Source organism: Leptodactylus fuscus, chromosome 4 (genome assembly GCF_031893055.1).
Source record: "Leptodactylus fuscus isolate aLepFus1 chromosome 4, aLepFus1.hap2, whole genome shotgun sequence".
NCBI classification, from domain to species: domain Eukaryota; kingdom Metazoa; phylum Chordata; class Amphibia; order Anura; family Leptodactylidae; genus Leptodactylus; species Leptodactylus fuscus.
Genome location: NC_134268.1, coordinates 200,753,237 through 200,897,415, shown reverse-complemented (window position 1 = coordinate 200,897,415; position 144,179 = coordinate 200,753,237). Strand labels below are relative to the sequence as shown.

At 43.0% G+C, this 144,179-nt stretch overlaps 1 protein-coding gene across 1 annotated transcript; it reads left to right on the top strand.

Moving 5' to 3' along the window:
* The first annotated feature begins 35,986 nt into the window (after positions 1-35,986).
* On the top strand, positions 35,987-132,696 carry JCAD (junctional cadherin 5 associated). The gene is made up of 5 exons (XM_075271598.1): positions 35,987-36,071; positions 77,355-77,415; positions 103,513-103,877; positions 118,191-121,636; positions 124,177-132,696. Exons 3-5 carry the CDS (start codon positions 103,576-103,578, stop codon positions 124,209-124,211), a joined length of 3,783 nt encoding a protein of 1,260 aa, XP_075127699.1. The 5' UTR covers positions 35,987-36,071; positions 77,355-77,415; positions 103,513-103,575; the 3' UTR covers positions 124,212-132,696.
* The last annotated feature ends 11,483 nt before the right edge of the window (positions 132,697-144,179 follow it).

Below are 144,179 nucleotides of genomic sequence, written 5' to 3'. Positions count from 1 at the left end.
GTTCATTCACTATTAATAACCAAAAAGTTTGGATTATTCAGGTCAAATCTGGTTCATTACGCATCTCAAATTGTCATCTCAAGCAGTCCAGTATGTCTGCAATAAATAAAAAGTAATGGGGTAGTTTCCTAAATAATCTAGCCGATATATACCGTATATTGACACAGAGCCTTGGTGCTGAGATGCTGTAGGATGAATATATAAGTGAAGTACAATGAGGCTTCTATGCAATTGCAGCGTGAATTGGGGGCCCACCCTTGCTCAGGGGCCCACTGGGGTATTCACCTGTTCACCAGTGGACCAGCAATACAGCCTCATACGTAAGCCATGGACTGCCATTGTAAATGAATAATGTACTTGGCAGTGTCAGCGACGCTCAGCTATATGGGAAAGTGCAGAAGACACTTCCTTGACAGTGACAATAAAGGATGGAACATATAGCACCAGCCTGGCAGATGTCACTGAAGCCTTCAGATACCTTCAGCATGTAGAGCTGACAGCAATTCCCAGCACAAACTGAACTTAAACTACAACCACAGTGTAAATAGTTTTATCACGAAAATTCCAAAAGAATTAAACAAAAGTGAGACTTGTGAAGGTCATTGCCGTTAGATGTGCGAAGATATTTGTATGGTTTTTATTATAAGTTAAAAGGTACAAGGGATTAGGGACCTTTCCGCAGGAGCATTAGGAGCTCGCACTTGTTGAAGCGATGGTAATTGATGTATTTTTGTCTTTCAAGCCCTGAGTCATTCTTTGTCCCTCTTGCATTGCTACTAAGTGTTAACTCTTCTGAATTCTACAGGCGATCTAAAAATTCCTGCAAAGCAACATGAAGCCAATGCTTATCTAAATGGCAGCGCTGGTGCCCATGTATTTGTTTCCAATTCTGACAACCTTATAGCACATTACATGGACAGATACATTCAGCATTAGAAAGCAATTCTAATCAGAGAGACAAATTTGTTTTTAGAGAATTTCTCTATTGTTCTTTTGTTGTATTAAGGTCCATTACAATAGTGATCTATGCAGAGTCTAATTTTTTGGACCAAGGAGATCGATGGCTATTTGTACAACATCTAAGCAATATAGGGTAAGGCAATGTAGACAGCTGCCTAGGGCAGTATATGTGGATTTCTAAAAATAAACTATTACAAGTGTTTCCTTCCTTACCTTACGTCTTTGCTTCATATATCCCCATATGTGTGGTACCACATGACTAGCTTTGAAACACGTGATTTTGAGATACCCTATCAGGAGATGTATCGTATATGCTACTCTTGTTGATGTGTGGCCACCCAGTGGTCATGATGTGAGTTGCAGTCTGTCAAGTGTCTTGCTGTCATGTTGCATTATTGTGTTAAATTTGTTTTATGATTGAATTAATAGGAAGTAAATGGCGGGCACACCTGTATAGTTCTTTCTGCGCCCCATTGGATGGACAGCTCCTCAACTCTTTACACCTTGTAAGTCACAGTCAACTTTAAGTCACTTTTAAAGGAAGTGAGTCAGCAGGAAATTCGTTACTAAACTAATATCCGTACCTTGTAGGGCATCTTCTACTCTTTCCAAAGATTCCTTCCTTATTCTGCATTGCGGCTCCATTTTTGTGAAAATCAGAGTTCCATTCTTATGCAAATCAGCTGAAAAAAATCTTTATGGGCATTTAATCTGCTGAGGCTTCACTCTCTGTTCTAGATAATCACCACTAATGGTCACTCCCATCCAGTTACACCCTAATTGCTAAAGTGACATTGGCCACTTTTTCACTTGGTTTACAGGTAGGGACAGTTATCTAGGACAAAAAGCGAAGCCTCAGAAGAAAAAGAAAGGCCCCTAAAGCCTCTTCAGCTAATTTGTGTACAGATGCAACATTGATTTTCATTACAATGGAGCTGCAATGCAAAATAAGAAAGGCATATTTGGAAAGTGTAGAAGCTGCCCTGCAAAGTACTGTCATTAGCTTGATACAGATATTCCTGCTGAAGAGACACGAAAAACATGAAACTACAAAGATCGCTTGCATTGCCTCCTCATCCAGCTGTTACTTACAGAAGTACTCCGATGACTCTGCTATAGTACGCCTTATCACTGATGGTGACAATAGGGAATACAGAGATTTAAACCGGGATTTTGTTGAATGGTGCCAGCGGAACCAGCTCAGGATTAATGCTGGGAAGACCAAGGAGATGGTGGTGGACTTTAGTAAACAGAGAGGTGCTCCGACCCCGGTGGAGATCCAAGGAACATGTATTGAGATAGTCAGGACCTATAAGTATCTGGGTGTGCTCCTCAATAATAAACTAGGCTGGGCTGATCACCTGGAGGCGCTGCACAGAAAGGGCCACAGCAGACTCTACCTGCTCAGGAGGCTGAGGGCCTTCGGAGTCCAGGGGACACTTCTTAGGGCCTTCTTCAACTCTGTGGTTGCTTTAGTCATCTTTTTCGGTGTGGCCTGCCGGGGGAGCAGTATATCAACCAGGGACAGAAATAGACTTGACAGGCTGATCAGAAGGGCCATCTCTGTCCTGGGGAGCCATTTGGACCCAGTACAGGTGGTGGGTGACAGAAGGATACTGTCTGTGGTGAGCTCCATGTGGGAGAACAAATCCCACCCCATGTATGGGACCTTGATGGCACTTGGCAGCACTGTAAGTGACCGTCTGCTTCACCCCAAGTGTGAGAAGGAGCTATCGCAAGTCCTTCCTTCCAACCGCGACCAGGCTGTATAATCTACATCAGACCAAGCGAAGATCACTCCGCACAGAAAACTAATGATTATGACTATGACCATGAAGTCTTCCTTTTTTCTTCTTCTGTTCCTTAGCTGCTATGGACTCCTAGTATATCTTCTCTTCTCAGCATATGTGTGCCTACGTCTGTATTATATTACTGTGTATTATCCTGCATCTGTATTACTATGCTGCTGTAACATGCTGAAATTTCCCCACTGTGGGACTATTAAAGGATTATCTTATCTTATATATAATGCCATATCTATGGCTGTCGTTGTATTTTCTGTGTGATATCATTTTATTTGGAAGGAACCACTAGGATAAGAGCAGAGTAGTTGGTACAACCCTGACTTAAGGAGAGTTTTTAGGAAGAGGAAGGAGACAATTAGCTAGAAGGCTAGGGTAGTGAGGAGAATAAGGTGGAGGCCCTGCTCAGGCTGACTTAAACCAGCTCAAATGCAATCATTCAGTTTCTTTGCAGTCAGGAGATGGGATTCATCCCTGCTCAGGTGAAACAGGGCAACTCATTTTGCATCTACACCCCACAGACAGGGCATTGCAGACACCTTTCTAAATAAAGAGACTAAAAGCAAACTGTATAAGAGCTAGATTTCCCCAGCAACACAGGAACAGACTGACTGGGAAGTATCATCTTAAAACCTCAGCTACGGCCTCAGAGGATGTCACTAAGCACCACCATCAGGCTCAGGGAGTCTTACCCTGAACTTTGCCACCGCCATCTTACACTAGCCCTGTTGAGCACCAGAGGATCTGGTAGAGATCCTTGCCACCCTAACTACAGCTACTACTCTCCACCCCCTGGCTTTCCTCCCAACAGGAAGTAGAGACCAGCAAGGATCCGGTAAGCATCAGAATGGGAGCAGTGGGGTATCATAGAGTTAAGAAGTGTAACATGAAACCTCTGGGCCCGCAGTGCAAAATCTGTATCAGCCTCTCCCTCCATGTTATAGTTTATAGTACTGGTATTTGGAAGAGACCCTTTATGGGTCCCCTACGAATCATGCACCCCTCAAGTTACATCCCCGGTGAGTACCACTTTTCTTATGTTTTAACCCATTATAAGCATTTAAAAAATTATTTCCCACTGGACATACTTGTTAGTTCTAATTCATTTAAATAAGTCCAACATTTAATATAGGGATTTCGTAGTTTTAGTTTGATAAAGAGCTCCAAACCCATTGCTTTCCTTATACAGACATAGTTAGGTACAGAGTGCACTGTTCTCCTAATTACATCTTGGAGAATAGATTTGCATATTTCCATAGCCGAGCAGGAATGACTTGTAAGTCTCCGTACTGCCTACGTAGGCACACACTCTCCCTGATGTGTACGATTATCCCCTGACCCTGGTCTATAGTCTCTCACTCTGCCAAATCAGTATCCCTGCGCTATGCTGAGGAGGTCCAAAAGACCGAAACAGCGCTGTCCATAGCTGGGAATCTGGAATAGAAATACTAATTTGGCAATTCAATCCGCATCATGATATTAGACTTTTTAACTAAGTCATGCATGATGTTAAGGAGGCTGCCCTCTAGAGGGCGGCATACAGAGTGCACTTTTCTCCTAATTACATCCTGGAGAATAGATTTGCATATTTTTTACCCAGAATCCCTAGCGGAGCAGGAATGACTTGTAAGTCTCCATACTGCCTATGTAGGCACACACTCTCCCTAATGTTTATGATTATCCCCTGACCATGGTTATGTCAGAGAGACTACACTTGGTATTTATAACACATGTTTGTTTTTTTGTGTGTTTTTAAGCGGAGACAGACATGTGGTGTTACACATTGGAAACAGATCTTTCCACAGACCTCTGCATACATAATGGCACCAGACCAGGCCATGGGTATATTTGGTTGTAGAGGTTTAGCCACAGAACAGACAACAACCTAAGTGGAATCTGCCGTAGACGTGCTTAGTAATGTGAAGCAGATCAATTCCCGAGTGGTAGAAAAACAAATATTCTCCTTATCCAGATTCTACATTGGTGAAAAAGAGAAATTGGCTCCTATTGGAAGGAGCTTTCTAGAGATCTTTACCTGGTTTGCAAAGACACCTAAAGGAGTATAATAGGCAAACCAGAATAACTCCTCCAGAAGGAAAAGGTTCCCATTTGCAGACAGCTAGGGTACTGGTTGGCTCTGAGAGGTCTAGACATTGGTCAGAAGGGGTAATGTCACTCAATAGGGAGAGACAGATACAGGGACTTATTAGACCATGCATGTCCTGCTAAGAATTCTGGCTTGGCTATCATTCCCAGATTATGCCCTTAGGTTTCTTTGGAGACCAGGTATTAATCTCTAAGGAGCTCCTTCCAATAGGAGGCTCTAGGAGCAAATTCCTCTTTTTCATCAGTGGGGTCTTATTTGTATTCCTTATCCAGAATTCTTAGCAAGGCATGATACCTGTACCAGTCTCTCCATAAAAGACATTACCCCTATAATAATATAATAATAATAATAATAATAATAATAATAATAATAATAATACATTTTACATATATAGCGCCAACATATTCCACAGCGCTGTACAATTTGTAGGGTTCAAATACAGACAGAAAGATACATTACAGAGAAAGTCACTTCACACACTGGGACTGAGGGCCCTGCTCGCAAGAGCTTACAATCTATGAGGTAGAGGGGGTGACACAAGAGGTAGCAGGGGCGGCATTGCTTATACAGAGGTCAGACAATTCTGTAATAGAGGTGACTGTCATTACACAAACATAGAACTTTATGAGCCGTCACTAGTCGTGTCCTTTAACATGTCGATGGTGCTTGGACATATAGAGTTAGCCTGAAATGGCATCATATCATGTGGGGTAATGTGGGAGCGGGGACAGAGGAGGGTTAAATTTTGGGGATTCTAATGACGGTACGGAAGGGTTTACATTAAGAATTGTGATAGGCCTGTCTGAAAAGATGTGTCTTTAGTTTGCGTTTGAAACTGTAGAAATTGGGAGTTAATCTGATTGTCCGGGGTAGAGCATTCCAGAGAAGTGGTGCAACTCGGGAGAAGTCTTGAATACGAGCGTGGGAGGTTCTGATAATAGAGGATGTAAGTGTTAGGTCATTGAGTGAGCGGAGAACACGGGTTGGAGGATAGACAGAGATGAGGGAGGAAATGTAGGGAGGTGCGGCATTATGGAGAGCCTTGTAGATGAGGGGGATAACTTTATATTTGATTCTATAGATCCAGGTTCTCCTGGACCATTGACTATGGTAAAACCATAAGTTTCCTCTTGTGAACTACACAGATTTCCAGCCACATGTGGCATTGTTCTCCCTGTAGACAACTGGAATATCAGACAACGGCGTACCGTACTGTATAACTCTGGGCATATGCATACAATATATATACAGTATGGAGTAAATCTACTTACTTCCTCATGTTAAAAAAATCGGGCCATGTGTTTTACATACAGTCCAATAACAGCAACGTAAATGTGGTTCTAATTTCTATGGAAAAACTATGCGATAAAACAGACTTTCTCCTAGAGTAAATGTTTCAGCAGATCTTATGTTATAGGGATATATTAAAGATTATATAATGAACAGGGCATTGGACCAGATACTCACAAAAGACACAACATAAGTCCGTGAGCTCAGGATTTATAGATCTCCTATAAGGTTCAGCATCTCCGAATATCCAGGAATTGTGTCCAGTAACAGCATTTACTTGGCTTCGGCTTAAAGAAGTTGAAATGGGATAAATATTAACACACAACCTGACTCATGTCCGTCCAAGATGTAGAATGAAAACAGGAAAATAAATCAGACTTATATAAAAGGCAAAACCAACTTCCAAATGTTCTGTTTTCTGAGGAAAATAATCACCTGGTACCAGCACTGTTCTCGTCTGTTCCAAGCTAGCGACTGGTGCCCCCATACAGTATCCTAAAGGGAATCTACCAGGTCTAAAATGACCCCCAAACCAAAATTATTGGCATGTAGGGGCATAAACCATGCCTTTAAGGCCACAAACCAATAAAACAATGCAGAGACTAACACCATCTATATGAATATGCAAATCAGACCTTAAGTGCACCAGAGGTGGACCTGTTTTGTCAAACTTGCTGACAGATAGACAAAACTGTTCCTCCTCTGCTCACTGTTTTATAGGTAGGTTTCTAGGAGCTCTTATAGTATTCTACATTATGTTTTATAGATAGGTTCCTAAGAGCCCTTACAGTGTTCTACACTATCTTTTATAGATAGGTTCCTAGGAGCCCTGACAGTGTTATACACTATGTTTTATAGATAGGTTCCTAGGAGCCCTGACAGTGTTCTACACTATCTTTTATAGATAGGTTCCTAGGAGCCCTGACAGTGTTATACACTATGTTTTATAGATAGGTTCCTAGGAGCCCTGAGAGTGTTATACACTATGTTTTATAGATAGGTTCCTAGGAGCCCTGACAGTGTTCTACACTATGTTTTATAGATAGGTTCCTAGGAGCCCTGACAATGTTCTACACTATGTTTTATAGATAGGTTCCTAGGAGCCCTGACAGTGTTATACACTATGTTTTATAGATAGGTTAATAGGATCCCTGACAGTGTTATACACTATGTTTTATAGATAGGCTCCTAGGAGCCCTGACAGTGTTATACACTATGTTTTATAGATAGGCTCCTAGGAGCTCTGACAGTATTCTACACTATGTTTTATAGATAGGTTCCTAGGAGCCCTGACAGTGTTATACACTATGTTTTATAGATAGGTTCCTAGGATCCCTGACAGTGTTCTACACTATGTGTTATAGATAGGTTCCTAGGAGCCCTGACAGTGTTATACACTATGTTTTATAGATAGGCTCCTAGGAGCTCTGACAGTATTCTACACTATGTTTTATAGATAGGTTCCTAGGAGTCCTGACAGTGTTATACACTATGTTTTATAGATAGGTTCCTAGGAGCCCTGACAGTGTTCTACACTATGTTTTATAGATAGGCTCCTAGGAGCTCTGACAGTATTCTACACTATGTTTTATAGATAGGTTCCTAGGAGCCCTGACAGTGTTATACATTATGTTTTATAGATAGGTTCCTAGGATCCCTGACAGTGTTCTACACTATGTTTTATAGATAGGCTCCTAGGAGCTCTGACAGTATTCTACACTATGTTTTATAGATAGGTTCCTAGGGGCCCTGACCGTGTTCTACACTATGTTTTATAGATAGGTTCCTAGGAGCCCTGACAGTGTTCTACACTATGTTTTATAGATAGGTTCCTAGGAGCCCTGATAGTGTTATACACTATGTTTTATAGATAGGTTCCTAGGGGCCCTGACAGTGTTCTACACTATGTTTTATAGATAGGTTCCTAGGAGTCCTGACAGTGCTATACATTATGTTTTAAACCAATTAAAAGCTTGGTTCATACTGAAACTGTTTTTCCTGAATCTAATCAGGGACCCGAGCCACCAAACATGAAAACAAATCTTGAGAGGTTCACCATCTCTAGTGAAGACTTTGTACCCAAAAGAGTCTTAATGTGAAAGCAGACTACAGTATTGAATGAATAATGATACTGATTCTGTTTTTTTGGATTTTTTGCACACAAGTCAGCTAAAGAAAAAAGTATGAAGAAGAGATTGAGTCTGCTGTTGTTCTTCATGGAGCAATTCATCACATCATCATACAGTAGAAAACTACAATCCTCCATTAGATTCCATATGAAGCATTTGTAAATTGTAAAATTATATCATCTTGACAGTGATGACCTATCATTAGGAAGTATGCATTAAACTCCTACATTATACAAAATATCATCATTTTTAGAATTATTTCAAGCTTTTTCTAACTTCATGATATCAACTGGGCAAGGGGGAGTAAATAACACAGATACTCACCTTCCGTTACCCTTCCTGCTCTCGCTTGCAGTGTTCGGGAATCTTCCCCAGGCATCCCCAGGCCACTTTGTGGCCTGTAATTGGGAATTGGTCATTTGGGGCATGTTATCATCATGACACGTGTCAAAATCTTGCTGTGTCGTGCATTACTGCAGAGAGAAGGAAAAGCAGCCAGCGAATTGGTCCTCCTTTAAGACTGTTGGAAAACCATTCCTGGTGACTACATCATGAAGCTGATTGAGAGATTGCCAAAAGTGTGTAAAGCTGTTATGGAGGCAAAAGGGGGCAACTCTGGAGAATCAAAATATAATAGACAAAGCATAGAATGAAAAGGTGTATACTAGTACTGAACAGAGTCAAGATATTTTACATATATTGGACGATATATCTGTAATGTTCTAACTGCTTAGACAACTGTTATTCTCTGCTCTGTCATTGTCCTAATAGTAATACTTGTGTATGTCTTACAAGATTAAACTCCGCTTCTGTCTTTTCCTTTGAACTGTAGCCTGTGTTTGTTGTCAGGAAAAAAAAACTCTTCTTCCGATTCCAGTCACTTCCTACCATACATCTGCTCTGAATGCTAATTTATTAGAGTTCTTTTCCTTACCTTATACTTATTGTCTTCCTATCCCTTGATACTTTCATGAAGCTTTGGCCCCCTCCCCTTTGCCTTCATCCTTATCCAGCTCACTTATCATGTAATCTGGGCCTTTCTATATATAGCCAGAAGGAATGTAGAAGATGGGAACCACAGAATACAATGCTGGAAGGTGATGGAAAGTTTCTTCTTTTGTGAACTCTTCTGTAGTAGTTCACAGCATTGCACACATGTAGGTAGAAGCTACAAGGAGCAGGTATGTCCTAGGTACATTATAATGTATGGTAGGTGATAATAATGGCAATACCTTTTACCTATCGCAGGGTCCCCAGTAATCAAGAGAATGGGGGGCCAAATTTCCCCATAATTCCCTCTTGTGAATGGAGCTCCAGTGTGCTTGCATGACCGATGCTCCATTCACTTTTGGTTCCCTGTCTTGCTGATCACTAGGGGACCAGGCAATTGGACATTTAGCTCGCACACCAAAACCGGTCAACCCCTTTAAAGGGTTTTTGAGAACTTGCTGACCTATCTTTATTTAAAGATTAGCAAGGATCAGACACAGGTCCCAGGCTGATCAGCTGTTTGAAGAGGATGCAGTAGTTGGGCGAACACTGCAGCTTCTTCATTACTTACCTTGATCTCACAGCTCATCCCATTCATTTAGGTAGCACTGGGCTGTGAACAGGCCATGTGACCGATGAATGTGACATCACATGGCCTGCGGACCAGAAACGGCACTCAGCCCCCACGGATCTTTAATTGATGACTTAGCCTATGTTTTCATAGTCCTGGCGCCAGGGTAGGATGTGTCTCACTTATGATAAGGTGCATGCCTCCTTAAATATAAGGTGCACCCTCTGCTGTGTCTTGAGCCTAGCGTGAAACCAGCTCATAGGTTGTGCAGATTTCCAGACAGTTTTCTGTAATAGCAAAACCAGTCCATTTCTCTTTACTGATTTGACAGTGACAGAGAAGGAAGTTGGCATAGCTATTGCAACGAACAAGTCTGCCAGCCCCCATAATACCAAAAAACAAGGAGAAGAGGGATGATGGTGTCTGGGGCCAGACATGTGACCCATGGTCATAAACTGCTGGAAATGCAGAAGCTGGTAATTTTCAGTCCCTGGATATGGGGGATCCATAAAAAAGTGTTCCATCCAATGTATGACGTTTGGCACCTGTGCATCTAGCCTAAAGGGGGCAGTATGTGTCACAGGGAGGGATTCCATCTTGAATATGCTTTGCATCTGTATCATGCACCATCTCTTCAGCATGCAAAACATATTGGTGATTTGTTGTGCATTGTACACTAGTTACAATTTTTTGTGCAAGTTGGAGTTTTGCACAAAAAAGTTACTTTTTTTTCTTTCGTGCAATTTTCTTGAATGGGTGCATGGTATGGACGGGGCATAAACAATGTCAGAAATCCACCCCAGGTATGAGCCGGTGTAGGTTTCAGTGCAGACTCTTGGCCTTGCTGGATGATTTGCTTGATTTATGACAAGTTATGGTGCAGGGTTGACCAAGACTGGTGTACTCAATGCCAGTCTTCTTAAATTCCCCCCATTGTGTAAATTTGGAGTGTTCCTTTAAATCCTTACAAGCTATTCCCTCTAGTTATAATAAGACGCTCGTAATTGCCACTAACTTCACAAACACATGATGCAAACTGGCAAATGTTCAAGTCAACGGCATCCTGGCAACCAAGATCCTGGCAACTAGCTGAACTTATCAGCAAATTATCCATGGCCCAACATCCCATGTAAGCGAGCAGGAGCACATCTGTACAGGAAAGGGTTTGGGAAATAATAGAAAGGCTACAGGAGTGAGGTCACCGCTGCTGATATATTGTTGGCTGACTCAAGAGATTCTGGATAACTTACATGCAGATATATTGCTGGAAAACTCTAAAGTGCAACTAGTGTAATCGCTACATGAAGCCAGAATACAGATCTATCGCTCTGGTGTGTATGGACACATAATGTGCAGCAAAGTGAGAGGGGTTACTAGCTAAAAATACCATGGCTATATACTGAGTGGGAATTAAAGGGGCACGCCACCTTAAATTAAATTATATGCACATACAGTGAAGGAAATAAGTATTTGATCCCTTGCTGCCTTGCTGATTTTGTAAGTTTGCGCCCTGACAAAGACATGAACAGTGTATAATTTTAAGGATAGGTTCATTTTAATAGTGAGAGATAGAATATCAAAAACAAAATCCAGAAAATCACATTGTATAAATTTTATAAATTTATTTGCATTTTGCATAGAGAAATAAGTATGTGACCCCCCTCTGGCAAACAAGACTTAACCCTTGTTATCGCGCACAGCAGTCAGACATTTTTTTGTAGTTGATGATGAGGTTTGTGCACACGTCAGGAGAAATTTTGTTCCGCTCCTCTTTTCAGATCATCTCTAAATCATTAAGATTTCGAGGCTGTCGATTGGCAACTTGGACCTTCAGCTCCCTCCATAGGTTTTCTATGGGGTTAAGGTCTGCAGACTAGCTAGGCCTCTCCATGACCTTAAAGGGGTATTCTCACATCGCATGCTCACCAGTCTTCACTGCTGTAAAATCTTCTTTCTTCCTGGTTTCTTGCATCATTTGGTGGGTGGGGTTTCACAGGCAACCTGCCATTTAGCTCCGCCTCCAAATTAGCATCTAGCTCCACCCACCCATATTAGACTATGAAGTACAGGCAGCAGCAACTCCATTCTGTGTTACATACAGAGACTGCCTGTCTCTGCCATAATGAACACAATTGAATTAGCTATCCTGATAACTGGGAGAACAGAAGACAGTTCAGAAATGAAAGCAGCTCCTCTCCCCTATCTGAGAGCAGGACCTAGGTCATGTGGTGTAGACACAGGAATAGCTAGAAACACAGGCTGGCTCCCATGCACTTAGCCCCTCCTCCCTCCCCCCTGAGAGCAGCAGATACATCACTTGACTTTTGAGCAGATAAGTCAGGGCTGTGGCCACAAAGAATTGAATAAAGTAAGATAGTGGACAAACAAAGCAGTTTTGCTGAAGCAGTGTATTTAGGAAAAGTCTTACACCCACATTAACAAGCAGTATAGATAGGATCCTTGTGATGGGACAACCCCTTTAAGGGATCTTAGGTTGTGAGCCCTATATGGGACATTGATTGACAATGTCTCTGTAAAGCTCTGCAGAATATGATTACACTATATAAGTAACATAATAATTCTAATATAGTCTTTTGCAATTTTACATTTTTTATTTGTTGTTATTATTCCCCAAAAAAATTCTGTGCAAAAGGATTTTTATAAGTTTTCCACTGGTATCTACATCAGGTGCAATATTGCAATTTCTAGGAAATATAGGGAAGTTTTTTCCTTGTAATGTTGATCGGAGGAGTAAACAATAGCCTATAGTGAGCCCTCGCTACCACTATGGTGCTATTATTTGGCCATTCGGAGTGCAGGGTGTTATCTGCCGCATGTCAGTCAGGCTGTTTTCTGTCTGATCAGGTTGTGTTTGGGACGGCTTGGATTGTTTCATCCATAATCTCAACACTGTCTGTCCACTGGTCCCGGTCATCATCACCTTATCTATTGCCAGCAGCCCAGAGAGAGGCTTCCTGACTACAAAGGGACCATCTCACTGTGCACTATTCATGGAGCATATGACGAATGAAAGACCAGTCAGTATCCTGTCATACAGGAGGTGCCGGGTCTGCTCGAGCGGTTACATGTGACTCACTCAGTATAGCAAAGCTCCAGTTTTCCATTACTACACCATTACTATTAATCTGCAATGTATAAGTGTCAATCTGGGTTATATTTGCTAACATTGCTTCATAAAGCAGGCGTATGTATACAGAACAGAGTTATAAATTCAAGAAGATTGTCCTATTTTTTTTCTTGTTGCTTTGTATTAAAAATTTCCCTGCACGCCAATTCAAGGACATATCATCTGTTAATAGGTGTCCCTCCAACGATTCCAGCACAGTTGGAATTTTCTCTCTAGCCCCAACCATTCCTGAGCAACAATCGCAGTTATTTTTGGTGTCTGATGTGCTATATAAGCTCTGTAATGTCAGAAGGGCGGTGTCAGGCAGGGGGTGTGATTCAGAGCTCCAATCAGAGGCAGACATGTCAGAGCTCAGAGTCACACCCCTTTTCTGCTCCTGCCTGACACCGCCCTCCTGACAGTAAAGAGACTAAATAAAACATCAGGCACCAAAATTGATAACATTGATTGCTCGGGAATGGTCGGGGCTAGAGAAAAAATTCCAACTCTGCTGGAAGCAGTGAAGCAGCAGCTATTAATTGATATAAAGAGCTGGACTTGCTTGAGATGGTGGAAGGTTCTCTTTAACTGTACATTGTATACCCAAGTAACCAAATGACTAAATAAGGGATAAAGGAACTATATCAAATTTCCAAAAACAAATATTAACCTAAAGTAAGAATAGTGTTTGCACACACTAAAGGATTTCCATCTCAGGAGCATGTAAATGGTACTGGCATCTTGGATTGTCCTTCACCATAAATAGTTACTATAGTTTTAGCAATCTTTGCATAAATTAATAGTACAAGAGATTATAAGAAACTTTATAATATACCTTATCGTAGAAAAAAGCTTCTTTCCCCTCTTAGGGCCCGTTACCACAATGTAACGCGGCGCTCATTCTGACATGTAAACACGTATCAGAGTGAGCGCTTCAAAACAGAATCCCATTGACTTCAATGGGTTCCGTTTAACGCGCGTAACACATTGAAATCAATGGGTTAAAAAGCCTCCCATTGATTTCAATGTGTAGCGCGCGTAAGAAGGAACCCATTGAAATAAACGGGATTCTGTTTTGAAGCACTCACTCTGACACGTGTTTATGTGTCAGAATGAGCGCAGCGTTACAACGTGGGAACGGGGCCTTATAGGGTTCTACCCTGTTTCCCCTCCCTCTACATTGATACAATAAAATCCACTGAAAATACAACATTAAGCCTCTAACCCTGTTATAAGCATTCAGAGATTTGCTTTACAGCAGCTACATGGGGCCAAGAAACTGGATATGATCATTGAGTTCTATGAGAGAATGTTGCGGGCATGCTCTGTGACCTCTGCATAGGTCATTATTCAGGAATGGAGAAAGAATGTGTGATGATCATCACCTATGGCGATCCATTCTAATTATATATAGGTGTTACATGCCATTGTAATCTTGCCTGTGATAATAATGAAGTGCCTGCTGAAAAGTGATTTCTATGGAACTGGAAGTTTCAGGATATTAGTGGCCAGAGAGAAAACGGCAGGATTTTAGGATTTCTTTAATGTATAGATTTGACATGAATTTAAATCTTATATAGGAAAATATATTTAATATAACCCTTTATTTAAAGAATAGGTGATTTTCCCATCAGCTTTAATTGTAACACTGGAAACCTCCTTGGATTTGACATTATTTATTCGATTATTCTGCTGATATTCTCTGTGTTATCGTAGGAAAGATCTCCATTTCTCTTGGACGTGAATGTGTCAAACATCAACCTTCTTGTGTCAGACAAGAGGGAAAAACTTTCAATACAATTGTATTTCTTTGACAGAAAGGCAATGACAAATATTCCTATGAACTAGGGAATAAAATTCTCAAATGAAGAGTTTATGGGGTGATGAATACATCTTCCCAGATTGTTCTGAGGAGCACATTACACCCTGTACTCTCATTATTGTTATTCTGGATCAACAGGAAGTGAATACAGCATATCCACTCGAAAATATTACAATATGTGATTTACCCCGAGCCGATATTGGGTCTCATCCAAATGGTCCTACCTCTGCCCTGGTCCTATATAGTGGAAGAAAACCCACTGAGGAGTAAATAAATAAACTTAAAGGGCTATTCCAGTAATTTGATGACCTATATTTATGTTTAGTGTGGAGTGACCTCCACAGGTCATCAATAGAGATGGGTGAACCACTCAAGATTCGTTTGTTTCAGGCTCCAGCCCAAAATTAGTTTTGGTATAAACCACATCATAACATACCTTAAAATATAGTGTAAAACACTGTCAAGACTCCTAGGAGCCTATCTATAAAACATAATGTAGAACACTGTCAGGACTCCTAGGATCCTATCTATAAAACATAGTGTATAACACTATCAGGGCTCCTAGGAACCTACCTATAAAACATATTGTATAACACTGTCAGGGCTCCTAGGAACCTACCTATAAAACATATTGTATAACACTGTCAGGGCTCCTAGGAACCTCTCTATAAAACATAGTGTAGAACACTGTCAGGGCTTCTAGGAGCCTATCTATAAAACATAGTGTATAACACTGTCAGGGCTCCTAGGAACCTACCTATAAAACATATTGTATAACACTGTCAGGGCTCCTAGGAACCTCTCTATAAAACATAGTGTAGAAGACTGTCAGGACTCCTAGCAACCTATCTATAAAACATAGTGTATAACACTGTCAGGGCTCCTAGGAGCCTATCTATAAAACATAGTGTATAACACTGTCAGGGCTCCTAGCAACCTACCTATAAAACATATTGTATAACACTGTCAGGGCTCCTAGGAACCTATCTATAAAAGATAGTGTAGAACACTGTCAGGGCTCCTAGGAACTTATCTATAAAACATAGTGTATAACACTGTCAGGGCTCCTAGGAACCTCTCTATAAAACATAGTGTATAACACTGTCAGGGCACCTAGGAACCTATCTATAAAACATAGTGTAGAACACTGTCAGGGCTCCTAGGAACCTATGTATAAAACATAGTGTAGAACACTGTCAGGGCTTCTAGGAACCTCTCTATAAAATATATTGTATAACATTGTCAGGGCTCCTAGGAACCTATCTATAAAACATAGTGTAGAACACTGTCAGGGCTCCTAGAAACCTATCTATAAAACATAGTGTAGAATACTGTCAGGGCCCCTAGGAACCTATCTATAAAACATAGTGTATAACACTGTCAGGGCTCCTAGGAACCTATCTATAAAACATAGTGTAGAACACTGTCAGGACTCCTAGGAACCTATCTATAAAACATAGTGTAGAACACTGTCATGGCTCCTAGGAACCTAGCTATAAAACATAGTGTAGAACACTGTCAGATGTATTCTCTATTCACCATGGAAAGATCATCAGATTAAAGGGGCTCTATCAGCAAAACCTAAAAAAGAATGATCTACTTACGCATCGTGCACGCTAGGCGGGCATTCAGGGTGTGTCTTCTTCTTCTTCCACGCCTCCTCTTCCTCCGATGTCCTCGGGTCCCGTCCTCCTCCGGCGCTCGCCAACTGACATTGATTAAAAAAAATGGCCTGGGCGCATGCGCAGTAGCCGTAGTAGAAGCCGCATGCTACTACCATTTTTTTTTATCAATGTCAGTTCGCGAGCGCCGGAGGAAGATGGGACCCGAGGACATTGGAGGAAGAGGAAGCGTGGATGAAGAAGACGGCGCACCCTGAATGCCCGCCCAGCGTGCACGATGCGTAAGTAGATCACATTCTTTTTTTAGGGTATTATTATAAAACGGGGGGGTAGTTTAATATAACATTTACGGTGCCTGAATAGCCTTTTTAAAGGCTATTCACGCATATGTGGGGCTCTATCAGCATGATTTTGCTGATAGAGCCCCTTTAAGGCAACCTATATATAATGGTCATTAACCACTAGGTTGAGAAACCATGGTCCAACTTGATCTCCAACATTGATTGAGCTGCTTAGCAAGCAAATTGTGTTTTCTTTGTTCCTCAAGAGTCATGTGATTTATTGCAAAATATGGGGTACACCATGCTGTACCACAATCATAAATCTGTGTGCACAGATTACCCATAGGCCAGCAACCCATTCAGTGAATGAAGGCTGTGCAGACTACCTATGCAGTGAATAAGGGGACAGGGAGGTAACAATTCCTTCACTGCTCCCATTATCTCGCTCCTGCTACACTCAATTGGGCGACAGTTGCAATATTTAAAAAATATATTTTTTAAAATGATTTTCTCGTGCTTCTCCATAAAAGTCACCCTAGGAGCTGGATCTCTAGGTCCTGATCACATGAACCAGATTTACATCTTGGGAGCTTGTAAACACAAAGTGTCTGATACCTTACATTCTGCCCATGGTGCATTAGGAAGGGGCATGTCCCAAAAAATGTTGCATGATCCTGGACTGTGTAGGAAGGAATACATCTTAAGGGTGCATTCACACTACGTATACTGAAGCTTATTCTGAACATAAAACACGTTCAGAATCAGCAGCGTATAAAGCAGCTCCATTGATTTCTATGGGAGCCGGCATACGAGCGCTCCCCATAGAAATGAATGGGCTGCTTCTTTCACTCCGAGCAGTCCCATTGAAGTGAATGGGGAGTGCCGGCGTGTACGGCAAGCTCTGCTCATGCCGGAGCGTACACGCCGGCACTTCCCATTCACTTCAATGGGACTGCTCGGAGTGAAAGAAGCAGCCCATTCATTTCTATGGGGAGCGCTCGTATGCCGGCTCCCATAGAAATCAATGGAGCTGCTTTATACGCCGCTTATTCTGAATGTGTTTTACGTTCAGAATAAGCTTCAGTATACGTAGTGTGAATGCACCCTAAGGATCAGTGCACACAGAGTTTTTTGTTGCTGATTTTGACGCTGAATCTGCCTCAAAATCAGCCTCCAAAAAATGCCTCCCAATAGAACTCTATTGGGAGGCTTTTTTTTGGAGGCTACTTTTGTGGCAAATTCAGCATCAAAATCAGCGCCAAAAAACTCTGTGTGCACTGATCCTAAATGACCTTTCTTTTTACAACTTGTCATTTAGTGAATACAATAAATGGAAAAATTCAATGAAGAATGCCGAAGTGTGAGTAGTCCGAATGACAGTATCTATTATCACATTGTCCTGTTTAAATTGTGATTGTGGATTATAAGATAGGAGGTGGTACACTCTATAGAAGAGAGGTGGTACACTCTATAGAGAGGAGGGGGTACCCGCCATAGACGGGAGTGTATGCACCCTATAGATGGGAGGTAGTACACTCTATAGTTGGGAGGTGATACGATCTATAGAGAGGAGGGGGTACACTCTATAGATGAGAGGGGGTGCACCCTATAGACAGGAAGTGGTACACTCTATAGACGGGAGATGATACACTTCATAGACGGAAGGTGGTACACTCTACAGACAAGAGGTGGTACACTCTATAGACGGGAAGTAGTACACTTCATCTACAGACGGAGAATTTGATCATTTATATAGGACCTTTCATGTTCTCTCACATCGACCTGACAGTATACTTCTCTAGTCTAGTTCCTAACAAACAGTGCACTTAAGGCTCACGGACCTTGGTGCAAAGACTCAGCTTGGGCCACCCTGTGCAATTTCTCTTCACAACCAGCGGTGGCGTCCTATCCATACATTTTAGCAGAATTTACATTTCCCTTCTCCATTAGGAACCAGACTGCAGTGCTGACTTGTTCACAACACATTTGCTCACACAAGCGTCTTATCATTCCCATTCCCTGACGGTGCCCCCCACACACACACACACATAGCAATCTTGTCTCCTTTTGTGCCATCACCGCAGAATCCCTTCTTGACTACATGCTGCTGGCCAAATACTTTTTTTTTCCTTAGAAGGGTTATTTTTCTCTTTTCTGCGAGTGGAAGGCTGTGTATCATAGATCTTCTCACTCCAGTGCACCAGGGGGCAGAAGTCACTAAGTGCCAGCTATCAAAAAAAAAAAAGTCAGAAAGGAGATCAAAGAATTTGGTTGACCTTTGGGGGATCCTGACTTGTGGACTCAGTTGCAGTTGCAACCACTGCGACCCCTAAAGTTATGCCAGTGACTACCACTGCTCGGGGGTGGCACAAACATGAGCAGGGGCGTGTTTACAATAGTGAGACTGGTGCTCAGACATCTCTCAGGGCACCCTCATGGCTCCAACTGACCCATTGCACTGGTTCTCTTCCTGTCCCGGACGTGGCTGCTTTTACATACAGTACAAAGGCAGCAGAAAATAATTTTCCATCTCTGCTGTTTAGATGATATTCAGAAAGTAAAAGTGATGATTCACCAGGTGAGTGGCGCTTGCAATGATGACATGTAATTGCTTTTTGTTACCTGGGCGTCTGCCACTTTGTCCATGACGTTGGCTGTTACTTTAGAAGCAGAAAGTGTCTGATCTGAGAATGTATTAATAAGAACAAGATTTAATGAAAATGCTATAATTACATTTATTGAAACCATTCTCTCAGGAAATGCTGATCCGCCGCTCAGTAAATGCTGACACATCCTTTACTACATGGCAGAGCGAACCAAAGGGGAGGAAATGTTCAGTGATGACAGTAATGTGTAGTGTGAACAGAAGAGGAACCACTCACAAATCGGTCAAGGATTTCTGACCAAGAGAAAACATATAGGACATAGATTATACATTGAGTAACGCAGACTAAAGTAGGGCTGAATTATGGGAAGGAACATAGGGCATAGGGTACAGGGTACCAAGGGGCTTCTGGCTGGAAAGAGTGGCCACAAACGTATGGGACACTCTCCTTTGAGGTCTAGAGAAGCCTTTGGTTTGGCTTTTCTCTAGAGATCCCATAGACTTTAGAGCAGGGGTAGGGAACGTACGGCTCTCCAGCTGTTGCAAAACTACAACTCCCAGCATGCATGCTTGCTCTGCTGTTCTTGGAACTCCCATGGAAATGAATGGAGCATGATGGGAGTTGTAGTTTCACAGCAGCTGGAGAGCCGAAGGTTCCCTACCCCTGCTTTAGAAGAACATGGGTGGCTGCATCTCCACCAATCTTAAAGAGGACGTGGAATTTTGGTGTAGTTTGCTATTCTACTACCAGTGGCCACTGTTTCTCATTCTGAACTATTTGTGGCACTTCCACTCTTCACCACTGGAGGCGGCTGTTTTCATCCTTGGAATTGCCTTTGAGGGTAAGTTCACACGATGTAATGTTGAGCGTGATCTGGCACGTATACACGTGCCGGCAGATGACGCACTCAAAATGTTCCCATTCATTTCAATGGGAGTTAGGAGCATATACGCCGCGTTATTTTGCGCCCGTGATTTTGCGGCCGCAAAATCACGGGCACAAAATAATGCGGCGTATACGCACACGGACCCCATAGACTCCAGCGGCCTCCCCAATCCACCGCTCATTGACGGTGACTCTAAGCCAGTCCAGGACAGCTTGTCCTGGACTTGCTTAGGTCAGCAAAAATGCCGCCCTCCCCGGGGCCCTGGCATAGCGCCGCCTGAAGCGGTCGCTTCAGGTCGCCTCATGGGAGGTGCGGCTGTGACCCTTGTGATCTATACTTCAAGTCGCTCCCCGGGCTACTACTCTTCATTACCTGACTACTCCTGGCTTATTCCATCTGGCCACTGGATTCCAACCACGTATACCAGTAACATCACAGGTTATCCACACCAAAATTGTTACTGTGCGGACCTATGTGAGTATTTTTTATGGACAGGTTTGGAGGCAGGATGAGGGATGTGATCTCGAATGTAGACAACCCAACACTCAGTCTGTTGTCTGACCTGTAGAAACCAGGTTATCGCTTTTTCCTGATCCTGAGACACTTGCTAAAAAGATTTTGGAGGAAATGGAAGGTTAAAGTTACTCTTAGTTTTCTTTCCTGTAACGTGAGACACACAAACAATTTTTAAAATCTTAGTTTAGTCAACAGTTAAGCGATCAACGCTGCAAAATCCCCATCAGAGGGCTTCACTACCTGGGGTAAAAATTGTACAACAATCACAAAAATTCTACCATGGTGGCTCAGTGGTTAGCACTGCAGTCTTGCAGCATTGGAGTCCTGGGTTTGCATCCCCCCAGGAACAACATCTGCAAGGAGTTTGTACGTTCTACCTGTGTTTGCGTGGATTTCCTCCCATACGCCAAAGACATACTGATAGGAAACTTTCACTTGATCTGTTGCATGACCAACAAGGAACCTGCTATACAGTCGGACCCCGGTGTTGCACTTACATGTGGAATATTGAAATTAAGAGAAAGTGCAAAACACCTCCCATAATAGTTACAAAACTTGCTGGGTTCAGTTGGGGCGCTTTGCTTTCTCCATGACCTTGTTTGTAAAGGGATTAGACAGTGAAGGTCACTTTTTTCTTCAGGAAAGCTGAACACTAACAAGAATTTTTAATCCCCCGCATAAGCTAGTTCACATGCTAGATGCTTGTAACTTGTAGTCTTAGTGGCTGTGAAGTCTCAACACAGAACATAATAGCGGTGAAAGAATTTATTACTGTTTTCTACAAAAACATTTCTATAAAAAGGGCACGGGGCATCAAGCGGGCGGTCGGACAGACACGGGGAACAAAATCATAACTTAACTATTAGAGTACAGCAGGACACAGATGGAGCGGCTTTACAGTCACAGAAAGTTCTGCAACAAAGTTGCTACATGTGATTATACTCAAAATGTATATCATATAGAGTCAGTACAGTTTCATCAATGTCATTTAAAGGGATTTCCCATTAATAACATTTATTCCCTATACACAGGTGTTAAAGGGATAAATGTCAGATTGGCACTATGACCACTGTAACCCCTAGTGATCAGCAGAAATGGCCTGCATGTGAATGGGGCAGTGGTATATATGTGCGGCCACTACTCCATTCACTTCTATCAGACTCATGACCACCGCTCCACTGATTTGCAGGCCCTTGTTCTCTTGACTGTGGGAAGTACCTGCCTTTCCGATTGATGTATACACCTATGGGAGCTGCCATGATCCATGTATACAGCTATGGGAGCTGGCATGATCCCTGTATACAGCTTTGGGAGCTGCCAAGATCCCTGTATACAGCTATGGGAGCTACCATGATCCCTGTATACAGCTTTGAGAGCTACCATGATGCCTGTATACAGCTATGGGATCTACCATGATCCCTATATACAGCTTTGGGAGCTGCTAAGATCCCTGTATACAGCTATGGGAGCTACCATGATCCCTGTATACAGCTATGGGAGCTACCATGATCCCTATATACAGCTTTGGGAGCTACCGTGATCCCTGTATACAACTATGAGAGCTACCATGATCCCTACATACAGCTATGGGAGCTACCATGATCCCAGTATACAATTATGGGAGCTGTCATGAGCCCTGTATACAGCTATGGGAGCTGATATGGGGCCCAGCAATGAAGGGCCCATTTCCACTAAGATCTAGGGTGCAGTTATTGACAACTGTGAATGATGGATGGGGATGTTGAAAACTAATGCACCTCCATTATTTTAATGGGACATCATATCTGCCAGGGCCACTTTAACCATAGGTGCAACGGTGTAGCCACACCAGGCTCTATGGTGGCGGGAACTTCCTCAGCCACCCCAGATCAAGTGGGACAGTCCCACATTTCGGGTGATGTCCCGCTCTTCCCAGTGGCAGGCAGTGATTTCACCTCTATCTGTGTCCTGGGCCCAGTCTTGAAGTTCTTAATAAAGATAAGCAAACTGTTTGCCATTCATCTATTCAAAGAACTTGGTATTTGCAGAATTTTTTATCATCCTATTAGAAAATGTTGTAGAAATGTGACTCATCACTATAATATTAATATAAAATAACCTCATAACATAAAATGTCCCGAACAGAGTCTTTAAAATGTGTGATATTTGTAGGTAAATGTCATACGCTGTCCTGCAGCACCTTACTGACTGCCATCTTGGATGATTAAAAGAAGATGACAACCATAAATAGGATGGATGGATACGGTTCATCCATAGATTCATATGTTAGGAAGTTTGTGAAGGGTGTAACAGAGTTCTGAGGAGGGATCATGTGGGTATAGCAGGCCCTAGATATTGAATATTATCTATAGGAAAATCTAATGGACACAAAACTCATATTATCCTGCAGGAGTCTCTGGTGTGTCGGCAAATGAAGAAGATTAAAGCAGACAAAGCTGGAGGACCTGATGGTATAAGCGCAAGAGTTCTTAAAATGTGCAGTGACCAGCTGTGTGGTATTATAACGCACATGTACAATATGAGCCTGAAGCTGGGAGTGGTACCTCAACTGTGGAAGACATCTTGCGTGGTACCAGTCCCAAAGAAACCCAACCTGATGAGCTACAATGACTACCGACCTGTAGCACTGACATCCCACCTGATAAAGGTCCTAGAGAGACTGGTCCTGACACACCTACGCCCCCTAGTGAGCTCCGCTCTGGACTCCAGTTTGCTTATCGGCCGGGCATTGGGGTAGATGACGCCATCATCCACCTTCTTCTCAGAGCTCTCTCTCACCTGGAGAAACCCGGGAACACTGTGAGAATAATGTTCTTTGATTTCTCCAGTGCGTTCAACACCATTCAGCCAGAGCTACTGAGGGAGAAGCTGAACCTTGGTGGTGTGGACCATCACCTGTCCAACTGGATCCTAGACTACCTGACAAACCGCCCTCAGTATGTGAGAGCCCAGGACTGTGTGTCTGACACTGTGATCTGTAGTACGGGGGCACCACAAGGTACAGTTCTTGCCCCATTGCTCTTCACACTGTACACTGCTGACTTTAGGCAAAACTCATCTAGCTGTTACTTACAGAAGTACTCCGATGACTCTGCTATAGTCGGCCTTATCACTGATGGCGACGATAGGGAATACAGAGACTTAAACCGGGATTTTGTTGAATGGTGCCAGCAGAACCAGCTCAGAATTAATGCTGGGAAGACCAAGGTGATGGTGGTGGACTTTAGTAAACGGAGAGGTGCTCCGACCCCGGTGGAGATCCAAGGAACATGTATTGAGATAGTCAGGACCTATAAGTACCTGGGAGTGATCCTCAACAATTAACTAGACTGGGCTGATCACCTGGAGGCGCTGCACAGAAAAGGCCACAGCAGACTCTACCTGCTCAGGAGGCTGAGGGCTTTCGGAGTCCAGGGGCCATTTCTTAGGGCCTTCTTCAACTCTGTGGTTGCCTCAGCCATCTTTTTCAGTGTGGCCTGCTGGGGGAGCAGTATATCAACCAGGGACAGAAATAGACTTGACAGGCTGATCAGGAGGGCCAGCTCTGTCCTGGGGAGCCCCCTGGACCCAGTACAGGTGGTAGGTGACAGAAGGATACTGTCTGTGGTGACCTCCAAATCCCACCCCATGTATGGGACCCTGATGGGACTTGGCAGCACTGTAAGTGACCGTCTGCTTCACCCCAAATGTGAGAAGGAGCTATCGCAGGTCCTTCCTTCCAACCGAGACCAGGCTGTATAATCTACATCAGACCAAACGAAGATCACTCCGCACAGAGAGCTAATGATTATGACGATGACCATGAGGTCTTCCTCTTTCTCTTCCATTCCTTAGCTGCTATGGACTCCTAGTATATCTTCTCTTCTCAGCTTATCTGTGTCTACGTCTGTAATATATTACTGTGTATTATCCTGTATCTGTATTACTATGCTGCTGTAACATGCTAAAATTTCCCCAATGTGGGACTATTAAAGAATTATCTTATCTTATCTTATACAGTATATCTTACATTGATACTCATACATTGTAGTGATACAGTACATCTTACATTGATACTCATACATTGTAGTGATACAGTACAGCTTACATTGATACTCATACATTGTAGTGATACAGTACAGCTTACATTGATACTCTTACATTGTAGTGATACAGTATATTTTACATTGATACTCATACATTGTAGTGATACAGTACAGCTTACATTGATACTCATACATTGTAGTGATACAGTACAGCTTACATTGATACTCATACATTGTAGCGATGCAGTATATCTTACATTGATACTCTTACATTGTAGTGATACAGTATATTTTACATTGATACTCATACATTGTAGTGATACAGTACATCTTACATTGATACTCATACATTGTAGTGATACAGTATATCTTACATTGATACTCATTCATTGTAGCGATGCAGTATATCTTACATTGATACTCTTACATTGTAGTGATACAGTACATTTTACATTGATAATCTAACATTGTAGTGATACAGTACATCTTACATTGATACTCATACATTGTAGTGATACAGTATATTTTACAGGGGCTATATACAATAAACAACTAATAACAGGGTTAGGCTTACAATATAATGGGCCAGAAGGTACTATGTTTCATTAGAGGGAGACAGTACAGGAACTTAAAAGACCATACATGTTCTGCCAAGTAGGAAAATGCTCTAGCGCCACCCTTTGAAAGGTAGCTCCTTATATATCAATGCATGGTTTTCAAAAACCTAATAGAATAATTTGGGAATAATACGGAATAATAATAATACTATGAGCAACCCATCCACAGACAGCTGTTATGAGGTTTTTTGCTTCAGTGCAGAGCAGGTACTGGCTGGTTGTGGGAGAGGACTAGATGTGGGTCAGAAGGGTAAAATGATATGTCTCATTTGAAAGAGTGGGTACAGGGACTTATTAGACCATGCACACTATGCATTGATCTATAGGGAGCTACCTTCAAAAAGGTTGGGCTAGAGCACGTCCCTTTTTTCACCAAAGACATCTTGTTTATGTATTCCTCCTAAAAAAAATAAGTTATTATACAGACTCCTTTGTATTCCAGTAACCAACTTTGTGTTATCAGCCTTTGTTGTTTGTTTCTTAGAAAGAGGAAATTGTCTATGAAGTGTCAAATATAATTTGGTCAAAATGTGTTGGATTCTTTGGCGCACCCCAACTTTTAAAAGGGCTCTTATGTGTGAAAAAAATGTGAACAATCCAGGATCTAGATGTACAGTCATGGCCAAAAGTTTTGAGAATGACACAAATCTTATATTTTCACATGATCTGCTCCCTCTGTTTTTATGTGTGTTTGTCAGATGTTTTTATCACATACAGAAATATAATTGCAATCATATTATGAGTAACAAAAGCTTATATTGACAGTTAGAATGAGTTAATGCATCAAGTCAATATTTGCAGTGTTGACCCTTCTTCTTCAGGACCTCTGCAATTCTCCCTGGCATGCTCTCAATCAACTTCTGGACCAAATCCTGACTGATAGCAGTCCATTCTTGCACAATCAATGCTTGCATTTTGTCAGAATTTGTAGGTTTTTGTTTGTCCACCCGTCTCTTGATGATTGACCACAAGTTCTCAATGGGATTAAGATCTGGGGAGTTTCCAGGCCATGGACCCAAAATCTCTATGTTTTGTTCCCTGAGCCATTTAGTTATCACCTTTGCTTTATGGCAAGGTGCTCCATCATGCTGGAAAAGGCATTGTTGATCGCCAAACTGCTCTTGGACGGTTGGGAGAAGTTGATCTTGGAGGACATTCTTGTACCATTCTTTATTCATGGCTGTGTTTTTAGGCAAGACTGTGAGAGAGCCGATTCCCTTGGCTGAGAAGCAACCCCACACATGAATGGTTTCAGGATGCTTTACAGTTGGCATGAGACAAGACTGGTGGTAGCGCTCACCTTGTCTTCTCCGAACAAGCTGTTTTCCAGATTTTCCAAACATTCGAAAAGGGGATTCATCAGAGAAAATGACTTTACCCCAGTCCTCAGCAGTCCACTCCCTGTACCTTTTGCAGAATATCAGTCTGTCCCTGATGTTTTTTCTGGAGAGAAGTGGCTTCTTTGCTGCCCTCCTTCAGACCAGACCTTGCTCCAAGAGTCTCCGCCTCACAGTGCGTGCAGATGCACTCACACCTGCCTGCTGCCATTCCTGAGCAAGCTCTGCACTGCTGGTAGCCCGATCCTGCAGCTGAAACACTTTTAAGAGACGGTCCTGGCGCTTGCTGGTCTTTCTTGGGCTCCTGGAGCCTTTTTGCTAACAATGGAACCTCTCTCCTTGAAGTTCTTGATGATGCGATAGATTGTTGACTGAGGTGCAATCTTTCTAGCTGTGATACTCTTCCCTGTTAGGCCATTTTTGTGCAGTGCAATGATGACTTTTGGGGGATAAAGTTCATTTTCTAGGCAAATATTGACTTTGCAAGTAGTTGCTGTTAAGCTGATCACTCTTTATACCATTCTGGAGTATATGCAAATTACCATTAGAGAAACTGAAGCAGTAGACTTTGTAAAAATTAATATTTGTATCATTCTCAAAACTTTTGGCCATGACTGTATATGCCATCAAAAAGTTTGTTAGTCTATAATATTCATGAAAACTAATTTCAGCGCATCTCAATGATAAACGTCCAATCTATCCTCCTATATGTATATCTCAGTCCTCGCCTTGACCTGTCATCTACTGTATACTACATTATATAATGCGATGAGTTGGCTTGTATCTCTCCCATTGTTCCAGTCTCGATAAAAGCGTGACCTAATATTCCCTAGTTAAAGAAGAATGGAGTTCTATGTATTTCGTGCATTTCTGGTGATCTTCTTGCAGTGTGATAGGAACATGGAAGAGGGTTAAAATGTAGCAGTCTAACTATAATCCTGATCTTCCAGTAGCTGAACGCTTTAATTACAAGGGCTGTGACAGAGGCAATGAGACTTATCCCCAGATAGGTTCTCCCAGTACAATGTCACTCTCTCCGCTATTAGCCAGCCAGCGACATAGGAAATCTTCTTTCTTCAGCTCTAATTCTTTTGTTACACCTACTTTAACCTCTCCTAACCCTACTCACCTTACAAACTGTTACATAAAGACTGACTTCTACTAATATTCATGCAGTTAGAATAGGTATCTCTCCATTGTTTTCTATGGGAGGGAGAGAGCAGAGCAGGATGCTGAAAAAATAAGCATCCTGCTCAGTCGTGCCATGGATTTTGGTGCTCATTCACTGACTAGTCCCAGATTAATGCATCAGCATTCCGCCGCGGGGAGACAGAAGGCTCTGAAATGAAGAGGAATTGAGGCAGACGTGAACCTCAAATTCCTTTTTATTTTCGCACATGGGAACAGCCCATAAGACTCTGTATTCCATTGGTGGGGTTCGATACTCCTAAGTGTTGGGGGAAGAGCTGCAGTGTAAATGGAGACTGTGCCCTGTAGTGGTGGCACCGAGGAACTATAACTGTTTCCATTCCAGTCTAAATAGGAGCAGAGCTGCTTACGGCCATGTACCATGTATATGGCATCCAGTTGATCGATGCAGTGTCTGGATTTCAGACCTCCACTAGTTCACGTATCCTGTGAATAAGTCATCTGTATCCATTATGCCTGTGCTTTGGACAACCCCTTTAAAGGGATTGTCCTACTATAAACGAATAAGTCTGGTCGCTGGTGGTCTGATGACTAGGACCACCAACAATCAGGAGAATGATAGTTTATAAGTCGTCATGTCAAATGAGCTTTGGCGCATATGCAGAGACACTGCTCCACTTTTATAGGACACTTGTAAACGCCAATTGTCTAGGGGTTCCAGTGGTCAGGCCCACAAAGATAAGACAATTATCTACTATCTAGTGGAAAGGAGATAATTGTCTATAGTAGACCCATTTTATTAATGCCTACCTCTGAAAAGAGACTGATAGCCCTGTATATATAATATGCCGCTACAGAAGTCTTTTGGCACAGGGAATACTATGGACACCTTTACAATGAAATTTCATTATACATTGTCTTCCTAAATCCAACATTAAGCAACTTTCTAAATACTCTTCTTTAGAAAGCATCCTTGTATTTTCTTTGTAGAGCCTGAATAACTCCTTCACATAGCTGGCTGTCCTGCTGCTTTAGACAGATCACACAGCACTGCTCACTGGTTGTGCCAGCTCTCTCTGCAGTCTCCTTTCCTTCTCTCAGTATTGGAATAGGAGCAAGGATGGGAGGAGGTTGTATGCAGCAGATCAGAATGTGGAGATGGGGAAAAATACAAGTCTGCTGGGAAAGAATATCACACATGGTGTAGGTAGGGAGGGAAGGGCAAATAACAGTCAGCATGCAATGTCCTGAAAGAGGACAGTACCCATTCAGACTGTGCAGAGGAAGAGGAATATCACACACTTTTCAACATCTGCATATGACAGAACACGGGAGCAGAGATCCCTTATATGCAGTAAAGGGAGGAAAACCATGCTAGTACACGTGAGCTAGTGAAGGTGGATCCAGACATATAGGATGTGTTACTGAGAAGGACACAGCAGCAACAGAACAATCTGAAACTAAGGGCAGGTTGCAATCTGCATATTAGTTGGACTGAAAATGAATGCGGAACTTAAGATTCTAATCTAAAATTTGGCAACTCTTTAAGTAACAACATACAGTATGTATTATTTTTTTCATGTCAAAGGTGACCATAGCCTTTAAGTTGAGCTATGAGAGGGATATTTATAAGTTACACAATGAAGGCTTTGATAATGTATTCTTTTTTATGAAATATTTATCGTAATGTTAATTGGGTCCTCACCTTGTCATAACTCCGGTGTCAGCATATACCGAACAAGAGCAATTAAACTGTATTAGTGGCGGAATATCTAAGCACATTAGATGGGAGCTCACCTTGTCACCAAGCTGGCGTCAGCAAATGCTAACAACACTGGGCTTTACTTAATTGTAGTATAGTCCTGTATACTCAGACGTGGCCTAGGGTCTCGCTTGTGAATGGTGGAGAAGAAAATAGAAATTATGTTTTTACTTTGTCCATAGGAATTTAACTCAAGTAATAGTGAACACGTTGGGAAAATTTATCATGACTTGTACATCTGTATTCTGCAAAGCATAAAAAAGTTGGAGTTTTGTGCAAAAAATTGTAACTTTTTTCTCTTTTATTCAACCCTTGTCACAATCATGGGGTAGGGCATGGCAGGGGCCCTATGGGAGAAAATCCGCACAGACACGGGGAGAACATACAAACTCCATGCAGATGTTGCCCTTGGTCAGAATCGAATCCAGGACCCCAGCACTGTAAGGTCTCTTTCACATCTGCATTCGCATGAGGACCCCCCCCCCCAAACGGAATACCGAATGTGACTGCAAGTGGTGTGCCAGTAAAAGCACATGGACCCCATAGACTATAATGGGGTCCGTGTGCTTGCCGCCAGATTTCTGCAGGGATCATGCAGACAGGAAAGTAGTTCGCATTGTAGTCTATGGGGACCCCATGCGGACTCCCTGAATGGAATACCGAACGAAGGGTAAGGCAACATTAGGATATTTTTGAAGATTATCTGGAAAGCTTCAGTTTTTATTTAAATTCGTTGGAACAATAAAAATTGTTGCAGAAAGATTGCAGCAATGTGGACAGGTATTATATACAAGCAATATAGGAGGAAGAAATAGTATGAGATGGGAATGTTCTACTTTCCTTTATCCTTCTCTCGTATCCATCAATAAAATGACTTGTTTTCCCAGGCAGAGAAATATTTCACTAGGAATATAGGACACTGTGATTAGAGGAAAGCTCCACGCATAGGACTGGAGACAAGGGTATACATATCATGGAGGCAGCCTATACAGCTACTGTGGAGTCCTTGGAGAGAGTGAGTCCCATCTTCTTTACTATTGAGGAGCATGTACTTGTCAGCATTGCCCTCCAGAGACAAGAGGGTTAAGAATCTGCCCCGGGGTCATGGAAAAGCACTGGGACAACAACTAGGCCTCTCTATCCTTAGTGGCAGAACTCTGCACCATAACCAGGAGCGTAACTACCGCCATAGCAGCGGAGGCAGCTGCCACAGGGTCCAGGACATTGGGGGCCCGGTGACAGCCGCTACCGCTGCTATCATTATACTCGGGGGTCTTTTCGGACCCCCAAGTATAATGATTGGCGGACCGGGAGAGGTAAGAAACATAAAAAACACTGTTACTTACCTCACCACGATCCTGCCAGGCCTCCTTCCTTGTTGTCTGACGTCTCTGACGTCACATGAACCCGGCCTGCGTCCTGGGTCATGTGACATCCATGTTATGTTTTTATTCCCCCGGGTCTGTGATTATTATACCCTGGGGTCTGAAAAGACCTCAGAGTATAATAATTGTTTATGGGGGTCCACAGTGGGACATAATACTGTGTGCAGGGGCCACTATGGGACATAATACTGTGTGCAGGGGACACTATGGGGTATAATACTGTGTGCAGGAGCCACTATGGGGGATAATACTGTGTGCAGGGGCCATTATTGGGGATAATACTGTTTGCAGGGGCCACTATGGGGGATAATACTGTTTGCAGGGGACACTATGGGGGATAATACTGTGTGCAGGGACCACTATGGGGGATAATACTGTGTGCAGGGGCCACTATGGGGGATAATACTGTGTGCAGGGGCCACTATGGGGGATAATACTGTTTGCAGGGGACACTATGGGACATAATACTGTGTGCAGGGACCACTATGGGCTATAATACTGTGTGCAGGGGCCACTATGGGGGATAATACTGTGTGCAGGAGCCACTATGGGACATAATACTGTGCAGGGGCCACTATGTGGGATAATACTGTGTGCAGGGGCCACTATGGGGAATAATACTGTGTGCAGGGGACACTATGGGGGATAATACTGTGTGCAGGGGCTACTATGGGACATAATACTGTGTGCAGGGGACACTATGGGGTATAATACTGTGTGATGGAGCCACTATGGGGGATAATACTGTGTGCAGGGGCTACTATGGGACATAATACTGTGTGCAGGGGACACTATGGGGTATAATACTGTGTGCAGGGGACACTATGGGGGATAATACTGTGTGCAGGGGCCATTATTGGTGATAATACTGTTTGCAGGGGCCACTATGGGGGATAATACTGTGTGAATGGGCCACTGTTGGGGATAATACTGTGTGCAGGGGCCACTATGGGGGATATTAGAATGCGCAGGAATGCGTAGGAGGGAGTCGGTCGAGGTCTTCGGCGTCGTTGTCGGTTGGGGGGGGACCCCACGTCAAAAGTTCGCCACGGGGCCCCGCCATTCCTAGTTACGCCACTGACCATAACGGTTTGCTGTGGGGCCTCCTCTCTTATATGTACACTACTGTGCAAAAGTTTTAGTCAGGTATGGTAAAAAAAATTAGCAAAGTGCAAATGCTTTCAGACACAGACGTTCTAATCATTTATGTTTTATCAATTAACACAATCAAGTGAATGAACAAAAAAGCAATCTAAATCTCATCAATATTTGGTGTGACCTTTTCCCTTCTCCTTCCATCAGTTCTTCTTGGTACTTGCAGACAGTTTTTGGCAGAACTCGGCAGGGAGGTTGTTCCCGCCATCTTGGAAAACTAAGCCCAGATCTTCTGTAGATGTAGGCTTGCTCCAATCCGTCTGTCTCTTTATGTCATCCCAGACAGACTGGATGATGTTGAGATCATGTTGGGACCATATCATCACTTCCAGGACAAAAGTCACACCAAATATTGATGGGTTTTAGATTTCTCTTTTCTTCATTCACTTCATTTTGTTATTTGGCAAAAATAAACTATTAACCCTTCCATTTCTGAAAGCATTCTTACTTTGCAGCCTTTTTCTAACGCATGCCTAATTCTTTTGCAAAACACTGCAGATCACTGATTTGTAAGTGAAATTCTTGTGATGGTATATGTCATCCCTCAGTGTAGTTTTGGTGATAAGAACCCCACACAAATACAGGGAGGACATAAGAACTCCAAGCAGATGTTGCACTTGGTCAGACTCCAGTGCTGCAAGGCAACAGTGCTATCCAATAAGCCGGTGTGCCGCCCACAATGCCCCTTCTGGTGTGACAGAGGACGGCACTGACATTATTGCCCTGTGATAGCTGGGTGGTCCAGATTTTGTATGGAGGTACACGGAGCCCAGGAGCTTGCCATGTCGCCTCTGCTGGCTGATATGAGCTCTGACATGCAAATAAAATGATTCCCTGTCACAGTCTCTTTCGTTCGGTCCCTAAATGGATGCTGCGAACACTGTCGACGCTGCCACCATCTTTCTTGATACTAGAGGTCTGTCATGTGAGTTACTCTATCTGATCTCCCATGATAATCTTCTAGCCTAAGAGATTTACTGCAGCCAAGGAAATGTGCAGATTTGCAGGGAAACTCCTTGACTTGGTCCTGGGCAGCTCTTTGCCATGCTTGTCTCTGCTGCCTGCCTGGAAGTAAGCAATCTACCCTGATGCTTAATCCACTCTGCAGAAAACAAACACAGTAGTAATTATGTTGTTTTCATTGCAGAGGTAGCAGAGTTGAGTTTGTGATTTGTCACACGTAGCGTCTTCGCCTGGGGGTTTACACACGACTGCTGGATTGTCATATCTGAGAGTCGTCACCATGCAAGAACACACCAACACCAAAGAGTTAAATGACAAATTCAGCTCAGCCACTTCTAGCTTTGGGCTGGAGCAGTGTGCCACCCTGGGGACCTTTGTATTCTCGCATAGTTCATGTCTTGTAGGATCGGTATCAGTTACTGATCCTGCACGGTGCAACCCTATGGATAGAATGCAAGAAATAGAAGAATTGTAAATATTTACATTTTAATGCATGATACAATGTATCTGTCTCTGATACAGGGACAATCCCACTACCTCGCAGGTACTCAGTGACAACAACATGGTCTGTTCCAGCTGTCATTGTTATGCTTTATGAATGACGTGTTCTGCCTAACAACAGGCCTGGATTGGCGGAGAGAAGAGGACTTCAGGGAGGGAACGTAGGAAGGGACAAGGAGAGATGCAGAAATAAGTGCAGCTCAGAAAATTGTTTAAATGTTTCCTCGCTTCCAGCTGCTTCTCCACAGTAGCAGATTCTAGACAAGCAGCCATACATGCACATGTTTAGATTTTCCCCTGCCTCCATAGGAACACATTATCTGATATCCTGCCTCATTTCATATAGTAACAGAAAGCAAAAAAACTGCAATTTTATTGGTCCCTGCGTTCCAAGTGCATTCTTCATAGGCAGCATGTGATGCAGATCTTGCTGACATTAGGGATGCATCTATTTACATTAATGCATTCCTTAATTTGCCTGAGACGTCTCTAAGTAAGACCCAGAGGGGATTGTAAGTTGCATGTGTCCTTACCCCTCCATCTGCACGATATGCTGTCCCCCACACCCTGTTTTTGTGACGTTGGTAGCTGCCTGCACTGCATATATATTGCAGAAAAATGCACTGTCATATTTGGCAATGGGTAACACAATATGTATATAGATGGTGTAGCAGAGCTGGGTTTGTCATTTAACTATTGGAAGCTGTGACATTAAATCTGTTCCCTTACCTGCAGTCCTGTGGCCATACGTTGCAGATAAGCTGCATTCTATGTTGCAGATTTTGCTACAGTTTGAGCCGATGTCAAAGGCGACATGAAATGAATAGGACACATACTATTCCCTTCTACTACCGACAATGGTTCAGAAAACGCACCAAAATCTGCAACGCAAAGTGCAGTTTTTCTGCAACGAGTGACCGCACACTTACCTGCAGTCCTTAGACAACATGCCAATGGCACGTCACAAAATGACAAGCGTAACTCTGCTACATCAGACAGTATGTTCACATTTATTATCATTTATTACCCTCATCCTCTTTCCTTACTACATTTTAGGACTGTTAGGTTGAAACCACACACTACGGAAAAAATTGTGTTGCAGAAGTTACAGAGTTTCTTTCAGAGAAAGCCAGGAGTGGATTTAGGAGAAGGGAGAAGTCTAAGAACTTCCTATATATTTCCCATTCCTTTCGAAGCCACTCCCGAAAAAGAGAAGCGCAGCAAAATCCGCAACAAGAAACGCAGCTTTTCCACAACTTGCGGCTACGGTCTTAATATAATTACATGCAAATGCAACACATTTGTGAGATTCGCACAGGCTAATTCTATCCATAGATTTATTCAGTCTGTCCTATGTAAGTAATACAGATTAGGCGAAATTTGTTCTTTGCAAATTTGGCCCCATAAAGTGACAATGAGCTTGGACTTCTTTGGTATCTCATCTGTTTCCGTTCCCGTAACGAGAAATGAATGTCATGGGATTCTATAGAAAAAGAATCGAGTCTGCATATTAGAGAACATTGTACAATGTTGCACAATACAACATGTGAGTCATTTTTGCAAATGTGAAAACTTCACTAGAACAGAATCCTATGCAATAGACACTACCTTGGAATTATGGATTAGAAAAAAAAAATTGGCCATACACGTGAGATATTTATCTGCAGATCATTGGTTGATCCAGATTATTTTAGTTGCAACAACTCTTAATCTGATGTGTATGACCAGGACAGGCATCAGATTCTTGGCAGGTTCCACCTTATGTAGCGAGATCTGCAGATAAACCATAGACTATAATGGGGTCCGTGTGTTTTCCGCACAAATCATGCGGAGAGAAAAGTGACTTTTTTTTCCACATGTTCATGCGGAAACCATACGGACCCCATTATAGTCTATGGGGTCCACAGGTTTCTCAGGTAACTGCTTTTTAATACATATAGGTTTCGGAAACCCGAACGCAGAAGTGAATAGGACCTTACATATATGACACATCATGGTGACCATTACATTGGAATCCATCCAGTCTTGTAGGATGTGTCACATTAGATTTCCATTCGATATAGCAACACTAAACTTCTCAAATGTCATCAGCTCTGCTACATCTATATTATAGGTATACAATTATATTATATTTATGCTTCATTTAATTGCAAATATTAATCGAAGTTGTCCATAGACAAGTTCATATCTCAAGACTTGCTGCTTTATGGAAATCCTCTACCCCACCTATAATAATATACATATTATTAATGTGAAACCCCAAACTTCAGTGTTTTGCACCTTTAAAACTTTCAGACTGGCTGCAAAATCATTAAGCTGTTGAGGGAACCTTATCCTTTTCCTAGTTGCTTTCCAAGTGACTGCATTTACTAGGCATGCTCAGCAGTAGCTTCATGCAGTGCTGGATTACAATTCTGGAGCTGCTGCACACCAAGTAGACGGATGCAAGCATGGGGGGGACTCACAAGGTAAGTCCTTGTCTTTGCTTACCGTCTGCTAATGCAACCTTATTTCCTTGCTGCATAGATGCATGAGAAGAAGCCCTTTATATCTTCAAAGTCATTGGAAGCCTGGGAAATGTAGAGCAGCAGAATCCACAGCAAAAAAAAAAGCCAGTCAGCAGCTGCCTGTGATGAACTGAAGCTAAGTTTCTCTCTGGATTTTAGGCATGTTCCTTGTATCCCTGCAAGATGTGACATGTCTGGTAAGAAATCCAATGTCACCCAGATTGTGGCACCGAAACCTGCTCTTCCCATCCTACACAAGGCTTGTTTTTGGGTTGAGTTGTGTGTACATGTGTGTCTCAGGAGATAACCTTCAGTCCTACAGAAACAAGTGACTATTGGATCCATTCAGATCCTGCCCGGTTACAGTGATGATATTGAATATTTCTGTTAATGTTGCTTTTGGAACGTACTTTTGTTGACATGGTAGCTTTCACTTTGCTGGTGGTTAGGCTTCGGGGACGGTGGCATTTTGTGCAGCTTCTTCACTAGAGGTGGGGTTCTGCCTCAGACATAACAGACATGTCAGTGGCAAACTACTGTCCAGGCAGGATAGAGACGGTAATGTCACAGAAAGACAGCTGCTCCTCTCCACCACACTGATGTAGCAGAGTTGAGCGGTGTTTTGATGTGCAGCACAAGCGTATGATGTTGAAGAATGTCCGTCATTTTAATATTGACCAATTGCTGCATTGTCTACTTTAGTTTGCAGGGTGTGCTGTGAATCCTTTAATATCTATCAGCTGTCATATCATGTAGTAACGTGTGAGACACCAGGTAGGATGGCTAAATAACGTTTTCCTATAGTCAGGTCATGCTGGATGTAGAATCTGTGCAGAGTGTTTCCCATAGATACAACCTGGACCTAAACAGTTCATGTTTCTATCTGTCCAACCATCCAACCAATAAGTGTGACCTTGTTACTCTAAAGTAACCCCCAGCATCTTGTAGTACATTCATTCTAAGATTTTTTGGTTATGATCAGGTCACGCTAGTCATTTTTAGTGTCTTAAGTCAATATAGAGTGATATCTTTACAATCTGCACTTATTTGTCCGGCCAACCATCCAACTACCCAAAAGCTGTGTCCTAAAGTTATGCACAATATCTTATGATGAACTCTAAAGTTCTATGAACGTTAAAGGGGTTTCCCATGAAAATAACCATATAGAAATTTATAGGCAATTGAAAATTAAAATACAAATAATTAAGAATGTTGCAGATTTCCTCCGACCCTCTTATGGTAACAGTCTGTTGTCAATGGATGTGACCAGGAAGGGAGGAACTTTCTATGCTCTAGGACTTGTCAAAAACCCAGCCATGATGTTCTTATTGTATTCGGGTTATCTTCTCATACATGTAGTGTCCCACCTGATAACCAGCCATGATGTCCTTATTGTGGTCGGGTTATCTTCTCATACATGTAGTGTCCTCCTGATAACCAGCCTTGATGTCCTTATTGTGTCCGGGGTATCTTCTCATACATGTAGTGTCCCACCTGATAACCAGCCATGATGTCCTTATTGTGGTCAGGTTATTTTCTCATACATGTAGTGTCCTCCTGATAACCAGCCATGATGTCCTTATTGTGGTCGGGGTATCTTCTCATACATGTAGTGTCCTCCTGATAACCAGCCATGATGTCCTTATTGTGGTCCGGTTATCTTCTCATACATGTAATGTCCTCCTGATAACCAGCCATGATGTCCTTATTGTGGTCGGGTTATCTTCTCATACATGTAGTGTCCTCCTGATAACCAGCCATGATGTCCTTATTGTGGTCGGGTTATCTTCTCATACATGTAGTGTCCTCCTGATAATCAGCCATGATGTCCTTATTGTGGTCGGGTTATCTTCTCATACATGTAGTGTCCTCCTGATAATCAGCCATGATGTCCTTATTGTGGTCGGGTTATTTTCTCATACATGTGGTGTCCCTGCCTGATAACCAGCCATGATGTCCTTATTGTGGTCAGGTTATCTTCTCATACATGTAGTGTCCTCCTGATAATCAGCCATGATGTCCTTATTGTGGTCGGGTTATTTTCTCATACATGTAGTGTCCTCCTGATAACCAGCCATGATGTCCTTATTGTGTCCAGGTTATCTTCTCATACATGCAGTGTCCTCCTGATAACCAGCCATGATGTCCTTATTGTGTCCGGGTTATCTTCTCATACATGCAGTGTCCTCCTGATAACCAGCCATGATGTCCTTATTGTGTCCGGGTTATCTTCTCATACATGCAGTGTCCCAGTCTGTTGACCTGACCACAATAAGGACATCATGGCTGGGTTTCTGACAAGTCCCAGACCATAGAAAGTTCCTGCATTCATGGCTGCCAATAAAGGCAAAAAAACTTAAAATCTTTAACTCTCAGCAATATTTTTAGTTCTTTATATTTACAAAAATGTATAAGTTTTCATTGTCTACAATTTTACATATGGTTATGTTAAAAACCCTTTTAAAGGGGATGTCCTAACATAACAACATATCATCTATCCACATGGTAGGGAATAGGTGCCTGATCGTTGGATGTCACACTGTTGGGACACCCACCGATCATGTGGACAAAGGTCCTGTGCGACAGTCACACATACACACTGTTGCTTCATTCAGTCTGCAGGACTGACCAAGATATTAAGCGTTGTCCTATAGAAATGAGTGTAAACCCACATGTGCAACTGTTACTTCATTCAGACAGGGGACACAGGACCCCCCATCCTTCTGATCAATAATGGGATCCATAGTGATCATACACTCCTGTTACCTATTCTGTAGTTAGGTGACTTGTTAAGATGGGATACCACTTTAATTCTAACATTTATAACATGATCTGACGTGTTTTGTGGTCAGGTCATGCTAGTCATCTCTATAGGGTCAGGTCATGCTAGTCATCTCTATTGTCTTAAAGGTTATCTAACTGAATACATTGATTCCTTAATCCTTATGTCCAGCCAATCCTTCAATCACCTAAACCACTATCCAATAGTAAAGCTGCTATTCCATTGTAAAACAAAGTATTGTCCTCAATTAAAAGTTCTGTGTATATTAAACCTGAAGGGAACCCGTCACGATGAACATGTAGTCCCATATGAAGGAAGCGGAGCTGAGCAGATATATATATATATATATATATATATATATATATGTGGCTAAAGATTCTATATAACCTGTCATTTATCCATATAAGACCTTGGGCATAAGAGTCCAGTGGGCGGTTTCATTCATTGACCAACAGCATTATCTGCATAGGTTTGTACATGGAGTTAGCTGTCTATCAGTGAGTAGATCCGCCCACTGGACTCCTAAGCTTAAGATGATCAATAAAGATCACTAATATTACTATATATCAATCTGTTCAGCTTCTACTTATCTATAACAAGCTACCTGCAGACTACCGAAATTGGCAGGTTACCTTTAACATTTCTCACAAATCTGACGCATTTGCGTCAATTCATTCTACCATGCTATTAACCATCTAGCGAACCATCCGATTCCTTCCATATCTTTCCTCTTGGCTGGACGTGTTCAGATATGTCTATCTCGAGACTACCAGCTTTTCAAGACCATATTATTTTGCAACATTGTATCACAAATTGATATGCAATATATGTGTATGTGTGGCCACCCAGAGGTTATGATGTGCATTGCAGCCCTTCAAAAGTTTTGCTGGCATGTGACATTATTGAATTGGTTTTGTGCGAAATGGAAATCCTTCACCAAATCTGTTTTAAGAGAAGTTTTAACATCTGTGTTCCTAACATTTTTGAGCAGACATAGGCTATTTTTTTTTAACGTAAGCTATTCTCTTTTTGCGGGAATATTTAGATATAGGATATCTCTTACTTTATATGGCTTGTCATATTGCTGCAGTTATCAGGACTGGTATAAATGGTAGGGATTTGCTTATCTCTGAACATGTCTACAGGATGGAGCTGGTAGATTTCGGAGAGGACTAGGAGCAAATATACTTACTGTGGGTCAAAAGGCAACATGAGGTCACTTAACTATCAGCATATTTTGTAGAGATGGCCGTACACATTAGATTAATGTCCGCTGAACCTGCTAAGTTTAGCAGAACTGGGTGGCTATCATACATATATGGAGGTGTCTAGGCTTTCCATATACAGTATATAATGATGGTCATATATATATATAACGATGGTCTATCCCTATGATAGGTCATCCATATTTGGTCTTCGGGGGTCCAATAGCCGTGACCCCTACAGATCTGCTGTTTGGGGACAGGATAGCTCCAGGTAATGTTCACATGCGGCTCAGTAGTACACACTGTAGTGTCGGCTTTGGGTACTGCATTGAAGTCTATGGGGCTGCGCTGCAGTATCAAAACCCTTTGCTACATATTGTATGGTGAGTGAGCAGTGCAGCTGTCGGACCCCCACAGATCTAATACTGGTGGCCTATCCTAATGATAAGCTATGGTCTACAACCATTTGGGCAATGGAGGCTCCTGCTCTAGCTGTTTGGTAGACCCATAGTCTGTCCAAGGGAAACCCAGTATACAGTGCTGATATAGATAAGACTATATTCATTGACATATTTCACTGCAGGATTCTTCCACTTCACTCTTTTTTTAAAGCATTTCTTATCTTATCTGCCTTTCTTATCTGCTATCTATATAATACTTTAGTATGGAAAAATTATAGCAAAAATTCTGCAATGTGCATGCAGTCCGAAGAGGAGACGGTAATGTACTGCGAGCACTTAGGAACTAGAAGTGTGCAGATAAGAGAGGATCTGCCTGGGAGTCTCCTCCCCAGACATTGACAGTACACTGCACCCATAGAGAAGGGATAGAAGGATCCTTTGCGCATGGTGTTTGTGAATACAAAGCACAGACCCCTCTTTCTCTACTAAAAACATGATCTCGGTAATTATAGCCTTGGGCTTTTAGTATGTTTTGAGATGTCACATCTGACTATTGCAGCAAATTGCAGGAGTTTTATCTGGCTCACATAATCTCGCAGGGACCTCTCGCCACCTAACTGCACCATCTTCACTTACTAAGCGGCAGGTAGCAAAGAGACATCGACGTTAAACCGGATTCAATCGCCAATTGATCATTTACATTGCAATTTACTTATATTGCAAATTTCCATAATTGATTGTTTTGGGGGGTTTTAATAACTTTTTGGTTATTTCCAGTACTAGGCGAGATTTTGATGAGACTACATGTGCTATCATTTAAGGCCGGCAGGAGTCTGCATCTACTAAGGGAGACGGATCTTCAGCCCACCCAGAAGTAGTAAACCTTGGATTACTATAGAAAGAGAGGTTGTTCAAGGAGACTTTAATTTTAGATTTGCCATGTTCTCTGTATCAAGCCTTCTGCTACTAAGCAATTACCACGAAGACTGTATTTAGCATGTGAAGCCACTTTGCTGTGGGTCTAACATGACTTAGATTATATAGATTCAGCTATTTCGGCAAAAGCAGGGCTGGATTAGAGTTGGGGCCGTATGACGTCACCTGAGTCCCTATTGAATTTGAGGTCATGATATCTATATAGACTGCAGGTTATTCATATATTGTAGACAGTATACATTGAAAGCATGGAGGGGCTTTCTGTGGTTCTTGAGCAGGGCCGCAGAGTTCTAGAACAGAACCTGGTTTCAACCAAAGTGACATTTGTCCCTGTCCTACAGTGCCATTGTTGGCCTCTCAGAAGGTCTTCAACGCAACTTGCCCCTTATGTTAGGTTCACACTAGCATTCGGGTCTCTGTTGTTCACATGGGGACCCGAAAGATGGAGACCCTGTCTGATTAAAAAGCAGTTTCCTGTGGAAACACATTAACCCCATAGACTATAATGGGGTCTGCCGGTTTTATACTGCACCCGTTGGAGAGAAAAGTTCTCCTTGCGGAACTTTTCCTTTTGTCAGTTTTCAGCAGAATCTCCAATGCAGATGAGAACCTAGCCTAGAGCTCATGGGGACAGTGGCGTAACTAGGAATGGCGGGGCCCCGTGGAGAACTTTTGACATGGGCCCCCCCCCCAACCGACACCGACGCTGAAGACCTCGACCGACCCCCTCCTCCGCACTCTATTATGTCCCTTAGTAAGCCCTGCACACAGTATTATGTCCATTAGTGGCCCCTGCACACAGTATTATGTCCATTAGTGGCCCCTGCACACAGTATTATCCCCCATAGTGGCTCCTGCACACAGTATTATGTCCATTAGTGGCCCCTGCACACAGTATTATCCCCCATAGTGGCCCCTGCACACAGTATTATGTCCAGGATCGGCAATTAAATAGGGCCCGTAACGGCCAATTTAAAAAAAAAACAAAACGCAGTGGTAGCGGCTGTCACCAGGCCCCCTAATGGCCCGGGCCCTGTGGCAGCCGTCTCCGCTGCCTCTATGGTAGTTACGCCCCTGCATGGGGATGTATAAACCATCTAGTATGGATGCTTCCCCGTCTTCTGTGGGTCCTTTTTCCCAAGACACCAAAGCTCTGTAGACCAAACTACTGAATACGACTCTGACTCAACTTTGTCTACTGCTCCGACTCCTTCAACCATGGTCAGTCCAGAGCAGTAAATAGTGGCGTAACTAGGAATGACGTCACATGACCCAGGACGCAGGTCGGGGTCATGAGACGTCAGACGACTAGGCCGAAGTCTGCACGGATTGTGGAGAGGTAAGTAACAGTGTTTTTTATGTTTCTTACCTCTCCCTGTCCGCCAATGATTATACTCGGGGGTCCGAAAAGACCCCCGAGTATAATGATAGCAGCGGTAGCGGCTGTCACCGGGCCCCTAATGTCCCGGGTCCTGTGGCAGCTGCCTCTGCTGCTATGGCGGTAGTTACGCCACTGGCAGTAAAGATCCTTTAATGCATTAAACTGAACCCCTATGAAAGTAAATTTGCAACAAACTACCTCTAATTAATCCTATAATACTAATAAATGTGATTAAAAATAATCAGTTTGTTTTGAAGTGGGTGTAACTCCAACCAAAACTGGTCCCCGTTATGACTCCACGATTTCAATTCCACAGCCCTGCTGTACACCACTACATTTCATGGATGTCTGACTATCCATGTTGCACAAAACTGTATGACAGGAGAGTGGTCCTTGGCCAAAAATTGTCATCCCTTTCCATGACCAAGTTCTTTACAGATAAAGCCTTACAGTCTAATTTAGGATTACTCCACTTATGCTAGATTTACACTCGCATTGTGCTCTTTGTGGTTTGGTCCGCCTTAGGACCTAAACAATGGAGAGCCGGCCCGCTAAAACAGGGGTTACACACGGACACCTGCAGACCCCATTAACTATAAACTCAAACTGTGCAAAACTTTTCTCTCTGCTGATTTTCGGCAGTTTCTATGACACGGTTTATGGCTGGGTTCCATTTCAGACGCTAACAAAAGCCAAAACTATAGTAACTTCCCCCAGGTATAGTTTAACTTACAGTATACACTGCAACGCCATTGGAGGAAGAATTACTCTCTCATATTTGTTTTAATTTTCATGGACCCATTGGGTTTTATACCGGCCTTCTCAACCCTACCAGTCCACTCATTCAACTAAACTTCGATGAACAGGTCTCTCACGTGGCCTCAACCATTTTTCACTTTACTTGCCCCCTCCAAAGACACCAGAACTGATCAGAAGCAGTGCCATAAAAACTACATGGCTATTACATTCAATGACTTGTCCTTTGATTCTCTTTTCTCATCTTCTCCATTTGGCCCAGACCGCTTTGACTACTTCTCCCAGCCATGAATTTTCATTGCTGGATTAGTAGTTATGATATCTTCCCCCATTACTGATAGTGTATAGTGACCTCAATACTAATAATACTTCCTCAGTGTCCCCATCCCCCATAGTGCCCAAAAATTTAATGCACCACCTAGAGATTGAAGAAACAAAATAAATAAAAATTAGATGTAGCTCTCTGCAATGCAGTGCAGGCTATAGCTTATTCTGGCCTTTACAAATGTAAGCCCACTCTCCCACAGCTAAGAACCTAAAGTGGCCTGCAGAATCCAGACCCACCCCTAAGGGCTGTATGAGTTCTCCGTGCAGCTAGTCGCAACGGGATGCCGATGCAGCCAGGGGTGCAGCGACAATCTGATGGGAAGACGGCTATATGTTATCTTTGAACAATATTTGTGTCCTTAGGACATAGACATAGTTGAATACCATAGTGAGCTGCAAGCCTTCAGCTACCTGCTCTACCATGCAGACATTTGCTAGGATGTATGTGATACTGTTCAGACCTCCTGCTTTGAATCGGAGACTATAGGAAGAGAGAAGGAGAGAGCTGCCAATGAACGAGGGTGGGAAAGTGTTACGGTTTGTTATCTATATGACACAACTGAGCATTGAGGCACATTATTTCTTGCCTGTGGGCTATTGAGGGTATTACTACTTGCCTGGTGGCCACTGGTAGGCATTACTTCTTCCCTGGGGGCCACTGGGGAGTATTACTAGAGGCCTGGAGAACACTGGCTAGACATATTATATACTATCTGATGGGCTACACGGCAACCTGATGCTATGGAGTGGTTATTAAGAGGGTATGGTGAAATATGATAAAATATGGTACACATGTGGTATAGGTAAAAACGTATCAGAACTGTATTGTATTTTCTAATTACACAAGTCAAGCAATGTATTTAGTATATTTCAGCTGTGAATTCTAAAACTGTGCTAAAAAAGCATTTTGTCTCTTGGTAAAAATTATTTGGTAGGGTGCCCCGAGGAATTTTCGGCTTTACAGAGATGTTGTGAGTCTGAAAAGGTTTGAAAACAGTATTGTAGGGCAATGCCATTTAGGAACCTTATAGGTTCACACTAGCATTCGGCTTTCCGTTCTTCAGGTCTGCCTGGGATCAGAAACCTAATCCACTTAAGAAGTGGTTACCTGTGGAAACCCATGGACCCCATAAACTATAATGGAGTCCGCCTGATTTCCGCCCGGTTTCTGCCCAAAAACGCTTGCAGGACTTTTCTCTCCGCATTTTTCAAGCGGATTCAGGGACAGAGACCCCGACCGTAGTTCCAATGCTAGCATTATTTGTAATATGTAGGTTTTGACTAAAGTGGGTCCCTAATTCCACTTCTTCTGTGAAATATTTGCCTTTTCCCCTTCAACTGAAATACACAGTCCAGTCACATTAATATGACCACCTGTCAAAATCCAGAATAGCCACCTTTGGCAGAGCGGACCGCTGCGAGACGTGCAGGAAGAGAGGGGATGTTGCGATGATGTCACTGGGATGTTGAGCCATGCCAACTCCAGTGCCGTGGCCAGCTGCGCTAGGTTACGTGGTTGAGCATCCATGGCAAGAACAACCCGATCGAGGTGGTCTCACAGATTCTCCATTGGGTTCAAGTCCGGGGAATTTGCTGGCCAAGGGTGTACAGTAAAGTCATCCTGGTGCTCCTCGAACCACGCACGTACACTGTGAGCTTTATGACACGTCGCATTGTCCTGCTGGTAGATGCCATCATCCTGAGGAAAAACAATTCGCATGAGGGGGTGAACATGGTCCGCAAGGATAGATGCATACTTGTGTTGATCCATCATGCCTTCCACAATGATGAGTGCGCCCAGATGGCTGATGACTCGTGCCTTCTGCGATTGGTTATTTAACGTTGACGTCAAAAGTAGGCGGTGGTCACATTAATATGACTGGACTGTGTATAAATAAGCCACATAACACCGTAAACAGTATTTATCTTGTGGTCTTTGAATAACATCTATATTTTTAAAGGGGTCCTCTATTCCAATAAGGTTTTTCCCAAACCAGTGACAATGATATACAATAACAGAAGGTCTAATACTAACCTGAGCCATCCCTTGCCACTTGCCCTTGCTTACATTTCCCTGGTCCCCTGACACTGTTATACTGTTGCTGCCAACCTCTGTTTACTAGGCTTCAGTTGTTCTGTGTCTGACAAACAGAGATAAGCAGCGGACAACGGCAGGCAAGCAACAGGTGATCGGTAGGGTGAGTAAAAATTCCATAGGGTTTGAAAACCCCTTTAAATGAATATAGACACAGAACCAAAAATGTTGGCCAAAATTTGAGATCAAACCAAAACAATAGGATGAAATCTATGCTGAAACCAACGCTGGTATTCTTATAAGGGATGCATGCATGACTACTACATCTGCGGGGCTACTGACTCCTTACAGATCATGTTACTTCTGCACAAGGAAGATGTTATTTTCTGGGCTGAGATAGAATTTATCTAAGTGCGGCACAGATTCAGATTCATCATTCAAGAATAGAGAAACTCCCAGCTCTAACAATAAGATGTTGAGCTTCAGCTCGTGCTTTGTAACATGGCTCTCAAACAATCATGTACCATTTATACTGGGGTCCTTTATATGGCATAGGGGCCACCACAGTCTGGTGTGTAACTGTACTTTCTCCGTCTTCTCAGTTATACTACTGGAGATTCTTACAGCATAAAGGAGAGATTGGCAGGAAATTATGAGGGCCCCATCCAAAAAGGGCAGAACAAGAAATAGCAGAAGTTGTAGAAATACTGGCCCAGATTTATCAAGACTGGCCTCATGCCCCTGCGTCAGCCAAGGGTGCGCAAATGCCACCTTTTGCCGTCTGTGTCCTCAGAGGAGGATTGTATGCCAGCTCATAGCCAGATTTCTGGCATAAATAATGATAGGAATGTGGCGCAGAAGTGAAAAAGTCGCAATGGAAATTGTAACTTTATATTGATACTAGCTGTTACCCGCGACTTCGTCTGCGGTGATTGTAGAAGTGGGTATATATTTGGGACAGAAGTATTTGAAGTTAACCCTTTCCCGCCGATGGCATTTTTTGATTTTCGTTTTTGACTCCCCTCCTTCCAAACCCCATAACTTTTTTATTTCTCCGCTCCCAGAGCCATATGAGGTCTTAATTTTTGCGGGACAATTTTTCTTCATGATGCCACCATTAATTATTCTATATAATGTACTGGGAAGCAGGGAAAAAATTTAGAATGGGGTGGATTTGAAGAAAAAATGCATTTCTGCAACTTTCTTACGGGCTTTGGTTTTACGGCATTCACTGTGCAACCAAAATGACATGTCCCCTGTATTCTGTGTTTCGTTATGATTCCGGGGATACCAAATTTATATGGTTTTATTTACATTTTGACCCCTTAAAAAAAATCCAAAACTGTGTTAAAAAATTATTTTTAGAAAAGTCACCATATTCCGACAGCCGTAACTTTTTTATACGTGCATGTACGGGGATGTATAGGGCGTCTTTTTTTGCGGGACCGGGTGTACTTTGTAGTTCTACCATTTTCGGGAAATGTTATTGCTTTGATCACTTTTTATTCAAATTTTTATCAGAATCAAAACAGTGAAAAAGTGGCGGTTTGGCACTTTTGACCATTTTTTCCGCTACGGCGTTTACCGAACAGGAAAAATATTTGTATAGCTTTGTAGAGCGGGCGATTTTGGACGCAGGGATACCTAACATGTATGTGTTTCACAGTTTTTAACTACTTTTATATGTGTTCTAGGGAAAGGGGGGTGATTAGAATTTTTAATCCTTTTTATTTTTATATTTTTTTTACTTTTTTTACACTTTTTTTTTGTATTTATTAGACCACCTAGGGGTATTGACATGGGTGGGCGGTGTCGCGGATTGTCAGAGCGGTGGGGGTCGGCAAACATGGCTGCTCCGGAGCGTTAAAGAGAACCTCCTGGAGTATCGTTAAGGTGCAAAGTGTTAAAGTATCTGTATATGTGATTGTGTGGGGTTAGGGGCGAGGCTGTAGAGGGCAATATGAATTTTGTGGCTTGCTATGGTCCAAAGTGTGTGAGATTGTAGAGATGGTGGTGTGAGTTTGGGGTTTGTGGGGGTCCTGGCACAAACGTATGTGCGCTATTGTGACAAAAAGTAGCCTATTGTTTAATCAAATGTATTAACTATGTTTGTGGAAAATTTCAGCCAAATCGGTGGAGCGGTTTTTCCGCGATTGAGGAACAAACATCCGAACATGCAAACACACAAACTCACAAACTTTCACATTTATAATATTAATAGGATTGATGTATTTTTATGTAAATGCTTTTGAAGAATCAAAATGAATTAAACCAACAATTGTGCACTTATGGTAACCCTTGCGGCTACATTTTTCTGCACAGTCTCCTTTTCTTTGACTACTTGACATACTGACTTACTGCTACTTGTTAACTGAAACATTTCATGGAGTCTGTCATTAGATTCTAGCATATCAACCCAATCCTCGCAGATAGATAGGTTAGGATCACCAGTACCAGCATATCAACCCAATCCTCGCAGATAGATAGGTTAGGATCACCAGTACCAGCATATCAACCCAATCCTCACAGATAGATACAGTACATACCAAAAGTTTGGACACATCTTTTCATTCAAAGAGGTTTCTGTATTTTCATGACTATGACAATTGTAGATTCACACTGAAGGCATCAAAATTATGAATTATCACATGTGGAATTATATACTTAACAAAAAGTGTGAAACAATTGAAAATCTGTCTTATATTCTCGGTTCTTCAAAGTAGCCACCTTTTGCTTTGATTCCTGCTTTGCACACTCTTGGCATTCTCTTGATGAGCTTCAAGAATAGTGAAATATTTGACTATTTGAAATTCGATCCGAGTAGCCCATCAATATTCGACTATTCAATCGAATCCCATTATAGTCTATAGGAAAAAAATGCTCGTTTCAGGGAAACCAAAATTTGACCAATTGGAATCACTAAGTCCACAATGACACCTCAGGAAATGATGCCAACACCTCTGGAATGCAACTGGGACAGCAGGGGAAGCATGCCTGGCGGCATCTAACACATTCAAGACCCTCTATTACCCCACTATCGCAGCCTGTCAACTAGACACTCCAAACTCAATAACCTCTATGGAAAGTGGAAAAATACTGGAAACCTTCTTTCCTCCACATTAGGCTGCATTCACACAGAGTAACGTTGGCGTTTTTTGTGCTTATTTTGGCACATAGCGCCGCATTAACGCGGCGTTTACGCGGCGCTATGTGCCAAAATAAGCACAAAAAACGCCAATGTTACTCTGTGTGAATGCAGCCTTAGTATGGACAGAAAGACAAATTTTAAGCTAAAGAAACATTAGCATGCACCCCTTTAAATCACATTGCCCATGATAACCACAGATGACATAAGTAATGGGAAATCCAACAGCCTCCACTCTTAACTGCCATTGTTTATGTGTGTGTGTGATGTGGTGAGACCTCCAAAAAATACTTTTCTGGCCCTTCACGTGAGCCCTTCCAAATTAAGTTAGAGGCCCTTAAGCTGAGCCATATAAAAATTTACTTTTCAGGCCCTTGGGGTGAGTCCTCCCAAACTTAGCTTCAGGCCCTTGGGCAAGGTATATAGCGCCCAAATACCTCTGTATGTTAGAACTATATACTGAGCTCAAAACAGGTATATAACAGGAGATGGTCAAGGTATATAGAGCCCAAAATCCTCTGTATGTTAGATGTATACAAGCGTACTGTATAGCAAGTATACACCTAGCTTACACCTAGCTTAAATTAGTCGCAAAAAGATTGTATATACAGTTGGTGTATATATACATACTGCTGAAATAATTCTAATTCATAGCTATCCCTGGCAGAACGTCTGTCCCTGTCTAATTCACAGTTGCATCTGAACTGAATCTGACACCCATTATTCTTATAGATTGGAGGTCACCTGATTTAGCCAGTTAATGACTGTATAGGTTTTTTTTTCGATGTCTACGTTGTCCTAGTTCCTGTCCCACCTCCCCTGCACAGTTATTGGTGTAAAAAAAAGCGCAGGGAAGGTGGGAGGGGAATCAAGTTTTTACTGCGTTTACCGCGTGGTATTTGACGGAGTACAAATATTTTGAATACCGTAATATTCAATCAAATACCTATTCCGTTAAATACTACTTGCTTATCTCTAGCAGCATATCAACCCAAATCTTGCTGATAGATAGGTTAGGGTCACCAGTACCAGCATATCAACCCAGTCCTTGCAGATAGATAGGTTGGGGTCACCTGAATAAAATGGTACTTCCCCTTGTGAATTGGTGGCTCCATTCCCAAGATATGGCCTTTTTTGTCATGAGCCCTTTGGAGTAGTGAGGGTGTTGCTGTTTATCCCTTTGGAGCAATAATAACATTTGCATATTGACAAAAACAGCCATATATTCAGGTGACCCCAACCCACCTATCTGCTGAGGTAGGTTGATATGCTGGGTTGTGACAGACTGTACCATAAATCTAAGTAAGGCTGGGTTCACATCCTTGCCGATTCCTTTAGAGATTCCATCGCAAGAAACCACCAAAAATCAGTGGAGAGAAAAGTCTTATATGAGGACTTTTTTCTCTACCTCTTTCAATTTTAAAATGGAAGACCCCCCGGTGGACCCCACTGACTATGATGGGGTGTCCATGGGTAACTGCTGTTTTAGGAGTCCGCCTCTCCATCCCAAGGAGGACCCAAATGATGGAGAGCCTGGCACTAGTGTGAACCTAGCGTAAATAGAGTGTGTGTGTGTGGGGGGGGGGATTCCGAAACTTAGACTGCCGGAAATCAAAACAAATCAAAATGCCATAAATGGGCCCCTCAGGCCCCTCAAGCTGCTTGTTATCTGGGAATAATATCTCATCTCAGCCAGAAGTAGATACAAGTACATAGAAGACTTTTCTTACATTATAAGCAGTAAGATATGCAGAATCTTCAGCTGTTTCCAGACATGTGTGTGCAGGCTGTGAGGAGAATCAACCCCTCCTCTCTGCATTCATTGTGTGACAAGAGAAAAGAACCACCCCTTTCCCCTGTCTTGTGGATAGGGAATCAAAGTGCTATGAATGGGACCCTCAGGCCCCTCCATCTACAAGCTTCATAGCAGTGGCCTACCCTGCCTCTGTGGTAGGTACGCCATGGAATGGCTATTAAAGGCAATGTTTCTTGTATGTTATTTTAATTCAATTACTACGTCCGTACAAGAAAATTATCACGTTCGTTTTTTATTTAACAGTTGTAGTTTTTCATTTAAAATTCTCAAATATTTTCCAATGGGGCGGCCATATTGGATATTGGATTGGATTTTTTCTGCATTCTGTATATACGGTGCAGCAGGGTGTGGGCACTTTGCGGCAGCTGCGATGAATGGGTTTTAGAGCACCTGCAACAAATGAATGGGAGTCATGGCTCCATTTGCCTAATATCACAGCCGAGAGCGGAATCATAGTTTTTCTAAACCCCAAATATAATAATCTCTGCATTTCTAATGACTAAAGTTCTACTAGCTGGATCAGAAGCTCCCAACTTGCTTTGCAAATGAAAGGCAGAAGATTATAGATCTCAGCCCAAAACAAAGGCCAAGAGGGAACATTAAGCAGCGTTGCAGAATAATTAGCCCTAAACTATTCCTGAGATTAATTGTCTCTAAATGGTAAAAGTTCAGAAACATCTGTAAATGAATGTGAATGTATTAAGGTTAATGCGGTGTATGTGTAGTCTATTGTGTGGGGGCAGCCATTTATTATTAATATACTATTATGCATTAATTTTATTTCCATAAGAAATATTCTATAGGCGAACGCTTCCTGTAAAATTCACAGAATTGCTTTCCAATAAAATAATCTGAAGATGTCCATATTGGTCTTATTTCTTAATATAAAAATTAGCTTTTGAGAGGGACATGCAGGGTCTTGCTGTGCAGTCTGGTCTATGACTGTATAATCCTTCATACAGTACATGGTGTCCTATCAGTTTTTCTGCTGCTAATAATCACATTATGTCTGAAACACATTTTACATTTGTCTCTCAGGCCTGGTTCACATCTGTGTCGGTAATTCGTTCAGGGGAGTCTGCAGGGACACCCCCAACGATGAATAGACTATAATAGGGTCCGTGTGCTTTCCGCTTGGTGTCCTCACGGAACATGCGGACAGAAAAGTACTTTGTGATCTACTTTCATTTCCACATAACTCGTGCGGGCAGTGCGCGGAAAGCACACGGACCCCATTATAGTCTATGGGGTCCGTGTGCTTTCACTGCATACCGCTTGCCAATGCATTTGGTAGTCCGTTACCCATGTGGACTCCCCTGTACGGATTACCGACGCAGATGTGAACTAGATTCCCACTAGTGTTGTAATCTGTGTAGGAGACTCAACCGCCTGTAAGGAGGACTTTTCTCTCCATCAGTTTCAGTATAAAATGAGGGGCGCATCCAGGGCCGGGCGAGGCGGGGCAATCGCCCGCGGCCCGGACCTAACACAAAGGTAGGTACGTCCCGATTTCAGCTCATTGGGAACGGACTCCGGGCGCTAGTGTGAACCTAGCGTCACTAGTTAACAAAACGCCTCAAAAACGCATTTTTAGGGCTAATTTTTTCAGAAAATCCTGGGGGGGGGGGGAACCCTCAGACCCCCCGTTCCCCTGTGGGGTATTCCATACCTCCCAGACCCCCTGGTAAGTAGGGCCCCACCAAAGTCAATTGCCCAGGGCCCCGCAAAGTTTGGATACGCCACTGTATAAAATCAGTGGAAACCGGATGGAAGTCTGGCGGATTCCATTATATTCTATGGGTCCACAGTTTACTGCGTGTAACTGCTTTTTAAGTGGGCAGGGTTTCCCTATACGGACCCGAAGGACGGAAACCCGAACACTTGTGTGAACTAGTGACCAGGAGTAATTATACAGTAGCAGACAAATAGCCAAGAGAAGCCCAAGTGACCATAATATAGGAAATCCAAGAACACTAGATTGCAAATATATGGCAAATGCATGGGAAATACTCACAGCCAAGCAGCTAAAACACAAAAAAAGAAAAAAAAACAAACAATCTGTGAGAACAGTCAGGAAAGCTGCTTGCTATCTGGGAATAATATCTCATCTGTATGAACACAGGCAGCCAGAAGTAGATACAAGTACATAGAAGAGTTTTCTTACATTATAAGCTGTAAAATGTGCAGAATCTTCAGCCGATTACAGACATGTGTGTGCAGGCTGTGAGGAGAATCAACCCCTCCTCTCTGCATTCACTGTGTGACAAGAGAAAAGAACCACTCCTTTCCCCAGTCTTGTGGATAGGGAATAAGTGTCCATAATACCGTGTTTCCCCAAAAATAAGACAGTGTCTTATATTAAATTCTCACCCTAAATATATGACCTGTCTCATTTTCGGGGGATGTCTTATGTAGTGGGGGAAAACTGGCAGTCATGTCGGTGCTTCCTTAGCGGAGCGCTGGCATGACTGCTGGTTGTAGGTAGTGCAGGAGGTTAGGGGAGGGGAGGGAAGGTTTGCTACTTACCTTCCCCATTTTCGTAGCAGCACTGGTGCTGCTGTTGGTCGCGGTGGCGGAAGTGGTGGGCGGGGCTTAGCGAAGCTTCTGGCGGTCGCAACGGAGAGCCTCACTTCATGGGCATTGCAGCCGGCTGAAGGCTGTGCTCTGACTTTTTGTGGCCTGGGGGTTGTACTCCTTTATCTGCTGCATAATGCAGCATAGCATTGCACAACAAAGACACCTATTACAAATCACAATTTGTAGTTTTCTATCTTTGGTTCTGAGGCTATTAGAGATGAGCGAACACTGTTCGGATCAGCCGATCCGAACAGCACGCTCCCATAGAAATGAATGGAAGCACCTGGCTTGTAAGCTTTGCCGGCGGCTGGTCGCTTAACCCCCCGTGTGCCAGCTGCTTCCATTCATTTCTATGGGAGCCTGCTGTGAGCGTGCTGTTCGGAATGGCTGTTCTGAACAGTGTTCGCTTAGCTCTAGAGGCTATACCTGAGCCAATCCCGAGCACCCCTCCTTTTTTATTGATATACCTTCATTCGATAATAAGTTACGTATAGTTCAATAACTAGACATAAAAAGGCTTGATGTTTCATTCACACATATTTGCAATGTTGCTTATTTTTTCATTTGGGTCATAGGCAGGGGCATAGCTGTGAGGGTATGGGTAGCAATAGCATCAGGCGTACGGTACCTGAGGGTGCCCAAAGGCCACTCTGCCATGTTAAAACAAAAAATTATTGCAAGTGACACCAGGTAGATAGGGGGGAGGGTAGAGGGACTCTTACATAGTTTGCACTGGTACCCAGGGGCTTCACATTATGCCTTTGGTAATGGGACTATATTAGGAAAATACAGATTATGCATTTACCTATGAAGGTATAACCTTACTTGTTCTGTATGTGTGTATGTGATTTGCGGTCTGTTTTTAATATGTTTTTATTATATTTTTTTATTTGGGTATAGGCTTACAGGCAAAATGGAAAAACCATTCAAGCAAATGTCATGATGCGGCTGTCAAGGATTAGTTCACTCCACTCACTCAATCTTGCACTCACCCTTCACTCAGGCAGCAAATTGAGTATAAATTACACTCAATTACAGTCCACACACTGGAAATACACACTTCCAATGCTCTATAGAAAACTCACATATACATGTGTCTCTCCAATAGTAATATACACACACTTTAAAAAGGTAATGAATTCATAGAGTAAAGACAAAGTAACGTTAAATTATTGATTTAATACCCAAGGGGTTCAGTGCTATATGTAAAAAAAAAAGGACAAATAAAAGCTACAAGACAAGCAAAATAGTTTTTTAAAAATAAAAGAAGCAAAGAACTTTGTAACTTAGAGTCCTTTTGTTTACATGGAGCTTGGAGAAATATGTCTGACATTCCAAAGTGTGACAAAGTTCCAAGGCATTCCCAGTCCTTTGTAATGCGAAGCTCCTGGTTTGTGCTTAGCTACCTCCCTGCCAAGGTGCTCGCTCCTCTCCGTTTCCGTATCATGGAAAGTTGAGAAATGTCACTGTCTGGTCACAACTCTCCCTCTTGTATCCCTGACTGGCAGGGGCGTAACTACCGGGGAAGCAGCGGAGGCAGCTGCCATAGGGCCCGGGACATTAGGGGCCCGGCGACAGCCGCTACCACTGCGTTTTTTTTGTTTTTTTTTAAATAGGCCATTACAGACTGGAGTTAGTACAGCCAGTAACGGGCCCTATATACTTACCAACAGCGCGGGCCCCACAAGCACTATTATACTCGGGGGTCTTTTCGGACTCTCGAATATAACGATCGGAGGCCCAGGAGAGGTAAGATAACATAAAAAACTGTGTTACTTACCTCTCCAGGCTCCGGGCAGGCTTTGTCCTACTTGCATGACGTCATATGACCCGCGATGCAGGGCCCCGGTCACATGATGTCCCGGAAGATGGCCGACAGCGATGGAGAATAGTTTGTTATGTTTGTATCCCTCTGGGTCTCTGATTATTATACTCTGGGGTCTGAAAAGACCCCAAAGTATAATAATTGTTCATGTGTGTCCACAAAGGGACATAATATCGTGTACTGGGGCCAGTATGGGGACACAACACTGTGTACTGGGGCCACTATGGGGTCATAATATTGTGTACTGGGGCCACTATGGGGACATAATACTGTGTGCAGGGGCCAATATGGGGTATTATAGTGTGCGCAGAAATGCACGGGGGAGGGGCCAGTTGGTTGAGGTCTTCAGCGTCGGGGGGGGGGGACACCAAGGCAGAAGTTCGCCACGGGGCCCTGTCATTCCTAGTTACGCCACTGCTGACTGGTTTACTTTAGTATAAGTAAAAAGTATGTTTTTGCACTGTCTTAGCCAGTGGGTATCCTATCCTACTAATCCTACTAATATTATAAGTTTGTGTGTTTGGATGTTTGTTCCTCAATCACGCAAAAATGGCTGAACGGATTTGCCTGAAATTTGGCACATAGATAGATTGTAACTTTGATTAAAACATAGGCTACTTTTTATCCCGGGAAATCACATGGCTTCCCGATTGCTATGACCAAATTTATGTTCATACTACACTAAAGGACCCTTGATGACATAATCAAAGGTCATTGAGCCATTCTCAGATAGGATCACGCTATTGTGTGGGTGGAGCTACACGCTATTTTGTAGGCAGAGCTATATAGTATTGAATCGGACAATGTGGAAGCTGCTGAAAATGGAGTCTCATGGAAGGTCAGGAGAGTAGATAACATGCAGGCTGTGTGTGATCAAGAGGAGTATATGGGGTGTAGAGTTTGTGTAAGATGGGTTAATGTGGTGTTCAGGCTCTAATGGGGGGGGGGGGAGAGAACTGTGGCAAATTTCAGCAACATCCGTTCAGCCGTTTCTAACACAGAAGCTGCTCAGACACAGACATAACAACATCCCTGTAATCCAAATTGCCAGATGTAGCAGAGCTCAGGCAGAGCTGTAGCACAACTGGGTACGCTCTCCATATACAGAGATGTAGATACAGCTGGGTATGCTGTGCATATGCAGAGATGTAGCAGAGCCGAGACGCGGGAGCAGACGGATCAGGAACAGCAGCAATTGGCTAAATATAAGTGGATCATCGCCAACAACAAAATGCAGACAAAGTCACGGGCAGAGGCTAATGGAATATAAAAAACAAAAAAACTTGAGAGTCTTCAGTATCTTTTTGCATAAATATGCATCCTTCAGAAATTGTTTTTAAACATACCCGAGGAAGGGATCTGAGATATCCCGAAAGCTTGTAATCTGTCATCATTATTAGTTAGCCATTAAAAAAGGTATCAACTACTGAAGACTCTCAAGTTTTTTGTTTCTTTTTTGGTTTACATTAGAAAGGTGGTCATAAGCCATAAATCTGGCCTGTAGGATATCTGCATTTTATGATTTGATATGCGTTATTAATCTCGCTCCTGAACTATACACAAATACCAATGTAATATACTGATAACACATGCAGAAACAATATATTCACTAATGATATATACATGAACAATAACAATAAGTAATGATATATACGTAAGTAGGGCACATTATATCATACCCAGGCTAAAAAAGAAGTGATACTCACTTAGCCATGGTCATCCTCTCTTTTGTTGGACCCTCTTTTCTATTCTGGCCAGGCCAGAAATTGGGTACTAGCAGTGACATCACCAGTACCCAACACATGGCCATTGAAGCCAATGATTGTCTTGGTGGTCACCTGAGCCTTTTCACTCCCAGTGACTGTACAGGAAGGAATAGGAACTGAATGCCAGTTCTGAGGGTCGGGTTAGATGCGTATCACCTTCTTTTTTTAATTTTGGGGTTGAATGATGCACTGGTTCTTCATTCACTGTTATGGATCTGTTGGAGATTGCAGTCCCTTAGCAGTGAATGGTGTGTCGGTTGTGAAATTACACTAGTGCTTCATTTCAGGGAGAATGTGGCGGGACTTTCAGAGGGCTCCGTCTCTGTCCATACCCTGCTACAGTCAATGTCCATTGCTGTCATCTTACAACGGATGACAGCAAAAGACATTAATAACTGTAGTGTGAACGTAGCCTTAGTGTTAACAACAATGGGGCAAATTTATCATTGTGCCGTAACTGTCATTATTTGGCTGTGTATGGCACCATTACTTGGGTACATAAATCCCAGGATCCGGAACATGTTTTGTGGGTGGACATGGAGGGCTTGTATATTCTGCTTTCAATCTTCATACTTGTAATGAAGGTGGTGTTGATTTTTTCTCCAAATTCTACAGGTTGTCTATTTGCAGTATAACTTTTTAAGGTTTACTGTATTTTATTATCCACCATAATTCCTTCTGTGATATCATGCAAGCATTTCCCAACTTGTTCTTATCTATAAGTGTTATCTATCCTGTGGATAGAGGATAATTTGTCCACTCAGGAAAACCCAATTGCTTTCCGCTCTAGCGCCATTGCTTCAGTCCTCCATGCCAGTCTTTGTTTACCTGACTGCAGTGATGACGTCCCAGCCTCAGCAAATGTGTGTAAGTGGGGACGTCATCCTTGTAGCCAACTATACAAAGACTTATAGGGAGCACCAAAGAGACCAAAGTGCTGGAGCATCTTGCAAAAGCAAATATGTTATAAAATTAATCAGCGCAAAACTTTGGACCTATATAGATAAAATCAATGGTGTCCATTCAGTGAGAGAGATATTAAAGGGGTATTCCCACTTCGCATACTCACCAGTCTTCACTGCTGTAAAATCTTCTTTCTTCCTGGTTTCTTGCGTCATTTGGTGGGCGGGGTTTCATGCAACATGCCGTTTAGCTCCGCCTCCAAATTAGCGTGTAGCTCCGCCCGCCGCATTGCGTGAACCTATGGGGCGGCTGAAGGGCCTGTGATGTCATCAAAGGTCCACAAGCGTCCTCAAACAACACAATATGCACAATACTGCCTGTCTCTGCCATAATGAACGCAATTGTATTAGCTAGCCTGATAACTGGGAGAACAGAAGAAATGAAAGCAGCTCCTCTCCTCTATCTGATAGCAGGAAGCTAGGTCACTTGGTGCAGACACAGGAATAGCTAGATACACAGGCTGGCTCCCTGCACTTAGCCCCTCCTCCCTCCCCCCCTGAGAGCAGCAGATACATCACTTGACTTTTGAGCAGATAAGTCAGGGCTGTGGCCACAAAGAATTGAATAAAGTAATATAGTGGACAAGCAAAGCAGTTTTGCTGAAGCAATGTATTTAGGAAAAGTCTTACATCCACATTAACAAGCAGTATAGATAGGATCCTTGTGATGGGACAACCCCTTTAAAGGTTCCACTTGGTAGCCTGTGCATACTGGGACCCTTACTTTTTTCCCACCAAAAATAGGGCTGGGTTTTATTTATTGCACACATCATAAACCCTTTATAATTTCCAGGCTTGTCCTTATTGTACGTTCTGTAAATAACTATTGAATCTGAAGCCATCGCACTGACACATTTGGCATGTGTTCTCCACATCGAGCTGGATTGTTTTTTTACCACAATAAAGTTTTCAGTTTTAATGAACTTGGCCGTAGTCCATCCTAATTAATCTTAGGGGACATGGAAGGCTGGGGCACCTCTGCACGAAATAATTGTTCCCTTGTTATTTATTATGGAAACTGTTGTCATAAATACGGGTTGTATCCCTATTTCGCATCTCGATGGGTCTATCAGCAGGCAACAATTTATTTGGATTTCCACCTCTGAAATGGAAAAGATGATCTCATTTGTCGAAAATCCCATTGAACCATTGTGTCTTGTTTTAAGATGCCTTGAGTTTGTAGAGCAGCAAGGGAAGCCTGTTCACTTCTTCCATCCTCATAGGGATATGGTTGTTGTGGAAGAAAAAATAGATTGAAGTGACATCATCAGAAATTAGTTTTATCTACCATGTACAAGCCAGTAGGAAACAGGAAAAAGGATGGTTGGCCAACAAATGTGAAATTTGTATAATATACAGTGAAACCTCTTGAGACAACCACCCAAGATTGCATGAAAAAGTGGATTTTTACAGAGGTGGTCTTCTCAATAGTATGGAGAACTGCAAATGTCTGGTCTGGTTAAGGAGATGGTCTTTTCAAAGACCTGTAAATATATTTGACTTTTACTTTACTTAATGATTAGAGATGAGCGAACACTAAAATGTTCGAGGTTCGAAATTCGATTCGAACAGCCGCTCAATGTTCGTGTGTTCGAACGGGTTTCGAACCCCATTATAGTCTATGGGGAACAGATACTCGTTAAGGGGGAAACCCAAATCCGTGTCTGGAGGGTCACCAAGTCCACTATGACACCCCAGGAAATGATGCCAACACCTCTGGAATGACACTGGGACAGCAGGGGAAGCATGTCTGGGGGCATCTAACACACCAAAGACCCTCTATTACCCCAACATCACAGCCTAACAACTACACACTTTACACACTCAATACCACCTCTCTGACAGTAGGAAAACACCTTGAAACATGTGTATTTGGCACTTGCAGTGAGGAGAGCTTGTCACCAGCAGTGAATTTGGCCCTTGTAGTAAGTTGAGGTTGGCACCAACATTTGTTTTGAAAATCAGGGTGGATTGAGCCTCTAACCAGCAGAGTTTGGGCAAATTCATGGTGGAGGGAGCCTCTAAAAACCCCAGTTTGGACCAATTCATGGTGGAGGGAGCCTCTAACCAGCCCAGTTTGGGCAAATTCATGGTGGAGGGAGCCTCTAAAAAACCCAGTTTGGACCAATTCATGGTGGAGGGAGCCTCTAACCAGCCCAGTTTGGGCAAATTCATGGTGGAGGGAGCCTCTAACCAGCCCAGTTTGGACCAATTAATGGTGGAGGGAGCCTCTAACCAGCCCAGTTTGGACCAATTAATGGTGGAGGGAGCCTCTAACCACCCCAGTTTGGACCAATTCATGGTGGAGGGAGCCTCTAACCAGCCCAGTTTGGGCAAATTCATGGTGGAGGGAGCCTCTAACCAGCCCAGTTTGGACCAATTAATGGTGGAGGGAGCCTCTAACCACCCCAGTTTGGACCAATTCATGGTGGAGGGAGCCTCTAAACAGCCAAGTTTGGACCAATTCATGGTGAAGGGAGCCTCTAAAAACCCGTTTGGACCAATTCATGGTGGAGGGAGCCTCTAACCAGCCCAGTTTGGGCAAATTCATGGTGGAGGGAGCCTCTAAACAGCCCAGTTTGGGCAAATTCATGGTGGAGGGAGCCTCTAACCAGCCCAGTTTGGACCAATTAATGGTGGAGGGAGCCTCTAACCAGCCCAGTTTGGACCAATTCATGGTGGAGGGAGCCTCTAAACAGCCAAGTTTGGACCAATTCATGGTGAAGGGAGCCTCTAAAAACCCGTTTGGACCAATTCATGGTGGAGGGAGCCTCTAACCAGCCCAGTTTGGGCAAATTCATGGTGGAGGGAGCCTCTAAACAGCCCAGTTTGGGCAAATTCATGGTGGAGGGAGCCTCTAACCAGCCCAGTTTGGACCAATTAATGGTGGAGGGAGCCTCTAACCAGCCCAGTTTGGACCAATTCATGGTGGAGGGAGCCTCTAAACAGCCAAGTTTTGGGAAATTCATGGTGGAGGGAGCCTCTAACCAGCCCAGTTTGGACCAATTCATGGTGGAGGGAGCCTCTAAAAAACCCAGTTTGGACCAATTCATGGTGGAGGGAGCCTCTAAACAGCCCAGTTTGGGCAAATTCATGGTGGAGGGAGCCTCTAACCAGCCCAGTTTGGACCAATTAATGGTGGAGGGAGCCTCTAAACAGCCCAGTTTGGGCAAATTCATGGTGGAGGGAGCCTCTAAACAGCCCAGTTTGGGCAAATTCATGGTGGAGGGAGCCTCTAACCAGCCCAGTTTGGACCAATTAATGGTGGAGGGAGCCTCTAAACAGCCCAGTTTGGGCAAATTCATGGTGGAGGGAGCCTCTAACCAGCCCAGTTTGGGCAAATTCATGGTGGAGGGAGCCTCTAACCAGCCCAGTTTGGACCAATTAATGGTGGAGGGAGCCTCTAACCAGCCCAGTTTGGACCAATTCATGGTGGAGGGAGCCTCTAAACAGCCAAGTTTTGGGAAATTCATGGTGGAGGGAGCCTCTAACCAGCCCAGTTTGGACCAATTCATGGTGGAGGGAGCCTCTAAAAAACCCAGTTTGGACCAATTCATGGTGGAGGGAGCCTCTAAACAGCCCAGTTTGGGCAAATTCATGGTGGAGGGAGCCTCTAAACAGCCCAGTTTGGGCAAATTCATGGTGGAGGGAGCCTCTAACCAGCCCAGTTTGGACCAATTAATGGTGGAGGGAGCCTCTAACCAGCCCAGTTTGGACCAATTCATGGTGGAGGGAGCCTCTAAACAGCCAAGTTTTGGGAAATTCATGGTGGAGGGAGCCTCTAACCAGCCCAGTTTGGACCAATTCATGGTGGAGGGAGCCTCTAAAAAACCCAGTTTGGACCAATTCATGGTGGAGGGAGCCTCTAAACAGCCCAGTTTGGGCAAATTCATGGTGGAGGGAGCCTCTAACCAGCCCAGTTTGGACCAATTAATGGTGGAGGGAGCCTCTAAACAGCCCAGTTTGGGCAAATTCATGGTGGAGGGAGCCTCTAAACAGCCCAGTTTGGGCAAATTCATGGTGGAGGGAGCCTCTAACCAGCCCAGTTTGGACCAATTAATGGTGGAGGGAGCCTCTAAACAGCCCAGTTTGGGCAAATTCATGGTGGAGGGAGCCTCTAACCAGCCCAGTTTGGGCAAATTCATGGTGGAGGGAGCCTCTAACCAGCCCAGTTTGGACCAATTAATGGTGGAGGGAGCCTCTAACCAGCCCAGTTTGGACCAATTCATGGTGGAGGGAGCCTCTAAACAGCCAAGTTTTGGGAAATTCATGGTGGAGGGAGCCTCTAACCAGCCCAGTTTGGACCAATTCATGGTGGAGGGAGCCTCTAAAAAACCCAGTTTGGACCAATTCATGGTGGAGGGAGCCTCTAAACAGCCCAGTTTGGGCAAATTCATGGTGGAGGGAGCCTCTAACCAGCCCAGTTTGGACCAATTAATGGTGGAGGGAGCCTCTAAACAGCCCAGTTTGGGCAAATTCATGGTGGAGGGAGCCTCTAACCAGCCCAGTTTGGACCAATTCATGGTGGAGGGAGCCTCTAACCAGCCCAGTTTGGGCAAATTCATGGTGGAGGGAGCCTCTAACCAGCCCAGTTTGGACCAATTAATGGTGGAGGGAGCCTCTAACCAGCCCAGTTTGGACCAATTCATGGTGGAGGGAGCCTCTAACCAGCCCAGTTTGGACCAATTAATGGTGGAGGGAGCCTCTAAACAGCCAAGTTTTGGGAAATTCATGGTGGAGGGAGCCTCTAACCAGCCCAGTTTGGACCAATTCATGGTGGAGGGAGCCTCTAAAAAACCCAGTTTGGACCAATTCATGGTGGAGGGAGCCTCTAAACAGCCCAGTTTGGGCAAATTCATGGTGGAAGGAGCCTCTAACCAGCCCAGTTTGGACCAATTAATGGTGGAGGGAGCCTCTAAACAGCCCAGTTTGGGCAAATTCATGGTGGAGGGAGCCTCTAAACAGCCAAGTTTTGGGAAATTCATGGTGGAGGGAGCCTCTAACCAGCCCAGTTTGGACCAATTCATGGTGGAGGGAGCCTCTAAACAGCCCAGTTTGGGCAAATTCATGGTGGAGGGAGCCTCTAAAAAACCCAGTTTGGACCAATTCATGGTGGAGGGAGCCTCTAATTAGCCCAGTTTGGACCAATTAATTGTGGAGGGAGCCTCTAACCAGCCCAGTTTGGACCAATTAATGGTGGAGGGAGCCTCTAACCAGCCCAGTTTGGACCAATTCATGGTGGAGGGAGCCTCTAAAAAACCCAGTTTGGACCAATTCATGGTGGAGGGAGCCTCTAATTAGCCCAGTTTGGACCAATTAATTGTGGAGGGAGCCTCTAACCAGCCCAGTTTGGACCAATTAATGGTGGAGGGAGCCTCTAACCAGCCCAGTTTGGACCAATTCATGGTGGAGGGAGCCTCTAAACAGCCCAGTTTGGGCAAATTCATGGTGGAAGGAGCCTCTAACCAGCAGAGTTGTGGGAAAGCAGGGTGGAGGGAGCCTCTAACCAGCAGAGTTGGTGGAAATCAGGGTGGAGGGAGCCTCTAACCAGCAGAGTTGGGGGAAATCATGTTGGAGGGAGCCTAGTATTAGCAGAATTGTGCAACGCTTATGGTGGATGAGTATGAGGATGCGGAGGAATTGGAGAGGTTGAGTACAGACATGGAGTTTCATGTTGGGGTGCTTTACACAGGTGGGCACAAAAATGACGGCTCTACCCAGTGGTGGTTCATTTTTATCAAAGTGAGCCGGTCGGCACTCTCAGCTGACAGACGGGTGCGCTTGTCAGTGATGATGCCACCGGCTGCACTGAACACCCTCTCAGATAGGACGCTGGCGGCAGGACAGGACAGCACCTCCAAGGCATATAGGGCAAGTTCAAGCCACAGGTCCAACTTCGACACCCAATACGTGTAGGGCGCAGAGGGGTCGGAGAGGACAGGGCTGTGGTCGGAAAGGTATTCCCGCAACATGCGCCTATACTTCTCATGCCTGGTGACACTAGGACCCTCCGTGGCGGCACTTTGGCGAGGGGGTGCCATCAAGGTGTCCCAGACCTTAGACAGTGTGCCCCTCGTTTGTGTGGACCGGTGAGAACTTGGTTGCCTACTGGAGGAACTGCCCTCCCTGCCGCCACTGTCACATGCTGGAAACATCTCCATCATATTCTGCACCAATTGCCTGTGGCAAGCATTGATGCGATTGGCCCTCCCCTCTACCGGAATAAAAGACGAGATGTTGTTTTTATACCGGGGGTCAAGGATAGCAAAGATCCAGTACTGGTTGTCCTCCATGATTTTGACAATACGCTTGTCGGTTGTAAAGCACCCCAACATGAACTCAGCCATGTCTGCCACAGTGTTAGTTGGCATGACTCCTCTGGCCCCACCGGAAAGTTCAATCTCCATTTCCTCCTCATCCTCCATGTCTACCCATCCGCGCTGCAACAATGGGACGATTCGAAGTTGCCCGGAAGCCTCCTGTATCACCATCACATCATCGGACAACTCTTCTTCCTCCTCCTCCTCCTCCTCCTCCTCCTCCATTAAACGCAGTGAAGCGGACAGATGTGTGGACCTACTCTCCAGCTGTGACGGATCGGATGCTATCCCTAACTCCTCTGTGTGATCTGAGTTATCCCTGATGTCAATCAGGGATTCTCTCAGAACACACAAGAGCGGGATTGTAAGGCTCACCATCGCATCCTCAGAGCTCACCCTCCTTGTGGACTCCTCAAAGACCCGTAGGATGTCACAAAGGTCTCTCATCCATGGCCACTCATGGATGTGAAACTGAGGCAGCTGACTTTGTGGCACCCTAGGGTTTTGTAGCTGGTATTCCATCAAAGGTCTCTGCTGCTCAACCACTCTATTCAACATCTGAAACGTTGAGTTCCAGCGTGTGGGGACGTCGCACAAAAGCCGGTGTTGTGGCACATGCAGGCGTTGCTGGAGAGATTTTAAGCTAGCAGCGGCTACTGTCGACTTGCGAAAGTGGGCGCACATGCGCCGCACTTTCACCAGTAGCTCTGGAACATTGGGGTAGCTCTTTAGGAAACGTTGCACCACTAGGTTGAAGACGTGGGCCAGGCATGGAACATGTTGGAGTCCGGCAAGCTCCAGAGCTGCTACCAGGTTCCGGCCGTTATCACAAACGACCATGCCTGGGCCCAGGTGCAGCGGCTCAAACCATATTGCCGTCTCATCGAGGAGGGCATCCCTCACCTCGGAGGCAGTGTGCTGTCTGTCCCCCAAGCTGATCAGCTTCAGCACAGCCTGCTGACGTCTACCAACGCCAGTGCTGCAACGTTTCCAACTCGTAGCTGGGGTCAATCTAACAGCGGAGGAGGAGGCGGTGGCGGAGGAGGAGGCGGTGGCGGAGGAGGAGGCGGTAGAGGAGGAGGAGGAGGGGGGTGTTCTTCTCGTGTCCCTGCCAGGAATGTTAGGCGGGGAGACGAGGTACACCGGGCCAGTTTGGGAAGCAGTCCCAGCCTCAACTACATTCACCCAGTGTGCCGTCAGTGAAATGTAGCGTCCCTGTCCGCATGCACTTGTCCACGCGTCGGTGGTCAAGTGGACCTTTGTGCAAAGCGCGGAACTAAGGGCCCGCCTGATGTTGAGTGACACGTGCTGGTGCAAGGCGGGGACGGCACACCGGGAGAAGTAGTGACGGCTAGGGACGGCATAGCGAGGTGCCGCAGTTGCCATCAGGTCCAGGAAGGCGGGAGTTTCAACAAGCCGGAACGCCAACATCTCCTGGGCCAGCAGTTTAGCGATGTTGGCGTTCAAGGCTTGCGCGTGTGGGTGGTTAGCAGTGTATTTCTGCCGCCGCTCCAATGTCTGAGAGATGGTGGGTTGTTGTAAAGAAACGCCTGATGGTGCCTTTGATGGTGCAGGAGAAGGAGATAAGACAGGACCAGGGGAGGATGAGGTAGAAGTCAACAAAGTGGCGGAGGCAGATGAAGTGGTGTCCTGGCTCGTCCTCTGGAGTGCATCGCCAGCACAGTCAGCAGTGGCAGTGGCAGAGGCAGAGGCAGAGGCAGTGGCAGTGGCGTGAACGGCAGGCGGCCTTTGTCCTGCCGTTGCTGCCTGCCACTGATTCCAGTGCTTGGATTCCAAATGACGGCGCATTGAAGTGGTGGACAGGTTGCTCTTCTCAGAGCCCCTAATCAATTTCGAGAGGCAAATTGTGCAGACAACACTATATCTGTCCTCGGCGCATTCCTTGAAAAAACTCCACACCTTCGAGAAACGTGCCCTCGAGGTGGGAGTTTTTCGGGGCTGGGTACGAACTGGAACATCTTGGGAGATTCCGGGTGTGGCCTGGCTTCGCCTAAGCTGCTGACCTCTGCCTCTGCCTCTAGCTACCCTTTTTGGTGCTGCACCTGCCTCAACATCCACACTACTTTCCCCGCTTGACATCCCCCCTGTCCAGGTCGGGTCAGTGTCCTCATCATCCACCACTTCCTCTTCCAACTCCTGTCTCATCTCCTCCTCCCGCACAATGCGCCAGTCAACTGGATGCCCTGACGGCAACTGCGTCACATCATCGTCGATGAGGGTGGGTTGCTGGTCATCCACCACCAAATCGAACGGAGATGGAGGAGACTCTAGTGTTTGAGCATCTGGACACAGATGCTCCTCTGTTAGGTTCGTGGAATCGTGACGTGGAGAGGCAGGTTGAGGGACAATGAAAGGAGCGGAGAACAGCTCTGGGGAGCAGGGACAGTTTGGGTTATTGTTCTGTAAAGCTTCGGAATTTTGGGAGGAAGGAAGACAAGACTGTTGGGTAATAGGAGGAGAGGAGGCAGAGTCTGACTGGCTGCTGGACAATGTGCTGTAAGCGTTCTCTGACAGCCATTGCAAGACCTGTTCCTGGTTCTCGGGCCTACTAAGGTTTGTACCCTGCAGTTTAGTTAATGTGGCAAGCAACCCTGGCACTGTGGAGTGGCGCAATGCTTGCTGCCCCACAGGAGTAGGCACGGGACGCCCTGTGGCTTCACTGCTACCTTGCTCCCCAGAACCATTCCCCCGACCTCGCCCACGGCCTCGTCCACGTCCCTTTCCGGGAGCCTTGCGCATTTTGAATTCCTAGTTAGAAATTGGCACTGTATACCAGTAGTAAAAATTGTGGGTGCACGTAACCCCAATATATTCTTTGAATTCCCAGTCAGACACTGGCACTATATGGCAGTAGCAAGAAATGAGGGTATTTGTATTCCCAATATATTCTTTGAATTCCCAGTCAGACAATGGCACTGTATACCAGTAGTAAAAATTGTGGGTGCACGTAACCCCAATATATTCTTTGAATTACCAGTCAGAAACTGGCACTATATGGCAGTAGCAAGAAATGAGGGTATTTATAACCCCAATATATTCTTTGAATTCCCAGTCAGACAATGGCACTGTATACCAGTAGTAAAAATTGTGGGTGCACGTAACCCCAATATATTCTTTGAATTCCCAGTCAGACACTGGCACTATATGGCAGTAGCAAGAAATGAGGGTATTTGTATTCCCAATATATTCTTTGAATTCCCAGTCAGACAATGGCACTGTATACCAGTAGTAAAAATTGTGGGTGCACGTAACCCCAATATATTCTTTGAATTCCCAGTCAGACACTGGCACTATATGGCAGTAGCAAGAAATGAGGGTATTTGTATTCCCAATATATTCTTTGAATTCCCAGTCAGACAATGGCACTGTATACCAGTAGTAAAAATTGTGGGTGCACGTAACCCCAATATATTCTTTGAATTCCCAGTCAGACACTGGCACTATATGGCAGTAGCAAGAAATGAGGGTATTTGTATTCCCAATATATTCTTTGAATTCCCAGTCAGACAATGGCACTGTATACCAGTAGTAAAAATTGTGGGTGCACGTAACCCCAATATATTCTTTGAATTACCAGTCAGAAACTGGCACTATATGGCAGTAGCAAGAAATGAGGGTATTTGTATTCCCAATATACTCTTTGAATTCCCAGTCAGACAATGGCACTGTATACCAGTAGTAAAAATTGTGGGTGCACGTAACCCCAATATATTCTTTGAATTACCAGTCAGAAACTGGCACTATATGGCAGTAGCAAGAAATGAGGGTATTTATAACCCCAATATATTCTTTGAATTCCCAGTCAGACAATGGCACTGTATACCAGTAGTAAAAATTGTGGGTGCACGTAACCCCAATATATTCTTTGAATTCCCAGTCAGACACTGGCACTATATGGCAGTAGCAAGAAATGAGGGTATTTGTATTCCCAATATATTCTTTGAATTCCCAGTCAGACAATGGCACTGTATACCAGTAGTAAAAATTGTGGGTGCACGTAACCCCAATATATTCTTTGAATTACCAGTCAGAAACTGGCACTATATGGCAGTAGCAAGAAATGAGGGTATTTGTATTCCCAATATACTCTTTGAATTCCCAGTCAGACAATGGCACTGTATACCAGTAGTAAAAATTGTGGGTGCACGTAACCCCAATATATTCTTTGAATTACCAGTCAGAAACTGGCACTATATGGCAGTAGCAAGAAATGAGGGTATTTATAACCCCAATATATTCTTTGAATTCCCAGTCAGACACTGGCACTATATGGCAGTAGCAAGAAATGAGGGTATTTGTATTCCCAATATATTCTTTGAATTCCCAGTCAGACACTGGCACTATATGGCAGTAGCAAGAAATGAGGGTATTTGTATTCCCAATATATTCTTTGAATTCCCAGTCAGACAATGGCACTGTATACCAGTAGTAAAAATTGTGGGTGCACGTAACCCCAATATATTCTTTGAATTCCCAGTCAGACACTGGCACTATATGGCAGTAGCAAGAAATGAGGGTATTTGTATTCCCAATATATTCTTTGAATTCCCAGTCAGACAATGGCACTGTATACCAGTAGTAAAAATTGTGGGTGCACGTAACCCCAATATATTCTTTGAATTACCAGTCAGAAACTGGCACTATATGGCAGTAGCAAGAAATGAGGGTATTTGTATTCCCAATATACTCTTTGAATTCCCAGTCAGACAATGGCACTGTATACCAGTAGTAAAAATTGTGGGTGCACGTAACCCCAATATATTCTTTGAATTACCAGTCAGAAACTGGCACTATATGGCAGTAGCAAGAAATGAGGGTATTTATAACCCCAATATATTCTTTGAATTCCCAGTCAGACAATGGCACTGTATACCAGTAGTAAAAATTGTGGGTGCACGTAACCCCAATATATTCTTTGAATTCCCAGTCAGACACTGGCACTATATGGCAGTAGCAAGAAATGAGGGTATTTGTATTCCCAATATATTCTTTGAATTCCCAGTCAGACAATGGCACTGTATACCAGTAGTAAAAATTGTGGGTGCACGTAACCCCAATATATTCTTTGAATTACCAGTCAGAAACTGGCACTATATGGCAGTAGCAAGAAATGAGGGTATTTGTATTCCCAATATACTCTTTGAATTCCCAGTCAGACAATGGCACTGTATACCAGTAGTAAAAATTGTGGGTGCACGTAACCCCAATATATTCTTTGAATTACCAGTCAGAAACTGGCACTATATGGCAGTAGCAAGAAATGAGGGTATTTATAACCCCAATATATTCTTTGAATTCCCAGTCAGACACTGGCACTATATGGCAGTAGCAAGAAATGAGGGTATTTGTATTCCCAATATATTCTTTGAATTCCCAGTCAGACACTGGCACTATATGGCAGTAGCAAGAAATGAGGGTATTTGTATTCCCAATATATTCTTTGAATTCCCAGTCAGACAATGGCACTGTATACCAGTAGTAAAAATTGTGGGTGCACGTAACCCCAATATATTCTTTGAATTCCCAGTCAGACACTGGCACTATATGGCAGTAGCAAGAAATGAGGGTATTTGTATTCCCAATATATTCTTTGAATTCCCAGTCAGACAATGGCACTGTATACCAGTAGTAAAAATTGTGGGTGCACGTAACCCCAATATATTCTTTGAATTACCAGTCAGAAACTGGCACTATATGGCAGTAGCAAGAAATGAGGGTATTTGTATTCCCAATATACTCTTTGAATTCCCAGTCAGACAATGGCACTGTATACCAGTAGTAAAAATTGTGGGTGCACGTAACCCCAATATATTCTTTGAATTACCAGTCAGAAACTGGCACTATATGGCAGTAGCAAGAAATGAGGGTATTTGTATTCCCAATATATTCTTTGAATTCCCAGTCAGACAATGGCACTGTATACCAGTAGTAAAAATTGTGGGTGTATATAGCCCCAATTCTATTGCTAGGGGACTTGCAGGGTATTTCTGGGGTGAAGGTGGGGGGGCACACCGTTGGAACGGGTATCGGGGTATATATCGGGTATACGGGAATACACTGTCAGTGTATTCCATTCAGGATCCTGGGAAAGCTGGGTTGCGGCGATTGAGCCCGTCAGTGCCACGTTACACTGACAAGCTTCTCCCTGGAATTTAGCTCTTACAAGAGCTGTTGGTTGTCTTCTCCTTCCTATCCTAGCCTGTCCCTGCCTACCCAGAATCTAAGCCCTAGCTAGCTGGACGGAAACCTCCGTCCTCGGTGAATTGCAAGCTCAGAATGACGCGAACCTGGGCGTCGCTGTTCTTTTAAATTAGAGGTCACATGTTTTCGGCAGCCAATGGGTTTTGCCTACTTTTTTCAACGTCACCGGTGTCGTAGTTCCTGTCCCACCTACCCTGCGCTGTTATTGGAGCAAAAAAGGCGCCAGGGAAGGTGGGAGGGGAATCGAGTAATGGCGCACTTTACCACGCGGTGTTCGATTCGATTCGAACATGCCGAACAGCCTAATATCCGATCGAACATGAGTTCGATAGAACACTGTTCGCTCATCTCTATTAATGATCTCTCCACATCTGGGCTAATATTTGTGTTGTTTTGCTCTGTCATAGTGCGGGCAGCAGTACTGGATCCATCATGTTACAAACACCAATGACACTCAACAAAACCCATTGGGTTCTGTAGGGTGCCATTGGTCCATCGGGTTTCCATCATGGAGTCCTGGGATGATATGAGAGCCCCATTTATGTATTTCCAGGCATTTATTTTTCTCTGATGTACTACTACTTGTTCATATTACTCTTACACAAAGTGGCAAGAATGGGGCAACAAAACCCTTTTGTCGTCCCATTCTTAGCTCTATTTGCATACCAGTGTTAAACTTGTTAACTCAGCAAGTGATCTCCTGGACTATGTGGATTGTAATTACAAAGGAAATATGGTTTTATGCTAATATTTCCCTAGGGGGACATCCTACAGTCACACCAATAAATTCCTCAGGTGCGCAAGACAAAGACGCACACTTCCAGCCCATAAACAGTACTATTGGGAGCAAGGAAAAGGTCCAGACACTGAACTCACTACCCAAAGGGGATTGGGGTGTTACTCTTGGTGTCTACACGATGGGGCCCTCGCCACAAACCCCATCATACCCCTTGCCTGACACTACGGCCATCTGGAGAGGAAATATGACAATTTACAGTTATTTGTGTTGCAGGATGGAGGGCTGGGCTTCTCCTCTTAGTAACATCACTCAGGGAGGAGACTGGGATAGTTATATGGTCTCACCTGAGGGACAAATGGGGTTCTGATCCTGGGAAAGATGTGAAGGAATGCCATCCTGTGAACTTAAGAAAGTACCCTGAAGCCTAGCAGTGAGGCCTAAGAGAACTCTTGCTTCTGGGCAGCATGTAGGGGTGGGGGTGGGGGGGTCACATGCTTTATGACTGACTTAAGAATGCGTCCTAGGTCAACCTGCTGAAGTCTAGAGACCACAAACTTGTTCTGTTATTTTTCTATCTTTTATTCCCATTTTATTTTCTGTACTGTTATATTCTTTTACCTGTATTTGCTTGACAATCCTCTGATGGTGTACTCTGTATATGTTAGTGGCTAGTACCGACCCACTTGGGTTAATAAATATATAAATTTTATAAAGCTTGTTTCATATCATCTTATGAACTCAGGTACTCATGGGGCTTGAGTTGAAGGTAAGAAGGGTGATCGTGGGTGTGGCCAAGCGGCTTGCAAAGTGGTATCCTTCACAAGTCCACTGGGTTTCCGTCATGATGTCCATCATTTTACCAGGTCATTGTGGGTCATTCCTGGTGTACTTATAATAAGGGAGTATTGGGAGTATTATTTACACTGCACAATTTTCTCCACACCTGTCTAAAACTTCTGTACAGTATACAAGACTTGTTAAAGGGAGTCTGTCAGCTGTAAATTGGTTAGAAACCTAATCCCAGTAACTTGTAGAGTTTTCTCTACAGTTTCCAAATATTTCTCTGTTATTTAGATTTGGGACCCCATTTTCACATAAATCACTGCTCTGTTCATATGCAAGTGAGGGGGGGAAGTGCTTTGGGGTGTCCCTTAGCTTGGGCTTTGGTTTCTAGAGATGAGTGAATTGATTTCCTAGTTTCAGATCCACAGTTTGTATATTGATTTAAGAATCTTTAGTCATCACTAGAACAGAGCAAAAGCAAACAATTGATTCTAAGATCCGACTCTCCAATTTCAAGTAACAGAAAAAGTTTTGCAAAGAGAAATATCTACCTATAATGGATCCTATTCTCGTGTTTGTCGAGAAAATGGTGGGATCAGTTATCTTAAGAATGGGCTTTTTTTGATAATGTATTCACATGTGGATATTTAAAGAGGACCTTTTGTGTCTCCTAACATTGACGGTATTATATACCACTAGTGCACTGAATTAATCGCAGAGTCAGACATGTTAGATTCCATCATTCCTGATACTTTAGTTCTTAGTGGTGATAAGTGACCTGCAGACATCTGTCTTACCTGTGTGTCTCATACACATGCATGCTTGGCTCAGCTATATAATAAAGGAGATAGTTAAAAAAAAAAAAAGCCACTGCTAGATCATCTGTCTTGGTGGTACAGTCGGGATGTCCCTTTGCACATTAGGTTGTCTACCCTCGCATTAAAGGGATTCTGTAATTAAAAAACATGTTTTAAACTAAAAGCACATAGGAATAGCCTTTATAAGGGCTATTCATCTCTTACCTTTATCTTGAAAGTCCACACCACCGTTTTTGAATTTTTCATCATTCTTCATTGTGCTCAGAGGCACAGGGGCATTCACCTTGTGCTCTGAGCACAGCATTGTCATCCATTCCAGCACCGCCTTTCTTCTGCTCCATCGGCTATTCTGCTCCTCTTCAGTCCCCGTCTTACACAAGACCACCAACGGACATGTGCAGTGGGATGTTCCCTCGGCCATTTTGGGGTGGTCTTCTGTAAGAAGAGCAGGAGAATGGCCAATGGAGCAGAAGAAAGTCCGAGCTGGAATGGATGACAATGCTGTGCTCAGAGTTCAAGGTGAATGCCCCTGTGCTTTCAGAGCACAGTGAACAATAAAGAAAAAATAAAAAACAGTTTAAAATGTCTTTTTTAGTGATAGAATCCCTTTAAATTTATCTAATGTTTGTGGTCATCTTAAAAGCTTAACATTTTCTCTTGTTTGTTTGTCACCTTATAGTTCGGCCCCTCATAAAAAACGAATGTAATGAAATAAATGGTCTTCTAATCTCAATACACATTCCTTGGTAACTTCACCATTTGATAACACAGTCTAATGCCTAAAAAACATCTTCTTCAAAATCAAGTTCCTTTCATGTTTCTTTGGTATCAGGCTATGATTCCAATACTCCAACCTGTCGAGAAATGTAACTTTTCTTGTAGATAGTAAGATCCTCTTTGGCCCACTTAGTGTTTCTTGGAAGTGTGCAAATCTTCGGTATCGGGGAGGAATAGCTCACATACCTCCATGTGATTTATTACAAGGAGAAGTCAGTTTTGTGTTTTGGCACTGATAGTTTCCAAGGTTGTGCAATTAAGATAAGGGAGCGGAATCTTGTTTCCAAATGCAGATCACTCCAGCGTGGATGGAGGTGGGAGGTTAATATTGTACAGGCCTGCTTCTTGTACAGCAGTAGACTTCCATTATTTAATCTGAAGGATTGTTTTTGTTTTTTTACTTTTTGGTTAGAAGTTTCTTGAAAACTTCACGCCATTCTTCGAAATGCATTATTGTAATGAAAAATTCTGCAAGTTCCTCATTTAGTGTTTTCAATTCTTTACTATTTCTATGAACACTTGTCGGAAAGTAGAAACATTAGAGGGGATTTATGAAGTTTTGTACACCGGTTTTGATAATCCTCATGCTGCCAGAGGATTAGCCTGATTCAGGCACATCCTTCAGCGGCTGCGCGCCTACGCTTAAATCTACTCCAGGCATCATTTACGTAAGAAAACTGGAATAAATGACAATACATCTGATGGGACCAATGGTCCCACCTACAGTTCATTCTAATCATGACCCCTTTATGGAAAGCAGTGTAAAAACAGTAATTTTGATCATCACAAATTCCATGTAAAAGGTTACAAAACCATGGTTTGCCACAACGGTGACGTAGGGATTTGATGAATCTGCCCCCATTTGTTTAGAACCAGAGGTGCTAGATGACAATGGACTCATGTCTGATACACACTGTCTAGAGATGAATGTCCACAGTTGAGTCTACAATGAATAAATTGAGTCTCGAAAAGAGTCCAATGGATTCTGGTGAAGGCTGAGGCCATGTGACAGATAAAAGATTGTCAGGTGGCCTTTAACATGGGATAATCTGGAATGAGGGTTCCTGGTAACATTTATTTGGCCAATCATCGGTTTGTTTAAAAGGTCCTTCAAGGAACCTTGAAATTGGTGGCAGTGAGCTAAGAATGTCTTTAAAAAAAATCCTATATTTGCCAATCCCATTCCAAGGTTGCCTGTGTCCACACTGGTTTCTACTTCCTGTTCCCGTTTCAGCATAGCAGGAAATGACTCATCCAATCATTGACAATCACTGCGGCAGCCAGTGATTGGACGAGCGGTCATTTCTAACCATTCCTGCTATGTCTAAACATAAGCACGAAGTGGAGACCATCAAAGACCTGGTAAGTGCCAAAATGCGAGACTGGGATGGTCAGGGGATCAGTGAGGTAAGTATAGGTTCTTCTTTTTAAACCATTTTGAGCCCACAGTCACCATTTTTTGTCTAGATGGAAAATGCCTTTAATCTGGAGCTGTTGGCATCATATCACCATAAGGGCTAGTTCACACGGGGGCAGGTGGGGCGGATTTTGGCACCGGGTCAAAACCCGCCTACCATGACCATCGCGGTCGCGGCTTCCCCCTCCAGAGTCGGCTCAAATGAATGGGCCGACACCGGAGGTTGCTTCCGCCTGAAGAAAGGGCAGCTCACTTAATTTTTCCGCTATCGGCAACGTACCGATAGCGGAAAAAAGAACGCTAGTGGTCTCCATAGACCACCATTGTATGGAGGTGGATTTTGAGGCGAAATCTGCCTCCTTGCCCCCGTGTGAACTAGACCTTATGGTGATATAATGCCAACAGCTATAAAAACATGTCTTGCACATATCCCATCTTCTGTGCTTGTTTAACATTAATAATTAAAATTGGATTCATGTGTATTTTCTATACAGGGTGAATTTCCAGAAGTTTCTGGGTGTTCTCATTATTGGTCCACATTACACCTCCTCCATGCTAAGAGTATAGAATAAATAACATTTACTACAATTCTTACATTCCTGCCCAGTTATTTATTCCAGAGATCACAATATTAAAATTGTGTTAGAAAATTTTCTGCTGTTTTGGATGGAAGGTTCCATTATTTTTAGGAGATTATTACAGGTCATAACCTCAACGTGGAATGTCCACCCTTAGATGCAGAACCGTTTCTTTCTAATGTAAGTCATTGCCTAATTGTGAGCTTTGGTTATCTGATACAGAGCTCCAAATCTCCTGCATTGACATAGAATTAAAAAATAATGTTCTGGCTCTTTGCTTCTCGTTGTTTAGGAGATTAGCTTTTAGGACATAGTCATGGGTTTCGTTTTTGTTCTGATGCACTTTTGGAAGCCTAAATTGGGAGCGGAGTCAGAAAAAGAGAAGTAGAATTTACTTGTAAATACCATATACATGTTTATCTAAGAATAAGTGGTAAACGTCAAATATTAAATATTAAAAACATTAAAAAAAATATTAAATATTAAAACACTGACTCCTATACACTACTTCTCAAAATCAGAGCCCATGAATAGACTCAACCTTATCTACTACTAGCTTCTGCCCAGGACTTCGTCTGCAGGTTGTTGGTGTCGATGATCCGCCTATATTCAAAAAATTGCTGCCGTTGATGGTTTGCCTGCTCCGGGGTTTCGGCAGCTCTCAACCTGTCCTGCTGCTGAACTTGTTCCTCGCGCCGTACCCATGATTGTTCTGGTATCTAAGACGCTCGCTGGGATGCCATATAATGTTGCGTGGTTTTAGTGGCGATGACTTGCCTGCTCCGGTGTTTTGGCAGCTCTCAAGCTGGCCACCTCTTCTCCACTTGAGGAGAACTCTGTGACTTCTGGCTACCTTCATAGCTCTCGTTGTTTAAGAATTTTGTGACAAATTAGATTTTCTTTTTCCAGGCATGTTTAAAATTGGCAAACTGCCAATTTGGATTAAAGATGTTTTCCCATCCAGTGTGTCAGTATGTTGCCTAGAGCAGATCAGATAATATGCAAATGCATGTACACAATGGGCTCTGGGTTTGCTGAGTGTTTACATAGAGAGATAACAGACCAGGCTTTATTAGTCTGTTTCTAAGTGCAGTGTAATTTAGTATGTGAACATAAATTTGTAACAGTCATGAAGCCATGTCATTTACCAGGATAAAAAGTAGCCAACGTGTTAATCAAGGTTACAAACTATCTATGTGCCAAATTTCATCCAAATCTGTTTGGCTGTTTTTGTGTGATCAATGAATAACATCCATCATCCAAACTTTCATATTTATAATATTAGTAGGATAGCTGAGCCAGTCTTGACCTTGTTGGGGATTTCTTGTACTACCCCCATCCTCATCCCAACCCACCCATCCTTGGTTTCTCCCCCCCCTCCCCCCTTTTCTCCCTTCTCTTGTCTCCTCTTTTCCTTCCACTCTGTCCCTTGACATTGGATGGTCATTGATTGATTTTAGTCGGAACCAAGTCCGACTTCACTGCAAGAAAATAGACCACTATTACCAGTGTTGTCCTCGTAATGGTTACTAAACCCAGGATCCTCCAGCAGCATCAGTACGGGAACAAAATCAAACAGCGCTGCTCGGACAACTCCTCTAGTACACTATTCATGTGAAGAAGGTTACTCAGTTAAATAATGTTGCATAAATTAACATAATTGTTCTTTTTCATAGGTTACGTAGTCTCATTTGAAGAGTTGATGACTGACACCAGCCAAGAATGAGAATCCCTCCAGTGAGTATCTACTTCGTGTATCATTGAAGCCTTCTCTTCCCTACATTCTATGGACTCTTACTTGTAAAATGCAAATATTAGAGTCCATGAGTTTTATAAATTTTTGTCCTTCATATACAATTTTTTAAATCACAGCAACCCAATCAGTCAATTCCCTTGCAGCACCACCACAGGGAAAGTGAAGCATTACATGATCCATCAAAATCAATGGGTGCATCATTCTTTTCCTTATATTGGTGATGGCTCGGGTACTGTTTTAGGAGCATTATATATGTTTCCCATGTTATCATAAGGGCGTATGTACTGGAAAAAGTCATGTACAGATTTAGCAATCATTAAAAAAGTAACCAGTGGGACACTTTTCCATTCACACCATTTGCATAGTTTGCTGCTCATTCACAATGTATCAGAGCAGCTCCGCTACGGAAAGGGATGAAAGCGCCATGGCATGCTTCTATAATAGCGTAACTTGCTGTCTGTTACCTTAGTGAATGTTACATCTGCACCTATTGTGTCACCGCTCCCTTATTATGGCCAGGGACCCGTCTCCTTTTCTTTTATTATTTGCACGCTCTTTTGCTTACTTTATCATTGTACTTCTGTGTTACTTCTCCAGTAATAGTAGTGTTATACCGTAAATTGTTAACTTGTCATATTGGGCGCCATTCTTTCTTATGCTTTCTTTGAAGCAAATCATAACAATTTTAAGAGTTTAAAAAAAATTTGCGGCAAATATAAAATTTGTAGCTTTAACAATGTTCGATAACCAAATGCCGTTCTGTACTGTGCTCCAATGGCCTTAGTATACAGTATATCTACGTCCCACCTTCGTCATAGCGTTGCTTCCCATCGTGATGTTGATGATACAGTATTAGGGAATGACATTCCATTGGAATCAAATGACTTTAAAAGTTAAAGAGGTTATCCAGTTTCTCATATCGATGGCCTATTATTAGTATAGGTCATCAGTATTGGATATGTTGGTGTCTGACAGCCAAGACCCTTGCAGATTTGCTGTTCGGGGACAGTGTGGCTTCCAGTAATGTTTACATGATAGGAGCCACGCTACGCACTCGCTGTACTATTTTAGTGGTGGGGTCTGGTACTGTAGCACTCTCCCAACTACAGTTCAGCTACCGGTATGTAAAAAGGATAGGACATCAATATTAGATATTATTAGATAACTGGATAACCCCTTTAAAATTATACTAATGATATATTACAATATTGCCACGTTTTAAATGGATCATTGCCAGTGGGACCCCGGGAGTAAGTACAATTCTCAGTACCTACCACTTCTACGAATTCCCTCTCTTCTGTGCACCAGCGTCACTGACATAGGAACCAGGACCAGTTTAAGGAATGGGAGTTCAAGGAATGGCAAGTACTAAGATGCATACTTACTGCTTCTTGCCTGCGCCCTGTATTTTGTGGGCTCAGGACATGGTACTGTGCAGGATACAATATTGTGTGGGACCTGGGAGACACAATATTGTGTGGGACTATATTGTGTGGGACCTGGGGGGCAGTATATTATCTGGAAAATGAGAGACTATATTAAGTGGGACCTATATTGTGTGGGGCATGGGGTCACTATGTTGTCTTAGTCATCGGGGGGTACTTTTGTGTGTGGGACCTGGGGACATTATACTATACAGGACACTATCCACTCTGGGAAATCCATTGTACGCCCCTGGAGAAGATTGATGTATAGTTTTGTTACAAAAGTCCCAGTATATCTTGTCATTTATTTATGGGAATCTCTGTCATTCTGGGTTTAGGAGTCCAGTAGGCGGTCTTAGTCAGTTTGATTGACAGCTACTAGAGATGAGCGAGTAGTATTCGATCGAATACCTCCCCGCCATAGGTATTCGTGTAAACAGCCGAACACCAAGGGGTTAAGCGCATCGAATATTCGATGCGTTTAACCCCTTGGGGTTCAGCCGCTTACACGAATACCTATGGCGGGGAGGTATTCGATCGAATACTACTCGCTCATCTCTAACAGCTACCTCTGTATGCACACCAATAAAAAAAAGGCTGTCTATCACTCAGTAGAACCTCCCACTGGACTCCTAAACCCAACATGAGGGAAGGTTTAGCTCAATATATGACAAGTTATAGACTTTGAAGCCGATATAAATATGACAAACGTGATATAACGACAAGTAATTTCTCTGGCAGGGAAACACTCGGTAATAGAATGAAATACGCCTCGGTCACATTGTGGATTATGGGTGATCTACTGATTATATTAACAGACTGGAAATGAGCGGACTAGTCTGCATCCTCAGGAAGAAACATGTATGACGTGAGTGATGTCACCACATTGTAACAAAGGCTCCCCTGGGATAGCCAAGCCCCTAAAACGTTCCTAAAATGAATGGGATCTATAACAAAAAAAAGGTTTTTAATGACTTTATTAAAGGCATGCATGTCAGAAATTTCCAAACAATATCAATGCTAACATGAAGCCAAAATTAAACATAGGCCAGGTTAGTTCAGAAAAAGGGGCGATGAGATTGGCAACAAGGAGAATATAAACTGGTTCCATTCACTTCTGTGGGCTGCCAGGGCTGTAATGTCTGGCAGCACGTGCAGCCCCATAGAAGTGAATGGAGTGCCGTTCATGCAAGCACATTGATGCTCCTTTCACAAGGAGGATCTGTCATTGGGGGAACCTGCTGTGACCATAATGGGACAACCCTTTAAATTCACTGTATGTGAATGTGGTCTATTCGTATGACAAATGTATGATGGATCTGTGAAAACAGCAACACCTTGGGTGAAAAATAGCCATGAAAAATTTATATTTTTTGCAGGCCATTTTTGGACCACATTCAAGTGACTCTAGGCTAAGGCGTAAGTTCACGCAATTGAATCTAGAGAGGAATTTGAGGCAATATTCTGCTGCAGAGTTATCTCTGAGTTCTGACCCTGTGGATCCCGCAGCTTAATGCCAATGCAAAGCTTTTGTTTTTATGCACAGCTTTGCTCATTAGTTAGCTCCAGGCACAATGGGGTTGATCAGTCTAAGGGTAAGTTCACACTGAGTTTTTTGATCAGGGTTTCGAGGCCATAATCGCCTCAAAACCCTGACCAAAATGATGGCTCCCATTGAAATCAGGAGCTTTTTCCGGGAGCCGTTTCTTCCGACTCCTGGAAAAAGGAAGTGAGATGCTCATTCTTCCCGCCAAGTCGCCTTGTGATTCGACCTGAAGAAACTCCACCCTCCGGACTAGGCCCATTCATTGGGCCTAATACGGAGCGTAGTGCATGGCTGGATTCTGGTGCAGTGCACCGCCTTTCAGTCGCGGCGACCCGTTTTTTTGGATCAGAACCTGAGGCGGCCTCCGCCTCAGGTTCCGATCCAAAAAACTCTGTGTGAACTTACCCTAAGGGTGCATTCACACTGAGTATACACTAAGCTCTTTCTGAATGTAAAACACGTTCAGAATCCCATCAGATCCCATTCATTTCTATGGGAGCTGGCATACTTGGGCTCCCCATTGAAATGAATGGGCTGCTTTTTTCCCTATTCCTTTCAATGTGATAAGCCCTAGATAGTCTGACAGGTGTCCATGCTTTTATCACTTTGGTGCTCTGTAGTTTCACCATAGGAGGAGTATTGGAGCCAGGGGTATAGCTACAAGGGGGCCTCAAAAGCCCCCCTGACACTATTTTAAATGACACATGTAGGGGCCACATTACAGATTTTGTGCTGGGGCCCGGGAGCTTCCAGTTCCGCCTGTGACTAGATTACTAGTACTATATGGCCAGTGTGTGCCTATTATACATATAACTGGGGCGAATGGATGGCGCATAGAAAAGAGATGGGAATATTAGGGCAGCTTTTTGTGTTACCCAATCACGACAGAGCTTTCATTTTACCAGAGCTGTATAAGAAAGCTGAGCTCTGATTGGTTGCTATTGAAATAATTTTCTGCGTTTTCTGTTACCGTGCAGCCAAAAATAACGTAAAGCTGTAATTAATCCGGATTCGCTCGCTGATATGGCCCCGTACACACGACCTTAGTTGTTTTCAGTATATTTTCCGCCATTACAGATCCTCAATAGTGGATAGTATATGGACCTATTCATTTCTATGGCTCCATAAACACGTTTTAGTGGCAAAATATGGAGTAGGTCCTATTCCTGTCCGTATTTGCTTCACAGCCTCGCTCCCAGAAACACCACATTGACCAATTAGCCCTTAAATTATAGCAAGCTATAAAGTCATGGTCAAAAGGGAGCCTTCCCTTTAATTTAAAGGAATTGTCCAGATTATTTTAAGTATAGGAACCAACGTATGGAAATGTGATAAAATAACATATAAAGGTATACTCACTTATTTAGTCTTCTAGCACTTCCATTCAGGTCCTCCTCACCCGGCTTTGTTTGCTTGTCTGCAGCGGTGATGTACTCATATACCCCGTATACAATACTGAGACGAAACAAATCATAATGGAAGCTGCAGATTTGTACATTAACATGTATTGATGATGTAAATCTTATGATGTCAGATTAAACACAATCCATAATCTCTGGTCATGCCCACTCACTGTTTTCACGGCAAGTGGAAAATGTTCTTCTGCCTGTTCTGACTTGGAATACCTATGCACATGGACAAAATTGTTGCCCCCCCTCGTTTAATGAAAGAAAAACCCACAATGGTCATAGAAATAACTTGAATCTGACAAAAAGTAATAATAACCAAACTACATGTTGACAAACCTCAAAGCTTCTGGGAGAATGTCCTATGGACAGATGAGACAAAAATCGAATTTTTTGACAAGGCACATCAGCTCTATGTTCACAGATCGAAAAATGACGCATATCTTGTAAAGAACACTGTCCCTACTGTGACACATGGAGGAAGCTCTGTTATGTTCTTGGGGCTGCTTTGCTGCATTTGGCACAGGGTGTCTTGAATCTGTGCAGGGTACAATGAAATCTCAAGACTATCAAGGGATTCTAGAGAGAAATGTGCTGCCCAGTATCAGAAAGCTTGGTCTCAGTCACAGGTCGGAGGTCTTACAACAGGATAATGACCCAAAACACACAGCTAAAAACACCCAAGAATGGCTAAGAGGAAAACATTGGACTATTCTGAAGTGGCTTCTATGAGCCCCGACCTAAATCCAACATGTTGTCTGGAGATGAGCTAACAGTAAAATGTTCGATATTTGTTTCGAATAACCGCTCAATATTCGACTATTCGATCGAATATCGAACCCCATTATAGTCTATGTGAGAAAATGCTTCGCTACAGGGGATCCCACCATTCGACTCAGGAGAGTCACCAAGTCCACTATCATACCCCAGGAAATGATGCCAACACCCTGGAATGCAACTGGGACAGCAGGAGAAGCATGTCTGGGGGCATCAAGTTCCTTTATTATTATTATTATTATTATTTATTTATTTATATAGCACCATTAATTCCATGGTGCTTTACATTTGGGGGTTACATACAATACACAGAATATACAGGTAGATATAATACTAACAATGACCGACTGGCACAGTGGGGTAGAGGGCCCTGCCCGCGAGGGCTTACAATCTATGTCGAGATCCCTGTCAGCCTGAAGTTCCTGCTCCGTCATGATGTTTTCCGGCTGATGGAAGATGTCGTTCTGGCTTTAGCACAAATTTCATTGGCATTTTGTCATTATATTGGTTGAATGGCCAGTACTTCCAGTGCTATTAGTACCCACTTGGTCAGAGATTATATATCTTCTGTGGTTGACTTCCAGACTATGTTTTGTCATTGTAGATCTTGTTTATAGGATTGTGATCAACTGTTGCATATTGTTTTGGTGCATTGCTTTGGGCGATGAGGTGCTCCTTTCCCATTCTGCTTCTAGCTGTGTAGGGGCAGTGAATACCGTATTTTTCGGACTATAAGACGCACTGGACTATAAGACGCACCTAGGTTTTAGAGGAGGAAAATAGGGAAAAAAAATTTTGAAGCAAAAAATGGTAAAATCCTACTAATATTATAAATGTGAAAGTTTGTGTGTTTGGATGTTTGTTCCTCAATCACGCTAAAACGCCTGGACGGATTTGTGTGCAATTTTCCACAAACATAGTTTTCCCTCAGGATTGAGTCACAGGCTACTTTTGGTGCCACTAAACAACATGGCTTCCTATCAGGAGACTCACAAAAGCAGGACTCCTAGCCCCAGCTATAGACTCACACACACTGCCTGGCATTTCCTGCCTCAACCTGCCTGCACACTCCTTACTGTCACCTCAGGAGTAGCCCTCACTCTACTCACTCACATTTACATATAGCTTTCCACTATATAACACATCACATTGTAATTACATGTATCTCCTATCACTGCTATATACAGTGCCTGATACATATATACTCCTGTACACAGGCTGTATATACTATATAATTACATGTATTACCTATCACTGCTATATACAGTACCTGATACATATATACTCCTGTACACAGGCTGTATATACTATATAATTACATGTATTACCTATCACTGCTATATACAGTACCTGATACATATATACTCCTGTACACAGGCTGTATATACTATATAATTACATGTATTACCTATCACTGCTATATACAGAGCCTGATACATATATACCCCTGTACACAGACTGTATATACTATATAATTACATGTATCTCCTATCACTGCTATATATAGTGCCTGATACATATATACTCCTGTACACAGGCTGTATATACTATATAATTACATGTATCTCCTATCACTGCTATATACAGTGCCTGATACATATATACTCCTGTACACAGGCTGTATATACTATATATTACATGTATTACCTATCACTGCTATATACAGTACCTGATACATATATACTCCTGTACACAGGCTGTATATACTATATAATTACATGTATTACCTATCACTGCTATATACAGAGCCTGATACATATATACCCCTGTACACAGACTGTATATACTATATAATTACATGTATCTCCTATCACTGCTATATATAGTGCCTGATACATATATACTCCTGTACACAGGCTGTATATACTATATAATTACATGTATCTCCTATCACTGCTATATACAGTGCCTGATACATATATACTCCTGTACACAGGCTGTATATACTATATAATTACATGTATTACCTATCACTGCTATATACAGTGCCTGATACATATATACTCCTGTACACAGGCTGTATATACTATATAATTACATGTATTACCTATCACTGCTATATACAGTACCTGATACATATATACTCCTGTACACAGGCTGTATATACTATATAATTACATGTATTACCTATCACTGCTATATACAATACCTGATACATATATACTCCTGTACACAGGCTGTATATACTATATATTACATGTATTACCTATCACTGCTATATACAGTACCTGATACATATATACTCCTGTACACAGGCTGTATATACTATATATTACATGTATTACCTATCACTGCTATGTACAGTACCTGATACATATATACTCCTGTACACAGGCTGTATATACTATATATTACATGTATTACCTATCACTGCTATATACAGTACCTGATACATATATACTCCTGTACACAGGCTGTATATACTATATATTACATGTATCTCCTATCACTGCTATATACAGTACCTGATACATATATACTCCTGTACACAAACTGTATATACTATATATTACATGTATCTCCTATCACTGCTATATACAGTACCTGATACATATATACTCCTGTACACAGGCTGTATATACTATATATTACATGTATCTCCTATCACTGCTATATACAGTACCTGATACATATATACTCCTGTACACAGGCTGTATATACTATATATTACATGTATCTCCTATCACTGCTATATACAGTACCTGATACATATATACTCCTGTACACAGGCTGTATAACACATCACATTGTCTGTATCACAACATACACAATATAACACATCACATCACATTTGCTAGCCCACCAAACTTTTTAAAGCACTTTTACAGTTTCACACGTCTGTGTCCGCCCAATACTCAACTCACCACAGACGAAGTCGCGGGTAAAAGCTAGTATTTAATATATGGGAGTTGTAGTTTTGCAACAGCTGCAAGGCCACATTGACAGGTGACCCTGCAGCTGTATGGGGACGCATAGAGTGTTTTTTTTTGCGGGGCCAGAAGTACTTTTTATTATATATTTTTAATTAGGCTCATTAGGCTCCCGGCTGTCACCCGAACAGGTCGGCTCCTGCGATATCACCGCGCAGGAGCCGGCCTGCAACTTTACAGGTACGGGGCCGGTGGGGACCGGCCCCAGGGGAGAAGGGGCCACCGATACTGACCCGGCATCCGCTGTACTAGAGAGGCGGATGCCGGCACGGGATAGACGCCGGGGCCTGAGACATCGCTGTGCTCCTCTGCCCTGCATGAAGCCAGCGGCGGGGGGACGGAGGAGCGGAATAGCATCACTCCTCCCGCTGCTGGCTTCATGCAGGGCAGAGGAACGCAGCGATGTCTCAGGCCCCGGCACCTGTGCCGGCGTCTATCCCTTGCCGGCATTCGCCTCTCTATTACGGCGGGTGCCAGGCGCTACATTCAGACTATAAGACGCACCCTTCTTTTCCCCCCAAATTTTGGGGAAAAAAATTGCGTCTTATAGTCCGAAAAATACGGTATATTCCCTCCTGTATCTCGTATTTAGCCTTTTCACTAACTCTCTGTATTAGTACATGTATTGGCTCAGGTTCAAGAGTAATCCCTTCCTTCGTTTTTTTGGTTCGGCTACAGAGGGACGATCCATCTAGTCAACTTTGTGTCCATTCTTCACCTGCTTCTTTGGAAATCTTCTTGCCTCCAGAGGACCTTCCAGGAGCAGGCAGGGAAGGCACCAAGAAAACACTCTTGCCAGGAACCAAATCCAAAGTTCCCCCTTGGTGGGCTGTCGTCTGTAGACTGCAAGAGCAGTAATGGCGGAACTCGAGAATCTGCGATGTTCAAGCTAGAGAAGTTGCTGGCCTCAGTAATCCTTTAAAAAAATAAAAACTTAGAATGAGGCGTCAAAATGTCTAATGATATACAATTAGAAGAATCAAAACCACCTGGATCCCACAACAGAGATGAAAAAAATATACATGTCATACTGTCTAATTATACCTTGTTATAGGAATAAACATTCACATTGAGCCACCAACAAAGAAGGAAAAGAGAAGGTCAAAAAAACCAAAAACACCATTAAAGGGATCCTATCATGCAAATACATTTTTTTTCTCAGTAACACTTCGGAATGGCCTTAAGAAAGGCTATTCTTCTCCTACCTTTCGTTGTCTTCTTCGCGCCGCCGTTCCGTAGAAATCCCAATTCTTGTCAGTATGTAAATGAGTTCTTTCGCAGCACTGGGGGTGGGCCCCACCGCTCAAACAGCACTAGGGGCGTCCCCATTGCTGCCAGAGAACTCTCTCCAGCGCCGCCTCCATCTTCGTCAGGAACGTTCTTTTCATCCTCTTCTTCCAGGGCAGGTTTCAGACTTCTAGGCCTCGGGCAGAGCGGAATTTGCATGCCCACAGGCCACGAGAAAATGGCCGCTTACAATACTGTGAAAGAAGTGTAGAAGTGGTGAGGGATAAAATGGTGTAATGAACCTTCTTTAGCAATTTTATCACATTTCATGTTTTTAAATATCAAGGACAATCCCTTTCCATGGAATAACCGGGGACTTCAGAATATTATCATCACTTCCCTCTACATTATCAACTCAACTTAGATCAATGGCTTTACATATATTTCACGCAAATAAAACAAGGACGTGCCCTTGAAAATAAAGTTCTATAAAACACAATGGAAGCTTCAGCTATTCTATATTAACATTTATTGAACATAAAGCGTATGATATCGGATTGAACATAATCCAGATCTACAGTATATTTCATGGCAGGTGGAAGGTATTCTGGCCATATACCCATATTAATAAGGCATTTTGTAGAAACATCTACAAAGAAGAACATGAATGGCTGCAACTCTCTCCACCACATGGTCACAGAAGATACTGTATGTCTACTGGGGAAACTTGAGATCAAACCATATTTTCTTCATTGTAGAACTTGTTCTGAGTATTTAGGGTGACTGTTACTGGCTGTATTGGCACTGACATGGCCTCAGGAGATGAGTTGTTCCAACATTCTCCCCTGTATCTGTTCTTCAACTGTTTTGCAAAAAATTTGTATCACCATTGTGGTATAGGTCATGTGTCAGGTTTAAGGGTAATTCCTCCCATCATCTATATTACAGCTCTATAGGGATGGTATTTATAGCAATTCTTGTGTTCATTTTTCAGTACCCTCTTCTAGTACCCTTGGGGGTAGCAATCGGCAACCCCTGGCATGGGTGCCAAGAGTAGCAAGTGAGGCATATTTTGTTGGCGTAGCAGCCTGCAGGTATTAAAAATGACTGGTCTAGGAGCTCCCCCTTCTCTGGCTGCCCTCTCTGCCCACCAATGAGAGGAGTGAATGAAGCCCAGGAGGCGGAGCTCATTACTGTACAGAACAAGAACCCTACCTGCCACAGTGATGAGCTCCTGCCATCTGCATCCTGCAAAGAAGTGCAGGAGACGTAAGAAAGCTCCTGACAGCAAAGTGAAAGTAAAACAACATAACAGGTAAATGGACGTTGTTTTTGCAGCTGTGTGTCCGGGCCAAATTGAAGAGCTGCAAATTACAGAGAAGGTTCTATATCTGTCAAATACATACCTTATATCTGTCCTATATCTGTCTGCATTTGTGGCTCTGTCAATTCATTTTTAATGTATAGTTCAGTGAAAACCACATCGGAGCCGTTTGTGCGCAGGAAGCCAATGGCTGAGGCCCCATGTTGCAGAAACGCAGCTTTTTTTGTTGCATCTTTTTGCTGTGGTTTTTGAGCCAAAACCAAGAATGGCTACTAAAGGAATGGGAAATATCTAGGAAGTTTCTTACAGTTCTCCCTCCTGCTCAAGTCACTCCTGGCTTTCCCTCTGAAAAACACAGCAAAATCTGCAATATAGAAAGCTGTGTTACTCCAATGTGGGGCCTCAGCCTTGGCTTTTTTCTTTTCAGGTGGTGACACACTGTCTACCCAGATGCGGCTATAGCCAAATCCAGTCCTCGGACACCAGTGCTGTCACTTTTTGCTTAAAAGGATTCTATCATTAAAATGCTATTTTTTGTGACTAGCACGTAGGAATAGCCTTAAGAAAGGCTATTCTTCTCCTACCTTTAGATGTCTTCTCCATGCATTCGGTATAAATCCCGGTTTTCTTTGGTGTGCAAATGATTTCTCTCGCAGCACTGGGGGCGGTCCTCAGTGCTCAAACAGCACTGGGGGGCGTCACCAATGCTGCGAGAGAACTTTCCAGCGACACCTCCATCTTCTCCTGGAACAGCCTCTTCACACGCCTTCTTCCGGCCTTGGCTTGTAACTTCTAAGCATGCGCAAGTCAGCTCTGCTGTTGGGCCTCAAGCAGAGCCGACTGCACATGCCCGCCTGGTGTAAGTGGCCATTTTCTTGTGGCCGCTTACACAGTAAGCGCGGTACTGACCTTTAGAATATGGGTAACATCGTTCTGACTGCAGAGTGAATGCCATCAAAACAAATCCCATTCTGAATTTTATTCCAGCTTTCTAGCACATCATACGGAATATTAGATGGGGCCATTATGAAGTACGATCTGTCCCGCAAAAAAAAATATACCCTCGTACAGTTCTCTGAGCAGAAAAAAAAAACAAAAAACATAGCTTATGGACAGTGGCGGATCCAGGGTTTGCGGGGCCCTGGGCAATTGACTTTGACGGGGCCCTACTTACTGGGGGGTCTTGCACTTCTAACCTGTACTTCCCAACTGTTGAAGACTAGAAAGAGGGAATAAAATGTGTGCGCCGCAGCAAATTAGGCCCGCCCACTTTTATGTTGACTCCGCCCATTCTCATTCAATTCTCATGTGATTCCACACAGTATAATCCTCCTACAGTCACCCGTAAATTATGTGTCCCACCTCCATCACTCCCCCATTTTCATATACACCCTTCATCTACCCCTAGTTTCATGTCCCCCCCCTCTATCTCTGTCCCCAGTTTCATGCCATTCTCCCCCTTTATCTGCCCAGTTTCATGTCCCCCCCCGTCTCTGCCCCAGTGTCATGCCGTTCTCCCCCTTCATCTGCCCCAGTGTCATGCCGTTCTCCCCCCTTCATCTGCCCCAGTGTCATGCCATTCTCCCCCCTTCATCTGCCCCAGTGTCATGCTGTTCTCTCCCCCTTCATTTGCCCCAGTGTCATGCCGTTCTCCCCCCTCCATCTGCCCCAGTGCCATGCCGTTCTCCCCCCTCCATCTGTCCCAGTGTCATGCCGTTCTCCCCCCTCCATCTGCCCCAGTGCCATGCTGTTCTCCCCCCTCCATCTGTCCCAGTGTCATGCCGTTCTCCCCCCTTCATCTGCCCCAGACCTAGTGTCATGCCGTTCTCCCCCCCTCCATCTGCCCCAGTGTCATGCCATTCCCCCCTTCCATCTGCCCCAGTGTCATGCTGTTCTCCCCCCCTCCATCTGCCCCAGTGTCATGCTGTTCTCCCCCCCCTCCATCTGCCCCAGTGTCATGCTGTTCTCCCCCCCTCCATCTGCCATAGTGTCATGCTGTTCTCCCCCTCTATCTGCCCCAGTGTCATGCCGTTCTCCCCCCTCCATCTGCCCCAGTGTCATGCTGTTCTCCCCCCCTCCATCTGCCCCAGTGTCATTCTGGTCTCCCCCCTTCATCTGCCCCAGTGTCATGCTGGTCTCCCCCCTTCATCTGCCCCAGTGTCATGCTGTTCTCCCCCCCTCCATCTGCCCCAGTGTCATGCTGTTCTCCCCCCCCCCTCCATCTGCCCCAGTGTCATGCTGGTCTCCCCCCTTCATCTGCCCCAGTGTCATGCTGTTCTCCCCCCCCCTCCATCTGCCCCAGTGTCATGCTGTTCTCCCCCCCCTCCATCTGCCCCAGTGTCATGCTGTTCTCCCCCCTCCATCTGCCCCAGTGTCATGCTGTTCTCCCCCCCTCCATCTGCCCCAGTGTCATGCTGTTCTCCCCCCCCTCCATCTGCCCCAGTGTCATGCTGTTCTCCCCCCTCCATCTACCCCAGTGTCATGCTGTTCTCCCCCCTCCATCTGCCCCAGTGTCATGCTGTTCTCCCCCCCTCCATCTGCCCCAGTGTCATGCTGTTCTCCCCCTCTATCTGCCCCAGTGTCATGCCGTTCTCCCCCCCTCCATCTGCCCCAGTGTCATGCTGTTCTCCCCCCCCTCCATCTGCCCCAGTGTCATGCTGTTCTCCCCCCCTCCATCTGCCCCAGTGTCATGCCATTCTCCCCCTCTATCTGCCCCAGTGTTATGCCATTCTCCCCCCTCCATCTGCCCCAGTGTCATGCAGGTCTCACACTCACTCACACACACACACTCACCTTGCCTCGCAGCTCTCTCCCTCAGACGCATATTGTAGCCGCGATGTGATGACGTCATCACATCGCGGCTACAAATGCCGGAGGCCCGGAGCTCAGCGTTAAAGCAGGAGCTGAGCTGTGACAGCTCCTGCTTTAAACGGCTATGTATACAGCTCATCGGCGTCCGTAGGACGCCGATGAGTTGAAATTGGGACATGCAGAGCAGCCGACCGGGACCATTTTGTTAGGTCCGGGCTGCGCCGCGGGGCCCCGCTAAGCGCGGGGCCCCGGGCGGTTGCCTGGCTCGCCCGGCCCTGGATCCGCCCCTGCTTATGGAAATTAGAAAGTAAAAAACTAAAAATTGAAAAGGCGTCAATGGTGACAATATTCACGAATCAATATATTTTCTCTTAGAAATGACAACTATAATGCAGAGATAACACTCAGGAATCTTCACAGCTGAGACTTTCTTCACTCGCCTTTATATTTTCACCTTGTCTCAAGGCAGGAACGGCCTTGACTCTCGCTGTAGCAGAATTCTGACTAGGCACTTTGCGGCTGACAAGTTTCTAGACAGAGCTAGTTATGTGACTTTGGAATAGAGATGAGTGAATCGCTTCCCTTGATCTGTGGATTCATCAGTCCATAGAATAGACTGGGGCAGATTTACTAATCCTGTCTAATTCTCCTTCAATTAGTGAACGAATACTCCTGATATATTGTTATATGGTCATTGTTATGTCCTGTGCTCGTATTATAGCCAGTGTGATCAAAAGTACAAATCACTTTATTTAACAATGATTTGACATTAATATGACATTTTTTGTTGTAAAAAATGTCATTGAATTGCCAACCACTACATGTCATCCTTCCCTCTTATTTGCTGTCCACTGCTTGCTGTCGTGAGAAGTCCATCTCTAGGAAAAGAGATACCGTATATACTCGAGTATAAGCCGAATTTTTCAGTTTATACTCAAGTATAAGCCAAATTTTTCAGCTTATACTCGAGTCAAAAAAAAAAAAAAAAATTTAAATTTTTTTTTTTTTTTTTTTTTAGGAGGGGGGTCTATGACCAGCCACAATATCAATTTATAGAATCTACAATAAAATAGTGGGAAAAAAAGAAACTTTAAAAAAAATTTCTTTAAAAAGTTGTAAATCCCTCCTTTCTCTAGAATACATATAAGAGTAGAAAATTATTATGAAACACAAACACATTAGGTATCCCTGTGTCTGACAGTGCCCAGTCTACTGAACATGGGGTATCTGCAGTGCTCCTGTTCCATCGAAAAGGGGTTAATAGGAGCCCTGCAGATCCCCTATAGTCAGCCAGACTGAATTCCAAGTGGGGGAAAAAAAACAGTCCTCAAGCTCAGGGAAGGGGCAGACAGACAACCAAAACACCCCCTCCCCAGCGTCCAGCACCCAGCAACTACTGCACCCAAAAACTCCGACCATTTTAATTTTTGAAATTTTCTAGTAGCTGCTGCATTTCCCCCCCTCGGCTTATACTCGAGTCAATAAGTTTTCCCAGTTTTTGGTGGTAAAATTAGGGGCCTCGGCTTATATTCAGGTCGGCTTATACTCGAGTATGTACGGTAGATTACAGGAACTGGGAGCAGACTTTGCTTTTGTTTGGTAAGTGGCCCCTGCTGTTCAGAATACACAGTACCTCCTCTATTAGTAAACTTTTCTTGTGTTCCTTTGGAAACCAGCTAAACTATGCAGACTCTGTCTGCATCCACAACTATCCTGTGTGTCCTAGGCATGCAGGACACTTTGAACTATAGTGTAGCTTCACATGTGTGAGAACTATACACACAGCACTTCTGCATTGCTTCACATTCTCCACATATGTGACACTATTAAAAGTACTGATATTAGTGCTATGCAATGTGCTAGGACACACAGGATAGTTGTGCCCACGGACCAAGTCAGGATACTGTAGTTGGTTTTGAATGGGAGGCAGGAAAGAGTTATTTGAGGCAATACTGTGCGCTCCACTGGCAAGTGCATGTGCAATACATGATGGGAAGCCATAGACAGACTTCTCACACTACAAACACCCCCCCAGAATAGCTAGAAAAAATGCAACAAGATTGGGGCTGGGGGTATGAGCAAACAAAGACTATGAATGCAATGTGTAACATGTAAGCAACAAGCTCATAGGTGGTGTAGATCTCTGGTCTCATTCTGGGCTGGTGTTAGGGAGGGCAAACTGGGTAAGTGCCTAGGACCCCCAAAAGTGGCCATAGTATCTGGAGCATCAGACTTTTGGACTGATGACTCGGATCATGGGAGCTTCTGTGCACTCCAATACTGTTTAAACCTATGACAGAGCAGGAATGTTCTAAGTCCCTATTCTGTCATAGAAGACAGAGAGTGACGTATATCCAGTAGGCTGCAATATAACTGTATTGCAGTCTATGTAACTTTCGCTACATAGTTATTGAGACTGGTCATAGACCAGCTAGATTTAACTTTAGGGGGGCATCACAAACAGCAATGCCCAAGATCAGCGTCAACTGTGATCGCAGGCATTAGCTCAGGGTCTCTGCTGTGAAATACATTGGAAACCTAGCATCCACCAGACTATGTAGGCAGATGTTGAGAAGGAGTTAAAGACCTACTGTAAATTGGTGTAAATGATGATAAATCCGATTGGGCAGGTGGCCTTCCTTGCGCCACACCACACACGATGCTGTGCCTCCTTCCAGGAAAGTGCTGAGGGTGATGTAAAATGGAAAAATGTTGCATATCTTTGCACAAAATCTGACGTGCCAAAAAATTGCAACTTTTTCAAGCCTTGTATGCTTGTCTTCTGGTTTACAAGGCGTGATAAATCTCCCCCACTGCCTCTTGTAAGTCTCCCGTGTACCTTTCCATCTCTTTCCTTATCACTTACTAAGAATTTACATTTTGAATACAATTTCTTTAGCAGAATCAGATCAAATTGTCAGAATTTTGTCACTTGTATAAATCGTAGGATTCTATGAAACGGTTTCTTTTGCGGTCTGTGTTTTTTAATATGTCACAAGATACAGAATAACAGTGCAAACCATGTAAGTCTCTTGTGCGTGGGATAACTACCATAACTGTATAGAAACGCCAAGTGACATTGATAACTGCATTCCATAATGTGGCAATCTCATCACTGTCCCTTCCAACAACATAGAAATATATCACAGCTGTCAGTAGGTTTACCAGAAAATAGCATACCTTACTATCCTATAAGGAGGGCCTGTCAGCCCTCTGGACATGTCTACTAAAGGGAATAACTTGAATTTGCCATAAAATAACAATTGTAAGGTTCTGTATATTATTTCTGGGTTATAACTCCAGGAAATATATGAATACATTGACAAATGGACATTACCACGTTCGCACTACCGTTGGATGTCCGTTCTGATAGGGTCTGTTAAAAAAAGAAAAATGGATCCCTATCATAATGGACATTAACTGAGGTTGGATTCACACTTGTAGGAGACTCCACTGAAGAATCTGCCTAAGGGAGCATTCACACGGTGTAACGTCCCGCGAGATTTGGCACGTGTACGCCGCGTGACCCTTTAGCGCGGCGCATACGATCCCCGCTCCCATTGAAATGAATGTGAGTGTGTACGGCACGCAAAGGGTCACGCAGCGTACACGTGCCAAATCTCGCGGGACGTTACACCGTGTGAATGCTCCCTTATACCGGCGGAGAGAAAAGTCCAGCATGGAGAACTTATCTCTCCGTAGGTTTGGTGAATTTAGGATGGCCATGTTTGGTGATGATGCAGCAGTGCTCAGTAATAGAAGAAAACTCCCACTATGCTCCAAGATCCTCATTTGAATAAAGGATAAAAGAGCTTTTACGCTGTATCCCTGGGGCTGTGAAACATAAGAAAGGTATAGTTTTCATTCTGCTGACAGCTTCTACAGCACTATGGGAGTGATTTAAAGTAGCTGGGGACAATGATAGACTTCCTTTAAGGCTAGTGTGCGTCGGACCAGCCGTGAATTAAAGACACGGGCAGCACACAGGGACACGCGGAAGTCACCCAAGTGCTGCCCATGCACTGGCCGTGCTTCTGCGAATGAATAGGAGCCACAGAAGGGCAGTAAAATAGGACAGGAATAGGACCTGCTCTATATTTTGCGGCCAAACTGTCGGCCCGCACACGTGACTGTGTAATTCACGGTCTTCTTTACAGACCCATATATATGAATTGGGGCGGGGGAACCACGGATAGCACACTGATCTCGGAAAAGGTCATTTGCAATCGTCTTAAGGCAGAGGTGAGGACCCATCTGAAGTAGGAAACTTATCTATTACTTCCTGTAGGTATGATATAGTGCAGAAATAACCACCAAGGGTCTGTGACTAAAAAACTAAGGTGCCACCCAAAGTGACTAGTTCAGTTATATTTGTAAATGCGGAGATGACTTTTAAGACTTTATAACTTTGGGTTTTGCTATTTGATTATAAAGTGTAACACTAGATACAATAGCTGCTGGTGCTCATTGGGGGGTGCAAAAATGCCCTGACAGGTTCCCGTTAAGTCTGTTATGGCCATCAGGTAGATGCAGTCGTATTGCACGGGTGACAAAACATCTGTCCAACAGTCTAGATTATATTAAACACAGCAATGGAGGTGATACAGAGGTTTAACCCTATTATCTAAGCCCTGCACAGCCTCCTATGTAATTGTCCCTAATTTGTGAATGCCTAAAACAGGGGTATTGGATTATGAGCCCAAGTAGGGACACCCTCTGTACTGCTCTACAGAATATTTTGCCGCTATATTACAGTATCATAACTATGTACTGCCATTTCACATTTCCTATGTAGTAAATTATAGAGAACTCCTTTAACACTAAGCAGGTGGAAGAGCTTTCCAGCCCCGCACATCCAAACATCCCCGTCTTACTCATAGAAGTTCACTTGTCAAACTCCATTACAGTCAGATGCACGGGGCTGTCAGGGCTCATAGAGACATCTCCTGGATGTCATACATCAGCTAATAGCCATTTATCCAAGCACTCTTCTTAGCTTCCATTCTCAAGTATGCCTGCCCTTGCCAACATTTGCCATATAATACCTGCAAGAAATTCATTACCTGCCAGACATATATACTTGGTGCAGACGATCCGTAAATAAAGTGGCATCAATATGGTTAAACTATTAACTGTACTGGATGATTTACGTTGATGTGAATATCATTACACTTCTTCATGATCCTCTCACGTTGCTGTTGATATTATGTGTCCATTGGGAAGGACTTGCTTGTTACAAAGGAGATCTTGGGCTGCGCCGTGCATGTGGGTGCAGCCATTAAAGCCTCTTGTTTGTGTATCTTTATGTGCGGTTTTACAAAAGACAGGATTCTTAGCGAAGAACATCCAAGTGGCTGTCTGTTTTAACTTTGGACAGGGGCCAGTGGTGATCCAGCTGTGAGTCGGAGGATTAACTTCAAACATGAAATATCGCTTCCATAGCCATTTATGGAGACTTTCTGGCTCTTTGCACGGGTGAGGGTAAGGAGCATGGAGATGAATGGTTCTGATGTAGAGCAAGGACGTACAACTTCATGGGAGGCCATTTCATTATGTGGTTATGGATTTCGCCAGGCCAAACAAATGTAGAACTTCTCATATGGTTAGATGTGCTTATGGAATAAAAATGGCAGCAGAACAAAATTGTGGAAATGTCCTAAAGTGTAAGATATTCGTGTAGGTGCGGATGATACATGACACCATTACGTATAGTAGAATAAGGGGCTCATCTGTTATTTGCATAGGGCGTTGTTTCATTTCTTGTACTTTTACGCTCTCACATTAACTTCATGACATGTACATTCATGTCGGGGCCCCATTGCGTAAAAATATACGCAGCGGACTCTCTGCGATTAACAAAACCATTTACATCTCAAAAACAAAAAGTAATAAAAACTGTAGCGGGCCGTAGCCATAAAGCGCTGCGGGAAAAACTGAGGTGGATTGTACCTATACAGAAAACGCCAGCATTTCTGTAGGTATAATTGACATGCCGCAATTTACGAAATCGGAACGGTTGTTGAAATTGCAACATTTCTGCTGCAATTTTTTTTTCTGCAACGTGTGGATGGGATTAGCCAGAATTACTTCCACTTTGCAGGTAATATAAAACACAGCATTTTTTCTGCTGCGGCCAAAATGTTGCATTTTCACAACGTGCGGCCTTGGCTGTAGGAGCGTTTTTGCAATTTTAGTGTGACTGTTAAGGGGACTGGGTACACGTCATAGATTGGGCTCTGCTGTACAGGTCAGTCTGCCTTCTGTCTCTCTGACTTCCTGTGTACTACGTTAGGGCTCATTCACATCTGCGCCCGGTCTCCGTTCATACAGGTTTCCGTTTCCTGCACAAAACTGAGCAGGAGATGGAAACCTGCAGGACTCTTTCATACCCATTCATTTGAATGGGTTTGAAAGATGTCCGGCCGTGAGCGCCGGTGAACGTTTTATGCTCTCCGCCGCGAAACTGGTTTTTTAAAATCGGACACAGAGTCGGACATGCAGTACTCTGTGTCCGGTTTTAAAAAAACGGTTTCGCAGTGGAGAGCCTAAAACGCTCACCGCCTCTCACGGCCGGACTCGCTCTGACAGCTTTCCGTCTTCTGCATGCAGAAGATGGAAATCTCAGATCAGACTCCGGGTGCTAGTGTGAACCTATCGTAATTATATCATAAATTATGAAATCCCTCCTGGCAGTTATCAGACCCCCTCCCTTGCTCAACAAACTCCATCTTACCTGTTTCCCTGTATCCCCTCTGTGCTACTGAACATAACATTTTTGCCTGTTGTGTATAAGGAAGCAGAAATTCAGTCATATAATAGGTGTGTCCCTAGCAACCGGGTTCTAAAACTCACCTGCTTCACAGTTTCTGCTATCTGTGAGTGCTGTGTGCAGAATCTCTAGTGTATTTCTACGAAATGCGGCTTCATGAAGCTCTGCCTGACTCCTGCTTTTAAGAGCTGAGAGGGAGAAAGTTATTACAGGTGGAAGTTCTAGGTCAGTGAGCTCTCACTTGCTTCCCTTATATAAGACTTCTAACAGAACACATTGAGGGAAATATGGACAGTGGACACTTACTGTGAATGTGAACAGAGCAGGGTGGGGACGCCCTGGCCCAACATGTTTATTATAACGCTTACTAGAAAACTGGCTGGAGCCTCCTGATTATTTATGGTTACCTCTCATCCATTGAGAACGTAATTTTAATCCACCTTAGTGTGGTTCGGGGAATCTGTGGGTCTCCTTGGCTTATGGGCCAGATGGAAGCTGCAATCTCAATACTGATGCCAGTGCTTATGGCCCCCTAAGGCTCCTGGGCCTCGTTGCGACTGCACCCTCTCAAGTTACACCCCTGAATCAAACTTTTAAACCTCTTAGGTTGTATAAGGCAATCCTATGAGTGCAGACTGAGGTTGCTATTACAGAACAGCGAGGACCTGAAGTTTGACTCTACAAAGCATTGGCCTTAGGGACCCAGACTATAGGGTTACTTACTCCGTGAACCCGTGAAGCTTAAAATTCACAAAAGAAATGTTTATATGTCTTTGGCCTTAAAATATGAAATCAGTCACAGTGAAAACTTGGCAAAGTAATGTGAAAACAATGTACTGTGTATTCATTACTGTAGAGAGGCCAGATTGCTGTGTTTTTTCCCTTGTACATTATGTTCACACAGTGTAATACTGGCAATACATTCCCAGGCTCTAAGTGCTGGGAAGACAATTGCTCGGGTAAAGTGTGATCTCAGCTTTATAATCACATCAACAGCAAAGTAATCCTTAAAGCATTATAGAATATTCTTTACATATAGCAGTAGTGCATGTCAGTGCAAGAAACCGCTCAAGCTGACATTTCTTCCCCTTTCCTTTCTCAGCCGGTAAAAAGTATGTCCTCAGTAACATGGTAACTGAAGACAATGAAGAAGAAGGGGAATAGAGCTGTAGTCCAACACCTAAGCGAGACTCGGATACGATGAAAAAAGAAAGAGTGAGAAGAAAATGATGTACAGTCTCTATATCTAGATTTGAGACTCATGCTGTGAGAGGGGAGGAGGTGCAACAGGGGAGGCATCTGATTGGCTCAGACCACAATGAGCCCGCCCACTCAGCACAGTTATAGAGAGAAAATGAATATTTACAGACATAAGAATGGAAGGAAAAAACATTACAGTCTAGCGAATCCCATGCCCACTTTGCAGTAAAATACGCGCAGTGGGCAAGCTACGATTCACAAAACCATTGCAGTTTTGTAAATCGCAGCATGTCAATTATATGTGCAGAAACGCCGCCGGTTTCCCTATAGATATAATGGAAGCAGAAATTCCACAGATGGATGGATGGATTTTCTGGGAAAAGCACAGCAGGAAAAACCACGTTGCACTGCCACCACGATTTTTCCTGCTGTGTTTTTCTGCTTTTGCCCACTACGTGGGGCCTTAGCCTAAGTCAAACTCACTCTAGGTTCACAGTAGCATTTGGGTATCTGTCCCTCAAGCCCACGATGGAAACCCTATCCGCATAAAATGCAGTTACACGCTGGACCACCTCCACCGACTTTAAGCAGAAACTAGGCCGGAGAGGCTCAAAATCTAGTGTGAACATAGATCAAGTATTATTTCTGTCTGCCTCATATTTAGGACATATGAATATCTCTAAAGTAGGGTTTTCCTGCACTCTACAGGAGAAGTTGTGAAAATGGCGCCTCCTCTGACATCACATCCTGCTTGGCTGTTATTGGTTGAAATTTCTCGTCACACACTTCCTGTTTTGCCTTCTCCCTGTATTCTCTTCGTATTACAGTGAGTTCTCCACTCCCTACATAAAATAAAGCTGAAAGCTCAGTATTAGCAATATTATGTGCAGATAATCTACAGGAGGAGGTGGCCAGAGCAGGAAGTGTTTGATGTCCGTATTCTTGGGCTGTAGAGTTGGAGCCAGAGTTTTGGGTGGAGTTGGAGTGGGAAAAAGTTACCAACTCTTACCAAAAATTCTTGTATAATAGATTAGAGGATCTTCACTTCTTCTATCTTGGCCCTGACTGTCTATCATTTATACAGTCCTATGAAAAAGTTTGGGCACCCCTATTAATCTTAATCATTTTTTGTTCTAAATATTTTGGTGTTTATAACAGCCATTTCAGTTTGATATATCTAATAACTGATGGACACAGTAATATTTCAGGATTGAAATGAGGTTTATTGTACTAACAGAAAATGTGCAATATGCATTAAACCAAAATTTGACCGGTGCAAAAGTATGGGCACCTCAACAGAAAAGTGACATTAATATTTAGTAGATCCTCCTTTTGCAAAGATAACAGCCTCTAGTCGCTTCCTGTAGCTTTTAATCAGTTCCTGGATCCTGGATAAAGGTATTTTGGACAAACAATTCAAGTTCAGTTAAGTTAGATGGTCGCCGAGCATGGACAGCCCGCTTCAAATCATCCCACAGATGTTCAATGATATTCAGGTCTGGGGACTGGGATGGCCATTCCAGAACATTGTAATTGTTCCTCTGCATGAATGCCTGAGGATTTGGAGCGGTGTTTTGGATCATTGTCTTGCTGAAATATCCATCCCCGGCGTAACTTCAACTTCGTCACTGATTCTTGAACATTATTCTCAAGAATCTGCTGATACTGAGTGGAATCCATGCGACTCTCAACTTTAACAAGATTCCCGATGCCGGCATTGGCCACACAGCCCCAAAGCATGATGGAACCTCCACCAAATTTTACAGTGGGTAGCATGTGTTTTTCTTGGAATGCTGTTTCTTTTTGGACGCCATGCATAACGCCTTTTTTTATAACCAAACAACTCAATTTTTGTTTCCAAAATGAAGCTGCCTTGTCCAAATGTGCTTTTTCATACCTCAGGCAACTCTATTTGTGGCGTACGTGCAGAAACGACTTCTTTCTCATCACTCTCCCATACAGCTTCTCCTTGTGCAAAGTGCGCTGTATTGCTGACCGATGCACAGTGACACCATCTGCAGCAAGATGATGCTGCAGCTCTTTGGAGGTGGTCTGTGGATTGTCCTTGACTGTTCTCACCATTCTTCTTCTCTGCCTTTCTGATATTTTTCTTGGCCTGCCACTTCTGGGCTTAACAAGAACTGTCCCTGTGGTCTTCCATTTCCTTACTATGTTCCTCACAGTGGAAACTGACAGGTTAAATCTCTGAGACAACTTTTTGTATCCTTCCCCTGAACAACTATGTTGAACAATCTTTGTTTTCAGATCATTTGAGAGTTGTTTTGAGTAGCCCATGATGCCACTCTTCAGAGGAGATTCAAATAGGAGATCAACTTGCAATTGGCCACCTTAAATACCTTTTCTTATGATTGGATACATCTGGTTATGAAGTTCAAAGCTCACTGAGGTTACAAAACCAATTTTGTGCTTCACTAAGTCAGTAAAAAGTAGTTGTGGGAATTCAAATCAATAAAATGATAAGGGTGTCCATACTTTTGCACCAGTCAAATTTTGGTTTAATGCATATTGCACATTTTCTGTTAGTACAATAAACCTCATTTCAATCCTGAAATATTACTGTGTCCATCAGTTATTAGATATATCAAACTGAAATGGCTGTTGCAAACACCAAAATATTTAGAACAAAAAATGATTAAGATTAATAGGGGTGCCCAAACTTTTTCATAGGACTGTAAGAGTCCGGCCATGGAAAAATAGTCGGTGGTTTGACCTACCAATTCCACAGTCCTGATATTTTCAGCCCATATCAGCAAAGCACTAAGTAACGTCACAGAGGACGACTCGTTTCCTTGAACTGTTTTAGTAAGTCCACCATGACTTCTTCTGGGTGAGAGATCCATAGTCTTTCTACTCTTACAGTAAAGAACCCTCTCTTATGTTGGTGTAGGAACCTTCTTCCCTCTAAATGTAGGGCAGTGGAGGAACTTGCAGTGCTATTATAGTCTATGGGGTCCGTGCGCTCTCATAAGCTCTCTGCTTGCCAATGCGTTTGGTATTCCCCCCGAACGGATTACCAAACGCAGATGTGAACCAGGCATTACTCCAACTCCACTTTTTTGCCACTCAGAAACTTCAGGGCCTAGGTGCATACCCATATAGTTACCTCCCTGCTATACCTCCATTAGCATAATACAGACCACTGCTTTAGTAGTCTTTAGTCAGCAAAGGACACATAACAGGCTATGATAGCATGCAGACAGTCTGGTTATAACTGAGATTTCCCCTGCTGGGCCTCATTTTCACACCATTCTTGCTGCAGGTGGAAACGACTACATTCCCATTCTGCAAATTTTATGGAAACACCTATATATTAGCGATATACAGAACTGTTCTGAAAAAAATAAAATAATGCTGCAGAGTAAGAATGCTTGCAGAAATAGAAGGGTTAATAGTTTCTTTTTTTTGCCAGTTAACAAAATGCAAAGGGAATGAACAAAAAAGAAATGTAAATCCCATCAATATTCGGTGTGACCTTTGCCCTTTGCTTCCCATCAATTCTTCTCGGTAATTTGCAGACAGTTTTTGAAATAACTCGGGGCAGGGAGGTTGTTCCCGCCATCTTGGAGAACAAAGCACAGATCTTCTGTGGATGTAGGCTTACTCCAATACGTCTGTGTCGTCATGTCATCCCAGACAGACTGGATGATATTGAGCCCATGTGGGGGCCGTATCATCACTTCCAGGATTCCTCCTGCAAAGGGTAAAGGTCACACTAAATATTGATGGGATTTACACTTCTCTTTTCTGAACGCATTCTTAGGCCCGGTTTACATCTGCATTCGGGTTTCCTGGGACCCCCAAACGGAAACTTAATCCGTATAAAAAAGCGGTTACCTAAGGAAACCCGCAGGCCCCTAGACTATAAGGGTCCATTCACACGGAGGAAAATGGTGAGGAATTTGGTGTGGCATTTCAGCGCTGAAAAAGCCTCCCATTGACTTCAGCAGAAAAAGGAACCCATTGAAGTCAACGGGAGGCGCTTTTTTTGCCACACCAAATTCCTCACCATTTTCCTCCGTGTGAATGGACCCTAATGGAGTCTGGAGTCTTCACGCAGATAGGGGAACAGAATGGCCGAACGCAGATGTGAACGTGGCCTGACTTTACAGTATTTGTTCCGCACCTTGTCTCAATCTCTTGCCCATTGTACTCGTTTTCTGAATTGCTTTCCAAGCTTCTCTAACACACAACGAATGACAGAATATAACCTTGCTTGTTTTCGTCCCTATCATATCAGTATTGTTTTCCCGGGGGTATTTCCACTCCAGTTCTGCTTGGCACACTATGGCTCATCACAGGGCACCGCGGCAGTGACCCGCTAACATACGGCCTCCTCCATGTTATGTCAGTCCATCACAGAGTACTTTATATGTTTACTATTTCCTAAACTGTTTCCCGATTCCAAGGCACCTTGTAAAATAAGCCGAGTCAGCAGCAGCAGCAGAATCTCATCCCTTTCTCCGGCTGCAGCAGCGTACTTGTTCCTTATCTTGGCAGGATCCTTCCATTACTCATCAGAGCATCTGCATATAATTTAACGTTAGGTAACTAAACAAAGTATGTCATGAAAAAAGCCAGGATTCCTGAAGCAGCGTGGAGCACGTGCTGCTGAGTGATATTTATTTTACTCTTCTTCCTTCCAGTGATGAAAGACCCTTTGAAAGTAAGGTTTGCCCCGGCATAGCTGTTCCTCCAGGAAGCGCAGCATGTTCAGCGTAGAGGACCTCCTAGTTTCTCATGGGTACAGAGTGTCGAAGAGCACGCTTTCCACATATCAGCACAGGACTGACGGCTACCAACACGAAGCTACAGACACCAAGTCTGGCAATGGCATGTTGAATGGATACCCGCCAGACCTAGCAGATACTAATGCTGTGAACCCCGCTCCATCCAAGGGCCTCTTCAATGACCACGAGAAGGGCTGTGTGAACAAGAGACGGCACATTACTTCTGCAGGTTATCCCAGGAGCGCTCAGTCTACAGAGGCATGTCAGACCACAGACACGGGGTATGTATCCCGATCACTCTCTCATTGCCATATGCCACCATGCACTTTCCCGCTTCTGCATTTTTTGTCATTTTTCATGTTTTTTTTTTTGTTTTAGAGCGCCCTATTTATAGCAAGGCTGCACCGTGATCGTGCATATTAAACTATACAGGGCTTTATTGTTCTGGAAGCAGATTTGCTCATTTGTATGCCATAACATAAGTTGAGGATAATATATTCTTTTCAATATAATAAGTGCATAAAAGATGATGAAGAAGAAGAAATCTGTTCGCTGATACACTGGATTCTCTGCAATGTGGTTTTCATTTTTTGTTGATTGAACAGATTTTATGGGATTAACCCGATGTATATATGGCTTGTATTCTCATTATATGCCTGTCTAGGAGAAGCAACCTGCTGCCGCTATGGGCAGAGCCAGCCTTACCTGGAGGGGAAAGAGAAGGATTGTGCAGGATAGTTCTCATAGACTCCTATAGAAACCGCTTTTATATCTCAAGTCAATGCAAATAAAGTGCACATTGTAATCTAATAATACTTGTAATCTGTAGAATAATATTAGATAGATTTGAGATAGATAGATAGATAAATAGATAGATAGAGATATAGATAGATACAGATAGATAATAGATAGATAGATAGATAGATAGATAGATAGATAGATAGATAGATATTAAATAGATGGATGGATAGATAGATAGATAGATAGATAGATAGATAGATAGATAGATAGATAATGCGCAAAATAGATCATGAGATAGATATATATTAGATGAATAGATAGGTGGATAGAAAAATAGAGGATAGATAGATGATTGATAGATAGATAGATAGATAGATAGATAGTAGATAGATAGATAGGAGATAGATAGATAGATAGATAGATAGATAGATAGGAGATAGATAAGGTTTTTAAGCAGATTTTGAAACTTTTTTTTGTAGTGCTTTTTGAAGTGTTTTCTCGTGTCAGGCCTTTATTAAGTATTTTATATTTTTACTATTTCCTGCACTGTTTCCTGATTTCAAGGTTTCTTCTAAAATAAGCAGAGTCAGCAGCAGCAGAATCTCATCCCCTTTCTCCAGCTGCAGTACTGTACAAGTTTCTTATCTAATCAAAATCTGTCTAGATCAGAGTTCCCTTGGCTGGTTTCCTTGAGCCCTGATCAGAGGTTCCCCAGAACACAACAATAACAAGAGCTATGGAAACTCTTCAGGGATTCCCTTGTAGATGGAATCACTTAGCTGGATGGATAGATATATAAATCTATCTATCTATCTATCTATATCTATCTATCTATCTATCTATCTATCTATCTATCTATCTATCTATCTATCTCCTATCTATCTATCTATCTCCTATCTATCTATCTATCTATCTATCTATCTATCTATCTCCTATCTATCTATCTATCTATCTATCTATCTATCATCTATCTATCTATCTATCTATCTATCTATCTATCTATCTATCTATCTATCTATCTATCTACTTCCCCCACGTATATACAGCTAACATTACCATGTTACTTACAAAGTTACAATGATAATTATCATATCTTTCTTATGTATGTCACCTTTTGTAGATTTGGAGAAAAATACCTTTGGAGTGTTATGTAAATGAGGCAGTTGGTGCATTGGGGCGGGCCTTCATCTTCCTAAAACATTGCTCTTGGTCTTCAGAGCCCTACTATCTTCTGCCTGTGCCTTCCCTATGAGAGTTGATCCTTCCACCACTTTGACATCACCAATTCTTCTTGAGCAGTAAGAACAGTGCTCCAACAGCGGAAGCCCCGCCCCCAGTGCACCAAATGTTTCATTTTCATTAGACTCCAAATTTACAACAGTGACAAAGGTATGCAATGTACTCTGCAACACAGTGGTGGCCTGGGGAACATGATAGACTCATTTTAATGTGATCAACAGCAAAAGAAACAGGCACAAAAATCAAAGTTGTTTTGTAGCCACTATTGTTGTTAGGATAGCCATTATAGATGTTGATATAGTCACTATCTGTGTTGGGCTAGCCAGTATAGTTATTGGTATAGTCACTATAGGTGTTGGTGTAGGAACTATCTGTGTTGGGCTAGCCAGTATAGTTGTTGGTATAATCACTATAGGTGATGGTATAGCCACTATAGGTGTTGGGCTAGCCAGTATAGTTATTGGTATAGTCACTCTAGGTGTAGGTGTAGCCACTATCTTTGTTGCGCTAGCCAGTATAGTTATTGGTATAGTCACTCTAGGTGTAGGTGTAGCCACTATCTTTGTTGCGCTAGCCAGTATAGTTATTGGTATAGTCACTCTAGGTTTTGGTGTAGCCACTATCTGTGTTGGGCTAGCCACTGTAGGTGTAGGTATAGTCGCTATAGGTGCTAGTATAGCCTTTATAGGTGTTGGTGTAGGAACTATCTGTGTTGGGCTAGCCAGTATAGTTGTTGGTATAATCACTATAGGTGTTGGTATAGCCACTATAGGTGTTGGTGTAGCCACTATCTCTGTTGGGATAGCCACTACAGGTGTTGGTGTAGCCAGTATAGTTGTTGGTATAGCCACTACAGGTGTTGGTGTAGCTACTGTCCATATTCGCTATTATCATGTATGGCCATCATAGACTAGGTCACCCTATAATGATACAAACCAGACAGCCTGACAAGTCCATACATTACATAGTCATCTATTCATTTCCATGCCCAGCATATAATGCTATACTATTAGATGTATAGCATGAGTATATAGATATAGTATACATCAGGGATAGGGAACCTTCGGCTCTCCAGCTGCTGTGAAACTACAACTCCCATCATGCTCCATTCACTCTCATGGGAGTTCCAAGAACAGCAGAGCAAGTATGCATGCTGGGAGTTGTAGTTTTGCAACAGCTGGAGAGCCGTACGTTCCCTACCCCTGGTATACATGATACTAATGCGGCCTCTCCTGGCTATAACATAAGATATGACATAACATTGACTTAATACACGATGTGTTTATTTTGGTTATTACGCACCATATCGTACATTGTTTCCATGTAGCAAATGCCCAGGAATTTACGCTCAGACTATTGTATGACCCGAATATTTAGTTTTCTGCTTGATAGCATCTAAAATAAAATTCTGGCGATATTAAACACACCTTGTCTAAAAACAAACACAGGAAAGAGACAGGATGTAAACAGCCTTGGAAAAATGGCCGGGAGAGCACGTCCTGTCCGTCCGTCCAGGTGGCCAGTTCTACTTATTTTTCTAATGATATCAGATATCTGGTGTGTTTTTCTAATTATGTGACGTGTTCAGTAAAGAAAAATAGGCTCAGTTGTAACTTCACATAAGTTGTCGTGTATTACAGAATACAGCAGCGGATACACAGAGAACGGAGCAGGAAGCAGACAGCGCTGTTCTCTGTGTAGTGGTGAAATTTAGTCAACGCAACTTACGTTCCATTCAAATAAATGAGAATTGATCTGCAGTACCTGGTCTGACCACTCCATGGAGAACGGCACTACTTCTGGCTCTATTCTCAGTGTATCATCTATTAAGACTATCTGATCAGTGTCAAACCCCTCCACTAATCTGATATTGATGAACTAATCCTTAAAATAGATCAGGAATATTTTTAGCCTGGAAAATCCCTTTAACTAAATAGATCTTAACCCTTAAGTACTATCACGGTGTCTATCATACACCACTATCATACAAATATCATTATGACAGACACCATGATAGTACTTAAGGGTTAAAGGTGTTGTCCAGGTATACATTCCCACGTCAGACATTGATGGGCACAGTTGCTCACCGGACAGTCGTTGTTCAATGCTCAATGAGTATTGTGCATGGTCCCCTTTAACTAGAATAGGACCCACAGACAATACTTATTTCTGATCAGATTTAAAGGGGTTGTCCAGGCATAAAAATAATATCTTTTAAATCATCCAGGGGCGGGGGGAAAAAAATCATACTCACCTGTTCCTGATTCTCCGGTGTCCTCTCAGCACGGTCCAGTCCTGCTGACTGTGACATCCCAAATCCCTTCCTCTGAAGCCAACGATTAGTCTTAGCAGTCACATGACTACTGAGGCCAATCAGTGGCCTCAGGACGAGACCCCGGGATGTCACAGGTAGTAACGTCTTGTGCCCTTTGCTGAGGCCTCCAAAAGACAACAATGGACCAGGAGGACCGGACCTGGTTGAGAGGCCAATTTCTTTTGTCTGGACAACCCTTTTAAGTCTTGTCTACACATTGTGATAAATTCAGTCCCCCTTGGGGCAACACGGTGGCTCAATGACATCCCGGGATCTCTTCCTGAGGCCACTGATTGGCCTCAGTAGTCATGTGACTGCTAAGACTAATCGTTGGCTTCAGAGGAAGGGATTTGGGATGTCACAGTCAGCAGGACTGTCCTGGGTTCAAATCCCACCAGGAACAACATCTGTAAGGAGTTTGTATGTTCTCCCTGTGTTTGTGTGGATTTCCTCCCATTCTACAAAGACATACTGATAGGACAGAAAAAAAAAATGTACGTTGTGATCCCTATATGGGGCTCACAATCTACATAAAAAAAATAATAATGATTCAGTCCCTCTTGTTCTCTATTGCATATAGGAGTATTAAAGGGGTGTTCGATTCACTTTTTAACCCCTGCAGAGTTTTATAATGACAAACACTGTATACTCACCTTGCCATCTGGCTGGGGATCCAGATGATAGTCTCCATTAGGATCCCAGGTCCTGGCCAAAGCAAGTGGTGAGTGTGCAGAGTGTATTATGTTAAGCCTCTTCAAGGGTTAAAAAAAATAAAGGAATTGTAACCTTAAAAAGGTTGCAATAAATTAGAACGAGAAGTAACATGGATTTCGGAAAACAGCCCCGGTCTGAACGGGTCAGAGCTGCAATACCAAACACAGCCATGGAAAAGAGTGGCACTGTTTATGAAAATAAATAACAGTTCCTCATCTCAGACAGCCCCTATATGTCATGCTTCATAGTTACAGTTTTACCCTGTATCCAAAAACTTACTATTAAGGGTCAAAGGAACGTTTTTCTATTATGTCTACACAATATTCTGGAGACCCCTTCTTGGAAATCTCAGTAAATTTGATGGGTTTGTGTTTGACAATGTCGGCCCTGTGTGAGTGTAATAGGCTCAATGTGTTCTCTGTAAGTGTATGAGAGGGAGAGGTTGTAAACCTGATGATATACAGAGCCATAAATCCATGTATGGTAATGTAATTCCTGTGTATATTGAGCCGTACCACAGTAATTGATCATTTATTATAGTAGTCACTGACTGGCTGTAATGTGGGTGCGCCAGTGTGTACAAGGGGCTGCACATATTATACATACACGAGATTCGGTATCATACAAAATGAAATAACATGAAAGAAAATTCTGTTTTTGTATAATTTTGCACACTGCCGATCTGATTTTTTTAACATTGAGGTCTATGGAAAGCGAATTATAAATGGATTACCAATGGATAGTAATCTGTGTCCGTTTTTCCCTCTGCACATGCTCAGTATAAAGAAGGGGGTAGCGGAAACAATTGGTCAAAAAGGGGTACAGTCAGTTTTTTTTTATGGACATCCATTGGTTAATCCATCAAAGGGAGCCTTCACACGGAGTAAACGCGCGTGTATTTTTGCAAAATACACGTGTAAAAATAAGACTCCCATTGACTTCAATGACATTTTACAGGCGTATTTTTGCAAAAATACACGCACGTTTACTCCGTGTGAAGGCTCCCTAAAAAGACGGATTTGGGTATCTGCTGTGTAACCATTAGGAATCCTTTTTGGAATTTTTTTTAAACGGTTTGCAAGAGGACAGATGCCAGGCGCAAATGTGAACCTAGCCTAAATTGACAACTGGGTGTCGCCATTTTCTCTGATCATTCCGTAGTATTGGCAGGACAGATTGGACAGTGTATAAGGTCACAGTGTATAGGATCATACCCCCAAGTGATAAATTAGGGGAGGTGCTTAAACATTACATATAGTCATAGTCATCTTTCCTGGGCTCCATTGCTGTGTCTGGTGCACATCCTCGTCCTCCTGAATAATGTCAGCACTAGTGTGGAGCAAATAGTATTCGAAACTATTCGTCGAATACCTCGCTCCCATAGGAATGCGTGTAAGCGGCCCAACACCAAGGGGTTAAGCGCTGTGAATCTTTGCCGGCCGCTAACACGCATTCCTATGGGAGCGAGGTATTCGTATCTACTATTCGCTCAACACTAGTCAGCACCCATGGGGGACCACTGAGGCCTGCGATTGGGGACCCTGACATAATTCAGGAGGCATAAAGACGATGGGAACCCATAGTGGACACCATGATGGAGCCCTGGAAGGTGAGCATGACTATGTAAAGTTTACTCACCTCCTATGCGCCTCCGTTTATTATACACTGGGGTCCGAAGAAACCCCAGATTATAACAATAGCAATTGTGGTTCTGATTGAACTAAGGGTCGGTTCACACTAGCGTTTGGGCACTCCATCTCCCATTCCACTTAAAATAGGTGGAGAGAAAAGTTCTGCAAGCAGCCCTATTTTCTCTTTGCTGATTTTAGGAAGAAACTGGGCAGATCCCATTATATGGGGTCCATGGGTTTCTGCTGGTAACTGCTTTTTAAGCAGATAGGCTTTCCATTTTTTGGGCCCCAAAGTGAACCCAAGGACTGGAAAGACTAGGGTGAACCTAGTGTAGCAAACCTTGTGAGGTTCCCGCAGCACAACATCCAATTACTAATTTATTCATACATTTCTAAGAGGAACAACAGAGGAACGTAACCATGCAAAGCTCTAAGAAAAGACTATCCAAAATTATGGACTCATATTATAAAGAATAGAGGTTTTTACTAAAGCAGACATTTCAGGAGAGATGACGGGTCCAGATCTGTCAGCTAAAAATGCTGCCCATTATATTCCAGGGACAGACCAGATGGAACAAAAATATTCTTATGTTTCCATTATACGAGTGGTGAAAGGATACCGTAATCTTATATCTAAGAGTCTGCTGTATTAATGGGGAGGGGACACCCCTCCACCCCTCTGAGTGGTGACCGACAGGCAGCCCGGCGTAAGAGATCAGAAGAAGAATATGGCAAACATACAGATTCCATACAGAGATAGCAATCCAGTAATACAATCAAAGCTCCAGTACATCAAGTCCGATTCCTTATGGCTCCTTCATCAGTCTTCACTAGACCATGGGTGGTCTCACAACAGTCTCCACCATGTATATCAGGCAATCTGACATTCCCTATAGATAACCATAGAATTACTATATCTCCATAGGGATGTGATCGGTGTCAGTCCGAGGTTCTAAGCAATTTCATATTGTCCTAATTTTACCAATTATTTGGTACCTTAAAGGTAACTGTAACCCAGTATATCAACAAATTTGTTAAAAACACTTATAATAAAAAATGTATTAATAACACAAAAACTGCCAGAAAATCGTAAATTGGTGTAAGTTTTATTTACGCTTAGGGTTGAGGGATCGGGATCGGAAAAGATCGGATTCCAATTCTGATCTTTTCCCGCGGGATCGGAGGTTATTTCCCACAATGCTTGGATACTGACCAATCATTTTTAGCTTTTCCCTCAATGATTGGCCAGTAAGCATTTTGGGAAATAACCTCTGACCACGATCCCGCGGTAAAAGATCGGAATCCGATCTTTTCCGATCCCGATTGCTCAACCCTAGTTACGTATTAAAGGGAGTCTGTCACCAGATGCGATTTACAGCACGTCAGTTCTGCCTACAGAAATGCCGGCGGTTTCCTTATTGGTATAACGGGAGCAGAAAGTCTGCAGAGGAAACTTCTCCAGAGTTTCTATGAAAAATACTGCAGAAAAAACCACAATGCATTCCATCTAGGTTTTTCTTGCAGCGCTTTTTCCTGTAGCCCGCTATGTGGGTCTTCATCTTAAGGTACGTTCACACTCTCGTCTTTTTCATCTGTTCTTCAGTTCCTTTGTAGGAACTGAGAATCGGACTAAACTTTAAAATGGATCAGTCTATGGGCGGGTTCACACCTACACCTGGTCTCCTTTTTCGGGTTTCCATCTTCTGCCTAAAGAAACTGGACAGGAGACTGAAACCCGGCGGTCAGTTTTCATACCCATCCACTTGAATGGGTTTGCAAAGTGACCGCCTGTGAGCGTCTTCTGCCTGTCCGTGGGGAAACTGTTTTTTGTTTTTTTTTAACCGGACACAAAGTCGGACATGCAGGACTTTATGTCCAGTTTTAAAAAAACTGTTTCACCACAGAGAGGCACAAAATGCTCACGGGCGGTCACTTTGCAAATCCATTCAAGTGAATGAGTTAGAAAACTGACTGCCGGGTTTCCGTCTCCCGTCCAGGTTCTCACCTAAAAGCGGAGACCGGGCGCAGGTGTGAACCCGCCCTAACGGGACAACAACAGATCCCATGGGAACCCAATGACTATAATGGGATCTGTTGGGTATCCATTGTTTTCATATGAGACTTTCTCGCCTGCGTTTTTAAGCGTCTTCTACATGTTTGGAACCTTTGAACATCCCCTTAAAAAATTGCAGAACAAATACAAATTAATCTTTATTTGCATAAAACCTAAAACCTTCTCATTGAGTCATGGGGTGGTGAGATTATGTCATGTATCATGTTCAGTTACTTCCTTCACTGGAGCTGAAGTACAAACCCCAGAATAAAAACACAGCAAAAGACGGCAAATGTTATTTATATCAGTTGTTGCAGCCGGGTTATCCAAGGTGGATATGTCTGCCTCGGGCTACATCCTATTGCGTTCCTGGATATCATCCAACACATATTTTATAAGGAACTTTGGTCCTCATTACTACAGAAATCCAGCTTGAAAATGTGCATTATAACACAAGGCCTAACACTCATTTAATGACATGGTAAACAGGCCAAAAATACGCTATCTGTATATTAACTGGAATTTTTCTTTAAGACGTGCGCAAGTTCCACAGCTTTTTGATCAAATAGCAACCACAAGGGAGACATTTTCTCATAGCGTGAAGATAGAATCCATCTGGTTTCCAGTACGGTCATATGAGAACCCTCTGCCTGTTACAGATAATAACCAGAAGGCTGTATATTCCTATAGTCAGGGCGCAATAAGAAGTTACAATAAAGGTATCCCTCATCAGACTATACTCTTATCCACTATCTCCATCTTTGTAGCCAACTTTTATATTGTTTCAGGCGTCTTAAATGGAAAACAATTCAACTTTGCAAATTGTCCTGATTAAAAATCTCTTACCGTTTGGTGTCTACAGCCTCTAAGCGTTACTATATGTTTCCATAGTAACAGACTACGAACTATGTTGTCTTACTCACATCGTTTATATGGTGTTGTAGGGGTAGTTAAGTAGATATGAGAGAACACTAAAATGTCCGAGGTTCGAAATCCGATTCGAACAGCCGCACACTGTTCGGCTGTTCGAACGGATTTCGAACCCCATTATAGTCTATGGGGGGAAATGCTCGTTTCAGGGGTAGGCAACATTCGATAAAATCATACTTACCAAGTCCACAAGTGACGGTCGGGCTGGATTCTCCTTGAAGTCTTCTCCCGGCGCAGCGTCCCCACGGCGTCTTCCGGCTGGAATTCACTCTGCCAGGCATCAGGGCCTAGTAGTGTTCAATTGAGTATGAGTATCTCAAATTCCGTAGTATTCGATCGAACACCTACTCGATCGAACACTACTCGCTCATCTCTAGTAGTTAGTGGTGTAGTGATCAAAGCTTTCTTGTATCAAACTATAATGTTGCTGGGCTGGGTCAAGATATCAGGGCCCATGGAGCGCAAGGGGGCCAACTGATAGACGTTGCATCCACCAAAATTCAATGCAATGTTAAAAAGACACACAGCGCTCACTGGATGTAACTCCATGATTGACAGGAGGCCCGCCGAGACTTTGTCAAAGGGCCCGTCAAAACCTGGAGCTGACCTTGATACTGAAGAGAGGATCAACTTTTAAATCGTATGCAAATAAGTAATTTGGTGCACCCTGGGCAAGGTGATCCCCATAAGAGCATTTGCTTTGTCACCGTGCCTCCACAGGCCCTATTTGTCAATGTACATGGAGCCTGAACTGTCAAGTAATGGTGTACAACTCCTTTAATCCCTTCCTGACATCCGCCGTACTAGTACGGCAGATGCTGGGTGTTTAAATATGGAGGCCGCTCGGGAGTATTAACCCTTCTGGCGCCTCGGTCAAAGCTGACTGAGGCGCCATTTTACCAGCGGCGTGTAGACAACGTCATTTTGATAGTAATCGCTGGCACCCAGAGCAAGCTTTGGGGCCAGTGTCACATTGGTATGACAGCCAGGAGCCCTGTGAAGGCTCCCAAGACTGTCTGGGCTCTGTTTCTATTTCATAGAGTAGCCGGCAATAGAAATGCAGGTTTTTTCAATGCATTGCAATGCATTAGTATTGTAATTTATTGCATTACTGATCAGACCCCCTGGAGTTCAAGACTCCTATGTGGTCTAATAAATGCATTAAAAAAATTTAAAAAGTAAAAAAATATAATAAAAAAAAATAATTAAAAGTTCAAATCACCCCCCTTTCCCTAGAACACATATAAAAGTACTTAAACACTGTGAAACACATACAAGTTAGATATCCCTGTATCTAAAAACTCCCGCTCTACAAATCTATAAAAATTGAATAAAAAGCAATCAAAGCAATAATGATTCCCCAAAATGGTATATCTAAAAAGTACACCCGGCCCCGCAAAAAAAGATGCCCTATACATCCCCGTACACGGAAGTATAAAAAAGTTACAGGTGTCAGAATATGGCGACTCCTAGAAAAAACATTTTTGGCACAGTTTTGGATTTTTGTTAAGGGGTTAAAATGTAAATAAAACCATATAAATTAGGTATCTTCGGAATCGTACCGAAAACATAGAATACAGGGGACATGTCATTTTGGCAGCACAGTGAACACCGTAAAAATGAAGCCGTAAGAAAGTCACACAAATTCACTGTTTCTTCAAATCCACCCCATTCTGATTTTTTTTCCCCACTTCCCAGTACATTGTACGGAATAATTAAAGGTAACATCATGAAGAACAATTTGTCCCACAAACATTAAGACCTCATATGGCTCTGAGAGCAGAGAAATAAAAAAAAGTTATGGTGTTTGGAAGAGGGGAGTCAAAAACGAAAATCGAAAAATGCCTGCGGCAGGAAGGGGTTAAAGTGTACCTCCAGTTCTAAACAACTTGTCATAAATGAATAGTACAGGTAAATATGAGAAGCGTTTTAATATATATGTTTAATTCTCCACTTTTCCAGCAGTTTCTTTCTCCATATAAATCTACGAGGAGTGGAGGGGGGCAGAAAAGACACTCAAATAATTGCTGCTGTTACACTGCTAGGTTGTAGATAATAAGCTAGGAGTACACAGAATGAGACAATAAATCAATTATCCAGCCAGCAGAAAAATCTCACTCTCTCCTCTCCTCCTCCATAGAGTTGTACGTGTGTGGCTGAAGACGGAGACAGATTGTAAGGGAATTGCTGGTTGAGCAATTCCCTAGTGCTGGTGCTGAAACCAGGGAGGAAGGGAAAGAGAGAGACAGTGAGTTCTGAACTTGACCTAGCCCATGTCCCTACCTACTTGCCACAACTGTCCTAATGACAGGGACAACTTAGCGACAGTCCCTTTTCTGAATAAATGTTACACAGAACAAGGCAACACAGAAGCAGAGTCATCAAACCAAGGGTCAAAGCCAGAGAGACAAAGCAGTACCAAATCTCAATCCAGACCAGAACAGGCAGAGATGTTACACAGGTAGAGTGAGGATTGAAGATAAGGAGCAGGAGAACTGTCTAGTAAGTGGAGAAGGAAACAGATCTCCTTAATAAGATATATTACAAAGTTTCTTATATTCACCTGCACTATTCATTTATGCAAAATTATTTATAACTGGAGGTACCCTTTAAGAAATCTCCAGCTATAGCAGTGGTGAGTTTGTCACTGCAGCAGGAATGGATTTGTAATTGGACATAACTCAAGCTACAATTTTGCATATCCTGAAACATCTCGCAGTGAATATTTCTAGCAGTTTGTAAGAATTGGAAGAGTTTAAAGACAATCCTAACCCCAGGATGTTATAAATCTTACAGTACGTTGCGGTGTGGCGAAACAAATGAAATGATGTGTGTTGTGAACTGTATAATGAAGCGGAGCTGTTATCCAAAAATTAACCGCATGCACTTTTAACCTGAGAGGAATATTTTCTCTTGGATCCCGCTCACATCCTTGTCCTATTTGTGTCAAATTGAATTCTTCTCCTTTGTCATTTCGCTGGTGGCAGAGACGTAAAGAGAAATGATGACAACTCGTTTCCGGACACTAAACCCTAAATAATGTTCATATCTTATAAATCAGTTCCTTCCACTTTATACACTTTTTGACTCACCCCAGTGAAATGTCTATTAATAATGGAAACTTCCAGTGTAAATACAAAATCGGGATGGGCAGGAAGGAGAAAAAAACAAAAAATACAGAACTCGTTTTGCAATTTTGGGGGGATATACCGTATATACTTGAGTATAAGTCGACCTGAATATAAGCCGACCCCCCTAAAACTTATTGACTCGAGTATAAGCCGAGGGGGGAAATGCAGAAGCTACTGGAAAATTTCAAAAATTAAAATGGTCGGAGTTTTTGGGTGCAGTAGGTGCTGAGGAAGGGGAGGGGGGGTTTTGGTTGTCTGTCTGCCCCTTCCCTGAGCTTGAGGACTGTTTTTTCTTCCCCCACTTGGAATTCAGCCTGGCTGAGTATAGGGGATCTGCAGTGCTCCTATTAACCCCTTCCCGACGGAACAGGAGCACTGCAGATCCCCTATATTCAGTAGATCAGACACAGGGATACCTAATGTGTTTGTGTGTCACAGTAATTTTCTACTTTTGTATGTATTCGAGGGAAAGGAGGGATTTACAACTTTTATTTTTTTATTTTTTTTAAATCTTTTTTTTTGGCACTATTTTATGGGAGATTCTATACATTAATTTTTTTTTTTTTTTTTTTGCTGACTCGAGTATAAGCCGAGGGGGCTTTTTCAGCCCAAAAACTGGGCTGAAAAATTTGGCTTATACTCGAGTATATACGGTAAGTAAAGTTTTACAAAGAAAAAGGGGGCATGGGTGGGCCTTAGAGAAAGAGGGTATGGCCTACAGCGGCCCAACAGATATACTATAATTTATGCCAGAAAATAATGTAAATTATAGTGCAAATCTACGCCAGCCATGATGGGGTTTTTGTGCTTGGACAGCCCATGGTTCATCAAATTTATTACTAGCTTTGGTGCAGGCTTATTCTTGAAACTGGCATATAAAAGACCAAATTTAATAAATTTGTACCAGATTTACTATTGTGGTTACAACTAGACACTGGCGTAAACATGACGTAATGTAAATTTTTTCAACATGCTACACCATGATAAGCAAGAAATGTGTCAAAATAATGTTGAATAATTCTGGCTCAAAATATGCCAACTAAAAAGTGGTATAAATGTAGACTAGGCAGTGTAAAGATATGCCAGATTTATGATCCAGCATCAGTCACTGTGATAAATCTGGCATATCTTCAGATATCCTGTTGAAGTCTAACTAATAGTAAATCTGGGTCTAGTTGTCCAAGAGGGTGTAGTTTATTAAGAAAGGGTTGTGGTTTAAAGAGAAAGTTCGTGGCTCATGATACACAAAAAAGTGCCAACATTTGGTGCAAAATTTGGGCTGTAACTTGAGGGAGTGCAGAGGGTACAGTCACATCAGGGCCCAGGAGCCTTAGGGGGCCATAAGCACTGGCATCAGTATTGAGATTGCAGCTTCCATCTGGCCCATAAACCAAGGAGACCCACAGATTCCCCTAACCACACTAAAAGGATTGAACTCCTTAGCATCCGTAACCATCACTATCAAGAATTCATTGTAGGAATGAGGTAGGGGGCCCAGACAAAAGATTGCCCCGGGGTCCCAAGATTTTAGTTACACCACTGGTTCTTTTGGTCTGCTTGGAGACCTGAAAAACGGAAACCCAATCCGCATAAAAAGCAGTTACATAGACCAAAAGACTACAATGGGGTCTGTCTGGTTTCTGCCCAGTTTCCGTCCAAAAAATGCGGAGAGAAAAGTCCTCCCTGTAAAATTCCTGTTCATTCCAAGGGCAATTGCCTAGAAAGAGAAGTTGGTTGAATGTTCTTGTGGAGCAAAGATACTGCCATTCACTTTGATTGTGTTATTTTGACTTCATTGTCTCCTTCTTTACTTGTTCTCATTGAATATTTTTGTGTTTTAGGGTCCCTGAAAGACTTCAAACTGAAAAACCATGCTGGGCAAGGACAGATAAAGACATCCAATACTGGAGAAGGAGAGGCCAGGATTTCAGTGTTTTATTAAACCATGGCAATAGACCACCTGGTGAAAATATCGCATCGTCCTCCGATATTGAGGGAAAGTGGAAGTGTAATTTTATAGATAAAAACTGCAAGGAATTTCACAATACGGTCACCGAAAATGTGGATCAAGTCAAGCAAAAAGTAAGAGTGAGTCCAAAGTCATCTGAGAGCCAGATGTCAGATGGCAGTAGTGAAAAGCTCGAATTCAGCCCCTTGACTTTTGAAGATAGTCCATTTTTGGGTCCAAATAAGCAAAAATCTCAATTGATGCCAAAAGTTTCTCCTGAAGGTTCATGTCATATGGCTATATCTTCAACTACGGGTGACAGTTCCTTCGTAAAGGAAAATAAAATACCCTCACAGGATAAATATGTTGTACAACAAGACTTTAAAAGCTCATTCTTAAAACCGAAATATAGTCGACCTTCAAAGCCACCCTCATATGAAGTTCACCAGCAGACATGGGGAGCTGTGGATGTAGCTGAAACCCAGGACAGCCAACAAAAAGAGGAACATAATTCATCTCCTAAAGTGTTAGAGGCCCCCCAGGAATCCTGCTTTCATGACTCAGGCATGGAACCCCCTCATTATATACCTCCCCCATCCTATAAGTCTCCACCCCTCCTACATGCAGCTAATCAACCTTACAAAAAAGTGCCTCGCTCAAGTGATTGCATACGCCAAAATATTTTGGTGGAGAAAACCAGCACAAGTGACAAAAAGCCAACCTGTTGTCTTGGAAATAACGGTCCATTCACGAAACCGACCAACCACAGGCATTCTGAACATTGTAAACACTCTGTGCAATATATCCCCTTTGATGATCCACGTATCAAACATATAGCAGGTGCCCCGGAGGCAGAAAAACACAATCACAGTAAAAAACATAACGATCACTTTAGACTTGAGCAATCCAGTAAAGAAAGTAATTTTCGGAAGCGAGAACAAGACAGTGCCTTTATAAATCCGCGAAATGCAGGCCATCATTTTGTAAAAAGAGAGGGTATAAAACACAAGCAGTGGTTGCACATCACCATCCCCGATCAAATGTGCTATCCTCTCCCCGAGAACCGAGATGGCGCTACCGCTTGTAGCTTACCGGAGGATAGCGAGCCTACCCACAAACTCTCTTTGAAAAAGACGCATTCGGATAGCGCTTGTGAAACCGTAACGAAAGTTAAAAAATTCGAGCCCGAATCATTTGTTTTTAGTAAAAAAAGTTCAAAGAGAAAACTTAATGAAACAATATTTTGCTTGGTCTCCATTCCCGTTAAAGCTGACTCTGCCACATCAGATATGTCTAAGAGCAACAACCATGTAGCAGACAATGTGGACAGGATGAACATGTTAAAACATAGCAACGGGGGTCCACACGAGCAAAGGCTTTTAAGTGCATCTTCCAGTGACTTAGAGCTGCAAACACTTACAGGAAGCATGAACAATAATACCGAGCTACTAAAACAAGGCCAGTCCAAAACAGAGGAAAATAAACAAGCAAATGACCTCAGATCTGGTGAGCAGAGGAAACACAAAGAACTGACCTATTCTGGCTCCTGGCCAGGCGATCAGTACAAAGATCAACAAACCCAAACCGTTTTTACAGATATACCGACTTCCCCGCTTTACAATGGTACAAAAGAAAGTGAACTGGAAAATAAGTCGCAATTTGTTCCTACAGGTGCATTGGGAGATCCACGTAGACTTCCAGAAAACGCCAAACCAAATATATTTGGCATAAAAGGTCAAGTGAACTTTACACCGTCCACCAATAGCGCATTCTCTAGGACATCTTTACTGTTGACACAGATACCTAGAACCCAGCCAAGCCAAAGTTTCGACCTTCCCAACGCAAGCCCAGATGGAAAAGAAAAAATTGTCAAGTGCGAAAAGAATGAGTTTGAAGAAGAAAGCCCATGTAATAAGAAGGAGATCTTTGGACAGTTCCTGTTAAAACCGGTAAACCGGCGCCCGTGGGATGCTATAAGCGAACTGGAAAGTATGAATAAAGAGTTTCAGCAGCAAGATGGTAGTACTAGTACTAACGATGGAGAAAAGAACGTGGTGAAGGAGCAGAGTAGGGTGACCCAGGTGGACTTTCCATCCACGAGGACAGCATTAAGGAGAGAGATGTTGAGCAACAATAGACATATTATAGAGATTGAAGAAATACCATTGTTTGAGGTTCTTCAGAATCAAAGTAAGTTAGATAGTTGGTGCTCAGACAAGTTGTCAAGTCATAACAGTGAGGTTGGGGGTGAAGTATGTAAAGCTTCAAAGATTGCTGAGGTGAAGAACAAAGCTGTGAAGTTGTTGGATGGCTGCTTGATGGGAGAAACGCAAGGTCAAACCAAGAAAGCTGGAGACAAAGTGGCCACAAACACCGGGGCATTGACTAAATCGGAACATGAACTACCAGGGCAAACGCATGTGAGCAAAATCCTTAACAATAAAAAACAACAATCCAAAGATGTTGGGCTTCATCATTTTAAAGAAGACAAAACATGTTTCGATCACACATTTTTTGACATCGTGAAGGTCAGCTGTGCAAAATTTGGCCAACTAGGGGACAATATGATCCGGAAGTTGTCACTGGCTGACAGAAATCATGGCCGATCTGTTCCAGACCTGAGTAAGCAGTTCATCAGCACAAGTCGTAACGGAGATTTTTATGAGGAGCACAATTATTTGGATATTCCAGAGAACGAGTCTCTACACGAGAGAGCGGCGAGAATTCTTGGAATTGATGTAGCAGATGATTGTCTGGTTTCAAACGGGAGTTCTGAAACTCAAAGTCCTGAGAACGTTCTCCCTAGCAGTGGTCTACAACCAGACAAGACTACCAGGGAGAAAAAAGTGAGTGAAATCTTTTTTCCTACAAAAGAGACCACGGGGGTATTCAAGAGTGTCCTACATTTGCCTTTAGACAATGAGAAAGCTGCTGAGAAATTAAAAGCTATTGATCAACGTCAGGATCCAAGTTTTTTGTGTCAGTCCATTTCAGAACACAGTGAGACAAACGTTACAAGCAGTGCTGAGAAAAGGGTAAGGAACCCTTCGAAGAGGATTGAGACGTTACAGGGCAAACTTGCCTGTACACCTGTTCGGACTGCTGTAGATCGCCTTGCTCGAATGAAAGAGGTGGATTCTGTTTCGCGAATGAGGCGGTTAAGTATTAAAAGCACAGATTCAGGTGATGAACTAGATGAAGATAAACAGTTCCATGGGATACAAGATGGAAGAACGCGGAAATTTTCCACGGGCTCTATTTATAAACGAGTGATATCTTTGGATGAGAATCTACTCCTAACACCAAAAGGAAAAGAAAAGTTAGAACTATCATGCACAGGTAACATGGGTCATTCATTTTTCTTTTTGTAAAAATTTCTTGGAATGTCTACATCAGATCTTTACACTTGGAATGGATTTGTCTGTGATACCTGTGGGTGGTCTTATTGTAGTCAGATCCACAACCCCGAAAAATATTGCTCCACCAAGTGTAATAACAGTAATATTTAGTGGCTGACCAGTGTAGCTTTGTTTTCTCACCCCATCATCTCTCTTATTTTTGGCCTGTATGGATCTATTGTATTCTTCTTATCTATTGACCCTGGGTCATGACAACCTAGAGTGTGAATAGAATGGAGCCATGTTTCGTCTTAGCCTCTGATATATATATGTCATTGTGTGAAGGTTCATTGGTTGTTGTAGTTCAAAGGAATATCAGAACAATTCTAGATATCTCTTTATTGTTATATTTGCGAGGAATAATAAGTAGAGATGAGCGAGTAGTATTCGATCGAGTAGGTATTCGATCGAATACTACGGTATTCGAAATACTCGTACTCGATCGAATACTACTCGCTATTCGAATGGAAAAGTTTGATGCAGAACCAGCATTGATTGGCCGAATGCTATATAGTCGGCCAATCAACACTGGTTCTTCTCCTACCTTTAGAAGTCTTCTCTGTGCAGCTTCCCCGCGGCGTCTTCCGGCTCTGAATTCAGTCTGCCAGGCAGACTTGTAGTGCGGACATGCACAGTCGGCTCTGCCCAGGCCCGATGCCTGGCAGAGTGAATTCAGAGCCAGAAGATGCCGCGGGGACGCTGCACGGAGAAGACTTCTGGGAGGATCCAGCCCGACCCTCACTCGTGGACTTGGTAAGTATAATTTGATTGAACGTTGCCTACCCCTGAAACGAGCATTTTCCCCCCCATAGACTGTAATAGGGTTTGATATTCGATTCGAGTAGTCGAATATTGAGGGGCTACTCAAAACGAATATTGAATCCCGAACATTTTACTGTTCACTCATCTCTAATAATAAGCTTTTAGTTGTACTTTATCTCTCTACATATTCAGATTACCGGATCCTTAGGAGTAAAACTATTCATATTAGATGCAGTCAGTCGCCAGTTATTCCTCCTGACCTCCTCTAATACACGCATATTCAGTTCTCAGTTGGAAGAGGGGAGTAAACTGCTATTAGACATCTCTGGTGATGGCTTATCTTCCTTGATAAGGAATATTTAAATAGGTCTTTATTGATAGACAAAGGAAAACTCACTCTAGCGCCACCTTTTGGAAGGTAGATCCCTATAGATCAATGCATGTTTTTTTATGAAATCTAGAGAAAATGGAGCACATTCAATGAGACTGGTATATTGTATGTTAGTCTTAATAAATTACCCGACTGCTGCTAGGAAGCAGAGATATATGAAGAGACTCAAGTCGATTTCCATATGGCATGATGCCTTGGACCTCCCTACTTCGCCCACATTCAAACAATGCAATGCATGAGGTGCAGATCAGGCTTGTGCCGTATGTACTCCTCAATATCCTCCCTCTACGTCAGGAAACTGGTGTATAGGGAATGATAAATCCCTCCTATGGTAAAGGAATTATAGCCAAACCAAAACATCTTTTCCAAAAAGAAGAAGCGACCCATCCCCAGAGAGTCAGTGTGAAGCAGGGGGATGGTTTGGCTGGCTGAGAGGTCATTGATGTGGGCCAGGGGTATTATGTTTACTTATGGAGACTGCCCTTTCAGAGAAAGGATTCAATTTCTGGATCCCTATGTCCACCATCATCTGCCATCAGAGAACTGAGAGGCCCCCGTACAAATTACACACCCAGCAGGTTTATGGCCATTTTTGGTAGACTAAACAGCAGATTTGCAGTATTACTGGTAGAAATCCTGAGTGGTTAAAAGCAATGAAATATGGCACAGTGAGACTTTATAAATGTTTGACTGTGATCTTGACCTTTTTTTAGTCAGTTAATGTCAAAACACCAGAGTCCTATTTCTCAGCTTCCTTTAGACAAGATGGTACACACAGAAAAGGACAGTGGTAAAGTCTTCTTAGGTACTGTTGAAGATCTTGACTGTTGGAAATCCTTGATGGAGCTTCCTCAGTCATGGAGTTGCTGGTAATGGAAGTGTTTCTCTTGGTCTATACCCATGATGGCGAACCTATGGCACTCGTTCCAGAGGTGCCACTCAGAGCCCTCTCCATCTGTGGAACAGATTATACTGTGTGGGGCCAGATTGCAGCAGATTACACTGTGTGGGGCTCACTGTGGAGCAAATTGTACTGTGTATCAGCCACTGTGGAGCAGATTGTACTGTGTGGGGGCCCTACACTATTTTTATCACATAGTATCTGTTTAGTGATATTATTACAGACCGTCCGTAACTGTCCACAATTGTGGATCCGCACAGTATTAAGGTTAAATTGCCATGTTGGCACTGAGATAAATCAGTGGGTTTTGGGTTGCAGTTTGGGCACTCGGTCTCTAAAGGGTTCGCCATCACTGATCTATACCATATGTCAATGTTGACCTTTACAGTTTTTGTTCCTCTTCTAAATCCTTTCTATTTTTTTACAGATGCCTACGACCCAGCAAGAGTGGAAAGAGTTTAACCTAAACCTTCAGAATCCATTTACTACAGTGTCAATGAATGTGTACCGAAAGAACCAGATGGTAATTTTACCTTGTCTTCTCAACCGAAGTATTTCCGTTATATATGGCATACCCACACTGCCATTACTACTGCCAAATGAATGGAACTTGTCACCTGCACTGTATATACATAAACCGTTGATCTACAAGAAGGAGATTTGGAGTTTACCGGGATAGTCTTTTTATAAAAAAAGCACACTGAAGAGATTTCTGGCCAACTCTTACCAATGAGGTCCGTGGACATAACTCATGTTTGAGGAGCACATTGCGTGTCCCATTTCCAATGAATGTAGTATTGAACTCTGCATAGGTATGACGCAGGAGGCTAGTAACAACCTGAATGTATTTACATCAACCACACCAACGCATTGCATGGACTGGGAGAGCCTGTTCCTTCATTTTTCTTTTTCTCTTTTTTACCTGTGTTACTACTTGACTCTTCTATGGATGCTTGTACTTTGCTGCATTTTTGACGGATGGCTAAACACGTAATGAGCCCAACTCATCACACATCATTAAACCTCTTCACAGATGACAGTTCCGTGAAGAAAAAAGAACTTTGTTTTGAAGAATTGATGTGTGTTTTATGAATGCAAAAAACCCTTCTAAACAACAGCTCGGAAAGAGAATGAACATGTCTAATTGGATGTGTGTCTATTCTGTTGGAGAACTGCAAAATGTTTTGACTGTGGGGGAGGTTTTAAAGACATATACGAACAAGAACTGGCTGCGATGTAGAGTGTGGGTTTTCTTCATCATAGAGGAATCAGTAAACATCATGTTGACAGCTGATTTTTCCAAGGGTGGCAAGACTCGCTGCTTTGTAGTGATCTCGAAAGTGACGATTCTAAATGGGAAGAGTTTACCGGGAGTATCAAAGGGATTGTAGGGCTTGATACCATCACGAGAGCTTTGAATATGGTCTAACATTTAGTGAAATAGTACACAGTTGGATGTCTAGACCTCCAAGACTCAATGTTCCTCCTTCTTCATAGCTCTTCTGGTTAACGTCATGACCTTGGGGGTGGCATCTAACGCAAAGTACATGTACAATTTCTTCAAGCTAACACTTAGTGAAATATTACACAACATATCCACAACCGTAGGCCGTTGGATGTCTAGTCCTCCAAGACTCAGTGTTCCTCCTTCTCCATAACCATTCTGGTTAATGTCATGACCTTGGGGGTGGCATTTAATGCAAAGTACATATACAATTTCTTCAAGATACGTCACCTTACCTCTTGGTATGTAATGGTAGGGATGATCTACAGTATATAATACCCTTAAACCTGCGTTTTTGATTAGTGATAGTCAATCGATGGCTATTTGGACACGCAATGCCATAAAGTGATGGGTCTACAGATTCATTTGTTATTTCTAAATAATGAAAAGAGGGCTAGCCCTGTGACTACTATCACTTCTACTAACACTAAGTCTCCAGTGGCGTCTTACAGGCAGTCTATTCCAAGATACTTTCAGAGATTCACCATGACCCTTTATGCTAGAAGCGTTTTATTGTGCCTGATATATAGTGTACTTGTTTGTACTATTGTATATAAGGAAGAAGAGGTGAGCACTGTTGGGTCTTATACATTATATCCCGGGCCATTACTTTCTGTGAGATGTAAATATCCATTGTCTATCATTTGAAGGGGGATCACCACCTTAAAGCAATACTGTTACATCGGAACAAGTCCATTAGTTTACATGCATTAACGTTGCTGCTGTCATGACCTGTGCACATGGATCTGATGCTACATGTTATAACTCCATTTGTGCTATTAGTGCCTGTTTCCTTCATTCCTGCCTTATTCTGCCATTGTACTTTGCAAAGCACATGAAGTTGTAGAATATATAGTAACGGTGATATATTCTGCAAAATCTCCATCACTTGGAAAAAAGGTCTAGCTATCCTCTGGCTTTGTGGTTGCCGCAGGACATCATATTGTAGTCTATAGAGCCGTGATGTTGGGCGGTAGGCACGAGACAGTGGTGGCATACCTCTGCACTAGAATACTCTACGTCTGTGTTTTCTGTAGTCTTATGACAATGATAAAATGCTATTAGTTTAAGTGCCTATGTTTGCTACCACCTGGTCACATATGCAAGTAAAAAATAGACCCTACATCCAAAGACATCTCCTTCGTCATTCCAAAGCTGCGCCATTGTGTTCCATACTAACTAGCACTTTAATAACTCTACTTGTCATTTTCGGTGGTACATGCCCTCTCTAACATAAGACACATCAGCGCTCACCGTTCTTGTTGTGTATATGTAATGATATTCATAGAGTCTGTGGCTGGAGTAGACATATCTGGACATGGCCGACCACATCTCTCGTGGTCATGTACTTGGTCTTATTTGTATTGGGCTTAATGTACGGTAAATGTCGCCCCTTTCAGTGTATATGGAGAACATCTTCTATATTGGTCCTTGATTTCCATGGGGCAGAGATCTATCTATTGTTATATACAGTAGATATTTACTGTATAGAATCTGTATTTCTAGAATACGTACTGAACACTTCCATTTTCTAGTATGTATTGCAAAATGGGGGCAGTTGTAGTATACAAGGGCCCCCCACCATCAGATTACCTCTTGTGAGCCTCCAGTGTCGTGGGACTGTATAAAACAGATTATGGTGGATTATTAATAACTGGGATCTTTTAAGAGCTTCTTAGTTGAGATTGCTGTTGGTGTTTGTGTTTCCAACCAGATCACATTAAAGTTGATTGTAGACTTTTCTAATCCAGTCCGCATCCAACTCCGAAAGGTCATGTTTTTAGAATTTCCTTTATTGCACAGGTATGTTAAAGGGCTATCGACCATGATATTTTTGAACTATCCTTAGGATAGACCATCAGTATTAGATTGGTCCCCTGCCGATCAGTTGGCTCCACTTCCTCTTCTCAGGTCAGTGATATCACGGCCATTGGTCACCAAGCCATGGTGCAGCTCAGACCTACTGAAATGAACTTGCGAAGAGGACACAGCACTTTGTCAACTCAATGATCTGATGTGATGTTGATGGTCTATGCTAAGCACAGCAAGCCATATCATAGTCCCAGTAACCCTATGTCATAGTGAAACGTTAGAGGTTTTGATAAGTGGGGGTCCCAGTGCTCGGACCCCTAACCATTTAAAATGAAGGTGCACTTGAAGGATCTGCCCCTGAGTTTTTCTATTGGGTGGTTTCCAATTCATAAGAAGTCCATAGACTGTATTTCAGTACTCCACTCACTCCATTCTCCAAGCATCGCAGAGCCAAACAGAATCTATAGGAGACGCCATTTAGCTTTTGCACCTTTTAGCCATGGGGTCTCAGCACCCACTCATCATAACTTCTCATATGTCTCACATTTCGTAAAAAGATTGTTACCCTTTAAAGGGAGTCTGTCACCTTGTATGTCAATATGCAAATGAGTTCTTTAGAGCAACGAGGGTGTTGCCATTGCCCCTGTTGCTTCCAATAATTAATTTGCATATTGACAAATGAAGGCAATATCTGGAGGCAGCAATTCACAAGGGGAAATTACTGTTTCAGGTGACCCTAACCTACCGATCTGTGGGGTTGGGTGCCGGTGACAGACTCCCTTTAAGCCAACAATTTGCACAAGTGTTTTGTCAATGGGAAATCCTTAAAGCATGACCTGAACGAGAGATACTAGACAGGGAGACTGGGACAAATGCTATATATATATATTGGTTCGGGTTTTTTTCTCTGGTATCACCATTGACACCTTTAATGTGAATTTTCTATTTAGGGAACAGATAATAATGGAGGGAGCGCAGACCAAATAATGCCAGTGTGTATGTAGCCTTAGAAGTCCTCCATTGTGGACGTCTCAGACAAGCTTTAGCACTAATATATTGGTCTTGCATTATGCTGGGAACTGCTTAAAGGCCTATTGGGATTAACTTCCTCCATAAAGGGGAATCCATTTTTACAGATGCCCCAAATCACCACCCATATTATGTAGGCTTTATATACTAGCCGCCTGGTATAGTGACCACTGTGAGGGATCATTCACCTTTGTGTATTTTGGTCCGCATTTTCATAAGCCAAAATCTCTTATTTCGGATTCATTTCATGAAAAACACTGACCAAAATAGATAAGTGTGAATGAAGCCAAATACTATAACAGAAGGAGATCCCTGCTCCTGACCCTCATTTTAGTTACAAAGAGCATCTCTCTGTGGAGGACTCAATATGTCCATGTATAACGTAGACAGCCTATTACTTCCAATGAGCACTGTGTAATGCTTAGAGTCTCCTGTGGTGGCGCTGCAGTATAATTGATCATTTTATCATGGAATGACCCTTCTAACCAAAAGGCATTGCCCAAAGTGGACTTCTTCTTGACATATGGGTGACATGGATATTATAAAGCTACATAGTACCTACTGGCTCATACATATTGGCGTTATCAGATAAGTCTTTGCCATACCTAGAAACATCTCGGACATTGTCTGATCTTTCTCCAGTGAGCACGACACAGCTTTTTATATGTTAGCAATGTTATGTCTTTTTTATGAAAGGACATGAAATAATGTCTGTACAGCACTAATGCAATCTAAAGGGTATTGCCGCTGAAGATACTTATATACGGATACTAGATGTATAGGGATGTAAGCTACAAGCGTGTAACACTATCTCATGTCAATTTATAGGGGCGAACCGTATGGGAATGTAATACCATTTTACACATTTTAAGGAATACCAGGGTAAAAATTTTGTAAATGAGATTTTGATAAGCGGATATCCGTACTCTGTAGACTGTTTTCTGTTATTGGCTCAGTAATTTATAGTATATATATATAGAAGACAGGAAGGAGCTGTCTGGCAGCTACCAATGGCAGCCCTATATCTTTGTCACTAAGTCATGTTGCCCTTCTGGCCATTCACAGTCACTCCTCTGACTATGGAGACGATATCCACGAATCTATGATGGTTGAATGTGAATTAAGATCTGGTATCAATGACCATTTGTCCATCATGGATGGTGTCGGATTGAGGTTTCTTGGGCTGACCAGATAAAATGATACTACAACAACCCCTAGGAAATAGATCATAAAACCCTTCAAATTTCGGTCTCTTCTGCTGGACCATTATTGTGTTAGAGTTTGGGTCCACCTGGGCATCCTCTGGTACTCTGGTGGACCAGTCTAAGACTGATCAAGTATATGTAAGACAAGAGCCTTTCCTCTACTCTATAGCCTATACGGCAGCACATTTGTGCCTGTCTAACAAGCTAAACGAGTGCGAGAGGAAGTAGCTAACTTCTCCTCCAACTTGGGTTTTGGGTAAAATGAGTACATCTGACAGCCTTAGACAATAAGATCAATTTCACAAATGGCTGACAATTGGCCAAACACTAATATCTTTGGTTGACTACTAACCAAAAGGATCATGGCTCTTCTTTTGGTGGTGGTCAACCATCAGGCATTGAGAACACACATATTTTCAGATCTGATTGACGGCCCTAATGGCTGATCTCGTCCAATGATCGGCCAGTCAGAAGTCTGTAAGTGTGTATGGCCATCTTCAATCCATACCTCCAAGCTCCGAAGTTTTACAACCCCCTTCCTGCACAAGTCTAAGCTGAGGCCTCCATGTTTGTAAATCAATACTCATCCGAACAATATCAAAGAACCACTTTATATGGCCTCCCGAAGTGAGTTTGACATGAGATATTGTTATAATTCAGGGACGTACCTATGTATGAGAGTATGAGAGGAGTGACTCCAATCCACCTTCTTCCTATACTGTACACATTGTGAGATTGACAGGAGAGTATCATTGTCTATAAGCCAAGTGCGTCTCCAATCCCTGCAGGAATTCTCAGGCTCACATTGGGGCACCAGCATACTGGCCTGCCGCTACTGCCTGTATACGGGGTGACAGCTATGTACTCCTGGTTGGTGTACAGAAGAGGCAGGCTGAGGTATCTGTCCTGAGCAGCAGATCAGCGAGGGTCCATGTAACATCAGCGGTCCTCTCGCTGCAATAGTCTAATTTCATGGTTTCTACCTTGTTGGTAGATCTAGTAATGATTAACGTGACAATATTTGTCTTCTATAGTGTACACTACACTGAAACAAATGTTTTGTGTTAGTTTGTGTAAAGCGTTGGAGGGGAATCCGTTTTCGTTGCCGTCTCGGGCACCGCCCCTGGTTTCGAGTTGTTGTAATCCATGCAGAATGGTGGTGAAACTATACAGGAATATGTCGTTGAGCATCTGCAAACCATTCCTAGGATGTATTTTAAGATTTAGCTGTTTCACTAACACCAGTTTTTGTTACAAGTATTTTTTTACATAGAATATCTTATAAAGAATAATCTGACTTGTAATCATTAATAGACACTTTTACATATAAATATGAGAAAGAAAACTGTATAAATGAGAACTTAAAGTTCACTCCTCACCTGCCTATGGCGGAGATAGTAATTTTCAATCTTCATGACCATTCGTTCGTGGGTAGCATGGTAATGAAATGGTTAATGGGAGCCTTTCATGTTGTACGTTCAGTCCTATCTCTGGGCAGTAGGTTATAGAGCAGGAAGAGCAGAGCACAAGGATATGATTTGGGCTCCTTTCCGTGAAATCCTAAAATCTACTTTCTGTCCCGTTTCTGTATTCTAGAACGGTGCTTCTTGTGTCAAATGAAATCTAGAACCGCGCTTCTGGTGTCATATGAAATTTAAAACTATGCTTGTGGTGTCATATGAAATCTAGAACCGTGATTCTGGTGTCATATGAAATCTAGAACCGTGATTCTGGTGTCATATGAAATTTATAACTATTCTTCTGGTGTCATATGAAATCTAGAATAGTGATTCTAGTGTCATATGAGATATAGAACCGTGCTTCTGGTGCCATATAAAATTTATAACTATGCTTCTGGTGTCATATGGAATCTAGAACCATGTTGCTGGTGGAACATAAAATCTAGAACCATGCTTCTGGTATCATATGAAATCTAGAACCGTGCTTCTGGTGCCATATGAAATCTAGAACCATGCTTCTGGTGTTATATGATCATATGAAATTTAAAACTATGCTTCTGGTGTCATGAAATCTAGAACCATTCTTCTGGTGCCATATGAAATTTATAACTATTCTTCTGCTGTCATATGAAATCTAGAACCGTGCTTTTGTTGTCATATGAAATCTAGAACCATGCTTCTGGTGTCATATGGAAGATGAGATTCTCAAGACTGCAGTTGTATTATATTTGTAGATATCACCAGTTGAAAACAGCTGGAATATGAGAGCTGTATATACCTTTGATAGCTGTATATACACATATGGATATCTTTAATATGACGCCAAACACATGTTTCTACATTTTATAATACCTGAGATATGAGCATTTGAAATGACCTCTCCCCAGCCTCAGCTTCTCTGTACTACACCCATACTCCCCTGTACTCTCCCTGAGAAGTAGTGAGGATTTCCATTGCCTATAGATAAAATGTGATATTAGAAAAGGATTTCACAGAAAGGAGCCAAAATCCATTAATAAACTAAGTCACAAAATTTATCATGGTGCAAAATGAAAACGTTCTCGAAAGTTTAGGTGCCCTTTAATTTCAGCTTGGTTTGTCCCACTATGTCCTTCATAAAAACTTAACAGAGACATGTATATCTATCTGCTCAGCTTCTCCTGCTCTATAGCATACTGCCCACAAACAGGACTGCAACGTACAAGTTCCCTTTAACACTGCTGCCTTGTAGCACTGGAGCCCTGGGCTTAAATCTGACCAGGGACAACATCAGCATGGAGTTTCTACAGTTTCCTATTAATTTAAAAAATAACATGTTTCCAATGATCTTCTACCTAGCCTAGATGATAAATATGGAAATTTTAGTGGTCATTGGGGTATAACGTACAAGGGGCCTCTTGTATGATGGACATCACTAGTGAATGTTGAGCAGTTCTGTACCACCTAGATCCTCATAAGACCACCCTGCCAAACTCTACTCTGCACTGATAACAGCTGTCTGCAGATGAGTGTCTAGTTTGGCTTACATCCAAGTCATTTTCCAAGACTGGTCGGGTCGGACATTGACTGATAGGATTGCTACCTTGCAACAGGTAGTGCTAGAGACTAATTTATATAATACACATTGAGACATTGATGTATTTCTTGGTCCTTACTGATGAATATTGGTTCCAACCAAAAACAAAAATTACTATCTCTATTGTGCATGGGTGATAGGTGCACTTTAACCATTTCAGCTGAACTCAAATACCACTGATGTTTTGCACTTGACGTGACCTATTTTGTTTTCTATATTGTAGAAAGAAAAATCATTTGTATGGCAAATATGTCAGTGATAAAAAAAAAGAAAAAAAAAAGCTCATTTAAAGTATCTATTGCTTTTTACAAAATATGGTCTATTTTTTTAATGTGTACACATGCCACAAGTTGCCAAATAAAAAAACGAATATTATATGTAATAAATCCAATATATTTATTTTTGTGGTTTTCTTTTCGGAGTGCGTCTGGATGTGTAACCATGATATATTTACAGGACTGTCAATTCCAGCAGAAGTTGAAGCTCCTCTTAAGGAGGAGAGAACCCCGGTGGTTACGGTATCTCACCTCATTTATGTGGACACCCCCATTGCACAATAATTCACTCAAGAACTTGTCAAGGGCCGGCATTCCAGAACCATTAAGTGACCTCCGGCAATGCACTCTCTCTTGGCTCGCTCCTTATCCCTCCATTATACAGGTTCCATTATACTTTATAGGTGAAGAGTCTGGTTCTACTCAAGCTCGTATTGCAAAACCTGCTGACAGGTAAATGAGGTCTGTTAAATGAGAGAGGGGGAAAAATAGGACACTCATGACACTTATGAAGCTGCCGTGTGGATAATACATTATCTAATAGGCAAGAATTTTCCATGATAGTGGGTCAATGACTATGGCGCTGCTAAAAATGACATACTGAAGACAGTAACCTGTTTCTGCGCCGTCTGCTAAATTAGCATTTTTGTTCTAATACTGTTTTAAGGTTATACAGGGTGTCCGGAAAGTAAGTACACAAAATGAAAGGATGGACTTTACCCGGTATAGGAAGCGTTTTTTATTAATGAACATGTGACCGGAAATGCACAGTGGCGGCACTGTAGGTAGACCGACACAGTGCATTTCTGCAGGATTATTTGCCGGTGTTGCTCGAAGATGGGCCCTTGAACATGAAGGCAAAGATGTGGCTCCAGCAGGATGGAGTACCTCCCCATTGTGGCCACATCGTCCGTGAACACATCAACAAGTGATGGCCGAATCGGTAGATCAGACGCAGCAGACCTGTGCTGTGGCCCCCTCGCTCGCCGGATTTGACCCCACTTGATTTTTTCTTATGGGGACATGTCAAGACCATTGTGTACGCAACGCCTGTGCCAACCCGTGAAGGGCTCGTGAACCACATCCAGGCTGCATTCGTCGCAGCAAGGATCATGTCAGGAGTCTGTGAACGGGTGCATCAGTCCATCTCCCGGCGTTGCACTGCTTGCATCGAGGCAGGCAGCCAGCACTTCGAGCAATTCTTGTAATAAGTAACAGTGATTAAACTGATTTCCCATTAAAGCGCTTTCTCTTCTTCGTTTCTCCTTTCACATGGCGCAGTGAGGGATAGGAAACCGACATCTCGGTCTACCTGCAGCGCCACAACGGTGTTTACTAATAAAAAAAACGCTTCATATACCGGCTAAAGTCCACCCTTTCATTTTGTGTACTTACTTTCCGGACACCCTGTATATCACTTTGCAGAAAAATATTCAACTCCTAAACTTTTGAACATCTTGATTTTTTTGGCATCATTTATGTCATTCTTGAAATATAGTTTATTAACAAATTTTGGCTCCTTTCTGTGAAATCTTGCACTAAAATCCCAACTTTTTGTAAATAGTTCTTTTCCTGTTTCTCTCACTGCTTCTCATTGGAGTTCATACACATGCTTCATAGGACACCAAGATCACAGTTCTATCTGTGTTATTCCAGAGATATCAGCAGATAGCAGAAAGTGGATTTCAGTGCAGGATTTTGCATAAATGACCTGTTACTAAAGGATATTAAAGAAATATTAATGTCACAAATGCTGGCAGAAAATAAAAAGTTGTTCACAAGTTTAGGGATACTTTAAAGGTATCCTATCATTAAAACACAATTTTTGGTGACTAACACGTAGGAATAGCCTTAAGAAAGGCTATTCGTCTCCTACCTTTAGATGTCTTCTCTGCACCGCCGTTCGGTATAAATCCCGGTTTTCATCGGTATGCAAATGAGTTCTCTCACAGCACTGGGGGCGGGCCCCAGCGCTCAAACAGCACTGGGGGCGTCCCCAATGCTGCAAGAGAACTCTCCACCGCCTCCTCCATCTTCTTCAGGAACGGCCTCTTCACGCGTCTTCTTCCGGTGCTGGTGGTCAAACTTCTAGGCCTCCGGCAGAGCAGACTGCGTATACCCACGGCCACAAGAAAAATTGCCGCTTACACAGTAATCAAGCGGCCATAGCAGGGGTTACTGAAGAGGGACAAAGAACTGTGGAGGAAATAAAACTTGGGAGCAACCTGGAGGGCTACATGAAATGGTGGGGGAAACCTTGGGGGGACATGAGACTGTGGGGGAAATTTGGGGGGGACATGACACTTTTTGGGCAACATGGAGGGGAGACATTAAACTGTGGGGGCAACCTGGAGGGGATCATTATAGTATAATGTCCAAGGGTCCACAAGCACTTGGGATAGGTTAATGTCTGAGGGGCTACAGGGGGCAGGTGTAAGTGTGATGCATGCAGGAGCATTTGACTATGTGACGGGCCACTAAGGGATATTATTCTATGTGAGGGTCACTGAGGGGGCATTATAATTTGTTCAGGTCACTTATTTCGAAGTGCTGCTGATGGAGAGCCCTACTTATGAAACCTTTGCACTGGGATCACCAATGTGTTAAAATGGCCATAAGATAGACTACACAGTGACCAATAATACTGCCAATTTGGCTGATCCGCCCATCTCAACACATGGTAAATGGGGGCCCCGTTACAGATATTGAATTGGGAATCAGGAAACTCCAAGTTACGTCTCTGTACATAGTGTCCTCTTACAAAGTGCCTTCTAAACGCTCTACAAAGTGCGTACCCTATACATTGTGCAGGCTATCATTGGCAATACCATACATAACGGTGCCGGAGAGTAGATCGATACTAAATAATTTTGCATTAACCGTTTGCACAGAGCACTATGAGACTTGTGTACTTGCACTTGCATTGAAGAGCCTGTTCATCCAGTTCATGTACAGATAATGAAAGTTCTAGTGATCTGTGCAGGTACCTGTGTATGGATATGCAGTCGCAGAAGACTATAGGCATGTGACATGCCATGGACAGGTGACATAGAAGACTTGTCATCAGCGATACAACAAGTCCGCCACATCTGAGCTTGGATTATCTCAGCATCAAATTGCATATCCCCTTTAGTTCTTTGGATCCAGATCCCTTCTCCATTGCCATTTCACATCTCATCAAAATCAAGACATTAGCTTCCTGACCCACCAGACATAAGGAATCCCGATCCTTAATTGTATCTTTGGCTGGAATACCAGGTCTGTCATTTTTGACAGCAGAAAACTAAAAGCACAAGTGTTTTCCACCTATTGTGAATGGAGTGCTCTAATAATACCCAGGAGATGGGAGAATGTATCAGTTTAGTTAGGAATTTGGATTGAAAGCTTGGCCTCTCCACCTGTGCGAGAAGCAGAACGGACGATTACGGCAGATGTGTCGCATGACATAAGCTTTTTATATAAGCCAGAGCATACGCCTGCTGGAGCCATTATTACATGGTAGAAGCTGAAAACACATTACATAGCCTGTAGTATCTCCGGCCCATGCACCTCACCACAATATCACAGGCACAGGGCATTATACATATCGCTAAAATATATGTTAACTAGCCACATTTCTTAATGGGAACCAAGGTGTCGTATTGGCGCCCAACCACTATACAGGGTATAAAGCTATCTGCTTCCTGCTCCATCCACTGTATAGTACAAGGACAGGACACCCTCTAAAGAGCAGATCTGTGCGTGGGCTGGTTGTCAACCCCCTCCCATCAGGTATTTATGGCTTATCCTAAAAATAGACCATAAAAAAATCATGAGCAACCCCCTTAAATATTGACACGCCTGTTGCTGCAAATAAGGTAATTCAGATGCATTTTATCTAGACATAAAGTGAAAATTGTAAAGTGTGCATAGGGATAAGATATGTTATAAGCTTTCTCCAATGGGAAATGGTCTTCTAACATTCCCGACACCAGGACCAAAAGTCTATGCATGGGATCGCTACAAGCCTGACTTTGAGGCATGCCCAAATTTCCATGGAAACTTTCACTAGTATCTGAACTGAAAGTAGAAGCCACAGGGCTGAATAGAGGTAAAAGAACATAATGGTCACGCTCACCAGACATCCAAATGTCTTTTTGACATCACAGGTCATGCTTACTAAGAAAGGAGGCTTTGACCATTCAGATTGTTTAAGGGATCCTATCATTAAAATGTTTTTTTTTTCTCCCTAACACGTAGGAATAGCCTTGAGAAAGGCTATTCTTCTCCTACCTTTAGATGTCTTCTCCGTGCTGCCGTTCGATAGAAATCCTAGTTTTCGTCGGTATGCAAATGAGTTCTCTCGCAGCACTGGGGACGGGCCCCAGCGCTCAAACAGCACTGGGGGCGTTCCCAATGCTACGAAAGAATTCTCCAGCAATGCCTCTATCTTCTTCTGGAACGACCTATCCTCGCGTCTTCTTCCGGCTCTGGGGGTCAAACTTCTATACATGCAGAGCTGACTACAAATGCACATGGCCATTTTTTGGCCGCTTACGCGAGCATGCCGCAATTACTGGCTTCACTACTGTTAAAAGGTGGACTGTAAAGGAGGCAGCTCCTCTGCAAAACATCCATCTTCAGGCTGCACCCGGCAGCATCTGGTGCTGCAGGTATTTCAACGGAGCCAGATGGAAAAACGCTACAGGTAGAGTTTTTCCATCTGGCTGAGGCACAGATCCAGCACCAGAACTGATGCCTCTTTTGCCAGAATCGATCCCATAGAAAACTATGGGATTTGTCCAGGCATCAGTTTCCCTGATAGCAGTGCCGTATATATGTGAACGCACCCTAGGTTAATTGTGGGTTCTGGTTTGGGTTTCAGTTTGCAAAGCATTTATTATTTTTACAGTTAATATCTAATGACAAATCAGACCATCAGATTTTGCAAAAGTCCATCTAACCTTGCGGTCAGTGGTGGTGAAGCCGTCTGAAGGTGTGTCTTGGCTCACAGTGCTGTACAAATTCTAGATAGTTGGTTCTATTGCTCACTGTTATCAGCCAGCTCTTGCATTTGCTTTGGCCTTGCATCTAAATCCTCACATCAGTGTATGTATCATATTTATCCACCAAATACCTTAATTATAAAGAAATTAATCTTTGAGGCCACCATAATATCTTAGAAGTCTAGTGTCAATCCTGTTTACTCTCAGGGATGGTTGGGAAAATGGACTTCTTCAAGACCATAAACAATCACCCTATGGTGGACGTAAGAGTTCATAGGGTGAATAAACATATTTCGAGGACTGCTTGGCACAGTTACCAAATCTAAAGCTTGTTGAGATCTTGTGGGAACTAGTTATCTCTTTGGGCATGTAGGTTCCCATCACACAACCAAAGTTCACAGTGTTACCTTGCAAATCTTTCCCCAATGTAAGTGAATGGACTCGCACTGCATTTATAATCCTGAAAATGCTGCAACTGTGACTTCTAGTCGAAAAGAAAATCTAGCACCATTTTTGCATTTAGAAATTTCCATTGCAGTATCCTCGGGGTCACAATGTGACTCTAGATACTAGTAAATACAAAGTAAAGTCGCCATGTAGCCCTGACTTAATGGAAAAAAAGTAAAATAAAACTATATAAAAAAAATCCCAAAACTTTAGTGGTCAAATTTTTAAATCATAATAATATAATTTTGTAAAATATAGGGTTGGGCCGATCTTGAGATTTCATGATCAATTTTAAAATCCGATTTGCGATCATTTTCCAGCCGATCTCGATCGTGAAATTTGCTCGATCGCCGATCGGGATCCGATCTTTCCTGATCCCGACCGCTCAACCCTAGTCAATGCTTCTTTATGGTAAAAGTCACTTTTAGGGTTGAGCCGATCTTGAGATTTCAAAATCCAATTTACGATCATTTTCCAGCCGATCTCGATCGTGAAATTTGCTCGATCGCCAATCGGGATCCGATCTTACCCGATCCCGACCACTCAACCCTAGTCAATGCTTCTCTATGGTAAAAGTCATTTTTAGGGTTGAGCCGATCTTGAGATTTTAAAATCCAATTTCCGATCATTTTCCAGCCGATCCCTGATCGTGATTTTCTCGATCATCGATCTTTTCCGATCCCGACCGCTCAACCCTAATCTATGCTTCTCTATAGGAAATGTCACTTTTTGGATTGAGCCGATCTTAAGATTTCAAAATCCAATTTACGATCATTTCCCAGCCGAACCCGACCGCGATTGTGAAATTTGCTCGATCGCTAATCGGGATCCGACCTTTTCCGAACCCAACCACTCAACCCAAATAAAATATTAAACAAAATAGAAATAATCTAGGTGAATGTCATATTATCTCTGATAAAGCCACAACTTGCAGTAGAATTATTTATTTTTTCATAATTCTTAGTCATTATCATGAGACTTTGTAAGAGGACGACTTTGTCACCAGTGGGCCACCTTTGAAGTTCATCCACCATTTCTCACGCTGAGCCTCCTAGGTCATAGAGTTCGATCACAGCTGACTTGTCAAAGGTTGCCCATCCCTTGCCTTCACTGTTTGCACTTAGTGTCCATCCACAGGGTTTAAGTCCGGAGGATATGGAACCCCACAGAAACCTTTGATGTCTAGAGATTTCCTGATGAGCAGGGTCCTGTTTGTAGACATACGTTGCAGAGGAAGCCTGCTCTGTGTTTGTGTGGGAGACTGGAATAACAGAGGTTGCTGGGATAAAAGATCTACATAACAGATTGAGGAATATGAATGGCATCTGTGGGGAGAGGTGCTACATGGTTACGGGAGATAACGTTTCATCAATATGATTCTTGGAATGCCTACGTTGTTTATAAGCCATCTAGTAACACATTTCAACATCCAGCGCTTGCACAAATCTGAAATATTTCGTTTACGTAATTATCAAATATTTTTAGATTGCAAATCACAAACTGAGCAATGTGTATGATGTGGACGGTTAATGCTTATGATGGCTCAATGGAAATGCTAGGACAGAATGTCCTCTATGGAAATCCCATTACATCCCTCTTACATGCTGGTAAGTTGTCAAAGTTGACATCCCAGCTGATCCCATGAATGATCAATTGGCGACAAATCTTGGGAGTGGACAAGCCAAGGAAGTCTTGTTTTTTTCGGTCAAACATTGTACTTGGCTTTAGGGTCAATGCACATGGAGTTTTTGGGCGCGGATTGTGATGCAGAATCTGCACAATAATCTGCGTGGGAATAAAGCCTCTCATTGACGTCAATGGATTCCTTTTTCCGCGCGTAAAAAGTAACCCATTGAAGTCAATGGGAGGCTTTTTTTCTGCACAGATTCTGGTATGGATTCCATGTCAAAATCCACACCCAAAAACTCTGTGTGCATTGACCCTTACTGGTTCTCTGATTTCTACAGCATTTTCTGTATGATCCCAAAATTGTCTTGTAGATTTTCTGCCAAAAACATAGGGGTTGATCCCCTGATTCTTCTCCAATGCTATTAGAAGTTCAATGGTGTGGGGCTTAGGAAAGGCACAGGGCTTATTCATCTTTTTATTCTAGTATGGACTGGACAGATTAGGAAGGCTCTAGCTCCAGCCAGTGACAGGATAGTGAGGAAGAGGAGAGGAGACATGGCTGATCTTCTAGAAGACTTCTTTATATATTTAAAGGGGTTGGATACTGTTGACCTATCTGCAGTATAGATCATCAGTATCTGATTTCCTGCTATTTTCTTGACAGTCTCCATTCACCAGACAAAAGTGTGTTGACGCATGTTATGTGGCCACTGACCTGGATGTTGACTACTTACCTCTATAGCTAGTGATTGGTTGCAGCGGCCACATGTGGACATGTCAGGCTGACATGCAGTCTATATGTTCAATGTGAGTCTACCACCCCGGAAATCTCTGTGGCGTAACTACCGGGGTAGCAGGGGTAGCGGCCCGGCGACAGCCACTACCGCTGTGTTTTTTTTCTCTTTTCTTAATAGGCCATTACCGGATGGAGTTACTCCAGCCGGTAACAGGCCCTATTTACTTGGCCAGGATCGGTAAGTGATGCCACGGGCCCCACAAACATCATTATACACAGGATTCTTTTCAGACCTCCGAGTATAATGATCCGAGGTCCAGCGTAGGTATGATAACATTAAAAACCATGTTACTTACCTCTCTGGGCAGGTTCGGGCCTACTTCTGTGACTCTAGCTGATGTCATATGACTGGGGCCTGCGTCCCGGGTCATGTGACGTCCTGGGTCATGTGAATTCCCGGACTTCATTGAAGATGGCCGACACCACCGAGGACTGCAGCAGAGCTGGGGATAGGTAAGTAACATTGTTTTTTATGTTGGTACCCCCCTTCGGTCTCCGATTATTATACTCTGGGGTCTGAAAATACCCAGAGTATAATAATTGTTCATGGGTGTCTACAGTGAGACATAATACTGTGTGCAGGGGCCACCATGGGGCATAATACTGTGTGTAGAGTCACTATGGGGCATAATAGTGTGTATAGGGGGCACTATGGGGCATAATACTGTGTGCAGGGGCCACTATGGGGCATAATGGTGTGTATAGGGGGCACTATGGGACATAATACTGTGTGCAGGGGCCACTATGGGGCATAATACTGTGTGGCAGGGGCCACTATGGGGGATAATACTGTGTGCAGGGGCCACTATGGGGCATAATTCTGTGTGCAGGGGCCACTATGGGACATAATAGTGAGTGCAGAGATCACTATGGGGCATAATAGCGTGTATATGGGGCACTATGGAACATAACACTATGTGCAAGGGGCCATTATGGCGCATAATACTGTGTGTGGGGGACAATATGGGGCATAATACTGTGTGCAGGGACCACTATGGGGTATAATACTGTGTGCAGGGGCCACTATGGGGGATAATAGAGAGCGCAGGAATGCAGGGGAGGGATTCGATCAGGGTCTTCGGTGGGCGTCGGTTGGGGGGCCCCATGTCAAAAGTTCGTCACGGGGCCCCGCCGTTCCTAGTTACACCACTGATTGAGAGGTCCTGATGTGTGGCAACTATAGGTGAAAACACACACTGAAGCTGACCCAGACATGGCCCTGGTGCACCAAACTGTGTATGACATGAAACAGGCTCTGTATATTTACCATGTGACTAACCAGCCCTACAATAGTATATGGGTGGTTTGGAGGTGATATTGGGTGTGGTAGACTCCCTTTAGATCCCAGATTATATTATACTTCTTATATTTCCCTGTTATGTGTTTTATATGTTTATAGGAGATTGTGATAACACAAACTGTACCCTAAATCAATATATATACAGAATTCCATGGAGAATTCCCTATGTACAGCTGAGATATACAGTGTACCATGCAGGTCTATGATACTCGCACGTACGCTGATAGAAGAGATAATATGCCGTCATGTAGTAAAGATATAAATTTACTGGGAAGAGAAACTGCAGTCAGATAGGGAAATTCTCCACATTTATGCACTGTACAGTATACACATTGGATGTAGTTATATAGGAGATAGTGATGGTATAGCATATAGACATTCATAGGCTTTATACAGTATATGCCCCCAATATCACTAATACTTTAATAGGGGAGGCCTAGAAGATCTGGGTATAACTGCTGGTTATTTCTTACACCTCCCCTGGGTCTCCACCTATTATACTAAGGAGTCTGAGGAGACCCCACAGTATAATATTGTCACTTCAGGTTCATGGGTGACACACCGCCAATGTTTTTGGGGTCATGTCAAACCTGAATCTGAATTCAGATCGAATCTGGTTTGATCCAAACTCATTCAATCATCTGCAAAACATATATTACAAAGAAATCTGATACTAATAAGAATGAAGAAAATCGGGGACCTTGTGCTGCAAGACAACAGTGCTAACTACTGAGCTGGTCTCATGTCTGTGACGTTCCGGTGTAATGCACCTTGGGGTTCCGAGGTTCCTAAGATGTTGCCAGAAATAAAATTAAAAAAAATTGGGGGGGGGGGGAGTTGTTTAATTTGGCAGTCTTGAAATGCACTGGAAACATGTCCCCTATTGCCACAAACAAGCAATGCAGAGACAATGATCTTTTAATGGATATGTAAGTGCACCCAGGGTGAGCCCAAAGTACCAGATTATCCTATTGATAGCCACAAGTGCTCTAACTCTTATCTGAAATCAATGGCCAACGCCATTTGTCTGTAGACAAATCTAGCAAATTGATCCCGCCCCTAGTGCACTTGAGCTTGATTGGTTTGTGGTCACAATGGTTTATTTCTGCTCCTACATTGCACAATTATTGGTCTGGGAGCCATTTAAAACATAATTTGTAAGAAAAACTTGTTGACGCCGCCCACTCCTACTAAGCCACACCTACTTTCCTCAATAATTTTAAAAGAACCATGTAATATTATGCACCAATATTATATGCACCATAAATAGCAACATTTACACCAAAAAAGTAGTGTAGGCTACTAAAATCCCCTCAAAGACTAATGACTTTATGCTATGTGTGAATATTCCTGGTTCTTCCCACCACTAAATATCTTCTACTGCCAAACCATAGATCCTCTTCTTCCCTAGAAAACCTTGGGGGCGGGTCTAGATGAGCAGGGGTGGGACTTAAACATCTCTGCACTAACAAGATCATAATTGGTAACTTGGCATGTTAATAGGAAGGTTGTCTACTGTGAATGATAAAATGACATGACGGACACTTAACATGATGGACAAAAGGTCCTGCATTTCCTCTAGAGGTAAACAAACAAGATGGAAGAAAGTGTCCGCCATGTTGTTTACATTAGAATCATTGGGAACGGACATAGAAGGAGGGGGCTACTTTTGTATCCGATAATGTCTGTCTATGAGAGATGACAGCAATGGAATATAATGGCATGACTACGACTATATGCCTATAACACTGACCATAAACCAAGTGTGATACAGCGTGGCGCTAGCTAGTCTGTGACTGGACTATAGCCCCGGTCTGCATCGCCGTGCACTATGTTATCCTCTAGTAATTCACTTCATACGCTGTCTCCAGGGTGTAGCGAGTTCCTTTCAAGACTTATATCCTGGGGTTACGGTGGAAGAAATAACAAATGAGGAGATTACAGATGACTTTCTTTTATTTTCCTACCTACTACACGACCAAGTAAAATAACATATTTCTCCAGTGACAGTCTTGTACTCCTTAATGTTTTCCTTTAATTACCCTCAAGAACATGTAATCCTCGGAAAGAAAATATTTTGCCGTTGTAGAGTTGGAAAAACAAATTATTTTTTAAGTGCTCGGCGCAGCTGAGTGTTTTATAAGAAAAATTTATGAAAGCACTTACCGGGGAAAGCGGGGAGACGGAACGCAGAAGGGTTATGACGGGTACGTATAGTGGGTCGACTCGCAACGCTATGGGGTGTGCTTTGATTTTGGGAGGGTGTATCTATATAGGAGGGGGGATCCCAATAAAGTAATATCCCCATCCCATCTCATAACAGTATATCAAATGTATTATACTATAATGTGCTGAAGCTTAACCTCTGGACCACCAGCGAATCCCAACAACGAAAGGGCAAAATCCAGGCTT

Excerpts from the sequence above, each read along its gene's own strand:
- JCAD (XM_075271598.1), top strand. The coding sequence starts at position 103,576 with ATGTTCAGCGTAGAGGACCTCCTAGTTTCTCATGGGTACAGAGTGTCG. Across the intron at positions 103,878-118,190 it reads TGTCAGACCACAGACACGGG|GGTCCCTGAAAGACTTCAAA; the intron begins GTATGTATCCCG and ends TTTGTGTTTTAG. Across the intron at positions 121,637-124,176 it reads GTTAGAACTATCATGCACAG|ATGCCTACGACCCAGCAAGA; the intron begins GTAACATGGGTC and ends ATTTTTTTACAG.